Raw genomic sequence first — 144,179 nt, 5'->3', positions numbered from 1 at the left:
CACAGCTTGTAACGCTTACCGACTTGGAGGAACGCGCTGCGGCACTGGTGAGCAGCCACAGTCGCTCAGCCTTCTGTGGTGGTGCAGATCCCTTGCTTGTGCGATGTGAGCAATGTGTAAAACAGTGGTAATTCAAAGTAATGTATTAGCATTTCATTATAATATATGAATGATGTCATGTTATGCGTGCAGCTTCTGTACTATTCTCAGGTTAACAACATAAGAACATAAGAAATAGGAGCAGGAGTAGGCCATCTGGTCCCTCAAAATATATTCAAAAGGGAGTTAGATGAAGTCCTTACTACTCGGGGGATCAAGGGTTATGGCGAGAAAGCAGGAAGGGGGTATTGAAGTTTCATGTTCAGCCATGAACTCATTGAATGGCGGTGCAGGCTAGAAGGGCTGAATGGCCTGCTCCTGCACCTATTTTCTATGTTTCTATGTTTCTAAGCCTGCTCCGCCATCTAATAAGATCATGGCTGATCTGATATAGTGCTCAGCTCCACTTCCCTGCCACTCCCCATAACCCTTCACTCCCTTATCATTCAGAAGTCTGTCTATCTCCGCCTCAAATATAGTTACTGATCCAGCCTCCATAGCTCTCTGGAACAGTGAATTCCACATGGATATACTACCACATGTACAATATGATGCATTAATATGTAATGTCTCTCGGTCACATTTTTTATAGTAGTATTGCTCCTACGTATGCCAGCCCAGCGCATACCCTTTTCTTCCAATAAGCTCAATTGTGTTTTGCAGGTCATCCAGTTCAACAGGCGCAAAGGGAGGCCGCACTTGCCCCTTTGCAGGTGGTCACACCATAGTTGGCGAGGAGGTGACCACCGAGCCAAAGGAGGAGAGAGATATGGAAACCAAGGAGGATGCTCCTTGCAGCCCGGTCACCATTGTACCTGCGGCCACTTCGTCGTCGTCGACAGAAGCAGTAGTGGGCCCAAGCGGCTTGCAGGAGGTGACCCCAAGGCGTCCAACAGTGCCCACGCCGACCCCAAGGAGGTTGAGTCACTATCAGTTCTCCTGCCCGCCCCTAGCCCTGGCCGAGCGGCCACCCTGTCTGCTCCCACGCCCCTAGCCCAGGCCGAGTGGTCTCCTCCCTCCCGATCAAAGGCTTCCCCCCCACCCCCTCTCCCTCCCCCCACCTCTCTCTTCCTCCCCCATCTCTCTCTCCCCCTCTCTCTCTTACCTTTCCTTCTGCTGCTGTCCGGGCATCTGTTGCACTTACCTGCGCCGATTTCCTTACCTGCACCAATTTCTTTAACTCTCTGCAAGGGTTTTCTTGAGTGGCCACATACGCTGGCCTAAGTAGAAATGGAGTAAATATTAGCCGGCCAAAGTCGCCTAAATGGCCAGAACTGGCGTAGGTGGCTGGTAACGCCGCCTTTTGAGAAAATACAACTAACCCCAAAAAAACGTAACTAAGTGAGTTACACTGGTGCAAATTGATTGGGGAAACAGGGGATTTTTAAGTTACGCCAGAAAAAGCAGGTTACTCCAAAAAAAACGGAGCAACTCCTGGCCAAAATTGAGCCCCCTGAGAGGATCCTGCCACTGTCACCCCCCCACCCACAGCAGCAGGCCTTGAGATCGCCTACTGCAAGTCTTTCTGGTTCCATTACTTGGAGATTAAAACCGGGGCCTAGGACACAGGGTGGGGGTAAAGGATCTGGAGGGAAGCGTGGCCGCAGGTAGGGAGAGGAGGTTGTTATTGTTATTGTATGTTGTTGTTGTTGTTAATTGTTTTTTAAATTTCTTTTTGGTTGCCTGTTGGAGGGGGGTTTAAAAATATTACAATTTGTTAAATTATTAAAAACTTTTATTGAATTTTACAATTGTCGTGCAGTGCCTTTTATTAATGCAAGGTAAAACATGAAAACAATTGTTGGAAAACAATAGCCGGGTCAGGCCAGGAAGTTTATAAAGTCCATCCTGCAAGCGTAAAGGGCTTCAGTCACCTGTCGAATACAGCAATGTGTGGCGTGCTGAGAGATATCGCAAATATTGCCAGCTGAGGCCTGAAAAGAGCCCGGTGCACAGAAGGAAAGTGCCGCAGTAAGCTTGACCTCAATGGGCAGTGCAGTCCTGATGGTGCTGTTAGGCTGCAGATCTCTACTGATGAGCTGGCATATCTCAGCGATGACCTTCTTTCGAATGCGCAACCTCCTAAGGCACGTGTTATCGGACAAGTTCAGGTATGATTTATTTTCCCTGTAAGTGCATCGGGTGTGAGGTCGCCTACTGATTTCTGTCCAATAGTTTAGTTAAGCTTTGTTACCCCTTGTCATGCCCCAGATGGAACTTGAATAGAAAAGTTTAGCAATCACAACTCCAATGTGCACACTGCAAAACTGTTTTTAACCTGAATTGTGGCTTGCACTGATTTCTGTCCAATAGTTTCTCTCTCGTAGTGGCGAATAGTGCCCACTGGGAGCAGCTTTTCTCCAGCGATCTCCAGCGATCTTCTCGGCGAGCGATCAGCCTGGCGATGTGTGGGCGATGTGACGAAAGTTGCGGTGGGCGATCACCGCGGTAATGTCAAAATCATTTGTGCCAAATGTTGGACCGGCGATCAGTGGGCGATGTTCCGGGCCAACTTTCCACTTTTAAGCTAAAATGGGCGATAACCTGCCTATTTGGGCGATAGATGGCCGATAGCCCAGCGATCATCAGTGGAAAATCTAGCCCAAAGTTTTTTGTGGGTCTACAAATTTGCCACTTGGATGAAGGAGCAGGAGTTGAATCATTGAATCGTACAGCACAGAAGGAAGCCATTCGGCACATCGTGCTCGTGCTGGCTCTTTGAAAGAGCTATCCAATTAGCCCCACTCCCCTGCTCTTTCTTCAGAGCCCTGTCAATGTTTTCTTTTCAAGTATTTATGCAGTTAGTAGTGTACTAACAGCAAGAGGTAGATTGAAAATCGGCCTTTATTTATTTTGAAAACGACAGGAAATGTTCTTGTTAAACCATACCACAAAGCTGTAATAAAAACTAATAGAATTCTATCACGTTTCATCACGAAGTATAGAATATAAAAAGCCAAGAGGCAATGATGAGGCTATCTAAAACCTTGGTAGGACTTCAATTGGAGTACTGTGTGCAGTCCTGGGCTCCACATGATTGGAAAGATATTGAGGCTCTAGAGAGGGCTCAACGCAGACTCACGAGGATGCTGCCTGATATGAGAAGATACAAATACGAAGAAGGGCTTGAAAAATTGGGGCTTTTCCATTAGTACAATAGAAACATAGAAAATAGGTGCAGGAGTAGGCCATTCGGCCCTTCAAGCCTGCACCACCGTTGAATAAGATCATGGCTGATCATTCCCTCAGTACCCCTTTTCCTGCTTTCTCTCCATACCCCTTGATCCCTTTAGCCGTAAGAGCTATATCTAACTCCCTCTTGAATATATCCAATGAATTGGCATCAACAACTTTGGGCTAGACTCCTGCTCCTTCATCCAAGTGGCAACTTTGTAGACCCACAAAAAACATTATGGAACAATATGATAGAAGTGTTCAAAATTATAAAATTATGGGACTGGGTAGATAGAAACAGACTGTTTCCAGTAGATAAGGGGCCACGAACGAGGGGCTAAAGGTATAATATTGAAAGTAAGAGATTTAGAACAGAGGGCAGAAGAAACTTCTTTATGCAGAGAGCTGTGAGGCTGTGGAATTCATTTCCAGGGTTTATGGCTGAGGCAGAAACTATATCAACGTTGAAGATTATATTGGATAGGTGAATGAAGGAAAAGGGTTGAATGGAAACAGGGAGCGGCTATAGAGAAGCCACTGATTCAATGATGTCATCCTCTGCCCTCTCCCCACTGTTATGTATCTGGACTTGTATATACTCTATACAACCACCAGAGGGCTCACTCCCCGGAGTCCCAAGGCATCTCATAATCCCTTGGGAGCACAGGTATTTAAGGAGGCTTCACAGGTTGGAGAGGCACTCTGGAGATCTGCAATAAAAGACTAAGGTCACACTTTACTTTGAGCTCACAGTGTTCAGTCTGACTCTTTCTCCATACACTATACCCACCCCCTGCCCTGCAGAGAGCTGGGACTGGCTGCAGTTGGCTTAGCACAGACTTGTGATTGAACCTGAAAACTTCCCATCTGTATAGCTCAGTAAATCACTGGATAAAGTAGCTAAGCCATTGAGGGTGGGAGAAGCAAAAGTTAAGCCTGGATTTTAACTCCCGGCAGGAGTCATGCAGGCGTGGTTCAAGGTGGACAGAAAACCTCCAGCCCTCCTCAGTGTGATGGCCCAATAGATTTTAACTCCTGCGCCTCATCTGCTCAGTCAGTCTCTCACCCAAAACCGGTGGGATGTGCTAGCTGGCCAGCAGGTGGGAGTGGGATTTTGGATGGCAGGAGACTGCTTCCAAGGACCTGTGGGAATGGTCTCTGACAGTCACATAAGTGATTGGGGGGGGGCTGGGGGAGTGTCAGGCGGGCCTTGTCGGGGGAGGGGGAGTGAAGCCCGGGGCAAGAGAAGCACAAGGTGTGTCTGTGGGCCCCAGAGGAGCACTCTTCCTCTTCCTTACCTACAAGGAAACCATAAATAAATAAAAAATAAATTACTTTTCCAGTTGTGGTCTGGCTCAGGATCTGCTTGCCATCAGCTTGGTCTGCCAGGGGAGCCATGACAGCTTCACCGCTAAGGATCCGGATGAAAATTGCAGTCAGGTCCCAATGATCTCATCAGAACCCGATCTGCATAGTAAAAGCAAAACTCCGCTGCCTTTCAGTGAATGTCCCACTCGCAGGTTAAAATCACAACCCGTAGGAAGGCAGTAGGATCCGAGGAGTTAAATTGCTGTGGTATTTTACCAGCCCACTTGCCAGATTTTCCGCTGGGTGAGTATGGTTAAAAGCGATCCTTTACATTCTGTCTTGAAAGTGATGAATACGAATCACACTTTTCAATAAGGACAAACAGCTGGAATGTGCCAGGAACAGAAAAGCTCAGGGATGGTTTCCTCAAAATTATTTATGACAAACAACATTAAGAGAATTATTGCTTAAAAAAACAAAAATTTAGAGAACCAGCTAATGAAGAAATAATATATTCATCCTTCATGGCAAAAACAAGAACTATTTTTTGATTTAGAAGGCAAAAAACACATTGAGTAGCTCAACTAGTTATGTAGTTCATTTGGCAAGTCCTACACAAGCAGTACAAAGCCTCTTTCAGGCAAGAGTCCCAAGAGATTAAAAAAAGGTTTTCAGGAGTGCATGATAACAGTCATTGAGGATTTATTTGTCTGTTAAATGTTCTTTTAATCTGGGCCAAATACAAATGTGACATTATTAAAGCCAAGTAATATTCCTGCTAATTTTTCAACTATCTTCCTTGTTGGTTTTGTAAGTTATAGAATCATAGAATGGTCAGCCCTTGGGCCCATCGAGCCCATGCCGGCTCTTTGCAAGAGTACCTCAGCTAGTCCGACATCCCCGCCCTCCTCCGCCCTTTCCCCATAGCCCTGCAATTTATTTTCTTTCAGGTACTTTTCCAAATCCCTTTTGAAAGCAGTGATTAAGTCTTCCTCCACCACCCTTTCAGGCAGTGCATTCCAGATCTTAACCACTCGCGGTGTGAAAAAGTTTTTTCTTATCCCCTCTTTGGTTCTTTTGCCAATCACCTTAAATCTGTGTCCTCTGGTTCTCGACCCTTCCACCAATGGGAACAGTTTCTCTCGATCTACTCTATCCAGACCTCTCGTAATTTTGAACACCTCTATCAAATCTCCTGGTATCATTCTTGTAAATCTTTTCTGCACCCTCTCCAAGGCCTTCACATCCTCCCTAAAGTGCGTTGGTCAGAATTGGACACAATACTCCAGTTGAGGCTGAACCAGTGTATTATACAGGTTCATCATAATTTCCATGCTTTGGTACTCAATACCTCAATTCATGAAACCTAGAATCCCGTAAGCTTTTTTAACTGTTTTCTCAACCTGCCCTGCCACCTTCAATGATTTGTGTACATATACCCCTAGGTCTCTCTGTTCATGCGCCCACTTTAGGACCTGGGGGTACTTGTGCATGAAACACAAAAGGTTAGTACGCAGGTACAGCAAGTGATCAGGAAGGCCAATGGAATCTTGGCCTTTATTGCAAAGGGGATGGAGTATAAAAGCAGGGAAGTCTTGCTACAGTTGTACAGGGTATTGGTGAGGCCACACCTGGAATACTGCGTGTAGTTTTGGTTTCCATATTTACAAAAGGATATACTTGCTTTGGAGGCAGTTTAGTGAAGGTTCACAAGGTTGATTCCAGAGATGAGGGGGTTGACTTATGAGGAAAGGTTGAGTCGGTTGGGCCTCTACTCATTGGAATTCAGAAGAATGAGAGGTGATCTTATCGAAACGTATAAGATTATGAGGGGGCTTGACATGGTGGATGTAGAGAGGATGTTTCCGCTGATAGGGGAGACTAGAATAAGAGGCTGCCCATTTAAAACTGAGATAAGGAGAAATTTTTTCTCTCAGAGGATTGTGGATCTATGGAATTCGCTGCCTCAGAGAGCTGTGGAAGCTGGGACATTGAATAAATTTAAGACAAAAATAGACAGTTTCTTGAACGATAAGGGATTAGGGGTTATGGAGAGCGGGCAGGGAAGTGGACCTGAGTCCATGATCAGATCAGCCATGATCGTATTAAATGGCGGAGCAGGCTCGAGGGGACGTATGGCCTTCTCCTGCTCCTATTTCTTATGTTCTTATGTAACCTTTAGTTTATATTTTCCCTCCTCATTCTTTCTAGCAAAATGTATCACTTTGCACTTTTCTGTGTTCAATTTCATCTGTCACGTGTCCGCCCATTTCACCAGCCATTCTATGTCCTTTTGAAGTCTATCACTATCCTCACTGTTCATCATACTTCCAAGTTTTGTGTCATCTGCAAATTTTGAAATTGTGCCCTGAGCACCCAAGTCTAAGAAATTAATATATATCAAGAAAAGCAGTGGTCCTAGTACCGACCCTGGGGACCACCACTGTATACCTTCCTCCAGTCTGATAAACAACTGCTCACCACTGATCACTTAGCCAATTCCGTATCCAGGCTGCCACTGTCCCTTTTATTCCATGGGCTTCAACTTTGCTGGCAAGCCTATTATGTGGCACTTTGTCAAACGCCTTTTGGAAATCCATGTACACCACGCCAACCGCTTTGCCCTCATCAACCCTCTCTGTTACCTCATCAAAAAACTCGATCAAGTTGGTTATACACGATTTGCCTTTAACAAATGCGTGCTCGCTTTCCTTAATTAATCCACACTTGTCCAAGTGACTGTTAATTTTGTCCCGGATTATTGTTTCTAAAAGCTTCCCCACTACTGAAGTTAAACTGACCGGCCTATAGTTGCTGGGTTTATCTTTACACCTTTTTTTAAATAAGGGTGTAACATTTGCAATTCTCCAGTCCTCTGGCACGACGCCCGTTTCTATGGAGGATTGAAAGATTATGGCCAGTACCTGCACTATTTCTTCCTTCACTTCCCTCAGTGTTCTAGGATGCATCCCATCCGCTCCTGGTGATTTATCTACTTTAAGTACAGCCAGCCTTTCTAATACCTCTTTATCAATTTTTATCCTATCAAGTGTCACCACTATCTCCCCCTTCACTATGTCTATGGCAGCAATCCTGTTCCTTGGTGAAGACAGATGCAAAGTACTCATTTAGTACCTCAGCCATACCCTCTGCCTCTATGCATAGGTCTCCTTTTTGGTCTCTCATCGGCCCCATCCCTCCTCTTACTATCCTTTTACTATTTATATGCCTATAGAAGACTTTTGGATTACCTTTTATGTTGGCTGCCATTCTATTCTCATACCCTCTCTTTGCCCCTCTTATTTTCTTTTTTACTTCTCCTTTGACCTTTGTATATATAACCTTATTCTCGGATGTGTTTACAACATGACATCATGTCATATGTGCTCGTTTTCTGCTTCATCATATTCTCTATCTGTTTCATTATCCAGGGAGTCCTGACTTTAGTTGCCCTGCTTTCCCCCAGTGGGAATGTACCTCGACTGTACCTGAACTATTTCCTCTTTAAAGGCAGCCCATTGTTCCATTACAGTTTTGCCTGCCAATCTTTCATTGCAGTTTACCCAGGCCAGATCCGTTCTCATCCCACTGAAATTGGACTTCCTCCAGTTAAACATTTTGGGGCCGAAATTTCACCTTCTGTTTTAATACATTTTTTCTCTGCCCCAACCCATGGGGCGGAGATGCTGGAGAAATTCAGCTGATAGAATTTTTATTTTGTTCGGGGCGGAAGTTGTGCGGGCTGCGGGCTGGAAGTGCCCTTGCACTGGGTCGGCTGCCCCGACCAGTCATCAGCGCTGCGGACGTGCTGCGTCGTGCTGATGCGTCACAACGTCCCTCCCCCTCAGTTAAAGGGGAGGGCTGTTGCAAGCTCTGCAACAAGTTCAGTTAGGCCCACTGGGCCACCAGGGTGGGTTTCAGCTGGGCCAGCAGCCTGGCACCCAAGAGGGTATGCCAGGCTGTCTGTTGGCGGCCCAGTCTAACCCGGGGGCATAACTGCACAAAGGGTGGAAAGGGGATCGCCGCCGGTCGGTCAGTGGTCGGCGCGTGCCCGACGTGGCGGGAAAACGGGCGGAGCGGAAACCCCTTCCCGCCTCTTCCGACCTGGCACCAATTTCAGAAGGGTTGGCCCATCTATCTGCCCTCGGTCGGTAAGGCCTCTCCACTCCATTCCTGCCTTTTAGAGGCGGTAATGGAGCCTATAGAGAGGGGGGATTTCAGCCCATTTTACTTTCGATTTCTCCCTGTCCTTTTCCATTGCTAATCTAAACATGATACTATGATCACTGTTCCCTAAATGTTCACTTACTGACACTTGCTCCACTTGACCGACATCATTTCTCAGAACCAGATCCAGCAATGCCTCCTTACTTGTTGGGCCAGAAACATACTACTCAAGAAAGTTCTCCTGAACACACTTCAGAAATTCTTCCCCTTCTCTGCCCTTAACACTATTATGACCCCAGTCTATATTAGGATAGACATAGAAACATAGAAACATAGAAAATAGGTGCAGGAGTAGGCCATTCGGCCCTTCTAGCCTGCACCGCCATTCAATGAGTTCATGGCTGAACATGCAACTTCAGTACCCCATTCCTGCTTTCTCACCATACCCCTTGATCCCCCTAGTAGTAAGGACTTCATCTAACTCCTTTTTGAATATAATTAGTGAATTGGCCTCAACAACTTTCTGTGGTAGAGAATTCCACAGGTTCACCATTCTCTGGGTGAAGAAATTCCTCCTCATCTCGGTCCTAAATGGCTTACCCCTTATCCTTAGACTGTGTCCCCTGGTTCTGGACTTCCCCAACATTGGGAACATTCTTCCTGCATCTAACGTGTCTAACCCCGTCAGAATTTTAAACGTTTCTATGAGGTCCCCTCTCATTGAAGCCCCAATTATTACTACTCTATAGTTCTTGCACCTCTCTGTAATTTCTCTGCAAATTTGCTCCTCTATATCTTTCCCACTATTTGGTGGTCTATTGAATACACCTAGTAGTGTAATTGCACCTCTATTATTTCTTAACTCTAGCCATATAGATTCTGTCCTTGACTCCTCCAGGGCATCCTCCCTCTCCAGCACCGTAACATTCTCCTTAACCAATCCTGCCACACCATCTCCTATCTTTCCTTCTCTATCTTTCTTGAACACGGTTTATCCAGGAATATTTAATACTAAATCAGGCCCTTTTTTGAGCCAGGTCTCAGGTATTGCCACTACATCATATTCCCGTGTGGCTATTTGTGCCAGCAGCTCACTTACCTTGTTTACCACGCTTTGTGCGTTCACATATATACACTGTAAACCCATCTTAGACCTTCCTTAGTTTGACCCCACCTAATACCTTGCTATTTCTTACTTTAGTGCTCTCTGCTTCTCCCAATCTTTTGAGCACTTTATTTCCCCTTTCTAATGTTACATCCTGGTGCCCATCCCCCTGCCAAATTAGTTGAAACCCTCCCCAACAGCACTAACAAACCTCCCCACAAGGATATTGGTACCGGCCCTGTTGAGGTGCAACCCATCCGGCCTGTACAGGTGCCACCTCACCCACTGCCCAAGGAATCTGAAACTTTCCCTCCTGCACGATCTCTCCATCTATGCATTCATCTGCTCTATCCTCCTATTTCTATACTCACTAGCCCATGGCACTGGGAGTAATCCAGAGATTACTACCTTTGAGGTCTGGCTTTTTAATCTCCTTCCTAGCTCCCTAAAATCTGCCTGCAGGACCTCATCCCTCTTTCTACCTATATCATTGGTACCAATATGGACCATGACCTTTGGCTATTCACCCTCCCCCCTCAGAATGTTTTTCAACTGCTGAGAGACATCCTCAATCCTGGCACCAGGAGTGCAATGTAATAGGAAATTAATTTGATACCCTAAGTGCCTGTGTCAAAAGCCTTTTTATCAGAGTGACCTCTAGCCTTCTATACAATGTAAACTTGAAGTTTCTTTCTCACCGGGAATTTTTGCTTTTTGCAAGATCACAAGATAGATGCAGATGAGGAGGGACATTTTATCCACCCAAAAAGTCCCTACAGATCACAGTATCCAACTGTGTTTTTGAATTGATTCTAGAGTTTTTTTTGTCTACCCTGAAATCCATTCCAAGTGCTAATCACTCTTTGTGTGGCATCAGTCCTATATTTTTTTTTTAATGTTTTATTCGTTGCCAATCTTTCCAATTCTTTGTCAGATCAACTTGTCAGATCATAAACGCCAAAGGTCACCTTGCACCCAATCAAAGATCACTCTGCGCCAATGATTTTGCTCTTAGCCAAAAGGCCTAGAGCCAAAGCTGCACCATTTTTTTTTTTTTTTTTTTAAATTCGTAGCCAATCGTTCCAATTCTTTGTCAAATCACAAACGCCAGAGGTCACCTTGCACATGCCAAGGATCACTCTGCGCCAATGCTCTTAGCCAAAAGGCCTAGAGCCACTGCACCGTTCCTGGAAGTACTGCAATACCAGGTTCGTGCCATGGAGGTGGATGGGTCAGGTCCCCCACACACCTCCGTGGAGGTGGATGGGTCAACCCTCCCCACCCACCTCCTCCCCATTCCTGGAAGTACTGCAATACCAGGTTCGTGCTATTTCCAAAAAGCATAGGAGAACCACCTTCCTGATCCAGGGAGAACCACTTTCTGGTCATGGTTACTCCCCTGTCAGGTCAGTTACGCATGATCTTAGCCAAAAGTCAGTCCTATATTTTTTTTTTATTCGTTGCCAATCTTTCCAATTCTTTGTCCGATCACAAACGCCAGAGGTCACCTTGCACCTGTCAAGGATCACTCTGCGCCAATGCTCTTAGCCAAAAGGCCTAGAGCCCAAGCACCGTTCCTGGAAGTATTGCAATACCAGGTTCGTGCCATGGAGGTGGATGGGTCAAGCCCCCCACCCACCTCCGTGGAGGTGGATGGGTCAATCCACCCCACCCACCTCCTATTAAGTCAGTCCTATATTTGCCTTTCATCAGTTTGAATCCATGGTTCTTGTCCTAACTTGAAGCTCTGAATTTACTTTTTCTATACCATTTACTATCTCTAATAAGTTCTCTACTCAGCTTTTACCTTTTGTTTCCGAAAAGTCTAAACATTTCTCCAGTTTTTCCTAAAAGCATAGTCCTTTGATGTGAGTGATCAGCCTCGCCACACCACTTCCAGGGCCTGAATGTCTGTCCTGTGCCTGAGCTACGTCTATACTCTTTTAATTTGGATTCTGGGAGTATAGCTTCCATGAGCTGGCACTTATGGAGCCATAGCACAGCTCACAGTCTGCACCTGTACAATAGAAGAGAAGGGAAGGAAAATTGGCAAGGAGAATAAAAGATCAGAAGACTTTGAGATGCAAGCTGTGAATTTACAACAGTGTATGATGTATGTTTATATTTTTGGAAATAAAAAACACTCATCTGTTGTGTCCAGAAAGATATCTGCAGGCAACAGGTGGGGTTTGTACATTAGTAAAATAAAAATGGGAAAGGCATCAATCTGTAAGGATCACAATAAATAGTGCAAACAAAAAGAAATCATGAACCAGGTGGTACCGATAAAACATGGAGATCAAAGGACCACATTAGACATATGTGTTTTAGACTTGCCGAAAAGGAATAAACACTTAGCAGCTGGCAATCAACAGTAGGTTATTTAGGGAGCGAAATTCTGGTAATTTGCACCTCCCGTGAGGTGCTAACGGGGCGCAAATGAGTTTTGGCCCAGCGCAGCAAGAACAGCGCCTCCCGCTAAATTGGGCAGAGGTTTTGCGGAGCCGCTAACAGGTAGCGCCCCACTCGGTTGTGCCCGGCGATGATGATGTCATCACTGTGCGCAGCGCCCAGTTACCGCCGCGGAGGATAAATTCGGTCATGCCCCCTGACTTACCGCCTGCTACTGACAACGACAGCTTCAGCTGTCGAGTTTCAGTCGGCTGGAGGAGCGCTATTTAAAGACGCATCTTTAGAAAAAAAATGTTGTTGGCCATTACTGTCTGCAGCTTACTAACACATAGGCAGACTGGCTGTTTGACAGATTTGGGCGATTTTCCGTTGAAGGAGTGTTCTGCCTCCTGTTTCATTGAGGGCGGATTTGAGATGACAACATTGATATCGTTTCATGGGGGCTGTGTTGGCACTTTACATCATGCTACAACGTCATCGTTGGAGAGAGAAAGGCATAGAGAAAGACAGGGAGATAGACAGGGAGATAGACAGGGCGACAGCAAACTGTGGCCAGAGGGAGGAGGCCCAACAGGGCTTGCAATGGGAGACTTTACCCTCTGGCAGGGTATTCCGGCAGCAGTTCTCCTACATCAATTTCACTGAGGAGCAGTGTGTTCGAGGGCTGCGCTTCAGCAAAGACATGGCTACAGAGCTCTGCCACCAGATTACGAGCCACAGACCAGGGTGAGGACGGCTGTCTCAGTGGCAGTCAACATCACCATCGCGCTCATTTTCTACTCCAGTGGATCCTTCCAAGGTGCAACAGAAAACATCTCCAACATCTCCCAGTTTGCTGTCCATTGCTGCATCCATGAGGTCACAGATGCTCTGTACAGAAGGAGGAGGGACTACATTTCCTTCCCCATGACAAGAGAGAAGCAGTTGGAGCGTGCATGTGGCTTTACCAGGATAGCGGGCTTCCCCATGGTGCTGGGCCCAACTGACTGCACCCATGTCGCTTTGCGAGCACCATATAACAATTCTGAGGTATTCTGTAACCCTGAATGTGCAGTTGGTGTGTGACCACACACTCAGAATCCTCACCATCAATGCTATCCGTTCATCCTGCGCCAGACCAGTGTGCTAGCACTCTTCCAGCCACTACATCAAGGTCAAGGCTGTCTGCTTGGAGACAAGGGCTATCTGCTCTCCACCTGGCGCATGATTCCCCTCCGCAACCCCAACACTCCTGCCCAGCACTCATATAATGAGAGCTCTGTCGCCACTAGGAACATCATTGAGCAGACCATCGGAATGCTCAAGCAGTGGTTCCACTGCTTTGACCGCTCGGGAGGTGTCCTGCAATACTCACCTGAGCGGGTGTCCCTATTCGTCATCGTCTGCTGCATGCTGCATGTTATGTTTAGAATAACTCCACAAGGCTGTATGCTGTAAGTTCAGACTGATGTGACCTTAGTCTCTTTAATCAAACTCCAGAGTGAAGAAGCAGCAAGGCAGTCAACCTTTTATACTTGCTTGCACGAGGTGCACAGGTGACCATTGGGTCTCCAACAGGTGCGCCCCCTGGTGGCAAGTCTATTACAAAGTTTACATACATAACATCACTCCCCCCAAAGTCTTAGATACAAGTTATTTACAAGTTGAGGTGATCAGAGGCTCTTCGTTCCCGGATTGATTGCCTAAGTTGAAGTCCTGGCATGGTTGAGTTGGTCAGATCATTGCTGTACTGTAGCGCGGCTGGTCTGATCAGAGTCGGGCATGGTGGGTTCATCCTCGTGATTGACAGCAAAGTTGGGTGTGTGTTGGTGATGGTAATGTCCTCTTCAAAATGTTCTTGATTGTCAGTGAATCGCAGTTTGGTCTGATCCAAATGCTTTCTGCACATAGAAACATAGAAACATAGAAAATAGGTGCAGAAGTAGGCCATTCAGCCCTTCGAGCCTGCACCACCATTCAATAAGATCATGGCTGATCATTCCCTCAGTACCCCTTTCCTGCTTTCTCTCCATACACCTTGATCCCTTTAGCCGTAAGGGCCATATCTAACTCCCCCTTGAATATATCCAATGAACTGGCATCAACAACTCTCTGCGGCAGGGAATTCCACAGGTTAACAACTCTCTGAGTGAAGAAGTTTCTCCTCATCTTAGTCCTAAATGGCTTACCTCTTATCCTTAGACTGTGTCCCTTGTTCTGGACTTCCCCAACATCGGGAACATTCTTCCTGCATCTAACCTGTCCAGTCCTGTCAGAATTTTATATGTTTCTATGAAATCCCCTCTCATCCTTCTAAACTCCAGTGAATACAGGCTCAGTCGATCCAGTCTCTCCTCATATGTCAGTCCTGCCATCCCGGGAATCAGTCTGGTGAACGTTCGCTGCACTCCCTCAATAGCAAGAACGTCCTTCCTCAGATTAGGAGACCAAAACTGAACACAATATTCCAGATGAGGCCTCACCAAGGCTCTGTACAACTGCAGTAAAACCTCCCTGCTCCTATACTCAAATCCCCTAGCTATGAAGGCCAACATACCATTTGCCTTCTTCACCGCCTGCTGTACCTGCATGCCAAATTTCAATGACTGATGTACCATGACACCCAGGTCTCGTTGCACCTCCCCTTTTCCTAATCTGCCGCCATTCAGATAATATTCTGCCTTCATGTTTTTGCCACCAGAGTGGATAACCTCGCATTTATCCACATTATACTGCATCTGCAATGTATTTGCCCACTCACCTAATATGTCCAAGTCACCCTGCAGCCTCTTAGCATCCTCCTCACAGCTCACACCACCAACCACTTTAATGTCATCTGCAAACTTAGAGATATTACACTCAATTCCTTCATCTAAATCATTGATGTATATTGTAAAGAGCTGGGGTCCCAACACTGAGCCCTGCGGCACTCCATTAGTCACTGCCTGCCATTCTGAAAAGGACCCGTTTACCCCGACTCTGCTTCCTGTCTGCCAACCAGTTCTCTAGCCACAGCAGTATATTACCCCCAACATTATGTGCTTTAATTTTGCACACCAATGTCTTGCGTGGGATCTTGTCAAAAGCCTTTTTAAAGTCCAAATACACCACATCCACTGGTATTCCCTTGTCCACTCTACTAGTTACATCCTGAAAAAATTCCAGGAGATTTGACAAGCATGATTTCCCTTTCATAAATCCATGCTGACTTGGACCGATCCTGTCACTGCTTTCCAAATTTGCTGCTATTTCATCTTTAATAATTGATTCCAACGTTTTCCCCACTACTGAGATCAGGCTAATCGGTCTATAATTACCCGTTTTCTCTCCCTCCTTTTTTAAAAAGTGGTTTTACATTAGCTACCCTCCAGTCCATAGGAACTGATCCAGAGTTGATAGACTGTTGGAAAATGATCACCAATGCATCCATTATTTCTAGGGCCACTTCCTTAAGTACTCTGGGATGCAGACTATCAGGCCCCGGGGATTTATCGGCCTTCAATCCCATCAATTTCCCTAACACCATTTCCCGCCGAATCAAGATTTCCTTCAGTTCCTCCTTCTCACTAGACCCTCGGTCCCCAAGTATTTCCGGAAGGTTATTTGTGTCTTCCTTCGTGAAGACAGAACCAAAGTATTTGTTCAATTGGTCTGCCATTTCTTTGTTCCCCATTATTAATTCACCTGAATCTGACCTGCAAGGGACCTACATTTGTCTTCACTGATCTTTTTCTCTTCACATATCTATAGAAGCTTTTGCAGTCAGTTTTTATGTTCCCGGCAAGCTTCCTCTCATACTCTATTTTCCCTCTCCTAATTAAACCCTTTGTCTTCCTCTGCTGAATTCTAAATTTCTCCCAGTCCTCAGATTTTCTGCTTTTTCTGGCCAATTTATATGCCTCTTCTTGGATTTAACACTATCCTTAATTTCCCTTGTTAGCCACGGTTGAGCCACCTTCCCCGTTTTATTTTTACTCCAAACAGGGATGTACAATAGTTGACCTTCATCCATGTGATCTTTAAATGTTTGCTATTGCTTATTCACCATCAACCCTTTAAGTATCATTTGCCAGTCTATTCTAGCCAATTCACGTCTCATACCATCGAAGTTACCTTTCTTTAAGTTCAGGACCGTAATCTCTGAATTAACTGTGTCACTCTCCACCTTAATAAAGAATTCTACCATATTATGGTCACTCTTCCCCAAGGGGCCTCGCACAACAAGATTGCTAATTAATCCTTTCTCATTACACATCAAGCAGTCTAGGATGCCCAGTCCTCTAGTTGGTTCTTCGACATATTGGTCTCGAAAACCATCCCTAATACACTCCAGGAAATCCTCCTCCGGCGTATTGCTATCAGTTTGGTTAGCCGAATCTATATGTAGATTAAAGTCGCCCATGATAACTGCTGTACCTTTATTGCACACATTCCTAATTACTTGTTTGATGCTGTCCCCAACTTCACGACTACTATACACAACTCCCAGTAGCGTTTTCTGCCCTTTGGTATTCCGCAGCTCCACCCAAACAGATTCCACATCATCCAGGCTAATGTCCTTCGTTACTATTGTGTTAATTTCCCCTTTAACCAGCAATATTACCCCACCTCCTTTTCCTTTCTGTCTATACTTCCTGAATGTTGAATACCCCTGAATGTTGAGTTCCCAGCCTTGGTCACCCTGGAGCCATGTCTCCGTGATGCCAATCGTATCATATTCATTAATTGCTGCCTGTGCAGTTAATTTGTTCACCTTATTATGAATACTCCTCGCATTGAGGCACAGAGCCTTCAGGCTTATCTTTTTAACACACTTTGCCCCTTTAGAATTTTGGTGTAATGTGGCCCTTTTTGAATTTTGCCTCGGGTTTCTCCGCCCTCCAGTTTTACTTTTCTTCTTTCTATCTTTTGCTTCTGCCCACATTCTACTTCCCTCTGTCTCCCTGCATAGGTTTCCACCCCCCTGCCATATTAGTTTAACCCCTCCCCAACAGCACTAGCAAACACTCCCCCTAGGACATTGGTTCCGGTCCTGCCCAGGTGCAGACCGTCCTGTTTGTACTGGTCCCACCTCCCCCGGAACCGGTTCCAATATCTCAGGAATTTGAATCCCTCCCTTCTGCACCACTCCTCAAGCCACATATTCATCTGAGCTATCCTGCGATTCCTACTCTGACTAGCACGTGACACTAGCAATCCTGAGATGACTACCTTTGAGGTCCTACTTTTTACTTTAACTCCTAGCTCCCTAAATTCACCTTGTAGGACCTCATCCCGTATTTTACCTATATTGTTGGTGCCTATATGCACCACGGCAACTGGCTGTTCACCCTCCCCCTCCAAAATGTCCTGCAACCACTCCGAGACATCCTTGACCCTTGCACCAGGGCGGCAACATACCATCCTGGAGTCTCGATTGCGGCTGCAGAAATGTCTATCTATTCCCCTTACAATAGAATCCCGTACCACTATAGCTCTCCCACTCTTTTTCCTGCCCTCCTGTGCAGCAGAGCCACCCATGGTGCCATGGACTTGGCTGCTGCTGCCTTCCCCTGATGAATCATCCCCCCCAGCAGTAACCAAAATGGTGTATCTGTTTTGGAGGGGGATGACTTCAGGGGACCTCTGCACTACCGTCCTTCCACTGCTCTTCCTGTTGGTCACCCATCCCCTATCTGTCTGTGTAACCTTTACCTGCGGTATGACCAACTCACTAAAGGTGCTATTCATGGCATCCTCAGCATCGTGGATGCTCCAGAGTGAATCCACCTGCAGCTCCAGTGCTGCAATAAGGTCCGACAGGAGCTGCAGCAGGATACACTTCCTGCACATGTAGTCATCAGGGACACTGGAAGTGTCCTTGAGTTCCCACATAGCACAGGAGGAGCATGACATGTGTCCGAGCTCTCCTGCCATGACTTAACCTCTAGATTAACTTAATTTGGCAACAACAATGATAAAGGTTACCTACTGATAAAGGAAAAGAAAAAGAAAAACTACTCAAAAATCACCAGCCAATCACTTACCCCCTTGGTTGTGACATCATCTTTCGATTTCTTTCTACTCTTTGTTTACCTTCTGCCCCTGCACCTGCACCAGCTAGCCTCTTGAACTGCCGGGCCTTTAATAAGCCTCCGACTCCCCGGACTCCTGCTGCTCGAACTCCCGCCTCTCGAACTGCCGGGCCTTTTATAGGTCTCCGACTCCCCGGACTCCCACTGCTCGAATTCCCGTCTCCTCGAACTACCGGGCCTTTTATAGGCCTCTGACTCCCCGGACTCCCGCTGCTCGAACTCCCGCCTCCTCGAATTGCCGGGCCTTTTATAGGCCTCCGACTCCCCGGACTTTCGCTGCTCAAACGGTTGTCCATTCAGAAGTTTGACAACAAACACTCTATTCCCCTCCTTGGCTAAAACAGTGCCAGCAACCCATTTGGGACCATGACCATAATTAAGAACAAATACAGGGACATTAACCTCAATGTCATGTGATACAGCTGCGCGAGCGTGGTACGTGTTATGCCGGTGACACCGGGTTTCTACAGGAACATTGAGATCTGGGTGGACAAAGGAGATCTTGGTTTTGAGTGCTCTCTTCATTAACAATTCTGCCGGGGGAACCTACGTAAGCGAGTGGGGTCACATCCGGTAGCTGAGCAGAACCCGAGATAATCAGGCCTGCAGGGAACCATCCGTTATGCGTTTCAAGCTCTGCATGATAGTTTGGAATGGCCGTTCCGCTTGACCATTGGATGTGAGCTTAAACGGGGCAGATCTGACATGTTTGATGCCATTGCGGGTCATGTACACGTTGAATTCCGAGCTGGTGAAACATGTTCCATTGTCACTAACAAGGACGTTGAGCAAACCATGGGTGGCGAACATGGCCCGGAGGCTTTCAATGGTGGCAGTGGACATGCATGATGACGTTATTACACATTCAATCCATTTAGAGTAAGCACTCACTGCTACGAGGAACATCTTTCCTAGAAAGGGACCAGCGAAATCTACGTAGATCCTGGACCACGGTTTGGAGGGCCATGACCACAGACTCAGTGGGGCCTCCCTTGGTGCATTGCTCAACTGTGAGCAAGTGTTACATTGGTGTACGTGTGAATCCAATTCCGAGTCAATGCCAGGCCACCAAATGTGCGACCTGGCGATAGCCTTCATCATGACTATCCCTGGATGGTTACTGTGTAGGTCACGTATAAACATTTCCCTGCCTTTTTCTGGCAAAACCAGCGATTCCCCCATAGGAGATAGTCCGATTGGATGGACATTTCATCCTTGCGTCGGTAAAACGGCTTAATTTCATCTTGCATTTCCCCGGGTACAGCCGACCAGCTCCCATTAAGAACACAGTTTTTTACTAGTGATAGCACAGGATCCTGGCTAGTCCAGGTCCTCATCTGGTGAGCTGCGAAGGGTGACCGCTCGCTCTCAAAAGCATCCATTACAAGAGGCAAGTCTGCGGGTTGCGCCATTTCCACCCCGGTGGTGGGCAATGGTAGCCGACTGAGGGCATCAGCACAGTTCTCAGTGCCTGGTCTGTGGCAGATTACATAGTCATACGCAGATAATGTTGGTGCCCATCTTTGGATGCGGGACGAAGCATTGGTGTTACTACCTTTGCTTTCTGAAAACAGCGAAGTGAGCGGGTTGTGGTCGGTTTCGAACTCGAACCGGAGTCCAAATAGGTATTGGTGCATTTTCTTAACCCTGCATATGCATGCTAATGCTTCTTAAATCTCAACCATACTGTAGGCTCTTTCAGCCTTAGATAGACTTCTGGACGTATATGCAACCGGTTGCAGTTTGCCTGACACATTGGCTTGCTGTAACACACAACCGACCCCATACGAAGATGCATCACAAGCTAGTACTAAACATTTACCCAGGTCATACAATACAAGTAACTTGTTAGAACGTAGCAGGTTTCTGGCCTTATCAAAGGCTGTCTCTTGAGATTTACCCCAAACCCAGTCATCACCCTTAAGTAGCAATAAATGCAAAGGTTCCAGCAAAGTGCTCAACCCGGGTAGAAAGTTACCAAAATAGTTGAGGAGTCCCAGGAACGAACGCAGCTCCGTCACATTCTATGGTCTGGGTGCATTCTTGATGGCCTCCGTCTTAGAGTCCGTGGGTCTGATGCCGTCTGCCACAATCTTTCTCCACAAAAATTCGACCTCTAGTGCCAGGAATACACACTTGGAGCGTTTCAGCTGGAGTCCCACTCTGTCCAGTCGCTTTAGAACCTCTTCCAGGTTGTTCAAGTTTTTGGTGGTGTCACGACCAGTGATCAGGATGTCATCTTGGAACACAACAGTGCGCAGAACCGATTTCAGCAGACTCTCCATGTTCCTCTGGAAGATGGCAGCAGCCGAGCGAATTCCAAAAGGGCATCTGTGGTATATGAACAGTCCTTTATGCGTGTTGATGCACGTCAATCTTTTCGAAGATTCAGCCAGCTCCTGTGTCATTTAAGCAGAGGTTAGATCCAGCTTATGAATGACTTCTCCCCTGCTAACGTTGCGAACAGGTCCTCCGCTTTGGGTAGTGGGTACTAGTCCTGTAACGAGACTTGGTTGATCGTTACTTTGTAGTCTCTGCAGATTCTGACCATGCCATCGCTTTTCAACACCGGAACAATGGGACTGGCCCACTCGTTGAATTCGACTGCCGATATAATTCCCTCTCATTGAAGCCTGTCCGGTTCGATCTCGACTTTCTCCCGCATCATATATGGAACCGCTCGGGCCTTGTGATGAACAGGCCGTGCATCAGGTACTAGATGGATCTGCACTTTGGCGCCTGTGTAGCTGCCAATGCCTGGCTCAAATAGCGATGGAAATTTCTTTAGCACTTGAGCACACGAGGCATCATCCATCGAAGACAGCGCTTTGATGTCGTCCCAGTTCCAGCAGATCTTTCCTAGTCAGCTTCTGCCGAACAGCATTAGGCCATCGCCTGGTACAATCCATAGTGTACCAGGTGATGCACAGATCCATCGTACGATACCTTCACTGCCGCACTGCCAAAGACTGGTATGAGCTCTTTGGTGTAAGTGCGCAGCTTTGTGTGAAACAGGCTTAGTTTTGGCCTGTATGCCTTGTTGTCCCACAGTTTCTCAAAAGCCTTCTGGCTTATAATTGACTAACTCGTCCCTGTGTCCAATTCCATGGAAACTGGAATGCCATTTAATTTGACTTTGAACATTATCGGAGGGCTTTTGGTGGTGAAGGTGTGTACCCCATACACTTCCTCTTCAGCCTTAGGTTGAGTTGCCTCTCTTACTCGTTCAGCGCGTTTTGCGCAGGATTGGTCATCTTCTGCCGACATTGCCACGTGGTGAGTCGCAGCACGTTTGCACATTTGCTGGAGGTGCCCCATTGTTCTGCAGCCTTTGCACACGTAGTGCTTGAATCAACATTGATGGGCTCTATGATTACCCCCACAGCGCCAACATGGTGTTAATGGAATCGTAGTCACGCCCCATGGCGGACTCTGAGTCATCCTAGGTCTGGCCTCTGCAGGCGTATAGGCCCTGCCATGCACAGTTCTGCCTGCTGAAGGTGTTATTTTATGCACAGTACTGGCCGGTGAGCTTCGATGCTGAGAAGATATCTGCTTAGTGTTATCGTTCGTGGACATGAAAGCCTGGGCTATCATGATAGCCTTGCTCAGATCTAGGGATTCGGAAGACAACAGTTTGCGAAGAATGACCTCGTGGCCGATTCCAAGCACGAAAAAGTCCCGCAACATTTCCCCCAAAAATCCGGCAAATTCGCACAGTCCCGCAAGGCGTCATAGGTCGGCAACATAGCTCGCCACATCCTGGCCCTCGGAGCGATGGTGTGTATAAATGTGATACCTGGCCATTAAGATGCTCTCCTTTCAGCTTGAGGTGTTCCTGAACCAGCGTACACAACTCTGCATATGTCTTGTCCATTGGTTTCGTCGGTGCTAGCAGATCTTTGATGAGGCCATATATCGTGGTCCCACAAATGGTGAGTAGAATCGCCCTGCGCTTGACCGCGTTACTGTCCGTATCCAGCTTATTGGCCACGAAGTACTGGTCAAGACGCTCAACGAATGCTTCCCAATCATCACCCTCAACAAATCTCTCAAGAATACCAACAGCAGCCATAACCTGTGAAAGTTCGTGATCTGTTACTCGCTGCCAATTGTTATGTTCAGAATAACTCCACAAGACTGTATGCTGTAAGCTCAAACTGATGTGACCTTAGTCTCTTTAATCAAACTCCAGAGTGAAGAAGCAGCATGGCAGACAACCTTTTATACTTGCTTGCACGAGGTATGTAGGTGACCCTTGGGTCTCCAACAGGTGCGCCCCCTGGTGGCAAGTCTTACACTATTACAAAGTTTACATACATAATACTGCACAACTTGGCCATCATGAGGGCACGGCCATTGCCACCAGGCTTAGCCGCACCACCTCAGGAGGAGTACCAGGAGGAGCATGAGGAGGAGCAACAACAGGAGGACGAGGAGGAGCAGGAGCAGCAATAGCTGCAATGGAGGAGGCAGTGACTCCATCGCGATCCTGCAAGGTGGTCCGCAACCATCTCATCAGAGCTCATTTCCACTGACTTCCATTCCACTTCCCGGTTCCTATGGACGTCGCCATCACCACATCAATTTGACCTTCCATACCAAAGCCCCAAAACTGAAATGAGAGACAATAACTAATATTAAACATTCTAATCAACATTTATGAAACAACAATAACATGTTTAACTGTATTTATTCATCACCCTTATGCATTTCCTTACATCCCCTCTTTTGTTGACCTATTCTAATACTCCTCCGCCGTGTGTCCCCTGTGGTTACAGCATGGCTGATGGAAGGCTGCTGTGTGTCAGGGCCAGAGACTACAGATGGCCTTGTAGGATGCCCTCTATCAGCTCTGGAAGGTCAGGCTGCAGACTGCACCACCTTAGTCTGGGCTGGGTGGGTGACAGGCAGCGACAAGTGGTCACTGAGGCGTGAGTCCGGGGATCAGCAGAGGCCTATAAAAGGCAGCGAGAGGCAGCGGGAGTTCGTGGTCGCTGAGGCGTGAGTCCGGGGATCAGCAGAGGCCTATAAAAGGCAGCGAGAGGCAGCGGGAGTTCGTGGTCGCTGAGGCGTGAGTCCGGGGATCAGCAGAGGCCTATAAAAGGCCGCGAGAGGCAGCGGGAGTTCGTGGTCGCTGAGGCGTGAGTCCGGGGATCAGCAGAGGCCTATAAAAGGCCGCGAGAGTCAGCGGGAGTTCGTGGTCGCTGAGGCGTGAGTCCGGGGATCAGCAGAGGCCTATAAAAGGCGTACTTGTGCAGCTACAGGGAGAAGGCAAAAAAGAAGTAGAAAGAAACAGAAAGGTGACGTCACAGCCTAGGGGGTAAGTGATTGGCTGGTGATTGGTGAGTAGCTTTTCTTTTTCTTTTTTATATCAGTCAGTAACTTTTAACATTGTTGTTGCCAATTTAAGAGTATCTAAGGATTAAGTCATGGCAGGAGAGCTCGGTCGGGTGTTATGCTCCTCCTGTACCATGTGGGAACTCAGGGACACTTCCGGTGTCCCTGACGACTACGTGTGCGGGAAGTGTATCCTCCTCCAGCTCCTGACGGTCCGCGTTGTGGAAAATGGAGCTGAAGGTGGATTCACTCTGGAGCATCCACGATGCTGAGAATGACGTGAGTAGCACGTGTAGCAAGTTGGTCTTACCGCAGGAGAAGAGTCCACAGCCAGATAGGGAATGGAAGACCAGCAGGAAGAGTAGTGCAAGGAAGGTAGTGCAGGGGTCCCCTGTGGTCATCCCCCTGCAAAACAGATATACTGCTTTGAGTGCTGTTGGGGGGGATGACTCATCAGGGGAGGGCAGCAGCAGCCAAGTTCATGGCACCGTGGCTGGCTCTGTTGCACAGGAGGGCAGGAAAAAGAGTGGGAGAGCGATAGTGATAGGCGATTCAATTTGAGGGGATTAGATAGGCGTTTCTGCGGCCGCAACCGAGACTCCAGGATGGTATGTTGCCTCCCTGGTGCAAGGGTCAAGGATGTCTCGGAGCGGGTGCAGGACATTCTAAAAAGGGAGGGAGAACAGCCAGTTGTCGTGGTGCACATTGGTACCAACGATATAGGTAAAAAAAGGGATGAGGTCCTACGAAACGAATTTAAGGAGCTAGGAGCTAAACTAAAAAGCAGGAGCTCAAAAGTAGTAATCTCAGGATTGCTACCAGTGCCACGTGCTAGTCAGAGTAAGAATCGCAGGATAGCGCAGATGAATACGTGGCTTGAGCAGCAGGGAGGGATTCAAATTCCTGGGGCATTGGAACCGGTTCTGGGGGAGGTGGGACCAGTACAAACCGGACGGTCTGCACCTGGGCAGGACCGAAACCAATGTCCTAGGGGGAGTGTTTGCTAGTGCTGTTGGGGAGGAGTTAAACTAATATGGCAGGGGGATGGGAACCAATGCAGGGAGACAGAGGGAAACAAAAAGGAGGCAAAAGCAAAAGACAGAAAGGAGATGAGGAAAAGTGGAGGGCAAGAAACCCAAGACAAAGAACAAAAAGGGCCACTGTACAGCAAAATTCTAAAAGGACAAAGGGTGTTAAAAAAACAAGCCTGAAGGCTTTGTGTCTTAATGCAAGGAATATCCGCAATAAGGTCGATGAATTAACTGTGCAACTGTGATTGGGATTACGGAGACGTGGCTCCAGGATGATCAGGGCTGGGAACTCAACAACCAGGGGTATTCAACATTCAAGAAGGATAGAATAAAAGGAAAAGGAGATGGGGCAGCATTGCTGGTTAAAGAGGAGATTAATGCAATAGTTAGGAAAGACATTAGCTTGGATGATGTGGAATCTATATGGGTAGAGCTGCAGAACATCAAAGGGCAAAAAACTTTAGTGGGAGTTGTGTACAGACCTCCAAACAGTAGTAGTGATGTTGGGGAGGGCATCAGACAGGAAATTAGGGGTGCATGCAATAAAGGTGCAGCAGTTATCATGGGTGACTTTAATATGCACATAGATTGGGCTAACCAAACTGGAAGCAATACGGTGGAGGAGGATTTCCTGGAGTGCATAAGGGATGGTTTTCTAGACCAATATGTCGAGGAACCAACTAGGGGGGAGGCCATCTTAGACTGGGTGTTGTGTAATGAGAGAGGATTAATTAGCAATCTCATTGTGCGAGGCCCCTTGGGGAAGAGTGACCATAATATGGTGGAATTCTGCATAAGGATGGAGAATGAAACAGTTAATTCAGAGACCATGGTCCAGAATTTAAAGAAGGGTAACTTTGAAGGTATGAGGCGTGAATTGGCTCGGATAGATTGGCGAATGATACTTAAGAGGTTGACAGTGGATGGGCAATGGCAGACATTTAGAGACCGCATGGATGAACTACAACAATTGTACATTCCTGTCTGGCGTAAAAATAAAAAAGGGAAGGTGGCTCAACCGTGGCTATCAAGGGAAATCAGTGATAGTATTAAAGCCAAGGAAGTGGCATACAAATTGGCCAGAAATAGCAGCGAACCCGGGGACTGGGAGAAATTTAGAACTCAGCAGAGGAGGACAAAGGGTTTGATTAGGGCAGGGAAAATGGAGTACGAGAAGAAGCTTGCAGGGAACATTAAGGCGGATTGCAAAAGTTTCTATCGATATGTAAAGAGAAAAAGGTTAGTAAAGACAAACGTAGGTCCCCTGCAGTCAGAATCAGGGGAAGTCATAACGGGGAACAAAGAAATGGCAGACCAATTGAACAAGTACTTTGGTTCGGTATTCACTAAGGAGGACACCAACAACCTTCCGGATATAAAAGGGGTCAGAGGGTCTAGTAAGGTGAGGAACTGAGGGAAATCTTTATTAGTCGGGAAATTGTGTTGGGGAAATTGATGGGATTGAAGGCCGATAAATCCCCAGGGCCTGATGGACTGCATCCCAGAGTACTTAAGGAGGTGGCCTTGGAAATAGCGGATGCATTGACAGTCATTTTCCAACATTCCATTGACTCTGGATCAGTTCCTATCGAGTGGAGGGTAGCCAATGTAACCTCACTTTTTAAAAAAGGAGGGAGAGAGAAAACAGGGAATTATAGACCGGTCAGCCTGACCTCAGTAGTGGGTAAAATGATGGGATCAATTATTAAGGATGTCATAGCATCGCATTTGGAAAGAGATGACATGATAGGTCCAAGTCAGCATGGATTTGTGAAAGGGAAATCATGCTTGACAAATCTTCTGGAATTTTTTGAGGATGTTTCCTGTAAAGTGGACATGGGAGAACCAGTTGATGTGGTATATTTGGACTTTCAGAAGGCTTTCGACAAGGTCCCACACTAGAGATTAATGTGCAAAGTTAAAGCACATGGGATTGGGGGTAGTGTGCTGACGTGGATTGAGAACTGGTTGTCAGACTGGAAGCAAAGAGTAGGAGTAAATGGGTACTTTTCTGAATGGCAGGCAGTGACTAGTGGGGTACCGCAAGGTTCTGTGCTGGGGCCCCAGCTGTTTACATTGTACATTAATGATTTAGACGAGGGGATTAAATGTAGTATCTCCAAATTTGCAGATGACACTAAGTTGGGTGGCAGTGTGAGCTGCGAGGAGGATGCTATGAGGCTGCAGAGTGACTTGGATAGGTTAGGTGAGTGGGCAAATGCATGGCAGATGAAGTATAATGTGGATAAATGTGAGGTTATCCACTTTGGTGGTAAAAACAGAGAGACAGACTATTATCTGAATGGTGACAGATTAGGAAAAGGGGAGGTGCAACGAGACCTGGGTGTCATGGTACATCAGTCATTGAAGGTTGGCATGCAGGTACAGCAGGCGGTTAAGAAAGCAAATGGCATGTTGGCCTTCATAGCGAGGGGATTTGAGTACAGGGGCAGGGAGGTGTTACGACAGTTGTACAGGGCCTTGGTAAGGCCACACCTGGAGTATTGTGTACAGTTTTGGTCTCCTAACTTGAGGAAGGACATTCTTGCTATTGAGGGAGTGCAGCGAAGATTCACCAGACTGATTCCCGGGATGGTGGGACTGACCTATCAAGAAAGACTGGATCAACTGGGGTTGTATTCACTGGAGTTCAGAAGAATGAGAGGGGACCTCATAGAAACGTTTAAAATTCTGACGGGTTTAGACAGGTTAGATGCAGGAAGAATGTTCCCAATGTTGAGGAAGTTCAGAACCAGGGGTCACAGCCTAAGGATAAGGGGTAAGCCATTTAGGACCGAGATGAGGAGAAACTTCTTCACCCAGAGAGTGGTGAACCTGTGGAATTCTCTACCACAGAAAGTAGTTGAGGCCAATTCACTAAATATATTCTAAAGGGAGTTAGATGAAATCCTTACTACTAGGGGGATCAAGGAGTATGGCGAGAAAGCAGGAAGGGTGTACTGAAGTTGCATGTTCAGCCATGAACTCATTCAATGGCAGTGCAGGCTAGAAGGGCTGAATGGCCTACTCCTGCACCTATTTTCTATGTTTCTATGTAAGTGCAATGACGGAGTGGCAATGGTGGGATCAGGAATGCTGCCATCTTGAGCGAGGACAGCAAGCTCCTGCTCCACTGCCCCACTGCCACTCTCCCGGGGCAGCACCTCAGCATCCCCATCAATCTGCTGGAGCACAGATTGCTGGGCTGCTGTGACACCACTTGATCCCCGATGGACTGTAGCGGACACGGTGGTGATGGTAGCAGTCAGTGTTTGCATGGCATCAAGCTGAGACTGCATGAGACAAGTCTGAGACTTGATGCCAGCAATCATTGACCACATGACAGCACTAAGATGTTGCGTTGCTTCCGCCTGTGCTGCAATGGAAGCTTCCACATTGCCCATGATGCGTGTCATGAGGTCTGGATCCGCACGGTCTCTCTGGGAGTCCATCATCATCTGCAGACTAGAAATGATGGGCTACATGGTTCTGTGCAATGTTGGAGGCGGACTCCTCCACACTCCTTACCATAGCGGAGAGGCAGTCGGGCACCCTTGCCATTACACCTATCATCTCGGAATGCATCACCCTTCTTGTGAACGCCTCCCCATCAAGGTCCTCATCTGAGTCCTGTGCAGCAGAACTCGCGCTCGAACTCTCCCTCCGGGGAGCTGGCTCATGAGCTTCCCTTTCCCCTTGGCCTTGCTGCAGCCCGCTAGGTCCCGGTGCATCACGCAATGCAGACCCCTCTCCGAAACTAACCTCTAAGGACTGCGTAGTGCCAGTCTCTGAGCTGGTGCCTGCGGGTGCGAGATGCAATGATGCAGTGCTTGGGTCTTCCACTTCCTCCTCTTCCTCTCCCTCCTGACTGAGATGAGGGGGCTCAGGCACAGGCTGCACATCTGCTTACTGATTATCTGAAAGCATAAATGGCACAAGAAATACGTTAAGGTGAGGGCGGAGGTGGACGGGGGGCAGGAATGGGGCAAGGAAGGCTGACAGTATCAGGAGCTGCAAAGTGATAAAGCCTTCTGGTTTGACAGGGAAGTGGGATGAGAAAAGGAGAGATACCATTGTTTCCCCCAGCGAGGTCGACCTCTCCGTCGCCCATGGCACCCACCATCTGCGGGCCAATGAGCCGCAGCACTCGCTCCTCCAGGTCAGTCAGTTCCTGCAGTTGCGATTCACCCTGCTCCAGTCCTCTGCTGCTCCCTCCTATTATGTGCCATCTTGGCCTGCACAAGAAAGGAACTTGTGTGAGTAAGAGTCCAGCTAGTCCAACTATGTATGTGAGAGATATGCATGCCGTGGTTGAATAGCTGTGAATGTAGGCAAGGCGTGAGATGAGGATGTGAGTCTGAGTAGCTGTACATGTTTGGTGGGTGAGTGGCCGGGGAGTGATGGTTTGCTCAGTGTGCACAGACAGAGGTTCAGAGGCCAGGATGCAGGAGGTGTGGAAGCATGTACTCACCTTGACCACCTGACTGAAGTTGTTGAATTTCTTGCGGCACTGTGTCAGCATTCGGTCAATCACAGTGCTGGCTGACGCGTCCTTGGCCACATCTCTCCACATGGCCCCAAATACCTGTGGCGATGGCTCCTTCCAGATGCAGGGAACTTCGATCCCCTCCTTCTCTTCACTGCCCCCACCAATGTCTCCAATGCCACATCATTGAAGCGTCTGGCACCCTGCCTTGCAGCAGGATTTCAACCAGCCATCCCGCAAAGTTCTCTCAGTAGCTCAGTGATCTCACTCAAGTGCAGCAATGCTGAAAATGAGCAGCTACAGCTTGATATTACCTCCCCTTTAAGAGCTGGAATCAGCCAGTGTGAAGGATTGAAAGATGATTGCCGAATACAAGTCAACTGAAATAGGGCAGCGTTCTGCAATTAGCGTCCCTGTAGCACCACACTGAGGCCTTTGGCACTTCATTTATTGCCCCCCTTCCTTCCGGGATGCTAAAGCCCAATTTAGCAGAAGTTAGCAATCGTTTGCGTCTGGCGCTAACTTTTCAAACTTTTAAAAGCCGGGGTGCTACTGAATTTCTCCCCCTTAAATTTTTTTAAATGTCAGCTTGGCTCAGTTGGCAGCACTCTCATCTCTGACAGAGAGGGATGGGAGTTTAAACCCCTTTTCGAGATTTGAACTCATAATCAATGAGGAAGTTTTGCATTGTCAGAGGTGCAGTCCTGAAGCTGAGGCTTGGTCTATTGGTTTAAGTGGGTGTTGAAGAGCTTATGGTGCTACTTGAAGAACAGATTTATGAAGGGAAAATCATGCTTGACAAATCTCCTCGAATTTTTTGAGGATGTAACTAATAGAGTGGACAAGGGAGAACCAGTGGATGTGGTGTATTTGGACTTTCAAAAGGCTTTTGACAAAGTCCCACACAAGAGATTGTTGTGCAAAATCAAAGCACATGGTATTGGGGGTAATATACTGATGTGGATAGAGAACTGGTTGGCAGACAGGAAGCAGAGAGTCGGGATAAACGAATACTTTTCAGAATGGCAGGCAGTGACTAATGGAGTGCCGCAGGGCTCAGTGCTGGGACCCCAGCTCTTTACCATATACATCAATGATTTAGATGAAGGAATTGAGTGTAATATCTCCAAGTTTGCAGATGACACTAAACTGGGTGGCGGTGTGAGCTGTGAGGGAAATGCTAAGAGGCTGCAGGGTGATTCGGACAGGTTAGGTGAGTGGGCAAATGCATGACAGATGCAGTATAATGTGGATAAATGTGAGGTTATCCACTTTGGGGGTAAAAACGCGAAGACAGAATATTATCTGAATGACGGCAGATTAGGAAAAGGGGAGGTGCAACGAGACCTGTGTCATGGTTCATCAGTCATTGAAAGTTGGCATACAGGTACAGCAGGCGATGAAGAAGGCAAATGGTATGTTGGCCTTTATAGCGCGGGGATTTGAGTATAGGAGCAGGGAGGTCTTACTGCAGTTGTACAGGGCCTTAGTGAAGCCTCACCTGGAATATTGTGTTCAGTTTTGGTCTCCTAATCTGAGGAAGGACGTTCTTGCTATTGAGGGAGTGCAGTGAAGGTTCACCAGACTGATTCCCGGGATGGCTGGACTGACATATGAGGAGAGATTGGATCAACTGGGCCTTTAGAAGGATGAGAGGGGATCTCATAGAAACATATAAGATTCTGACGGGACGGGACAGGTTAGATGTGGGTAGAATGTTCCCGATGTTGGGGAAGTCCAGAATCAGGGGACACTGTCTTAGGATAAGGGGTAGGCCATTTAGGACTGAGATGAGGAGAAACTTCTTCACTCAGAGAGTTGTTAACCTGTGGAATTCCCTGCCGCAGAGAGTTGTTGATGCCAGTTCGTTGGATATGTTCAAGAGGGAGTTAGATATGGCCCTTACGGCTAAAGGGATCAAGGGGTATGGAGGGAAAGCAGGAAAGGGGTACTGAGGGAATGATCAGCCATGATCTTATTGAATGGTGGTGCAGGCTCGAAGGGCCGATTGGCCTACTCCTGCACCTATTTTCTATGTTTCTATGTTTCAATGTTTAACAGAGAATTATCCTGGAAATTATTCATATGTCAACCAACACCACTGGTGATTTAAAGGAATAGGTTAGGTAAAAGAGAGAAGGGTGGCAGTGTGAATTAAAGATTCCACCATAGCACTTGAATATTTCCCACATTACAACAGTGACAACAGTTCAAAAGTACTTTATTGGCTGTAAAGTGCTTTGGGTCATCCTGAGGTGGTGAAAGGTTATATAAATGCCAGTCTTTCTTTAATATGGGGAACAAGGTGGGAGATGGTGCAAAAGCTGAATTTATGGTCTTGCTTTCAATCTTTGGTGTACATCAGGTGAGCAGTGGGTAAATAGTTTGCGATGCCAGGCCAATATTGTCCACGAAAGGCCTGACCCATTTGGATGGTCATGGTTCATTTAAATGTAGTTGGTGAGCTGCACTCCTGATTCGAGTGCTGTCAGGAGGCTTGCCATTTTGGAATGGCAGGAAATTCGATAGGCCAACTAAATCGAGGCCCGTTTGAAAATTACGTCCAGGGTTAGTGATTCAGGACAGAAACTATGTCAATATTCAAGATTAGATTATGAAGGAAAAGAGGATAAAAAGCAGGTAAATGTGATTAGGATTATTTGCTCATGTGGAGGGTAAACACCAACACAGAACTGGTGGGCACCGCAGGCCTAGAGAATGTAGTAGACATAGGTGGAAACATTATGATTTAATTTAATAAGTTTCCCTTTAGAGGAGCACAACTACATTGAAGGTTGGCATGCAGGTACAGCAGGTGGTGAAGAAGGCAAATGCTTTGTTGGACTTCATAGCTAGGGGATTTGAGTATAGGAGCAGGGAGGTCTTACTGCAGTTGTACAGGGTCTTAGTGAGGCCTCACCTGGAATATTGTGTTCAGTTTTGGTCTCCTAATCTGAGGAAGGACGTTCTTGCTATTGAGGGGAGTGCAGTGAAGGTTCACCAGACTAGTTACAGGGATGGCTGGACTGTCATATGAGGAGAGACTGGATCAACTGGGTCTTTATTCACTGGAGTTTGGAAGGATGAGAGGGGATCTCACAGAAATGTATAAGATTCTGACGGGACTGGACAGGTTAGATGCGGGAAGAATGTTCCCGATGTTGGGGAAGTCCAGAACCAGGGGACATAGTCTTAGGATAAGTGGTAGGCCATTTAGGACTGAAATGAGGAGAAACTTCTTCACTCAGAGAGTTGTTAACCTGTGGAATTCCCTGCCGCAGAGAGTTGTTGATGCCAGTTCATTGTATATATTCAAAGAGGGAGTTAGATATGGCCCTTATGGCTAAGAGGATCAAGGGGTATGGAGAGAAAGCAGGAAAGGGGTACTGCGGGAATGATCAGCCATGTTCTTATTGAATGGCGGTGCGGGCTCGAAGGGCTGAATGGCCTACTCCTGCACCTATTTTCTATGTTTCTATGTTTTGATAGACCTTTTTTTTGATGACCCTGATGCAGCCCAGTGTCTCCTTATTGTTCCAAATAAAAGAGTAAAATTCTTTGGACCAAATCGCCTCTTTCATTGTTGTACCTTTGTATCACGGCAAACGAGCCGAAGGTGGGCAGCGGAAAAGTTACAAGGACACCTTCAAAGCCTCCCCGGTAAAGTGTGACATCACCACTGACACCTGGGAGTCCCTGGCCAAAGACCGCCCTAAGTGGAGAAAGTGCATCCGGGAGGGTATTGAGCTCTTCGAATCTCAACGCCGAGAGCGTGAAGAGGTCAAGCGCAGGCAGCGGAAGGAGCGTGCGGCAAACCAGCCCCACCCAACCCTTCCCTCGGCGAATGTCTGTCCCACCTGTGACAGAGTCTGTGGCTCTCGTATTGCACTGTTCAGCCATCAAAGAACTCACTTCAGGAGTGGAAGCAAGCCTTCCTCGATTCCGAGGGACTGCCTATGATGATGATGATGATGAACTTTGTATTTCTATGCATACTTCAGCACTGAATCAAGCATCAAGGTAACTGCACCTTTCTACTTCTGGTTAAAGTTTCTTCGTGCAGCCTGGGTCTTTGAGATTTACTCTTCTCAGGTTCTGTGAGTGCTTCTTAAAAGTGTTTCCTCAGTACAGCCAGGTCATTGTTGTCTCCGTCTGCACTGCTGTCTGATTGTAATCCTGAGCCAGGGGTAAAGTTGCAGGGCTGGCATTGGGGGAGGGGAGTGGTTGCGGGGGAGGGTCATCGATATCTAGTGTTTCTTCCTGATAAATGCTGAGTGATTGATAGAACCATTGCACAGAAACATGAGACGTTGGACCTGCTGGCCTGCTCGTTTGAGCTCAATGAGCTGGAATTCAATTCTTGCTATTCACATTCACTGAGAAAAAGATCTGCCTAATGTGTACTGGGGGTGGAATCTGATTAAATCTTACTGAATTCCTCCTTTAATGAAACAATTTGTCCCTTAATCTGGTTTCTGTAGGAGAACTTGACACCTTCCTAAATGTCTCGAGTTTGTCATATGGTAGTACCTGTACTTGTATTGGTGTTCAACTCTGCAATAAGTTACTCCTAAAGCAGCCCATATAGTGTAAACAATGTACTTGTGGGTGAAGAGAGAAAGGGGCTTGGCTTTGTTGCCTCTGTGGTTGAAAAACCTGACAAAACTTAAGGCTAAAAATTCTGCGATCCAAGGGGGCAGAACTGGGGTTTATATTTACTCGTATTTCTTCAGACCTCAAGTGGAATTCTCACACTTTCTCCATTGATAAGTTGTCTTCACGTTGGCTTCTTCAGAAAAAGGATTTTTTTTTTTACACTCTGTCATCCTTTCCTGATTGATGTTTATCTAATGTTCTCTCTGAAATATTCTGACTGCACTCCCGTGGCTTCACCTCCTTACACATGTGTCTTTAACCGCTCCCTTTTGCCATTAAGCAGGTAGGTGCAAAAAGAAGAACCATCCACTTTCCACCGAATTACACAATGACGTAATCATAGAATAATACACCAAAGAGGTAGGCCATTCGGCCCATCGACTGTGCGGCAACTCTTTCAAAGAGTAATCCATTTAGTCCCACCCCCCTGCTCTTTCTCCATATCCCTGCAATTTTTTCTACTTCAAGTATTTATCCGATTCCATTGTGAAGGCTACTGCCTGAAAGGGTGGAGGCAGACTCGATCGTGGCTTTCAAAAAGGAATTGGATAAGTACCTGAAGGAAAAAAATGTGCAGGGCTACGGGGAAGGAGCGGGGAGTGGGAATAGCTGAACTGCTCATGCAAAGAGCCGGCATGGATTCGACGGGCCGAATGGCCTTCTTCTGTGCTGTAACATTGTATGATTCTATTAAACCTGTATCCACCACCCTATCAGGCAGTGCATTTCAAATGCTAACCACTCGTTGAGTAAAAATGTTTTTCTGCATGTCACCTCTGCTTCTTTTGCCGATCACCGTTAATCTGTGACCTCTGGTTAGCAATCCTTCAGCCATTAGAAACAGTTTCTCTTTATTACTCTTTCTAAACTCTTCATGATTCGAAACACCTCTATCAAGTCTCCACTTACTCTTCTTTCCGCTAAGGAAATCAACCTCAGCTTCTCCAGTCTATCCAGGTAACTGTAAATTACATCCCCCATGGCTGAAATTACTTTGCTCCTCAGACTGGGGATCAAACCTCCAGTAAGGTGGGGCTCACCTTTGTGTCAAAGTCTTTACAGTTTATGTGTTTTACATATTTATTGACTACCATGCTGACAGGACTAGAGTCTAAAAAGGGAAGCAATATCAAGTAAGGACCATGCTTTGTGCTGGCGATTTCCCCACATAGTGAATACTCTGTCTTAGCTTCTCAATCAGGGCAGGTACCAAACAGATCCCACGCACTTCCCCACATGTAGAGAAGAAAATAGTCTGATGGTGAGCAATAGCAGAGCATTATTGGGCACATTCCAATGAGCAGTGTTGTAAGCAGCTAAGAGCTATTGCCCTGCTTACCCTGAGAAAATAGCACAGGCTGTAACCTAAAAAACTCACCAAAAATAAACTCTTAGTCCCTGTATAATTGACTGAGTACAAAGGAACCTCTGAAACTAGTATATAAAAATGAACTGAGGGGAAATAAGTAAAGTAACAGATTAATGATACGTGAACTCAATGTTCCATTGGTAGAAAATATTTTTCTTACCACTTGCTGGAAATTGATTACATGACCAGCTTGGCAGTGCTGCACATATAACAGGACATACACCTTGTACCAGCGCCAGAGAGTTATAAATAGAAAATATGAGTGTAAGAATTGTGTGACATATATATATATAATTATTTATACGTTTTCAGCAATTTTTCTCTGCCAACTCTTGCTCCTCTTCTGAAGGTGACTCAATCCTGGTGTACAATTCCAGTGGAGCCAGTAATCCCCTCTCCCCCCCGCCCTCCCCATACCCAGTACCTTGCCCAAGTGTCCATTATTGATGTGTGAGATTGACAATGCGTGATGGTGAGCTACTTATTCAGGGTTGAGCCTGATCCTGTTTTCAGCTGACATCCACTCCATCCTCGCACTCCCTCATCTGATTGGACATAACCCTGGAGGTTTTGTCACATGATCTCCCGCCTCCAATCGTCATGCCCGGTCAAACAGCTATTTTTCTCATCTCCAAGATTTTTATAACTAATAAACAAAAGTATTGAAAGGTAATTAAAAAATAACACATTTTTAATGTCACCCATGATTTTCTCTCCCGGGTTGCTCACAGCAGTGTCCAGGAGATCAATTTTTAATTCCTGGACACTCGAAGACAATACTGGAGGGTTGGCAACCCTACCCCTACCCCCAGCCCACACGTACACAGACAAACTTTCTAGCAAGAGTTGCCTGATAGCAGTCAACAGTCGATGTCCCCTTTCCTAACTCAGGGATGCTGTAGCTGTTTGTGATGTCATTACCGCTGCTCCGACTGACAGCAGCTAACTCAGCACAGATCAGGGATCAAACCTGGTTTGTGTCACTCAGCTACTCACAGGATAAAAAGAATAGGTCATTAAAATACAGTTGTATTTGTTTAAATTACCATGGAAATGATACTAATCATAAAACATGAAACTGAAACTGAAATGGTAGTGACTTTTTGTTGTTAGGTGCACAGGACAGTCTGGTTGCTATGACAATAGACAGTTGGGCCTCCACATAGGAGGTCCAGTTTGAATACTGATCTCAGCTGACTCTCACTTGTTTCCCCATGACCTTTGGCAGCTCAGACACTCCCCCTGGTGACTGAACCTGTAGACTAATTCAGTCTGGACCATCCGAGATTCTCAACCAGCACTGAAGCATTGGGTGAGCCGAGTCTATGTTGAGTTAAGGCACCTTTATTTTGATGTTCCAATTTCAGGAGACTCATCATCATCATAGGCAATCCCTCAAAATCGAGGAAGACTTGCTTCCACTCTAAAAGTGAGTTCTTAGGTGACTGAACAGTCCAATACGGGAATTACAGTCTCTGTCACAGGTGGGACAGACAGTCGTTGAAGGAAAGGGTGGGTGGGGAGTCTGGTTTGCCGCACGTGCCTTCTGCTGCCTGCACTTGTTTTCTGCATGCTCTCGGCGATGAGACTCGAGGTGCTCAGCGCCCTCCCGGATGCTCTTCCTCCACTTAGAGTGGTCTTTGGCCAGGGACTCCCAGGTGCCGGTGGGGATGTTGCATTTTATCAAGGAGGTTTTGAGGGTGTCCTTGTAACATTTCCTCTGCCCACCTGGGGCTCGCTTGCCGCGTAGGGAACTATTGGTGTACTGGCATCCAAGTGCCTTGCTGCCCTGGTTACATTTCCAATTGGCATTGTACTCCATCAGATGCTAGACAAAAGCCGAACAGACAAATCACCAGTTCAAAAACTTGTGAAAAAAGTGGATCTCCATTGCTGCTTGAAGAAGGCAAGTTGATATTTTTCTATTCCCTAGTGTAACTGTTGGCTGCACAGTTATAATGTAACAGTGCCTTTAGCTAAGTTCAGCTACGGCAGCAGTTACATGCTACCGTTGACATCAACTCCCAGGGTTCCTTGTGTCCAGTGACTTCTTCTGGGTGCAGTCAGGAGCAGGAAGGACATACTTTTCCTCAGCAATGGGAGGAAGACACTTGTGGTTCTCACCAAGAAGTCATAGTTGGAAGTAGCTGAGGAGATGAGCAGGAGAGTTGTGCTCAGGTCCTAGATGCAATGTAGGTTTAATGATCTAACCAACAGCAACAACTTGTATTTATATAGTGCCTTTAATGTAGTGATACGTTTCAGGGCGCTTCACAGGAGGAGTATTATGCGATAAAAATTTGACACCGAGCCACATAAGTAGAAATTAGCGCAGGTGACCAAAAGCTTGGTCAAAAAGGTATGTTTTACGGAGTGTCTTGAAGGAGGAAAGAGGGGTAGAGAGCTGGAGCGGTTTCGGCAGGGAGTTCCAGAGCTTGGGGCCTAGGCAACAGAAGGCACGGTTCAGCAATTAGAATCGGGAATGCTCAGGAGGGCAGAATTAGAGGAGTGCAGATATCTTGGGGATTTGTGGGGCTGGAGGAGATTACAGAGATAGGGAGGAGTGAGGCCGTGGAGGGATTTGAAAATAAGGATTGAGAATTTTGAAATCACGGCGTTGCTTATCTGGAAGCCAATGTAGGTCAGCGAGCACAGGAGTGATGAGTGAGCGGGACTTGATGCAAGTTAGGATGCGGGAAGCCGAGTTTTGGATCACCTCTAGTTTACGTAGGGTAGAACGTGGGAGGCCAGCCAGGAATGCGTTGGAATAGTCAAGTCTAGAGGTAACAAAGGCACGGATGAGGGCTTCAGCAGCGGATGAAAAGTGAGTACATTTGCTGAATCAGTTACAGCCTGTGTTTCAAGCCCCGCCCCCTTTCACTCTGTCTTGCTAAGCATTCTCCATCACATCGCTCCTTACACCCACTCAACTTTCAGCAGCACCCAGCCGTCACTCTCTGCACGTCATCACCTCCCTATTTATCCATCCACAGGTGACACTCACCCCAATTCTCATGCATTGTGACGCATATGTCTCATAGCCACCCTCACCGAATACATAAGAACATAAGAAATAGGAGCAGGTCGCTCACATGTTTGTTTTTTTCGTCCTTTATAGGAGAAGAATGCGCAAAACGCAAGGGAGATGGACCTGAAGCGCATCTTCAAAATTCCAATGGCTTGCTCGATGGCACACCTGGTGGTCATGTGGCTCCCACTGAAGCATTCCTGTGCTAGAGTTCTTCACAGATGTCATGAGCCAAGTTTGAAGTGTGCCGCAGTATGAATGCATCATTACAGCTCTCAGGGAATCTGGTGCAGACCTGCATGAACCTCTTCTTGTGGCATTGATGGATGAATATCCCTTGAGGCTTATAAAAACTCCTGGTTGCTGTGGCGGTGCTCAGATTGCCACGTGCGTGCAGTCAATGGCATCTTGTACCTGTGGGAATCCAGTCAGAGAGGCGAGTGCTGCCTCATTCTGGCTATTATCATCACAGGGGAGGGTTACATACCTCTCTGCCAAACAATCCACCAGAAGCCTGCTTTGTGCATTTACGTGCAGCCAACTGGGAGATCCTGGATATATCTCCGGTAGCATCCTGGAAGGATCCGGAGATGAAAAGTGTCATGTATGTATGCTTGGTTTTACTAGCCACCAGGTGGCGCCACTGTCGGAGGTCATTGGGCTGTGCGCACGTGTGTCCAGCCCAGGTATAAAAGGCCAGCCATCTAGTAATGTAAGCACTTTGGGCCCTAATAAAGTAGAGCCAGGTTTGTACCTGTTCAGAGTTCACGGTATTCAATCTATTGAGTTATTGTATACACAACACATGGCGACGAGGTAACAAGAACCTTCGCATGCAAAAATGAGCACAATTGGAATTCTGGAGTGATTCATGGAGGGAGAAGATTGGGCGGACTTTGTAGCCCACTTGAACCAGTACTTCGTGGCCAACAAAATGGAGAAAGAGGCAGACGCAGTTGGACGTCGGGCGGTCCGAAAATCTATGGACTCAAAGAATCTCCTCTCGCCCTTAAGTCCAACGGACAAGAACTATGAAACATTGTGTGCTCTGGTACGTGACCATCTCAAACCAGATGAAGGCATCATCATCTCAAGATATCGAGGGCCAGGATGTATCGGAATTTGTCACCGACCTAAGACGTCTAGCTGGACCGTGTAAGTTCAAAACTGCGTTGGCAGACATGCTGCGGGACTTCTTTATAATCGGCATCAACCACGAGGTGATCTTGCGTAAGCTACTGGTGGCGGAGACGCTGGATTTGAGCAAGGATAGCACGATTGCCCAATCATGCATGACGACGGACAAAAGTTTAAAGCAGATATCATTGAAAAATCGGAACTCGGCAAGTACTGTAAACAAGATAGTATCGTCGTTTGGCAGAACTGCATATGGCAGGGTCTAACTGACTGCATACGTGAAACCTGTGGCTGCTCAAAGTTCGCCAACAGGAATAAGTCCGATATCACCGTGTTGGCGTTGTGGGGGAAATCATCGGCATCACCAGTGTCGGTTTAAACAGTATATTTGTAAAGGCTGTTCGAGAGTGGGGCATCTCCAGCGCATGTGTCCACAACTGAGCAAGCGTGCTGCGACACACCACATGGAGGATGATGACCAGTCTAGCGCAAATCCGGATATGCAATCCGAGACATCAGAGGAGGAAGTGTATGGACTGTATTCATTCCTAACAAAAAGCCAACCAATAATGATTAATGTAAAACGTAATGTTGTGCCGGTATCGATGGAATTGGACATGGGTGCGAGTCAATCAATAATGAGCCAGAGGACATTCGACAGGCTGTGGGATACTAAGGCTGTGAGGCCTAAGCTGAGTCCAGTCAATGCCAAGTTGCGTACGTACACTAAAGAACTCATAACAGTGATTGGCAGTGCAGTAATCAAGGTATCGTATGATAGTGCGGTTCACGATTTACCATTATGGATTGTTCCAGGCAATGGTCCAACGCTATTCAGCAGGAATTGGTTAGAAAAAATCAAATGGAACTGAAACGAGATCAAAGCGTTGTTGTCGGAGGAGGATACTCCATGTGCTCAAGTGCTGAGCAAGTTCCCCTCGCTGTTTGAACCAGGCATCGGCAATTTCACGGGAGCCAAGGTGCAGATCCACGTGGACTCAGATGCAAGACCTGTCCATCATAAAGCTCGGGCAGTTCTATACATGATGAGAGAGAAAGTCAAAATCGAACTGGACAGACTCCAGCGTGAAGGGATCATATTTAACGAATGGGCCAGCCCCATTTTTCCCGTGTTGAAAAGTAATGGCACTGTCAGGAGTTGTGTAGACTACAAGGTTACATGGAAACATAGAAACATAGAAAATAGTGCAGGAGTAGGCCATTCGGCCCTTCGAGCCTGCACCACCATTCAATATGATCATGGCTGATCATGCAACTTTAGTACCCCATTCCTGCTTTCTCTCCATACCCCTTGATCCCTTTAGCCGTAAGGGGCACATCTAACTCCCTTTTGAATATATCTAATGAACTGGCTTCAACAACTTTCTGTGGTAGAGAATTCCACAGGTTCACCACTCTCTGGGTGAAGAAGTTTCTCCTCATCTCGGTCCTAAATGGCTTACCCCTTATCCTTAGATTGTGACCCCTGGTTCTGGACTTGCCCAACATTGGGAACATTCTTCCTGCATCTAACCTGTCCAATACTGTCAGAATTTTATATGTTTCTATGAGATCCCCTCTCATTCTTCTAAATTCCAGTGAATATAAGCCTAGTCGATCCAGTCTTTCTTCATATGTCAGTCCTGCCATCCTGGGAATCAGTCTGGTGAACCTCCGCTGCACTCCCTCAATAGCAAGAATGTTCTTCCCCAGATTAGGAGACCAAAACTGTACACAATATTCAAGGTGAGGCCTCACCAAGGCCCTGTACAACTGCAGTAAGACCTCCCTGCTCCTATACTCAAATCCTCTCGCTATGAAGGCCAACATGCCATTTGCCTTTTTCACTGCCTGCTGTACCTGCATGGCAACTTTCAATGACTGATGTACCATGACAGCCAGGTCTCGTTTCACCTCCCCTTTTCCTAATCTGTCGCCATTCAGATAATATTCTGCCTTCGTGTTTTTGCCACCCAAGTGGATAACCTCACATTTATCAACATTGTATTGCATCTGCCATGCATTTGCCCACTCACCTAGCCTGTCCAAGTCATCCTGAAACCTCTTAGCCTCCTCCTCACAGCTCACACCGCCACCCAGCTTAGTGTCATCTGTGGGCTGTTGGTATCCATGGAATCAGAAGAGGTGAGAAAATTGGCAAAAAGAATAGAAAGTGGAAGAACAGTACATGATTACAGCACATTCCAATTCAATCAGTCCTGAACATTGAGTTCTATTGCACATGAGGATATATCTGTTTCAAATTACAGAATGGCTCGATACACCTTGACCTAATGCTGTTCCCTGTGTGTGGCTCTTATGCGCGGAATGACCTTCTCACTTTGTTATGATAAACAGAAGTCAGAGGGAAGAAAAACAGATCATTCAAGTTCTGTTTATTGTGGCTCTGACATACCAAAATCTGCCATTCATTATCTTCACTACCCCTAAACATGCTGTTACTTATCAACAGTGAGAACATTATGTGCAGCATTGTTCAACAGAAACTTGCTGCTTCAGGAATCGTTCCTGAAGATGTTGTCAGTTGTGCGCTTGTTCAAAGGAAAGCACATGTCGAATGGCAGCCACTCTTCTTCTTGTAGCTCATAGTGTGTCACGACCTCAGGATGTCCCAAAGTACGTTAAAACAACTTGTATTTATATAGCGCCTTTAACATAGTGAAACATCCCAAGGCGCTTCACAGGAGTATTATGAGTTTTAAAAATTTGACACCGAGCCGCATAAGTAGAAATTAGCGCAGGTGACCAAAAGCTTTGTCAAGGATTTTGGTTTTAAGAAGAGTCTTGAAGGAGGAAAGAGAGGTAGAGAGGTGGAGAGGTTTTGGCAGGGAGTTCTAGAGCTTGGGGCCTAGGCAACAGAAGACACAGCCACCAATGGTTAAGCGATTATAATCAGAGATGCTCAAGAGGGCAGAATTAGAGGTGTGCAGACATCTCGGGGGTTTTGGACGGGAGGAAATTAATGAGATAGGGAGGGGTGAGGCCATGGAGGGATTTGAAAATAAAGATGAGAATTTTGAAATTGAGGCGTTGCTTAACTGGAAGCTAATGTAGGTCAGCGAGCACAGGGGTGATGGGTGAGCGGGAGTTGGTGCGAGTTAGGACACGGGCAGCTGAGTTTTGGATCACCTCTAGTTTACGTAGGGTAGAATGTAGGAGACCAGCCAGGAGTACATTGGAATAATCAGGTCTAGAAAGGCATGGATGAGGGCTTCAACAGCAGATGAGCTGAGGTAAGGGCGGAAACGGGCAATGTTACAGAGGTGGAAATAGGCGGTCTTAGTTCTGCTGCTGGTATGTGATCAAAAGATCATTTCAGGGTCAAATATGACACCAAGGTTGCGAACAGTCTGGTTCAGCCTCAGACAGAAGTTGGGGAGAGGGATGGAGTCAGTGGCTAAAGCCAATAAAGTACTTTTGAAGTATAATCACTTTTGTAACATTGGAAACTTGGCAGCAAATTTGCTCACTGCAAGCTCCCACAAACAGCAATGTGATAATGACCAGATAATCTGTTTTAGTGATGTTGGTTGAAGGATAAATATTGACCTGGACACCGGGGATAACATAGAAACATAGAAACATAGAAAATAGGTGCAGGAGTAGGCCATTCAGCCCTTCGAGCCTGCACCGCCATTTAATAAGATCATGGCTGATCATTCAACCTCAGTATCCCTTTCCTGCTTTCACTCCATACCCCTTGATCCCTTTAGCCGTAAGGGTCATATCTAACTCCCTCTTGAATATATCCAATGAACTGGCATCAACAACTCTCTGCGGTAGGGAATTCCACATGTTAACAACTCCCCTGCTCTTCTTCAAATTAGTGTCAAGGGATCTTATACATCCACCTGAGAGGGAAAATTTGGCCTCGGTTTAACGTCTCATCTGAAAGAAGACACATCTGACAGTGCAGTACTCCCTCAGTACTGTAGTATGCGAACTTGGAAATATCATCGTTGGCTCATATCCTGGAACTCCTCCCTACCTAACAGCATTGTGGGTGTGCCATCATCACATCGACTGTAGTGGTTCAAGAATAAGGTCCACCTATCACCTTCTCAAGGACCACTAGGAACGGGCAATAAACACCGGCCTTGCTAGCTATGGCCAATTCTCAAGAATCAATTAAAAGACCCACGGAATCTCCTTCATAAAGCCCTTCTGGCACACTCTAGCCTGAGGTAGAGTAGGAGTTTGTTCCAGTGCAGAGGAGGCTAAGAGACAGTCTGATTGAAGCGTTTGAAATATGTTGACAGGGTATTCAGGGAATGATTTTCCCCCAGTAGAGGTATACAGAATAAGGGGACATGATCTTAAAATTAGAACTTACCTGAATAAAAGTGAACCCGCAAAAAATCCTCTATTCATCGATTGTGAGATTGTGGAATGTTTTTCCCCAGAAAGCCACAGGGAAATTTGATTGAGATAGATACTTACTTTGCTGTAACATATTGAGGAATGTGGAGGAAACGCTGGGAATTGGGAATAAAAGGAGAAAGAGCTGCCATATATATCAAAATAGCTGAATAAGCTCAATGCGCTAGATGGCCCATTCCTGTTCTTATGGTACTAATTACCCTCAGTGTCCCTGGGCGACCGAGGGAGTGAAACCAGTCAGAATTCCTGCTTATGATCATTATCACTGGCCCTCACTTGAAAGCACATGTGTGGATGTTGGGTTTGGTTGTGATGCACTACCCGCTTAAATAGTCTGTTGGCACTCACTTTCAAGACTCATACATGAAGAATGATCACTTGGGTAAACTTCCAGAGAGCAATCAGGAAGGCGAATGGAATGTTGGCCTTCATTGCGAGAGGGATGGAGTACAAAAGCAGGGAGGTCCTTCTGCAACTGTATAGGGTATTGGTGAGGCCGCACCTGAAGTACTGCGTGCAGTTTTGGTCACCTTACTTAAGGAAGGAAATACTAACTTTGGAGGGGGTACAGAGACGATTCACTAGGCTGATACCGGAGATGAGGGAGTTACCTTATGATGATAGATTGAGTAGACTGGGTCTTTACTCATTGGAGTTCAGAAGGATGAGGGGTGATCTTATAGAAACATTTAAAATAATGAAAGGGATAGACAAGATAGAGACAGAGAAGTTGTTTCCACTGGTCGGGGAGACTAGAACTAGGGGGCACAGCCTCAAAATACGGGGGAGCCAATTTAAAACCGAGTTGAGAAGGAATTTCTTCTCCCAGAGGGTTGTGAATCTGTGGAATTCTCTGCCCAGGGAAGCAGTTGAGACTAGCTCATTGAATGTATTCAAGTCACAGATAGATAGATTTTTAACCAATAAGGGAATTAAGGGGTATGGGGAGCGGGTGGGTAAGTGGAGCTGAGTCCACGGCCAGATCAGCCATGATCTTTTTGAATGGCGGAGCAGGCTCGAGGGGCTAGATGGCCTACTCCTGTTCCTAATTCTTATGTTCTTATGTTCAATTGATGCGATTGGCACTGCACCCCAGCAAGAGTTAGAGTCTTCAGGAGAGGCGGAGAGAAAATTGGAGGCAAGAAACAAAAGACCCTTAAAAGTACATTGCACATGCCAACATTGTTTTCCTACATTTATAGCAGTTCGTAGAGATTGGAGTTGTCATGCTCAATCACGATATTTCAGGAAGTTTTAGCACATGATGGTGAAAGCTCCTGTCACACTAAACATTCCTCAACACCCTAGCTACACTGTGAAGCCTGCAGCAAGCCTTGCATGGTTTCAGCAAAGTCGAGACACCCTTTGGGAAGAAGACTGTAATGTTATTATTTAAGGGCAGACAGCTGTACACTGTCAGATTGAAGTTTAAGTACACAGAGGCTGAAATTGATTGTGTGGACATTTATTTATTTTGGTGGATTAATCCAGCAGAGGCATCGAGTAACTTGAGATTCAAGTAGAAACAAAAATTACGAGTCCCATCAAACACAGCTGGGAACTCGCACACAAAAAATCCCTACTTAGAACCATATCTAGCAAATTTACATCATGTGAAGAGTTTACAGGAAAGAAGACAGACATATCAGGATGCATTGAGCATCCCAGTGTTCTCAATGGGGAGCTCCGCTTGAAGTGAGCAAGTATCGGAGTTAGGGCTGCAACACAGTGGACCTGATTCTTCAGTTTACACTTCATTGGAGTGTGAATTTACCTGAACATAATGATACATCAGATTTCAGTCTAGTTTTATAATTCTTCACCTCCCCTTACCTCCTGATAGATGAATACTTCAAGACCATCCTTTAGTAATCAGTATCTGACAATGTACAATTAGTTCCATCCAAACTGCACAAGGCAGTCTGTCAGATAAAGCTTATAAGTTTGCAGTAAACACTTTACCTAAACGCGCGCAGCATTCGAAACAAAGTAAATGAGTTGACGGCACAAATCATTACAAATGGGTATGATTTGGTGCCCATTACAGAAACGTGGTTGCAGGGTGGCCAAGACTGGGAATTAAACATACAGGGGTATCTGACAATTCGGAAAGATAGACAAGAAGGGAAAGGAGGTGGGGTAGCTCTATTAATAAAGGATGATATCAGGGCAGTTGTGAGAGATGATATTGGCTCTAATGAACAAAATGTTGAATCATTGTGGGTGGAGATTAGAGATAGTAAGGGGAAAAAGTCACTGGTGGGCATAGCTTATAGGCCCCCAAATAATAACTTCACGGTGGGGCGGACAATAATCAAGGGAATAATGGAGGCATGTAAAAAAGGAACGGCAGTAATCATGGGAGATTTTAACCTACATATCGATTGGTCAAATCAAATCGCACGGGGTAGCCTTGAGTAGGAATTCATAGAATGCATACGGGATTGTTTCTTAGAACAGTATGTTACAGAACCTACAAGGGAGCAAGCTATCTTAGATCTGGTCCTGTGTAATGAGACAGGAATAATAAACGATCTCCTTGTAAAAGATCCTCTTGGAATGAGTGATCACAGTATGGTTGAATTTGTAATACAGATTGAGGGTGAGGAAGTAGTGTCTCAAACGAACGTATTATGCTTAAACAAAGGGAACTACAGTGGGATGAGGGCAGAGTTGGCTAAAGTAGACTGGGAACACAGACTAAACGGTGGCACAATTGAGGAACAGTGGAAGACTTTTAAGGAGCTCTTTCATACTGCTCAACAAAAATATATTCCAGTGAAAAAGAAGGGCGGTAAAAGAAGGGATAACCAGCCGTGGATAACCAAGGAAATAAAGGAGAGTATCAAATTAAAAACCAATGCGTATAAGGTGGCCAAGGTTAGTGGGAAACTAGAAGATTGGGAAAATTTTAAACGACAGCAAAGAATGACTAAGAAAGCAATAAAGAAAGGAAAGATAGATTACGAAGGTAAACTTGCGCAAAACATAAAAACAGACAGTAAAAACTTTTACCGATATATAAAACGGAAAAGAGTGAATAAAGTGAATGTTGGTCCCTTAGAAGATGAGAAGGGAGATTTAATAATGGGAAATGTGGAAATGACTGAGACCTTAAACAATTATTTTGCTTCGGTCTTCACAGTGGAAGACACAAAAACCATGCCAAAAATTGCTGGTCATGGGAATGTGGGAAGGGAGGACCTTGAGACAATCACTATCACTAGGCGGGGTAGTGCTGGACAGGCTAATGGATCTCAAGGTAGACAAGTCCCCTGGTCCTGATGAAATGCATCCCAGGGTATTAAAAGAGATGGTGGAAGTTATAGCAGATGCATTCGTTATAATCTACCAAAATTCACTGGACTCTGGGGAGGTACCATCGGATTGGAAAGCAGCTAATGTAACTCCTCTGTTTAAAAAAGGGGGCAGACAAAAGGCAGGTAACTATAGGCCGGTTAGTTTAACATCTGTAGTGGGGAAAATGCTTGAAGCTATCATTAAGGAAGAAATAGCGGGACATCTAGATAGGAATAGTGCAATCAAGCAGACGCAACATGGATTCATGAAGGGGAAATCATGTTTAACTAATTTACTAGAATTCTTTGAGGATATAACGGGCATGGTGGATAGAGGTGTACCGATGGATGTGGTGTATTTAGATTTCCAAAAAGCATTCGATAAGGTGCCACACAAAAAGTTACTGCAGAAGATAAAGGTACGCGGAGTCAGAGGAAATGTATTAGCATGGATCGAGAATTGGCTGGCTAACAGACAGCAGAGAGTCGGGATAAATGGGTCCTTTTCGGGTTGGAAATCGATGGTTAGTGGTGTGCCACAGGGATCAGTGCTGGGACCACAACTGTTTACAATATACATAGATGACCTGGAAGAGGGGACAGAGTGTAGTGTAACAAAATTTGCAGATGACACAAAGATTAGTGGGAAAGCGGAGGACACAGAGAGGCCACAAAGAAATTTAGATAGGTTCAGCGAATGCGCTAAGGTTTGGCAGATGGAATACAACGTCGGAAAATGTGAGGTCATCCACCTTGGGAAAAAAAACAGTAAAAGGGAATATTATTTGAATGGAGAGAAATTACAACATGCTGCGGTGCAGAGGGACCTGGGGGTCCTTGTGCATGAAACACTTTTGAGTTTATCTGTAAAATAAAGAAACATTAAACCGTGCCACCCGCCCTGGATGACACAGCAGACATTTACAAGGCCCTTTTTTTCCCCCTTTTTTGTGTTTTTCTTTTTTTTTTGTTTTTTTTTTGGGCGCTAAAATCACAATTTTCCCAGTGCCCCCTATAAAAGGGGAGGGGGACACTAAAAGCACCGGCAATTAAAACAAATTAAACTTTAAAACGTAAAATCAAATTAAAATTTGGTTGCCGGGCGTGATGATGCACTCCAGTCCCTCCGGTGCCCACCTCTCGCGGAAGGCCGCGAGCGTACCGGTGGACACCGCGTGCTCCATCTCCAAGGACACCCTGGACCGGATGTAAGAGCGGAAGAGAGGCAGGCAGTCAGGTTGAACGACCCCCTCGACCGCCCGCTGCCTGGACCGGCTGATGGCACCCTTGGCCGTGCCCAGGAGCAGTCCTACGAGGAGGCCTTCGGACCTACCCGCTCCCCTCCGCACAGGGTGCCCAAAGATCAGGAGAGTGGGACTGAAGTGCAGCCAGAATTTCAGGAGCAGCCCCTTCAAATAATAAAACAGGGGCTGCAACCTCGTGCATTCCATAAAAACATGGAACACGGACTCTTCCAGACTGCAGAAATTGCAGGCAGCCTGGGAGTCCGTGAACCGGCTTTAAAATTTGTTACACGGCACTGCTCCGTGCACCACCCTCCAGGCCAAGTCCCCGATGAATAGTGCGAGGACCCCTGCGTAGAGTGCCCTCCATCGGGGACCCCCGCCTCCTCCGGACGCCAAGATGGTACGCCATGGCGTGTCCGGACGGCCGGCGAGGATGGCAAAGTTGAGAGTGTGCAGGAGCAGCCCGTACAGGAAACCCCTCCGCGCGGAACTGAAAGGCACGGAGGGGATTTCCCCGAGGCGGCTCAAGTTGTGAGGCGCCGGCCCCCGAGGGAGGTTCCGGGGTTTGGCGCCGATGAGGAATTCCGTCCGGACGGGAGTCAGTTCGGACGGGATCTCCCCACGTGCTTGAGCCTCCTCGATGCACCTAATGGAGTCAGGGCCCAGAGCTGTTTTTAGCGACTCGATGGCATCGGCCGCGTGGCGGACGTTGGCAGAATTTAGGCGCCGCGCCAGCGTGTCTGGTGCCATCCAGCCCGCTCCTCCGCCATCGAGCAGGTCCCTGACCCTGGTCACCTCACCAGCCACAGCCCTCTCTTCCGACCGCCACATAAAACCTCGGTCGTGGAGGTATGGATTCCCGAGCAGCGGCTCCTGCAGGACGGCCGCCACTCCAGCCGGCGGAGAGCTGCGCTTGGTGGAGACTTTGTTCCAGACCCTGATGAGTTCCTTGTAAAAGACAGGCAGCTCCCGGAGGGCGGTCCTGACACCCCCCAAGTTCACAAACAGGAGCTGCGTGTCGTAATTGAGGTCGCGCTGCTGGCGGAAGAAATACGTCGCCAGAGCACACCACCTAGGAGGGGGCTCGACGTAAAGGTATCTCTGCAGGGTCTGAAGACGGAAAGTCGCGAGCTGGGCGCTGACGCACACCAACGACTGACCGCCCTCCTCAAGCGGGAGACTCAAGACCGCGGCAGAGACCCAGTGCTTCCTGTTGTTCCAGAAGAAGTCCACCAGCTTCTTCTGTATCTTGGCGACAAATGCAGGGGGAGGGGTCAAAGTGACCAGCCGGTACCACAACATTGCGGCCACCAGCTGGTTTATGACTAGCGCTCGACCCCTGTAGGACAGCACTCGGAGCAGTCCTGTCCAGCGCCCTAGGCGAGCGGCGACCTTGGCCTCCAGCTCCTGCCAGTTCGCCGGCCAGGCTCCCTCGTCTGGGCTAAGGTAGACTCCCAGATAGAGGAGATGGGTCGTGCTCCAGGCAAAAGGCCTGAGCTCCTCCGGCAGGGAGTCCACCCGCCACTGACCCACCAGGAGTCCGGAACATTTCTCCCAGTTGATTCTGGCGGAGGATGCGGCCGAGTAAATCTCTTGGCACTCACGCATCCTCCGCAGGTCAGCGGGATCCTCTACCGCGAGGAGCACGTCATCGGCGTAAGCCGAGAGGACGACCTCCACGCCCGGCCCTTGCAGAGCCAGTCCCGTCAACCTCGTCCGCAAGAGGCGCAGGAAAGGCTCCACGCAGATGGCATATAACTGGCCGGACATGGGGCATCCCTGGCGCACCCCTCTCCTAAAGCGAAGGGGCGCCGTCAAGGACCCGTTAACCTTAATCAGACACTCCACGGCGGCGTACAAAAGTCGGATCCGGGCGACAAAATGCGTCCCGAACCCGAAAGCGCGCAGAGTTCCGAGCAGATAGTCGTGATCCACCCTTTCGAACGCCTTCTCTTGGTCGAGGGATAGGAAGGCGACCGACAAACCAGCCTCCTGGGAACAATGGATGAGATCCCGGACCAGATGGATGTTATCGTGGATTGTCCGGCTCGGGACCGTGTAGGACTGGTCGGGGTGGATCATGTGGTCCAGCACGGCACCAAGGCGAGCAGACATCGCCCTGGCGAAGATTTTGTAGTCCGTGCTGAGGAGGGAGACCGGGCACCAGTTCTTAAGGAGGCGGAGATCGCCCTTCTTAGGCAGCAGGACGATGACTGCCCTGCGCCAAGAGAGGGGCATCTCCCCGGTCGCCAGACTTTCCCCCAGGACCCGCGCGTAGTCGCTCCCCAGGACGTCCCAGAACGCCCTGTGGAACTCCACGGTCAGCCCGTCCAGCCCCGGGGATTTTCCCCTCGAGAGCCGGTCGAGGGCACCGGTCAGCTCCGCCAGGCTTAGCGGAGCTTCCAGATTTTCTGCGCCCCCCGGGCTGACCTTCGGCAGGTCCTCCCACAAAACTCTACGCGCTTCCTCGCTGGACGGATCCGGAGAGAACAGAGCCCCGTAATATTCACGGGCCCTGTTGTTGACGCCCTCCGGATCCGAGACGAGAGAGCCGTCGTCGGCCAGCAGCGTCAAGAGCTGCTTACGGACACTCTGCCTTTTTTCCAATGAGTAGAAGAAGGGGGAGCCGCGGTCCAGATCCCGCAGGAACCGGATCCGCGACCTCACGAACGCGCCTCGGGAGCCGACGAGCTGCAGGTCCTTCAGCGCGGCCTTCTTCGCTTCGTACACCGTCCGCAGGGCCGGGTCCTGGACGACTTGACCGAGACGGGCTTCCAGGTCGAGCACCTCTTTTTCTAGGCGCCCGATTCTGGCCGCCCGCCTCTTGGTCGACCCCCTCGTGTACTCTTGACAGAAGACGCGGACGTGAGCCTTGCCCACATCCCACCATAGCCTCAAGGAGGGGAAGCCCCCCTGCTTCCTTCTCCAGTCGGACCAGAATCGACGGAACGAGTCCTGGAACCGCACGTCCTCCAGCAGCTGGTTGTTAAAATGCCAGTACGCGGACCCTGTCCTCGCGCGGAGCGAAGCGAGCTCCGCCCACACCAGGTGGTGGTCCGAACACGGCACCGGCCGCATGGAGGCCGCCGGGACGCAGGAAACGTACGCCCGAGACACGTAAAGGCGGTCGACTCTGGACCATCCTACTCCAGGCCTCACCCAAGTAAAGGCGCTGGAGTCGGGGTGGAGATTTCGCCAGACGTCCACCAAGTCGAAGGACCCGACCAGGTCCCTCAACTTCTCCATCGCCGTCATGCACTGCGGGGCACCGGAGCGGTCCCTCGCCTCGAGGGTGCAGTTAAAATCCCCCCCGAGGACAATGCAGTCGCCGACGTCGACGGAGCCAAGAAGAGCGGACACTTCTTCGTAGAAGCGCGTTTGCTGCGGGCCGGGCTGAGGGGCGTACACGTTCACGAGATGGAGCGGCACGTCCCCCAGGCGAACCATTACGTGCAGCAAGCGGCCTGGCACGGGCTCCTCGACCCCCAAGATCTCCGGCTGAAAATGCGGGCCCAGCAAGATGGCCACCCCACTAGAAGTAGCGGTGAGGTGGCTCAAGCGGACCTCTCCTTGCCATTCCAGGAGCCACGTGGCTTCGTCTCCCGGAACGGTGTGGGTTTCTTGCAGGAAGCACACCGCATATTTCCCCTCCCGCAGGAGTGAAAAATTGTTAAATCTACGGCGTGCCTCTCTGCTGCCGTTGATGTTGAGGCTGGCTATGGTTATCTTCATGACTAGAGCATAGTGCAACCTCTACCTAACCTATTGTGGGGGGGGAGTGGAGTCGTTTGTTGACCTCCACTCCTTCAGCAGCCCAGCGAGGAACTTTTTGAGCCGGCGCAGCTCAAGGCCTTGAGCCTTTGATAAGGGCCCGCCCGCGGCCATGGTTTTAGCGGCGGCGCGGACGGACGCGACGAGCAGCCCCGGCTCGGACCATCTTTCCAGGGCCAGACGGGCTTGGTCGCGGCGACCCCGGCACTGGACCAAAAAGTCCCGGAGTTCCTCTGCGGGAATGAGGAGGGTCTCAGTGGCGGCCGCGAGCAGATCCACCGCCTCACTGGCGATGGACTCGAGATCTTCACCCGCGTCCTCCACCGAGTCCCCGTCCCCCTCCGGGAGGTCGCCGCTAGCAGCCGGCCCGTCGACCGCACGAGGTACGGCAAACGGCCCGGCCGCTCCATCTGGCCCTGGCTCTGCCCCGATCCCACCCCCAGGATCGTCGGCAGAGCAGTCCCCACTGGGCTCTTTTAAAATTGGTGCTGGGTCGGGAAGCGACAGCGGAAGGGGTTCCTCCTCCGCCCCAGGAGCCGGGGAACATGGAGAGACCTGGTTTAGGAAGTTCTCCAGGTCCTCCAATTCCCCCAGCTCCAAAGAAGGGGGCGAGGGTTGTTGTTCTTCCCCCTCCCCGCCGCCACCCCCCGGCCCAGCGTGTGGATGTATATTAAAATTGTTTGCAGTGTCAGTTTCTGCCGAGTCGAGCAAATCCCGGGGGAAGTTGGTTAATAGCTGGGTGGGCTCAGGTTCGGCCTTTTCGGCCCCGCCCGCCTCAGTCCCCGGGACGCCCGGCCCGGCGACTACGCATTCTTCCGCTGGCCCCACGCCCCCCACGACAGGCAGATCTTCCACGCCATCCCCAGGAGGCAGCGGCTGGGCAGCCTCGACTGCCTCACCCTCCCCGGGGACAGATGCCTCGCGCCTACAGCGCAATTTGGGGGCGCTGGTGGGGGACGCGGGACACGCGGCGGGCACCGCCTCCTCCGCGGAGGGATGTTGTTCCCCCTCCGCCTCATTGGGGCGGTGCCTCCTTTTGTTCCTGGGGGTGCGCGGAGGCAGGGAGACCTCCATGTCTGCCGAGGCCTACCGCTCCGCCCCCCCCCTTTTCCTTATCTTGCCCTCGCCCGGGCCCCTCCGCGGTATTGGTCAAGGGCTCGGGCACGGGCTCAGGGCACCCCGCGCTCGTCGGTGACTGGGTTGGGCTGAGCGCGGTGGTCAAACTTTCTGGCGCACTGAGGGGACCCGCCTCTAGATGTCTCGTCTTCTTCCGCGCCTTCTTTTCGGTCGGACGCTCTCCCTCCCCCCCCGCCGGAGGCCGTGAAAACAAAGGCCTCCGACGATGCCCGCGCACCTACGGCTCCCGGCACACGGACGCAACTAGGGGGAGGGTGGCGGCGGCGCCAGCCTTGGCCGCCTTCGGTGGTTTGGCGGCCTTGGAGGCGGGGCAGTTCTTGCGAATGTGCCCCACCTCTCTGCAGGCATGGCACCGCACGCCGTCCGACGTCCAGAAGACGCGGTAGGAAGTCCCCTCGTGCACCACATTAAAATAGCCCTCCGTTGTCTCCTCCCGCGCCAGCCGGACAAAGAGCTGGCGGCGGAAGGAGAACACGTGGCGCAGGCTGCTCTCCCTGAGGCCGAGCGGTATGGGGTTGATCCCCGACCTTACCTCCCCCAGTTGTTGTAGGTGAGGGAGGAGGAGCTCAGTGGGAACAAAGGGCGGGACGTTAGATATGATGACCCTCTGCGCGGTGGCCTCGAGAGGGTCCACCGGCAGGAACGTCCCACCCACCGTGAGCCCCCTTTCGAGGGCCAGGGACACCGCCCGCTCCGACCCCAGGAAGAACACAGCCTTCCCAGACATCTTAGAGGCTGTGACAATGGCCGAGGGGCCGACTACCCCAGCCATCGCCCGCACGCACTCCTCGATGCTCATTGTGGGGTGAGTGTAGCTCTTGACCCCGTGTTTTTTTGTAATCAATCTGAAAGGTGACAGGGCAGCAGTAGGCGCAGGACGTGCCGTGGATGTCGACGCCGCCTGCGCATATGTCTTTGCTGACCCCGCCACCGGCGTGGATGGAGTCGCCATCACGGGGTCCCTTTAAGGGCTACACCCACCCCAAAGTCACAGGCCTTAATGATCTTTAAATGGCCTCGTTCAAAAGACTGAGCAGAGGAGCTCTTAACGAGGCACACCTCTCCCCTAGTTGACAATTGGGGAGGGGCCTTGCTCCCTCTGCTCAGTTGTCTTAATTGTTTTATTTTTTTTTCAATCAATTTGGGAGGAAGGGCTCTCAGAGAGAGAGGGGAGAAACAGAGAGTAACAGAGAAAGAGAGAGGGGGGTGGGAAGGGGGGGAAACTGCGAGGGCAGGTCTCCCCTCGCAGCTGTGGGTGGGTGCAATCCCCAGATGGCAAAACAAAAATAGTCTTTGGGGTGGTCTTCAGGTGAGGGGAGAAGATGTCTTCACCTGGTGTAGCTGGAGCCACACAGGCACACACTCCCAACGATGTTCAATAGGGTGATTAATTGTTTCTTCAGCCAGGTAGCTCCAGCTATCCCAGGCTAGGCAATGGGGGAGGGGTGCTTCAAAGGTGTGTGGGGCCTAGTTGTAAGCAAGACCCCCACACACATTTCCACACACACACACCCCCCGCGATGTTCCGGCCCCCGACTGGTCTTCTTTCCTCCCCCCACCGATACAACAAAGTCTTTTAGGGACTGCACCAATACACCCACCTGCAGAATGGTAGAGTCTCCCTCCTTCCACACTGGATGTTCTTGTTGGTCTTTCCCTCTCTCTCCAACTCTTTGTAGAAATGGTAAAGTTGTTCAAGTTTTCTGCTTTTTCCTCCTCTCCCTCTGGGTGAATGTTGGTGGTGAAGCCCCTTCCTTCCTTCCTTCTCTTCCTGGGCTGATTCACAGGCCCAGCCAGGAGCTACAACAGGAGCTGCTCTCCTCACTGCTCACTCAGCCAACTGAGCAGGACATGCCTCCAAGCTCCACGATTGGTCCAAGTTAGCTTGCAGGTGCAGCAGGTAATCAGGAAGGCGAATGGAATGTTGGCCTTCATTGCGAGAGGGATGGAGTACAAAAGCAGGGAGGTCTTGCTGCAACTGTACAGGGTATTGGTGAGGCCGCACCTGGAGGACTGTGTGCAGTTTTTGTTGAGGAAGGATATACTAGCTTTGGAGGGGGTACAGAGACGATTCATTAGGCTGATACCGGAGATGAGGGGGTTACCTTATGATGATAGATTGAGTAGACTGGGTCTTTACTCGTTGGAGTTCAGAAGGATGAGGAGTGATCTTATAGAAACATTTAAAATAATGAAAGGGATAGACAAGATAGAGGCAGAGAGGTTGTTTCCACTGGTCGGGGAGACTAGAACTAGGGGGCACAGCCTCAAAATACGAGGGAGCCAATTTAAAACCGAGTTGAGAAGGAATTTCTTCTCCCAGAGGATTGTGAATCTGTGGAATTCTCTGCCCAAGGAAGCAGTTGAGGCTAGTTCATTTAATGTATTCAAATCACAGATAGATAGATTTTTAACCAATAAGGGAATTAAGGGTTATGGGGAGCGGGCGGGTAAGTGGAGCTGAGTCCACGGCCAGATCAGCCGTGATCTTGTTGAATGGCGGAGCAGGCTCGAGGGGCTAGATGGCCTACTCCTGTTCCTGATTCTTGTGTTCTTATGTTCTTATGTTCATTGATCCAAATCATATCTGCCTACATCACATACAATTTGTGGAAAATAACAGGAGATTTTTAAGGAGGGGCACAGCAACATGATTCACATCAATTTGGACCTTTATTGATAGTAAGACTTCCTTTTAAAGATTATTTAAAAAATATACTTTTATCCCTTCCCTCATTAGTGGTCTCTGAACAGCAAGTACCATTAGCAGTTGAAAGGTTGAGTGAGCACACCCCAGGCCTCTGCCACTGTTCTGGTCTAAAGCAGACTTTGGTCATGACTCGGGACGATTCTCTCTTTCTATCCGATTATTGATGGCTTCTCATGGAAGCATAGCTATGATATGAAACTCAGCATGGGCAGATCAAGTTGCGATCCCAACCCTCCATGGAACAGCCCATTGATGCTTGTATGTGATTTACTTTCTCCTTGTTAATTTTATCCTTTCTTCCTTCCCTGAGGGCTTCGTCCGTTCTGTGAATATTGACTAAATGACAAGCGCTCTCTGGTAGCTCTCTGAAATGGCTATTCATTATGTGTGGGCATGGACAATGAGTCCATCAGGCTATTCCTCTGTATGAGGCATCACAGCCAAGTCCAAACCTCTCTTCTCCTAACATCTATACGTGTGCACCAGTTAGCGACACAAAAAATTGAGAGGACATGTCCGTCTCATCTACACCTGACCCAACACTCACTTAAGCCACTTAAGCACAGTGCCAGCGCATACCTGGTGTCCACCGAATTGCACCCCAGCATCAGTCAGCACCTGCATGGGAGGAGGGAAAGGGGGAGATCATTGGCAAAAAAAAATACATGATTACAGCAAATTCCAGCTCAATTAATCCCGAACATTGAATTCCATTGCACATCAGCTTTGAGTTACAGAATGTCTCGGTACACCTTGTGTGTGATCCTAATTTGTTAAGATAAACAACAGTCAAAGGGAAGAGAAACAAACTATTCAAATAATGTTTATTGCAGAATTGTGGCCCTGAAATAGCCAATCTGTCAGTCCTTTATGACACAAAGCATGCTGTTACATTTAAGCAGTGAGGTCTTTATGTGCAGCAATATTTATTAACAGGAACCTGTTGCAGCAAGTAACCAATTCCTAATGATGTGAGTTCTTTTTTATATTGTCAGTAGGATATGGGCAAAATGGTGTTCAAATGGAAACCTATGACCTATGAGAGTCTAACCTATCCTTTTAGCTTGCAATGTGCTGACAGTCTCTATTGTGTTCTGTAATAGCCCAGTACAGATGGAGACCCATGTTTAGTACTGTCTCCAAAGTCATTTCTCAGAAGCTATGAACTTTGGGCTCTGGATACCGTCAGAGGTGCAGAGTTTGTCTTATTTGCATTGGAAGTGTTGTAAATGGCAAATTATCAATCTTAAACCACTATAATTTTGGTTCTAGCTGATGTCTCAGTGAGTATATTCACTGAATAGCTCAAACAAACAACAACAGCTTGAGTTTAGATGGCACCTTTAATGCAGAAAAATATCCCAAGGTATTTCACAGAAGCATTATCAGACAAGAGGGATGCTGAGCCAAATAAGAGATGATGGACTGGATTTTCAGCTTTGATGATTTCGGGCAGATAATGACGGTGGGGCAGTAAAGTTTGCGCCTGGGAACACTTTGCGTTGCAGTCATCAAAATTGGGCAGCGGAGCCCGGAGTCTGGGGCGCAGCGCGAAGGGAGGCGTTGTACACCTCTCTTGGGCGTGCGCATGGGAAAATCCCGAGCTAAAGAGCCGGGCAGGAAGCAGTCCTAGAGACGCCTGGGGAGAAAAATAAAACTGAACAAAAACCCACAAAAACATTCCCAATACATAGCCCACACCACCACAAAATAAATCGCTAAAAAAATAAAAATAAAAAACTATCACACTTACCTTAGGACTTCATTACATACCTCTCTGTAGTCGGTATAGGTCAGACCGCCTGATTTCCCAGGCAGTCACAGCGGAGTGCACTGCGTGGCGTACACATCAGGCGGGAGTCAAAAAGCGTGCCAGTGTTGCAACCAGGGACGTTACACACTGGTGCAGCTCTCCCGGGCTCAGCAAAACCGGCTCCAAAAACCCCTGCGGGGCGCTGGAGGCTGACTGCCCACCCATAAGTCCTCACCGCCGCTGTTGCTGCCGCTCCAGGGTGAAAAATGGAGCGAAAAATCCGCATCATGAGTGGTGACCAAAAGCTTGGTGAAAGAAATGGGTTATAAAGGAAAGTCTTAAAGGAGAGGGAAGTGGAGAGGTTGAGTGAGGGGTTTAGGGAGAGAATTCCAGAGCACGGGGCTTAGACAACTGAAGGTAAGGTCGCCAATGGTGAGGTGAAGGGGGAGGGGGAATACACAGGACCAACCCGAGGGCCGCTGCCAGCGATACAGTGGCATAACATTGAAATCCACTTCACCGACGAGCTTTCTGGCTGCAGTTCACTGGCCTCATGTAAGTCAGGCTTAGAATCAGATGGTCATTGAGCCTACCCGTTCCGGTACAGGGATCGATCCTGCACCGAGTTCTCATGGGCAAACTGGCACAAACCAATTTCTAGACCAGGGACCCAGTGTCTAACTGTTAAAGACATTGAGCAAACTGTCACAGGAGAGAGAGTGGAGAGCACAGTTCAAACTGTCACAGGACAGAGAGTGGAGAGCATCAGTTCCAACTGTCACAGGACAGAGAGTGGAGAGCACCAGTTCCCACTGTCACAGGACGGGAGAGTGGAGAGCACCAGTTCCCACTGTCACAGGACAGAGAGTGGAGAGCACCAGTTCAAACTGTCACAGGACGGGAGAGTGGAGAGCACCAGTTCCCACTGTCACAGGACAGAGAGTGGAGAGCATCAGTTCCAACTGTCACAGGACAGAGAGTGGAGAGCACCAGTTCCCACTGTCACAGGACAGAAAGTGGAGAGCATCAGTTCCCACTGTCACAGGACAGAAAGTGGAGAGCACCAGTTCAAACTGTCACAGGACAGAGAGTGGAGAGCATCAGTTCCCACTGTCACAGGACAGAAAGTGGAGAGCACCAGTTCAAACTGTCACAGGACAGAGAGTGGAGAGCACAGTTCAAACTGTCACAGGACAGAGAGTGGAGAGCATCAGTTCCAACTGTCACAGGACAGAGAGTGGAGAGCATCAGTTCCCACTGTCACAGGACAGAGAGTGGAGAGCACCAGTTCCAACTGTCACAGGACGGGAGAGTGGAGAGCACCAGTTCTCACTGTCACAGGACGGGAGAGTGGAGAGCACCAGTTCCAACTGTCACAGGACGGGAGAGTGGAGAGCACCAGTTCCAATTGTCACAGGACGGGAGAGTGGAGAGCACCAGTTCAAACTGTCACAGGACAGAGAGTGGAGAGCACCAGTTCACACTGTCACAGGACAGAGAGTGGAGAGCACCAGTTCAAACTGTCACAGGACGGGAGAGTGGAGAGTACCAGTTCAAACTGTCACAGGACAGAGAGTGGAGAGCACCAGTTCAAACTGTCACAGGACAGAGAGTGGCGAGCACCAGTTCCCACTGTCACAGGACAGAGAGTGGAGAGCACTAGTTCCCACTGTCACAGGACAGAGAGTGGAGAGCACCAGTTCCCACTGTCACAGGACAGAGAGTGGAGAGCACCAGTTCCCACTGTCACAGGACAGAGAGTGGGGAGCACCAGTTCCCACTGTCACAGGACGGGAGAGTGGAGAGCACCAGTTCCCACTGTCACAGGACAGAGAGTGGAGAACACCAGTTCAAACTGTCACAGGACAGAGAGTGGAGAGCACCAGTTCAAACTGTCACAGGACAGGAGAGTGGAGAGCACCAGTTCCCACTGTCACAGGATGGGAGAGTGGAGAGCACCAGTTCCCACTGTCACAGGACAGAGAGTGGAGAGCACCAGTTCCCACTGTCACAGGACAGAGAGTGGAGAGCACCAGTTCCCACTGTCACAGGACGGGAGAGTGGAGAGCACCAGTTCCCACTGTCACAGGACAGAGAGTGGATAGCACCAGTTCAAACTGTCACAGGACAGAGAGTGGAGAGCACCAGTTCCCACTGTCACAGGACGGGAGAGTGGAGAGCACCAGTTCCCACTGTCACAGGACAGAGAGTGGAGAGCACCAGTTCCCACTGTCACAGGACAGAGAGTGGAGAGCACCAGTTCCCACTGTCACAGGACAGAGAGTGGAGAGCACCAGTTCCCACTGTCACAGGACAGAGAGTGGAGAGCACCAGTTCCCACTATCACAGGACGGGAGAGTGGAGAGCACCAGTTCCCACTGTCACAGGACAGAGAGTGGAGAACACCAGTTCAAACTGTCACAGGACAGAGAGTGGAGAGCACCAGTTCCCACTGTCACAGGATGGGAGAGTGGAGAGCACCAGTTCCCACTGTCACAGGACAGAGAGTGGAGAGCACCAGTTCAAACTGTCACAGGACAGAGAGTGGAGAGCACCAGTTCCCACTGTCACAGGAACATCCAGCCGTGCCCCGGTAACTGCCCCCAAAGGAAGTGGAGTGTGGGAAATTACACTCCGCTTCCATTGAGGGGGGGTAAGGCCAATTCTGCAGTGGGCGCAGGACTTCCACGCTGGGGGCTAAAATTCCCTGCTCCAGAAGGTTACCGCCCCCATGATGGGAGCCTGTGCGGTGAGGCAGAGGGAAGATGAGGGGAGACGGGGACGTGGGATGGAGGGGAGAGTGGTGGAGGTGGGGGGGCGGAGAAACCCAGGGCGGGGGATAGGAGGGGCCACATTGCAGCGGAGGTCTGGGGGGGGTGAAGTGTGTTGGAGGGGTGGGCCTGGGGGCTCTGTGCCTCGGTGTGGGGAGTGTTCGGAGTGGGGTGGACGGGTTGACTGCGCAGATGGTGGATGGTGGATGTGGTGTGGTTGGCGTCGCGGGGGCGTGGCTCCGGGGTGGCCGGGGCTGGGGGCTCAACATCCGGGGGTGTTCGGCATTTGGGAAGGATTCTGACGGGACGGGGCGGGTTGGTTGCGGGGAGAGTGTTCCCGGTGTTGGGTGGGTCCGGAGCTGGGGGTGGGGCACGCTCTTGGGATGGGGGGTGGGCTGTTTGGTGCTGGGATTGGGAGAGACTTCTTCACTCGGGGAGTTGTTGGCCTGTGGGGTTCCCTGCCGCGGAGAGTTGTTGATGCCAGTTCATTGGATGTGTTCGGGAGGGAGTTGGATGTGGTCCTTGCGGCTGGGGGGGTCGGGGGTGTGGAGGGGGTGTGGGGGGAAGGTGTTGGGTGGGTGATCAGCCATGATCTTGTTGAATGGCGGTGCAGGCTCGAAGGGCCGAATGGCCTACTCCTGCACCTATTTTCAATGTTTCTATGTTTCTATTAGTCTTTTGGTTGCAAGCAGGAAAATGGGCAACCTATGTCCTTTTTTAATTGTATTGGGAGATATTTTGAAATGAAAATGAAGTTACCTAGCACTGTGCATGCATTTTACTTTTGTACAAAGCTGGCTTTGTATCTGTAGTTTAAAGGAAGACTGGCCTTGTATGAAAGGATACTTACAACTTGAAACATGGTTGCCATCTATTGGTTGCAAGAAGCACTGCAGAAACTGGACAATGATTTCAATGGAGACTACAGGCAAATTCTCCTCTTTTGCACTGGGCATTAAATAATTGCTGAGTGGCTTCCATAGAATAAAATCAATCAGGAAGAATTGCATACCCATAATGGAGACCACCAGATTTTCCATCCATTACTTTAAACATCCAAGTGCAAAAGAGAAAGAAAGTACTTGCATTTATATAGCGTCTTTCACGATCTCAGGATGTCCCAAAGTGCTTTACATTCAATAAAATTCTTTTGACGTTTAGTCACTGTTGTAATGTAGGAAACACGGCAGCCCAACGACTGTAAATGGAGGAAGAACAAGCAGGAGGCCATTCCTACCTTGTTATCATAGTAACACTGGGGTTGCACCAGGACAGGCCCAATGACATCATCCTGGAAAGCACCATGGTTTACTGGAGCAGTGCGAGAGTAACGGAGACCTGATTTAAGGAGTCTCTGTCAATTTCCCTCTTACCTACACTGTCGAGCGCCGATTTCACGAGTGCAGGATGGAGGAAAATGTATGCTATATTCTACACAATTAGAGATTCCCTTCAGTATGTTTAATTTCAGCTGAGAAGGCATTGGCTCATTAGATTCCATAAATTAGTTTTAAAAGAGAATTAGTTGCTTGAAAAAGATGAATACTAAAGAATTTGGGGAACGAGGGGAGAGGAATTAGACTAGGTGTCTTCCAGGGCCTTTGGCGTAAAATTCACTGCACTGAAATTGGAAAAGATACTTAACTCTCTTGTACCTGCTCCAACAACAGTGAAGGCACGCAGCTGAATTAGAAGGACAAAGCACGATGTTAATTCACTCCTTCAGTCAATTTGGTACAGTACAAGCAGAAACTGTATACAATCGCAGTTTCAGTTGCTGTTTGAGCTTGCTAACGTATGTTCAGTGCAGGTTTGAGCGACACTTAGTGTTATGTATTGTCCAGGTACATTAAATGTATGGTTACAATGGTGCACCACAGAGGGCGCTGTGGTGGGAGACCTGGAAGTATCTGCAAGACAGAGTATAAAGGCTGCCCACCACACCTGAGAGTCACTCTGGAGTTACACAATAAAGGACTAAGGTCACAGCAGTTACTACAAAACCAGACTGTGTGGAGTCAGTGATTTGAGTGCTACATACATCACATTGGCGACGAGGACACGGACGAGCTTCACGCAACCATGGCTACTCTGGGCTCGTTAAAAGATTTTACAGAGGATAATGATTGGGAGGTCTCTACGGAAAGACTCGAGTACTACTTTATAGCAAACGACCTGACGGCGGACACGGATGCAATGAGAGTGAAGCATAAGGCGATATTGCTGTCCAGTTGTGGCGATGAGGTTTACTGTCTCGTCAGGGATTTGCTGGCACCCGTGAGCGCCAAGGACAAGTCATATGAGGAGCTGATTGAACTCATTCGTGACCAACTGAAACCAAAGGAGAGCATCCTCATGGCCAGGCACAAATTCTACCATCACTGCAGACCTGAGGGCCAGGATGTCACTAAATATGCTGCGGACATCAGGAGACTCACGGTACCGTGTGATTTTGGCACACACCTTGAAGACGCGTTGCGAGACATTTTTGTTATGGGGATTGGCCATGAGGGTCTCCTTCACAGGCTGCTATCCACTGAACCTACAGTCAGCCTGCAGCAAGCCATCACCATCAGCCGGGCGTTTATGACCTCGACTTGCAGCACCAAGCAGATGATCCACACAGTCTCGAACCAGGCAGGCACTGTCCACAGGATAGCACCCACCACGGACAAAACTGCAGAACGTGGCTCTGCCCAGAGCAGAGAGCACGGACCTCAGGGTCCTGCAACTCAGAGTCCACCGAGGGGAGCTAATCGAGTAGCACCATGCTGGCGCTGCGGAGGGAGCCATGGGACTCACCGGTGCAGGTTTGCGGAGTATACGTGCAATACCTGCCACATTAAAGGCCACCTTCAGCGTATGTGCAAAAGAAACCTGACTCACCGTGTGGCTGAGGAGATAGGGGATGATCCACCATCCAGCGAGGAGCAGGCAGAAGAAGATGAGGTGTTTGGACTGTATACGTGTACCGACGATTCGCCCCCAGTGATTATGGAGGTCAAGATTAACGGAGTCCCAGTGAGTATGGAAGTGGACATGGGGTCGGGTCAGTCGCTGATGAGTCAGGAAACTTTTGATAAACTGTGGATCAACCCAGCTGCATGACCCAAGTTGGTCCCGGTCACGGCAAAGCTGCGCACCTACACCAGGGAACTGATACCTGTTCTTGGCAGAGCAGATGTGCAGGTATCTCACGGGGGCGAGACGCACGGTTTACCTTTGTGGATCATTGCAGGTGATGGGCCGACGCTACTCAGCAGGAGGTGGATGGGGAAGGTCGTGGGAGCTGGGAAGACTTAATTCCTCCACAGACCGCCGTCTTCCGTGTTCCTAAAGAGTAGCGCAGACCGAGCTAGAGGAGAAAGAAGGGCTTCGAAGGACTGCTCCAGCAGGCACCGTCGGCCCGCGGGCAGAGGCTGGCTGCGGAGGATGCGGCAGTGCGGGGGCCGGTGCGTTGTGGCTCCCGGGTGCTGTCGAAGTGTGGTGGGTCCCGAGAGAGAGTCGAGGCAGCAGCAGGCTAGAATTCAGTAGGGAAACCAACCTCGCAAAAGGGTCCGGAGAAGGAAAGCTGTTCATCGGCGGTCTAAATCTCGACACAGACGAGCAGGCCCTGGAAAAAGTACTCTCCAGGTACGGGCAGCTCTCCGAGGTGCGAGTGAACAAGGACACCCAAGCGGCCCGCGGTTTCGGATTCAGCACAAGTGTTCTTCTCAAACTCGCTCAGCAGTGCAGTCAAGCCACTCACATCCTCAATTGGTTCTGTAATTGCAGGAAGCTGCTCCTCAACAAAATGAGTGTTTAACCTACGCCTTTTCAGTACCTTTTCTTCAGGCACGCTACGTCTCTTTTGGCATGGAACCTTCTTTTCTGTAATCGGCTGCAACTGTTGGCGGAGTTTATTCAATGTAAAGGGGCACAGCGAGCTCAAGATGGTGGCAAGCCTCGTGGCAACAGAAATCTGCAGAGAAATGCAAGCAGAGCAACTAAAATGGCGGTGCCCAGTGGAAGCCTCATGGGAACAACAAGATGGCGTCTTACCCGGGAGTCTTAAAAGGGCCTTACACCATTGGCAGTCCCCACAAAGAGACTTTTGTAAGGCAAGAGCGAGTCTAAATGAGTAATGTGATTTGTATGATGACGTGAGTTAATATTTTGATGCTGAAATGATTACTGTGTTTGAAATGATGGGTGATTTACGAAAAGAGTTAAACAAGGTACAAGTAAAAGGGTTAATGGATCTGTGACTAACATGACTAATGGACTAATGCGATTGCCGATTTTATGTGATTCATGCAATGGTTCAGCGGCGGCAGATGAGCCGCAAAGGCGACTACTTTCTGAGAACAGAGGCAGCGCACTGGTTGCGATACCCTGTCTCAGCGCAGCCCATTACCTCGGGCAAAAAGGGGCTGTATGCCACCACCATACCTCACCCAGTGGAGCTGGGATTAATTAACTGTTCAGTGTACCTGCAACCTTTTGTTGTAATTCTTCAATGCATCTATATGTACCAAAAAAAATGCACTGCCTATATATACCTGCTTTCTGTTGAATGTTATGCTCGTGTACTTCATCACCCATGTAAGGACTGCAAATACCACATGCTTGCACTGGATCGCAAACATAATCTCTGCATGGGGGAGAAGAGGGAAGTGGATGGTCATGGACTCACACTCACAAATCAACCAGGACGAACAAGGCCGAGGTTACCGGCAATGGCTTTTGGAACTGGGGTGGGGGGGAGTGAGATGTTATGTATTGTCCAGGTACATTAAATGTATGGTTTTTAAAAAAAATCGTAGCCAATCTTTCCAATTCTTTGTCAGATCACAAACGCCAGAGGTCACCTTGCACACATCAAGAATCACCCTGCGCTAATGCTCTTAGCCAAAAGGCCTAGAGCCCAAGCACCGTTCCTGGAAGTACTGCAATACCAGGTTCGTGCCATGGAGGTGGATGGGTCAAGCCACCCCACCCACCTCCTATTTCCAAAAAGCATAGGAGAACCACCTTCCTGATCCAGGGAGAACCACGTTGGGGTCATGGTTACTCCCCTGTCAGGTCAGTTACGCATGATCTATGGTTACAATGGGGCGCCACAGAGGGCGCTGTGGTGGGAGACCTGGAAGTACCTGCAAGGCAGAGTACAAAAGGCTGCCCACCACACCTGAGAGGCACTCTGGAGTTACACAATAAAGGACTAAGGTCACAGCAGTTACTACAACACCAGACTGTGTGGAGTCAGTGATTTGAGTGCTACATACATCACACTTAGTAAAGTTAAACAACGCTCAGATGCTCTCTTGTCACATATGAGAGCATATATAGAATTGGGCCATGGATGTGAATAACTCTGCATGGTTACATGGAAGGTATCTCTTAATGGCGATTGCCGCATGGAGCTGACTGGCGCTTGCAGGCATACTGCTGAGATGTGACAGTGAGTCAATGGCTGAGAAATTCTTCGGAGTTGCTCCCGCTCCGGGAGATTTCCATCGCACCTTTGGCAAAGTAATACCTGTGCAGTGGGCGCAGTCCCGAGGAACTTTCCCGTCATTAGGCCAGTGTGAACGGTCTCGTCATTTTTTGGTGATTTTTCACACGCTGTTGCTGTACCAGGAACACAGCAATCAATCCACACCACAAATGTTGCATCAAAACCAATGAGATGCATGACTGGTTAATCTAGTTTTGGTGATATTGGTTGAAAGAGAACGTGGGCAGCGCATTGGAACTCTAACTTTTCATCAAATAGTGCCATAGGATCTTTATCCTCACTTGGCCAGCTGTACAGCTGGTTTAACGTCTCATCGCAAAGTTAGTACTTCTGAACATGCAGCACTTCCTCAGTACTGCACTGAAGTATCAAATTAGATCACGCAGTCAAACCCCTATGTGGGGCCCAGTGAAAGAAAAAATGTGGATTTATATACAAAAGCAAAATACTGTGGATGCTGGACTAAAAGCAGAAAATGCTGGAAATACTCAGCGGGTCAGGCAGAATCTGTGGAGCGAGAAACAGAGTTAACGTTTCAGGTCGATGACCCTTCATCAGAACTGGAAAAATGTAGAGATGTAACAGATGTAGACATGGGAGGAGAGGAAACAACAAAAGAGTAGGTCTATGATAGGGTGGAAGGCAGAAGAGATTAAGGGATAGAAATTTACCTCCGCCCGAAAAGGGGCGCACCTTCTGCTTTTTTGTCGTTTCTCTCCACCACGATCACTCATCAGCGCCGCGCTAATGACCTCAGCACATCGCTGATGACGTCAACCTGTCTCTTCCCTTCAGTTAAAGGGGAGAGGCGCTGCGAGCTCTGGAAATTTTTAAGTTCGGTCCACTGGGCCACCAGTGAGGGTTTTGGCCGGGCCAGTGGCCTGGCATCCACAAGAGGGAGTGCGAGGCTACCTGTTGGCTGCTCGGCCGAACCTGGCAGTCGGCCGACGATAAAAAAATAACATGGCGTCGCCGGCAGTGCCACCTCCCCTTTAAGGGTGGCCGCGCCGCCGACCAACAAGGTGCGCACCGACACAAAAAGCCGTCGGGGGGCACCGGCCGGCGGCAGCACCGCACCCGCGGGGCCGTTCCTCAAAAGGGATATTTCCCGCAGGACAATTTCGGGAAGCAGTCACCGGCGGTCGGTAAGGGGTCGGCGCATGCACGCCGCGGCGGGAAAAACGGGAGGAGCAGTCCCCTACACTGCTCCGCCCTGATGACGGGGCAATTTGCAAAATGGCGGCCCCACCGCGGAGAGTCAGCGGCCATTCGCCGCCGCTCCGTGGCCGATGCTTTCCGGCGTCCAGTGTCCTTACCGGGAGGGGCAATTTCAGCCTCAATGAGACTAAAGGGATGATGGTGCAAGGTAAAAGGAGCTGGTAATGGGACAAGTTAAGAAGCAATAGGGGGATCAAGGGGTATGGCGAGAAAGCAGGAATGGGGTACTGAAGTTGAATGTTCAGCCATGAACTCATTGAATGGCGGTGCAGGCTAGAAGGGCCGAATGGCCTACTCCTGCACCTATTTTCTATGTTTCTATGTTTCTCTATGTTTCTATGAGTCTGGATAGGGTGTAAATGGGAATGGCAGAAGTAGGAGGTGTGTGGGGGGGGCCTGACCCATCCACCTCCACGGAGGTGTGTGGGGGGGCCTGACCCATCCACCTCCACGGAGGTGTGTGGGGGGGGCCTGACCCATCCACCTCCACGGAGGTGTGTGTGGGGGGCCTGACCCATCCACCTCCATGGCACGAACCTGGTATTGCAGTACTTCCAGGAACGGTGCAGTGGCTCTAGGCCTTTTGGCTAAGAGCATTGGCGCAGAGTGATCCTTGATGTGTGCAAGGTGACCTCTGGCGTTTGTAATCTGACAAAGAATTGGAAAGATTGGCAATAAAAAAAAAAAAAAATGGCAGAATCATCAACAACTGCTATGGGAAAGAGAGAAAAAAAATGAAAAAAAAAAAAGAGAAAAAAAGGGGTAAGGGTTACGGTTTGAAATTGTTGAACTCAATGTTGATTCTAGAAGGCTGTAAAGTGCCTAAACGAAAGATAAGATGCTGTTCCTCAAGGTTATGTTGAGCTTCATCGGAACAGTGTAAGAGGCCGAGAACGGAGAGGTCAGAGTGGAGTGGAGCGGATAATTAAGTGGATTTATATGGTGCATTATAAGATCATCAGAATATTATAACCAATAAATTACCTTTGAAACATAGTTAGTATTATTATTTAGGTAAACGAGGGCAGCTGTGTTTTGTCCACCATAGTCCTACAAACAGCAAATGAGCTAAACTATTTAAAAACACATTCCAATGAAATAACTGGCATTAAGAATCTTGGAGCCACATTTAACTCTGGGAATGATAAGTGGGAGGGGTTAATTGACATTACAGATAGTCATGTGGGTGCTTTTAGATGCTTCCATGCCTTGATACAGTGAAGGAAAAAAAACATCTATTCAGACTGTAGGAAAGATTTAAATTTAAATCAGAAGTATGTGTTAACAGTAAGCAATTATACATGACATCAATTTCAAGCAGATTTTTAGTTAGCTTCCTTGTAAAATCAAATGATTTGGTTGAGACTCTGGGGACATTTCTCCCCTCAGAACAAATGTGGAATGGAACATTCCAGTTCCTTTCAGAACTATGTGGCAGTGTGAGGTTGGAGAGGAAATGGAGCTGCTCACAGGAACTCAGTTATTTATTATTTAACTTTGTGTTCTCAGGGACCTGAGTGAACTGTAGAAATATAGCGCAGTACATAATCTCCCATTGAACATGAAGGAAACCACTAAATGTCTCTGAAGGCCCAAGGGTCACAGGTCACGAAGCTGAGAGGTGAGAAGAGATAACATACCTGTTACCAAGATGACGCTTTCAGTCTACAGAGGTTTGAGAAAGAGGAATGGAGGCAGAAATGATATCACCAGCTCTCTGTGTAATACACAGCACTCAGTTCATGGAGCTTAAGAACAGACTGTTGTATTTTCAACTGCACTCTTCAGGCCTATAATGTCAGGTTTCATTGATTTTTTAAAACGGTATATTTAACAGTTAATTGTTCTCTGTTCTCTTGTGACATTTGGCTAATTCTGCGCTCCCATGCTCCTTTTGGGGAGCTGTGCTGGCAGGGAGGATGATCAGAGAATTAGTGCTACAATTTTGCCGACCTCTAACCCTGATCCTTGAATGTGTGGAAACAGTTAACAGCAATGAATTATTGAATTACCCCAAGTGGTTTCTATTTTTTTTTTAAAAAGGATAATTTGCCCCATCCCAATTTTCTGTTATTCGACAATGGGGGCTTCACAATTGAGCCTGATCCTGAACTTACACACATACACTTCCAGCCAGGGTGTTATACAGAGATCAGGAGCAGGAACTCTAGAATGTTTTTCTTCACTAATGCAGGGACACTTCAGCAATTCATAGTACCCTAACTATTACCACAGCTAAGATAAGCTAACACAGCATATATTGAGATTGAATCCAATTCATGGTCTGTTGCATGTCTCAGAGAGCCTCTCACAAATACAGCCTCTCAATTTTAATCCCCCTTCTCTCCTGAAGATCTTGGTCATGCTGGACTACAGTTCCACAGGGGCCAGAAGCTTTCTGTTACTTTGTCTGAGTGACCATTTTTCACACGTAAGCCCAGTTAGCGAGTGCTGGCAGGCTATTTAACCATGGGGGACATAACAGCTGCACCTGACCCGGTCCTTACCCGACATTGATACACATGCACTTTCCAGCAGGAGCCACATGGAAGGTGAACCCAAGCTGATTATTCCCTATTTCTTATTAGCCCAGGGGACTGAGGGACCCACTGCCATACCACCCAAGATAAGCTAACTCAACACATGCCAGAGATTGAACCTGCGGCTTGTATGCTTTAGTGCTTACAGTGGATTTTGCATTTAACAAGCAAACCATTAGGGAAGCTGTTCCACTATCACTTAGAAGATATCTTTATTATTTGTATTTTAGGTGGCCCTCCTGTTACCCATGGCAAGTGAAACAGAAACCAGTGAAGGGCATGTGGTTAGGTACCCTGAAGACGACTCCCGTGAATCGTACCGCAGTTGCAGTAGCAGTATAATGAAATACGCCGATGAATCCTTTGCGTCCTACACTGATGAAAATGAGCACAGTGGTCAATCCTACAGTCAATCATTTGAATCTTACCATCCTTTCGATGAGGATCGCGAGCCAGAATCAGAAACCTCTACCATCAAATCTGAAATGGAGTCTCTGTCACCTCTGAATGTCAAAGAAGGTGAGGGAGAATAATCAATTGCTTGTCAAGATGTTTTCCTGGGCTATCTTAGATTTGCTACCTTTGCTTTTCTTTTCCTCCAATTTTATCCTGCTTTCTTGACCAGTGGCTCCTGCACAATTTGCTGTCTGGACATTGGGTGAAGACAGGATTGGCTCAGGTGTGATGCCCTAATTGGTTGAACAGACTGCCAACAATCATTGTTTAGACTCACATTTTCTTTTGTGGGCGAGTGGGAAGAATCCCAGTGACAGGGCTACTCCTCTCGGTTCCATTAATGAATCAGGTGAGCTGGTTGACCATCAACAGTGGGCTGGAGTACTGCTGACCTTCCTGTTTCTGGTATCAGAGCATTAAACCTTCCACAGAATGGTGACTTGACTTTTTGGAACACAGCTGGCTTGATGCCAGCTGCATTCGGGGCAACCCAACTTTGCAGGGGGGGCTTCAGACAGGTGTTGGGGCCCCTTATTTGAATATGTAAAGGGCTAAATGCCTGTATCAGGCATGGGCCCTAACGGCGATATTTTTTTGGCCGAAATCAATCTGGCATGCGGCGCATTTCCAGGTCATTAATGAGCGTGTGTTTCCTGTCCGCGATATTGGAGGCTTAGCAGACTGTTTAGCACCTGAAAAACAGGCGTTGTACGGATGAATTTCTAGACCAAAGTGTTTTATTTCCCAGCACTAACATACCTCACTCTGATGAGCACAAAGTTCCTTAAAAAAAGGAAAAAAGGGAATTTGTTCCTCTGAACTTTCTTTGCTGGGGCATCCAGTGGTGTTATATTATACATGATGATAACCAGAATATTTACACACTAATAAGTTCCAGGTGTCCTTTCACATGTCTTTTCACTCGTGACCCTTTCTGAGTTCAGACTTTCAGCTGTATAATAAAACCAGTTACTCACTGTCACCATCAGAGTGTGTCTACTTCACCTTCAAATTATCAATCATTGCTATAACCAGAAGGCCTCACCTTGAACCCCCTTCCCCACAGCCTGTGATGTTATTTAAGCAATGGAGCCACCTTCAGAATACCCTTATTATAATATCTGTAAATCTGTAATGGTCTGATAAATTTCCAACAACACAGAACAAAAATGTATTGAATATTTTTTATATTTTCTACCCCTTTTCTCTCCTCCTGTCCAAGCAGTTTAATTCACTCTCTGTTACAGGAAGTGCACGTATCAATTGTATTTTACATTGTAATAATTCAGTTAACTGCTAATCGATTGGGTACTAACATTTATCTACAATCCTAACAATGCTCCTGAGAGTAATTATCTGTAATGTGCAGTAATTCACGGTTCAGTTTTTAATCGTTTTTTGCTTGGTAACTACTTGTTGTTTAGCAATTAACAGGCACATGCACATTTACTTGCAATTTGCTCAGTTTGTGTTAATTTTGCACAATTAAGCAAGTAGCTAGCAGAATTGTAATGGGCAGCAGAGCAGGAGATAGCCAATGGAACTATTCAAGGGGAAGAAAGATTATGAAAGTAAACTAGCACAAAATATAAAAATATATATTATGAGTTTCTACAGGTACATAAAACGGAAAAGAGTGGCTAAAGTAAATGTTGGTCTCTTGGAGGATGAGACTGAGGAATTAATAATGGGGAACAGGGAAATGGCAGAGACTTCGAACTAAATATTTTGTATCGGTCTTCATGGTAGAAGACACAAAAACATCGCAATAGTGGATAAGCGAGGGGCTATAGGGAGGGAGGAACTAAAAACAATCACTATCACTAAAGAAGTAGTACTCGGTAAAATAATGGGACTAAAGGTGGACAAGTCCCCTGGACCTGATGGCTTATATCCTAGGGTCTTAAAAGAAGTGGCTGCAGAAATAGTGGGTGCATTGGTTATAATCTACCAAAATTCCTTGGATTCTGGAAAGGTTCCAGCGGATTGGAAAACTGCAAATGTAGCGCCCCTATTTAAAAAAGGAGGCAGCCATAAAGCAGGAAACGATTGACCAGTTAGCGTAACATTTGTCTTTGGGAAAATGCTGGAGTCCATTATTAAGGAAGCAGTAGCAGGACATTTGGAAAAGCATAATTCAATCAAGCAGAATCAGCATGGTTTTATGAAAGGGAAATCATGTTTGACAAATTTGCTGGAGTTCTTTGAGGATGTAACGAGCAGGGTGGATAAGGGGGAACCAATGGATGTAGTGTATTTGGATTTCCAGAAGGCATTCGATAAGGTGCCACATAAAAGATTACTGCACAAGATGAAATTTCACGGGGTTGGGAGCAATACATTAGCATGGATAGAGGATTGGCTAACTAACAGAAAACAGAGAGAGTCGGGATGAATGGGTCTTTTTCCGGTTGGCAAATAGTAACTAGTGGGGTGCTGTACGGATTAGTGCTGGGGCCTCAACTATTTACAATCTATATTAATGACTTGGATGAAGGGACCGAGTGTCATGTAGCCAAGTTTGCTGATGACACAAAGGTGGGTGGGAAAACAAATTGTGAGGAGGACACAAAAAATCTGCAAAGGGATATAGACAGGCTAAGTGAGTGGGCAAAAATTTGGCAGATGGAGTATAATGTGGGAAAATGTTAGTTTATCTACTTTGGCAGCAAAAATAGAAAAGCAAATTACTATTTAGATGGAGAAAAGTTGCAAAGTTCTGGAGTACAGCAGGACCTGGGAGTCCTTGTGCATGAAACACAAAAAGTTAGTATAAAGGTACAGCAAGTAATCAGGAAGGTAAATGGAATGTTGGCCTTTTTAGAAAATAGGTGCAGGAGTAGGCCATTCGGCCCTTCGAGCCTGCACCACCATTCAATAAGATCATGGCTGATCATCACCTCCGTACCCCTTTCCTGCTTTCTCTCCATATCCCTTGATCCCTTTAGCCGGAAGGGCCATATCTAACTCCCTCTTGAATATATCCAACGAACTGGCATCAACAACTCTCTGCGGTAGACAATTCCACAGGTTAACAACTCTCTGAGTGAAGAAGTTTCTCCTCATCTCGGTTCGAAATGACTTATCCCTTATCCTAAGACTATGCCCCCTGGTTCTGGACTTCCCCAACATCGGGAACATTCTTCCTGCATCTAACCTGTCCAGTCCAGTCAGAATTTTATATGTTTCTATGAGATCCCTTCTCATCCTTCTAAACTCCAGTGAATACAGGCCCAGTCGATCCAGTCTCTCCTCATATGTCAGTCCTGCCATCCCAGGAATCAGTCTGGTGACCCTTCACTGCACTCTCTCAATAGCAAGAACATCCTTCCTCAGATTAGGAGACCAAAACTGAACACAATATTCCAGGTGACGCCTCACTAAGGCCCTGTACAACTGCAGTAAGACCTCCCTGCTCCTATAATCAAATCCCCTAGCTATGAAGGCCAACATACCATTTGCCTTCTTCGCTGCCTGCTGAACCTGCATGCCAACTTTCAATGACTGATGTACCATGACACCCAGGTCTCGCTGTACCTCCCCTTTTCTTAATCTGCCGCCATTCAGATAATCTGCCTTTGTGTTTTTGCCACCAAAGTGGATAACCTCACATTTATCCATATTATACTGCATCTGCCACGCGTTTGCCCACTCACCTAACCTGTCCAAGTCACCCTGCAGCCTTTTAGCGTCCTCCTCACAGCTCACACTGCCACCCAGCTTAGTGTCATCTGCAAACCTGGAGTTATTACACTCAATTCCCTCATCCAAATCATTAATGTATATTGTAAATAGCTGGGGTCCCAGCACTGAGCCCTGTGGCACCCCACTAGTCACTGCCTGCCATTCTAAAAAGGACCCGTTTATCCTGACTTTCTGCTTCCTGTTTGCCAACCAGTTCTCTATCCACGTCAATACATTACCCCCAATACCATGTGCTTTAATTTTGCACACCAATCTCTTCTGTGGGACCTTGTCAAAAGCCTTTTGAAAGTCCAAAGACACCACATCCACTGGTTCTCTCTTGTCCACTTTACCAGTTACATCCTCAAAAAATTCTAGAAGATTTGTCAAGCAGGATTTCCCTTTCATAAATCCATGCTGACTTGGGCCGATCCCATCACTGCTTTCCAAATGTGCTGCTATTTCATCTTTAATAATTGATTCCAACATTTTCCCCGCTACTGATGTCAGGCTAACCGGTCTATAATTACCTGTTTTCTCTCTCCTGCCTTTCTTAAAAAGTGGTGTTACATTAGCTACCCTCCAGTTCATAGGAACCGATCCAGAGTCGATAGACTGTTGGAAAATGATCACCAATGCATCCACTATTTCTAGGGCTACTTCCTTAAGTACTCTGGGATGCAGACTATCAGGCCCCGGGGATTTATCGGCCTTCAATCCCATCAATTTCCCTAACACCATTTCCTGCCTAATAAGGAGTTCCTCCTTCTCACTAGACCCTCGGTCTCCTAGTATTTCCGGAAGGTTATTTGTGTCTTCCTTTGTGAAGACAGAACCAAAGTATTTGTTCAATTGGTCTGCCATTTCTTAGTTCCCCATTATAAATTCACCTGAATCTGACTGCAAGGGACCTACGTTTGTTTTCACTAATCTTTTCTTTTCACATATCGATCGAAGCTTTTGCAGTCAGTTTTTATGTTCACAGCAAGCTTCCTCTCATACTCTATTTTTTCCCTCCTAATTAAACCCTTTTTCCTCCTCTGCTGTATTACAAAATTCTCCCAGTCCACATGTTTGCTGCTTTTTCTGGCCAATTTATATGCCTCTTCCTTGGATTTAACACTATCCTTATATACCCTTGTTAGGCACAGTTGAGCCACTTTCCCCGTTTTATTTTTACTCCAGACAGGGAAGTACAATTGTTGAAGTTCATTCATGTGATCTTTAAATGTTTGTCATTGCCAATCCACCGTCATCCCTTTAAGTATCACTCACCAGTCTATTCTAGCCAATTCACGTCTCACCCAGAGTGGTGAACCTGTGGAATTCTCTACCACAGAAGGTTGTTGAGGCCAATTCACTAAATATATTCAAAAAGGAGTTAGATGTAGTCCTTACTACTAGGGGGATCAAGGGGTATGGCGAGAAAGCAGGAATGGGGTACTGAAGTTGCATGTTCAGCCATGAACTCATTGAATGGCGGTGCAGGCTCGAAGGGCCGAATGGCCTACTCCTGCACCTATTTTCTATGTTTCTATGTTTCTATGTTTCATACCATCGAAGTTACCTTTCCTTAAGTTCAGGACTCTAGTCTCTGAATTAACTGTGTCACTCTCCATCTTAATAAAGAATTCTACCATATTATGGTCACTCTTCCCCAAGGGGCCTCGCACAACAAGATTGCTAATTAGTCCTTTCTCATTACACATCACCCAGTCTAGGGTGGCCAGCTCCCTGGTTGGTTCCTTGACATATTGGTCTATAAAACCATCCCTAATACACTCCAGGAAATCCTCCTCCACCGCTTTGCTACCAGTTTGGCTAGCCAAATCAATATGTCGATTAAAGTCGCCCATGATAACTGCTGTACCTTTATTGCACGCATCCCTAATTTCTTGTTTGATGCTGTCCCCAACCTCACAACTCCTGTTTGGTGGTCTGTACACAACTCCCACTAGCATTTTCTGCCCTTTGGTATTCTGTAGCTTCATCCATACCGATTCCACATCACCCAAGCTAATGTCCTTCCTTATTATTGCATTAATTTCCTCTTTAACCAGCAACACCACCCCACCTCCTTTTCTTTTCTGTCTATCCTTCCTAAATGTTGAATATCCCTGGATGTTGAGTTCCCAGCCTTGGTCACCCTGGAACCATGTCTCCGTGATGCCAATTACACCATATCCGTTAACTGCTATCTGCGCAGTTAATTCATCCACCTTATTCCAAATACTCCTCGCAGAGCCTTCAGGCTTGTCTTTCTAACACACTTTGCCCCTTTAGAATTTTGCTGTAATTTGGCCTTTTTTGTTATTTGCCTTGGATTTCTCTGCCCTCCACTTTTATTTCTTTCTGTCTTTTGCTTCTGCCCCCATTCTACTTCCTTCTGTCTCCCTGCATAGGTTCCCAACACCCTGCTATATTAGTTTAACTCCTCCCCAACAGCACTAGCAAATACTCCCCCTTAGACATTGGTTCTGGTCCTGCCCAGGTGTAGACGGTCCGGATTGTACTGGTCCCACCTCCCCCAGAACCGGTTCCAATGTCCCAGGACTTTGAATCCCTCCCTTCTGCACCACTCCTCAAGCCACATATTCATCTGAGCTATCCTGAGATTCCTATTCTGACTAGCAGGTGGCTCTGATAGCAATCCTGAGATTATTACTTTTCAGGTCCTACTTTTTAATTTAGCTCCTAGCTCCCTAAATTCGTCTTGTAGGACCTCATCCTGTTTTTTACCTATATCATTGGTAACTATATGCACCACGACAACTGGCTGTTCACCCTCCCTCTTCAAAATGTCCTGCACCTGGTCCGAGACATCCTTGCCCCTTGCACCAGGGAGGCAACATACCATCCTGGAGTCTCGGTTGCGGCTGCAGAAACGTCTGTCTATACCCCTTACAATAGAATCCCCTATCACTATAGCTCTCCCACTCTTTTTCCTGCCCTCCTGTGCAGCAGAACCAGCTACGGTGCCATGAACTTGGCTGCTGCTGCCCTCCCCTGATGAGTCATCCCCCTCAACAATACCCAAAGCGGTGTATCTGTTTTGCAGGGTGATGACCTCAGGGGACTCCTGCACTACCTTCCTTCCACTGCTCTTCCTGTTGGTCACCCATCCACTATCTGGCTGTGTACCCTTTACCTGCGGTGTGGCCAATTCACTAAATGTGCTATTCACGTCATTCTCAGCATCGTGGATGCTCCAGAGTAAATCCACCCGCAGCTCCAGTGCCGCAACGCGGTCTGTCAGGTGCTGCAGGCGGATGCACTTCCCGCACATGTGGTCGCCAGGGACACTGGAAGCGTCCCTGACTTCCCACATAGCACAGGAGGAGCATAACATGTGTCTGAGCTCTCCTGCCATGATTTAACCCTTAGATTAACTTAATTTGACAACACCAATGCTAAAAGGTTACTTACTGATAAAGAGAAAGAAAAACTACTCAACAATCACCAGCCAATCACTTACCCCCTTGGTATTGCAAGAGGGATGGAATATAAAAGCAGAGAAGTCCTGCTACAACTGTACATAATATTGGTGAGGCCACACCTAGAGTACTGTGTTCAGTTTGGTCTTCGTATTTAAGGAACGATATACTTGCATTGGAGGCAGTTCAGAGAAGATTCATTAGGTTGATTCCAGAGATGAGGGGATTGACGTATGAAGATTGAGTAGGTTGGGCCTGTACTCATTGGAGTTCAGAAGGATGAAAAGGTCATCTTATCGAAACATATACGATAATGAGGGGTCTCGACAAGGTGGATGCAGAGAGGATATTTCCACTCATAAGGGAAACTAGAACTAGGGGGCATAGTCTCAGAATAAGGGGCTGCCCATTTAAAACTTAGATGAGTAGTAGTTGCTTCTCTCAAAGGGTTGTAAATCTGTGAACTTCTCTGCCCCAGAGAGCTGTGGAGGCTGGGTCATTGAATATATTTAAGGCGGAGATAGACAGATTTTTGAGCGATAAGGGAATAAAGGGTTATGGGAGTGGGCAGGGAAGTGGAGCTGAGTCCATGATCAGATCTGCCATGATCTTGTTAAATGGCGGAGCAGGCTCAAGGGGCCAAATGGCCTACTCCTGCTTCTATTTCTTATGTTTCTTGTGTTCTTATGAATCTAGTGGTGTGTACAGTAGTAAGGTTAGGGCTAGCACTAGCCTTTTGTCAAGCAAGCATAGTTGACAACTCCAACCCAATTGAAATAGGATTTCTACCAATTAAATATAATTGGCACTCATACACATATTTAGCAATGAGAAAAATGGTTGGATTGGGTCACAGCTGTTATACACATGGGAGATGGTGATGACATACTTCCAATATCTGTCTGCAATCAGCCTGTTTCCCTCCCCTCCTTAGGAGGGAAACTTGTGTGGACCACCAGGAAGGAGCAGGGGAGGGCATTCGGTCACAGATACACACTGGGACTAAGAGGGAGAGAGAGAGAACAAATACCACAGATACAGCCTGGGGCAGAGAGAGAGAGAGAGAGAGAGAGAGAGAGAGAGAGAGAGAGAGACAGAGAGACAGAGAGACAGAACGACAGAACGACAGAACCAGAGAGAGCCACATATTTACACTGGGACAGCGTGTGTGTGGGAGAGAGAGAAAGAGATCAAAGATGCACACTGTGACAGTGGGAGAGAATCACAAATATACACCGACAGAGAACTACAGATAAATCAGGACACTGTGAGAGAGAACCACAGGTACACACTAAAACAGAGAGCGCGAGAACCATGGATACACCTGAAGACAGGGAGAGAACCACAAATATACAGGAATGGAGAGAGAAAGAGAGAGCCTATTGTAGATGGAATGGACAGTTCAGGCCCCCAGCCATTATCAGTTACCCTCCATGTGCATTATGGGTGTTGTGTGGTTCCAGTTGTGATTGGCTAGTGGGGTGGGGTGGAGGGTCCCCTCTCTTGGGTTTGACAGGACTGAAGGGAGAAGGGGGTTGTCTCCTGTACAACTAGCGAGAACGTCATTACAGGAAATGTGCTGTTGTCTTCTGTGCACTCACCAATTCTTAGTGATTGTTTGATGCTATCTTTTACGATACTACATCCAGTACATCTGTCGACTGAGTACTGCTTTGTTGGGTACCTTTTCCCTCGATGTTCAGGTTTCCAGATGACCTCATGCGTGCAGCCATTTGGGAGGCTGGAGACAGCCTTGAATCTTGAGGGGCTGTCTTGGGGGCAAGTGTCTCTGAGGACGACTTCAGCAGCTTCTCTGATTTCCACAGTATGCCCTGGCTTGGAGAGTGGGAGATGACTGCAAGCTTCAGGAGTTACAGATCTGTCAAATATGATCCTAATACTGGCACAAAGTCTCTTTTGCCAATCTTCTTTTCTCTCTAATAGCAGATCAGCTGTTTTGTGCAGCGGTGGATCTGCGAGCATTATTTAAAAATGTTCGCATTTTCCCTTTGAAGCGTTTAGTGTAGGCCGCCAATAATTGCAGCAGGAGTGGCCATTATTTGGATCTCTGTTTGAAGCACTCAATTTGATGATCTACATTGAGGGAGTGACACGGAACGTTACATAGAATTTACAGCCCCAACTTGTCTCTGTTGGTGTTTATATTCCTTTCAAGCTTCTTTCCACCCTACTTCATCTAACCCTGTCTGCATATCCTTCTACTCCTTTCTCCCTCGTGTTTATCTAGCTCCCCCTTATTGGCATCTATGCTATTTGCCTCAACTGCTCCACTAAGTTCCACATTCTAACCACCATCATCATCATCATAGGCAGTCCCTCGAAACCAAGGAAGACTTGCTTCCACTCTAAAAGTGAGTTCTCAGGATTTACAGTCTCTGTCACAGGTGGGACAGACAGTGGTTGAAGGGAAGAGTGGGTGGGGAGTCTGGTTTTCCCGCACGCTCCTTCTGCTGCCTACGCTTGGTTTCTGCATGCTCTCGGTGACGAGCCTCGAGGTGCTCAGCGCCCTCCCGGATGCTCGTCCTCCACTTAGGGCAGTCTTGGACCAGGGATTCCCAGGGGCCGGTGGGGATGTCGCACTTTATCAAGGAGGCTTTGAGCGTGTCCTTGAAACATTTCCTCTGCTCACCTGGGGCTCACTAGCCGTGTAGGAGTTCCGAGTAGAGCGCTTGCTTTGGGAGTCTCTTGTCGGACATGCGGATGATGTGGCCCGCCCAATGGAGCTGGTCAAGTCTGGTCAGTGCTTCGATGCTGGGGATGTTGGCCAGATTGAGAACACTGACGTTGGTGCCTCTATCCTCCCAGTGGATTTGCAGGATTGCGCAGAGGCAGCGCTGGTGGTACTTCTCCAGCGCTTTGAGATGTCTACTATATATGGTCCACGTCTCTGAGCCATATAGGAGGGCGGCCATAAGCTTGATCCTGACCAACGGATCCATCGCTGACCCAATCCATGCCCGGACCGAGGTCAAGCTGGGCTGCGTCATTGCGCCAACACTCTCTCGATCTTCCTCGCTGCAATGCTCCACCTCGCTGGAGGGGAACTAAACTATTGAATCAGTGGGAACCTGTTCAACCTTCGTCACCTCCAGGCTAGATCCAAGGTTGTCCCATCCTCTGTCATCGAACTACAGTACGTGGACGATGCCTGCATCTACGCACATTCAGAGGCTGAACTCCAAACCTTCATCAACATCTTGACCGAGGCGTACGAAAGCATGGGCCTTACACTCAACATCCGTAAGACAAAGGTCCTCCACCAACCTGGCCCCACCTCACAACACTGCCTCCCCGGTCATCAAAATCTTGGCACGGCCTTGGACAACGTGGACCATTTTCCACACTATCAGCAAGGGCAGACATCGACGACGAGGTCCAACACTGCCTCCAGTGTGCGAGCGCAGCCTTCGGTCGCCTGAGGAAGAGAATGTTTGAAGACCAGGACCTTAAATCTGGCACCAAGCTTATGGTCTACATTCTAACCACTCTGCGGGTAAAGATGTTTCTCCTGAATTATTTATTGGATCTAATAGTGACTATCTTATAATTATAGCCCCTAGTTTCAGAGTCCCCCCACAAGTGGAACATCTTTTACATCTACCCTACCAAACCCCTTCATAAATTTAAAGACCTCTATCCAGAGGCAGCAGACCTGAGCAGGAACAGAGCGGAGACGGAGCAAATAAACAGCAGGCCCGAGACCAGAGGCAGCGGACCTGAGCAGGACCTGAGCGGGAGCGACTCAACGTAGGCAGAATTTGAAAGAGTGGTGTCAGAGTAAAAAAATTACGTCGGCGCAAGGGAAGAAGCTGATTGGTGAGTAGCTGATGAGTGTGGGTTTTTTTTTTATGTCTTAAGTTTATTTCTGCTAAGTAAGTTCATAATCTATTAAATACAGGCATGGCAGGGCAGCTCAATCCCGTGGAATGCACATCCTGTGCATATGGGAATTCCTGGATGCTTCTCGTAGCCTGGATGACCACGTGTGCAGGAAGTGTCACCAGCTACAACAGCTCGAGCTCTGAGGTTTGGAACTTGAGCGGTGGATAGAATTACTACAGTGCAGCCGCGAGGCTGAGAACTTTGTGGATGGCACGTTTCCGGAGGTTGTCACCCCACACCTTAAGAGTGTGGAGGCAGGGAGGGAACAGTTGATCGCCAGACAGACAAGGATGATCAGGCAGGAGTTCCCTGAGTGCATCTCGCTCGCTAACTGGTTTTCAGTTCTGGATGCTGGTGAGGGCAATGGTTCCTCTGGGGAGTGCAGCCAGAATCAAGTCCACGGCACCACAGGTGGCTCAGCTGCACAGAGGAGGGAGGAAGAAGAGTGGAAGAACAACAGTGGTAGGGGATTCAATAATTAGGGGAGCAGACAGGCGGTTTATGTTGCCTTGCTGGTGCCAGGGTCAAGGATGTCACTGAACGGCTGCAGGACATTCTGAGGGGGGAAGGTGAATAGCCAGAGGTCGTGGTCCATATTGGTACCAATGACATAGGTGGAAAGTGGGAGAGCGATAGTGATAGGGGATTCAATTGTAAGGGGAATAGATAGGCGTTTCTGCGGCCACAACTGAGACTCCAGGATGGTATGTTGCTTCCCTGGTGCAAGAGTCAAGGATGTCTCGGAGCGGGTGCAGGACATTCTGAAAAGGGAGGGTGAACAGCCAGTTGTCGTGGTGCACATTGGTACCAATGATATAGGTAAAAAACGGGATGAGGTCCTACAAGACGAATTTAAGGAGCTAGGAGCTAAATTTAAAAAGTAGGACCTCAAAAGTAGTAATCTCGGGATTGCTACCAGTGCCACGTGCTAGTCAGAGTAGGAATCGCAGGATAGCTCAGATGGTTACGTGGCTTGAGCAGTGGTGCAGCAGGGAGGGATTCAAATTCCTGGGGCATTAGAACCGGTTCTGGGGGAGGTGGGACCAGTACAAACCGGACGATCTTCACCTAGGCAGGACTGGAACCAATGTCCTAGGAGGAGTGTTTGCTAGTGCTGTTGGGGAGGAGTTAAACTAATATGGCACGGGGATGGGAACCAATGAGGGAACAGAGGGAAACAAAATTAAGACAGAAGCAAAAGACAGAAAGGAGATGAGTAAAAGTGGAGGGCAGAGAAACCCAAGGCAAAAAACAAAAAGAGTCACTTTGCAGCAAAATTCTAAAGGGTCTAAGTGTGTTAAAAAGGCAAGCCTGAAGGCTCTGTGCCTCAATGCTAGGAGTATTCGGAATAAGGTGGACGAATTAACTGTGCAGATAGCAGTTAACTGATACGATGTGGTTGGCATCACGGAGACATGGCTCCAGGGTGACCAAGGCTGGGAACTCAACATCCAAGGGTATTCAACATTTAGGAAGGATAGACAGAAAGGAAAAGGAGGCGGGGTGGCATTGCTGGTTAAAGAGGAAATTAATGCAATTGTAAGGAAAGACATTCGCTTGGATGATGTGGAATCGGTATGGGTGGAGCTACGGAATACCAAGGGGCAGAAAACACTAGTCGGAGTTGTGTACAGACCTCCAAACAGTAGTAGTGATGTTGGGGAGGGCATCAGACAGGAAATTAGGGGTGCATGCAATAAAGGTGCAGCAGTTATCATGGGTGATTTTAATATGCATATAGATTGGGCTAACCAAACTGGAAACAATACGGTGGAGGAGGATTTCCTGGGGTGCATAAGGGATGGTTTTCTAGACCAATATGTCGAGGAACCAACTAGGGGGGTGGCCACCTCAGACTGGGTGTTGTGTAATGAGAGAGGATTAATTAGCAATCTCGTTGTGCGAGGCCCCTTGGGGAAGAGTGACCATAATATGGTGGAATTCTACAATAGGATGGAGAATGAAACAGTTAATTCAGAGACCATGGTCCAGAACTTAAAGAAGGGTAACTTTGAAGGTATGAGGCGTGAATTGGCTAGGATAGATTGGCGAATGATACTTAAGGGGTTGACAGTGGATGGGCAATGGCAGACATTTAGAGACCGCATGGATGAACGACACCAATTGTACACCCCTGTCTGGCGTAAAAAATAAAAAAGGGAAGGTGGCTCAACCGTGGCTATCAAGGGAAATCAGGGATAGTATTAAAGCCAAGGAAGTGGCATACAAATTGGCCAGAAATAGCAGCGAACCCGGGGACTGGGAGAAATTTAGAACTCAGCAGAACTCAACTTGATTAGGGCAGGGAAAATAGAGTACGAGAGGAAGTTTGCAGGGAACATTAAGACGGACTGCAAAAGCTTCTATAGATATGTAAAGAGAAAAAGGTTAGTAAAGACAAACGTAGGTCCACTGCAGTCAGAATCAGGGGAAGTCATAACTGGGAGCAAAGAAATGGCAGACCAATTGAACAAGTACTTTGGTTCGGTATTCACTAAGGAGGACACAAATAACCTTCCGGATATAAAAGGTGTCAGAGGGTCTGGTAAGAAGGAGGAACTGAGGGAAATCCTTATTAGTCGGGATGGACTGCATCTCAGAGTACTTAGGGAGGTGGCCTTGGAAATAGCGGATGTATTGACAGTCATTTTCCAACATTCCATAGACTCTGGATCAGTTCCTATGGAGTGTAGGGTAGCCAATGTAACCCCACTTTTTAAAAAAGGAGGGAGAGAGAAAACAGGGAATTATAGACCGGTCAGCCTGACATCAGTAGTGGGTAAAATGATGGAATCAATTATTAAGGACGCCATAGCAGCGCATTTGGAAAGAGGTGACATGATAGGTCCAAGTCAGCATGGATTTGTGAAAGGGAAATCATGCTTGACAAATCTACTGGAATTTTTTGAGAATGTTTCCAGCAGAGTGGACAAGGGGGAACCAGTTGATGTGGTGTATTTGGACTTTCAGAAGGCTTTCGACAAATGTGCAAAGTTAAAGCACATGGGATTTGGGATAGCATGCTGACGTGGATTGAGAACTGGTTGGCAGACAGGAAGCAAAAGTATGAGTAAATGGGTACTTTTCAGAATGGCAGGCAGTGACTAGTGGGGTACCGCAAGGTTCTGTGCTGGGGCCCCAGCTGTTTACATTGTACATTAATGATTTGGACGAGAGGATTAAATATAGTATCTCCAAATTTGCGGATGACACTAAGTTGGGTGGCAGTGTGAGCTGCGAGGAGGATGCTATGAGGCTGCAGAGTGACTTGGATAGGTTAGGTGAGTGGGCAAATGCATGGCAGATGAAGTATAATGTGGATAAATGTGAGGTTATCCACTTTGGTGGTAAAAACAGAGAGACAGACTATTATCTGAATGGTGACAGATTAGGAAAAGGGGAGGTGCAACGAGACCTGGGTGTCATGGTACATCAGTCATTGAAGGTTGGCATGCAGGTACAGCAGGCGGTTAAGAAAGCAAATGGCATGTTGGCCTTCATAGCGAGGGGATTTGAGTACAGGGGCAGGGAGCTGTTACTACAGTTGTACAGGGGCTTAGTGAGGCCACACCTGGAGTATTGTGTACAGTTTTGGTCTCCTAACTTGAGGAAGGACATTCTTGCTTTGAGGGAGTGCAGCGAAAGTTCACCAGACTGATTCCCGGGATGGCGGGACTGACATATCAAGAAAGACTGGATCAACTGGGCTTGTATTCACTGGAGTTCAGAAGAATGAGAGGGGATCTCATAGAAACATTAAAAATTCTAACAGGTTTAGACAGGTTAGATGCAGGAAGAATGTTCCCAATGTTGGGGAAGTCCAGAACCAGGGGTCACAGTCTAAGGATAAGGGGTAAGCCATTTAGGACCGAGATGAGGAGAAACTTCTTCACCCAGAGAGTGGTGAACCTGTGGAATTCTCTACCACAGAAAGTTGTTGAGGCCAATTCACTAAATATATTCAAAAAGGAGTTAGATGTAGGGGGATGAAGGGGTATGGCGAGAAAGCAGAAGTGGGGTACTGAAGTTGCATGTTCAGCCATGAACTCATTGAATGGCGGTGCAGGCTAGAAGGGCCGAATGGCCTACTCCTGCACCTATTTTCTATGTTTCTATGTTTCTATGAGGTCTTGCAGACAGATTTTAGGGAGCTAGGAAAGATACTAAAAAGCAGGACCTTAAAAGTAGTAATCTTCGGATTATTCCCTGTGTCATGAGCTGGTGAGTACAGAAATAGGAGGATTGAGCGGATGAATGTGTGGCTGGAGAGATGGTGCAGGAGGGAGGGCTTTAGATTCCTGAGACATTGGGTCTGTTTTTGGGAGAGGTGGGACTTCTATAACCGGACGGGTTGCACCTCAATAGGGCCGGGACCAATATTCCCGTGGAGGTGTGGGCGGGGGGTGGAGTTTGCTTGTGCTGTTATGGAGGGTTTAAACTAGCTTGGCGGGGGCGATGGAAACCTGAGAGTAGATTTAGAAGGGAGAGAAGAAAAGCAGAAAATGGAAGGCAGAAAATTAGTAAGTGAATTTGAAAGGCAGAGGAAACAAGGCAGTTTGGCAATGCTAAATGGTATATATTTTAATGCAAGGAGTCTAGGAAATAAGGCAATTGAGCTAAGGGCACAGATAGACACATGGGAGTATGATATAGCTATTACTGAGACATGGCTGAAATGAGGGCAGGAATGTCAGCTCAACATTCCTGGTTACAGGATTTTCAGGCGAGATAGAGAGGTGGTTAAAAAAGGAGGGGATGGCAGTATTGGCTGAAGAATCAATTACAGCTGTGAGAAGGGATGATATGTTGGAAGGATCATCAAAAAAGGCTATATGGGTTGAACTGAAGAATAAAAAAGGGTCAATCACACTGCTGGGAGTATAGACCCCCAAACAATCTAAGGGTGATAGAAGAGCACATTTGTTGGCAAATTTCTGACAAGTGCAAAATCAATAGGGCAGTAATAGTGGGGGATTTCAATTGCCCTAATATTAACAGGGATACTATCAGTGTAAAAGGTATAGAGGGCACAGAATGCCTAAATTGGATTCTCGAGAACTTTTTTAGCCAGTAGGTAGCAAGCCCATCATGAAAGGGGGCAGCTCTGGATTTAGTTTTGTGGGGCTCAAATTTCCCCAGGGGTTACCCCGTTTTTTTTGGAGTAAGTAGCTTTTTTTGGAGTAACATAAAAATCGCAAATTTCCCCATTTAACTTGCTCCAGTGTAAGTCAGTTCGTTAGGTTTTTTTCGAGTTTAGTTTGTTCTCTCCAAAAGGGGGCGTGACAAGCTACTTATGCCTCTTTTCGCCATAGAAGCAAATTTGGCCAGCTGAAAGTTACTCCAAACTAACTTAGGCCAGTATATGTGGCCACTTTTGTAGGCACAGAAAAACCTGACCTACATTTAAGAAATCAGAGCAGTAGCCAGAGATGGAGGCGGGGGGAGGTGAGTTAGAGGATTCTAAAGCACGAAAGACCTTCATAACATCATCACAACATCTTCAGCACAACAGCTGCACGACATCATCAAAAATAAATGAAAGATAAATCAACTATTGAAAATAGAGCAATCCTACCTTGCCAACTGCAGAATGCACTGGCTCGCTCTCCCGCCAGGTACGCATGACTGTAGGGGTGAGGCATTTTTACTTTTTACAGTTGTCCCTAAATGTTGCATGGTCCTAATGGAACATGATTCAGTTTTAATGCAAAAGATCTTTTCTTGGATATTTTACAGTGCACTTCAATGACAACAACAGCAACAACAGCAAAGAAAGATTGCACCCACCCCTCACCCACATCTCGGGAAAAGTGCACTTCCTCATAGGGTCGGTGATGCTGGTGGGGGGGGGGGGTGTTGGGGGCCCGGCTTGGGTCTTACTGATGGCTAGTGCGTGGATTGAAGTGGGAGTGGCATTTGAGTGTCCGGCCTTTGTGCCCTTATTGCAGAAGCTAGCTCCCTCATGGCATCTGCCATCATTTGCCCGCCCGTCTCAGTGCAGTGACAGTGACCTGACAGTGTCGCTACATCATCACGCACCCCACTGACGGCCGCCACAAGTGATCTTGTGAGGGCATTGGTCTCCTCACCCAATGACAGAACCTGATTAACCTCTGCTGAGGGCTGCATCTCGGGAGAGACTGGTCGGCTTCTCCTTCCCCTCGCCGTGGGTCTGCCCAGTGGCACCCCTCCAGTGTGAAGCGCAGGCTGGGAAGGTGGGGCACTGGGTATCCCAACATGCATTTCACGTCCGCCACTGGGACCCGAGACCTCGGAAGGTGTGAAAGCATGGAATGTCGCCAAGGAGCTCATAGAGGTTTCTGGCAGTGTGATGCCTTGTACTACGGACTGATCCATATCGCGATCAGCATTCTCCCGTGAACACATTTCCATGGACCCCTCCTCCCCGCACCCACCTCGGTCTGGAGCGCACGCATCTGGATCTTCTGGTGGATATTCAGGATGTTGAGGAGTGTCTTCTTCTTCTGCAAAATATAACAGCACACGAGGGGACAGGATGGATGGCATGAGTAGTCTGACACGTAGCAGGCCAGTCAGCAGGTTGGTTTGAAGGGCGACTATGCATTTTAATGACTCGCCTTCACCCTCATGTGTGAGTCCAGCTTGAGCAGAGCTGATTCTTTTTCTGTCGGTGCGACTCAGCAAGGCAGCGACCCTCTGTTCCAGGGGTGACAGTTGGTGCAGATTTGGTGGACCTCCTCCTGTTTTAAGTTTTTCCCTTTTGTTGTGGGCCAATTTCTTCTGCAAAGATGAAAATATTAATTTTCACACATGGTACGTTTCTGATGGGTGGGACACATACAGATGGTCACATTTTCAATTGCAATTCAATTTAAAGATGAATATATTACTTACATTCACTACTTGACCAACGTCCTACCATTTCTTCTTGCACTGGCTTCCAGATCTTGGGGTATTGACCCCTGCAGAGTATTCTTCTGCAACTAGGTTCCATCTTCTTCTCATTTTCTTGGGTGAAACGTTTGACGGACCACTCTTGCTGATATCCAGCTCCAGCCATTTCTCTTCAATGACAGTCACTAGTTTCTCTAATTCCTCATGGAGGAAATTCTTCGTTCTTGTTGCATGCTCTTGCGTCATTCGTGTATTGGACTTGCACTCAGGTAATGATCAAAAATCACACTTCTCACCTTTCTTCCACCTATCCAGCACTCCTTTCCACTCCCTCAGCCACACAAAAATCAATATTCAAACCTTACCTTTATATATGGTCCATTACCAATGATACTGAGGACGCTTTCCCTTGAATTGGCCAATTGCCAAGCCTCCTGCCGCACTGCGCATGCGCGCAAGCTGAAACGCCCATTGCGCATGTGCGCACATTCAAACAGACATGCGTCCCCCTGCCGGCACACCACAAGACGCTGGGCCCAAGTCCCGCCTCCCTGCCGGCTGCGCTGAGCAAGCGGGGCCGAAGCTCCGCTCCCCCGCAGGCTCTGCAGGACCACGCCGATGGATCTGGACGACGAGGGAGCAGCCAAAGTGGAAGGTAAGTTTTTGGCGCTTTTCTTGGCTTAGAAAGTCAGCGTGCCACCCCTAACTGCGCCGCTCTAGGCGGCTGGGGAAATTTGGGCCCAGGGAATGGAGCTGGGCAGGTGGAAGGAGTATTAGTGGGAGGGCATTTTTGCGGTAGTGACCATAATTCAGCTAGTTTTAGCATAATTATGGATAAAGACAAAGATAAAACAGGAGTAAAAGTTCTAATTGGGAAAAGGCCAATTTTACTCGGTTGTGAAGTGATTTAGCAAAAGTGGACTGGAAACACCTACTTGAAGGTAAATCAAGTGTCCGAGCAGTGGGAGGCATTCAAGAGGGAGTACCTGGGGCTCGAATTTGATCACCCGACCGCCGGCTGCCGCTGAGTTTTCTCGGTGGTCTCCCCGTTTTTCCGGCGTTCTCCCCTCCGTGCGGGTTTGGTGAGGTCCTCATGCCGGTGATTTGAAAGGACCGCTGGGGAATGTCCGCTGGCGTGCGCCAGTGCGCAACACCGGAAAAAGTCCTCCCGCCCGAGATTCATCCCAGTGGTCCTCCGCTCCTGCAGGAGAAAGGGCCGCCGCATGGAAGCCGGTCGCCCCTGGATGGTAGATATGAAGACCTGCAAGAAAAGGTTAGTGAGACGTTTTTCTTTCATTCTTCTGCAGCGATTTTGTTTGAAAGGGTCCTCTGAAGGTTTTGTCACGTTTTGATTTTTATTTGCTGAACATTTTCTTTTGCGTTGCCCCCCTCCCTGGGCCCGACTCCAGCCTCGATGTAACTTTGTCGAGGATTGCATTTGCTGCCCAGAATTCGACCTACCACCCGCTGCCAGTCAGAATCAGCGTGTCACGCCCATTTTTTCCGCTGAGCGATTTTTTCCCCCCCCCCCCCCCCCCAAACTTCTGCTCAAAGTACCGTCAGGATCTTAGCGAACTTTTCAACGGTAAATGGGCAGAACTTGACTTTGATCAACTTCGGGCCCATGGAGTTCAGGGTAAACACGTTCCCACAAAGAAAAAGGGTAGAGCCCCCTGGATGACCAGGTGCATACAGGGTAAGATAAGGTCAATAAGGGAAAACTAATTCAGATCAGATACAGAGTTCTCAATACTACAGAAAGCCTGGAAGTCCATAGAAAGTGTAGGGATGAAATTAAGAAGGAAATTAGGAAAACAAAGAGAGGGCATGCAAAAATACTAGCAAGTAGAATCAAAGAAAACCCAAAGATGTTTTATAATTACATAAAGAGCAAAAGGATAACTAAGGAGAGAGTAAGGCCTATTAGGGACCAAAATGGTGATTTATATGTGGAGGCAGAGGATGTGGGTAAGGTATTTAATGAATACTTTGTGGCTGTCTTCACAAAAGAGGCAGACGATGCTGACATTGAAGTTAAAGAGGAAGAGAGTGAAATATTGGATGGGATAAACATAGTAAGAGAGGATGTATTAAGGGGTTTAGCATCTTTGAAAGTAGATAAATTGTCAGGACTGGATGAAATATATCCCAGGCTATTAAGAGAAGCAAGGGAGGAAATTACTGTACAAAGTTAGCAGTTCTCCAATCCTCCCTGGCTGCAGGAGTGGTGCCAGAGGATTGGAGAACTGCTAACTTTGTACCATTGTTTAAAAAGAGAGGGAGGGATAAACCAAGTAATTACAGGCCAGTTAAATTATTGGAATCAATTCTGAGGGACAGTATAAATCTTAATTTAGAAAGACATAGATGAATCAAGGACTGTCAGTATGGATTTGTTAAGGGAAGGTCGTGTCTGACTACAAAAGCAAAATACTGTGGATGCTGGAATCTGAAATAAAAACAGAAAATGCTGGAAATCTCAGCGGGTCAGGCAGCATCTGTGGCGAGGAAACAGAGTTAATGTTTCGGGTCATTGACCCTTCGTTAGAACTAGCGAATGTTTGAAATGAACAAATTCTTAAGGAGCACTGAAAGGGAGAGGGGAGGGAAGAACAAAAGGGAAGGTCTGTGATAGGGTGGAAGACAGGAGAGATTTGAGAGACAAAAGTGATGATGGGCCGACTTGAGATGGTAATAGCAGAAGTTAGAAAAAGATTAGTTTAGATAGGGTGTGAATGGCAGGATAATTATCCACTGCCATGGGAGACAGAGAAAAAAAATACATCAGAGCAAAATATGGGCAGACGTTAAGGTCTGAAATTGTTGAACTCGATGTTGAGTCCAGAAGGCTGTAAAGTGCCTAAATGAAAGATGAGGTGCTGTTCCTCGAGCTTATGTTGAGCTTCATTGGAATAGTGTAGGAGTCCAAGGACAGAGATATCAGAGTGGGAGTGGAGCGGAGAATTAAAGTGACTGGCAATTGGAAGCTCAGGGTCACGCTAACGGATTGAACAGAGGTGTTCCTCAAAGCGGTCACCCAATCTGCGTTTGGTCTCCCCAATGTAGAGGAGACCACATCGTGAGCAGCGAATACAGTATACTAAATTGAAAGAAGGACAAGTAAATCGCTGATTCACCTGGAAGGAGTGTTTGGGGCCCTGGACAGTGGGAAGGGAGGAGGTTAGTCGTGTCTGACTAACATTGATTGAATTTTTTCAGGAGGTGACAAGGAGGGTCGATGAGGTCAGTGCATTTGACGTCGTCTACATGGATTTTAGCAAGGCTTTTGACAAAGTTCCACATGGCAGGCTGATCAAAAAAGTAAAAGCCCATGGGATCCAAGGGAGAGTGGCAAATTGGATCCACAAATGCCTCAGTGGCAGAAAGCAAAAGGTAATGGTTGGCGGGTGTTTTTGCGACTGGAAGGTTGCTTCCAGTGGGGTTCCACAGGGCTCAGCCCTCGGTCCCTTGCTTTTTGTAGTAAATATTAATGATTTAGTCTTAAATGTAGGGGGCGTGATAAATAAATTTGCAGATGATACAAAAATTAGCCATGTGGTTGACAGTGAGAAGGAAAGCTTTAGACTGCAGGAAGATATCAATGAACTGGTGAGTTGGGCAGAAAAGTGGGAATGGAATTCAATCCAGAAAAATGTGAGGTAATGTATTTGGGGAGGGGCAACAAAGCAAGGGAATACACAATATATGGGAGGATAATGAGAGGCATGGAGGAACAGAGGGACCTTTGAGTGTATGGGCTAGACTTTCCTATGAGCCCCTCAATGCCTGATTGCCCGTTCAGAAAAACCATCAACGAGAATTTCCACTTTTATGTTAAAACTAACTAAAACTAATCGCCCGGCGAGAAAATAGGTGTTGCAACTTTATTTTCGGCGGTTTTCTTGGCGGTTAAGGGGAAACTAAGTAAAACGGGCGGTTTAAAAAAAATTTAGTCCAAGGCTGCGGTTGGGCCTAGGGAGGGGGGAAAACTTTAAAAAAAAATTCAATAAAAAAATAAATAAAAACGTAAAAAGCATTCCTAAGACACTTTTACACCTAATCGCTGTTTTAAAATAAAAAATAAAGAAAGAAAGAACCTTTAACTTACCTTTCTTTGTAGAGTATTCACCTACCGCACGGTTTAAGCAGCTTTTATAGGGCGGTTCCCTCGGAGATCTGGACGGGCTTCCGTTGAGGCCCTGGCGATTTTCTCGGCGTTGCACATCGGCAGTTTGGTCCAGGTGGCCGTTTTCAGATTTGGGCAATACGACTAAGAAACTAATTGGGAAACTTTCGCCAGGCAGAAAAACAGCTGCACCGCCGAGAAAATCGCCGTAAACCTGCAGAAAATTATAGGAAAGTCTAGCCCCAAGTCCACAGATCCTTAAAGGTACAGGACAGGTCGATAAGGTAGTTTAAAAAGTACATGGAATGCTGAGGCGTAGCATATAAGAGCAGGGAAGTTACGCTAAAACTGTATACAAAACTAGTTAGGCCACAGCTTGAGCACTGCGTACAGAAAACATTGGTGGGAGTTGTCTGTAGGCCTCCAAACAGTAGTAGTAGTGTAGGGGATGGCATCAAACAGGAAATTAGAGATGCATGTAGCAAGGGTATTACAGTAATCGTAGGTGACTTTAATCGACATATAGACTGGCCAAACCAAATTAGTAATAATACTGTGGCAAATGAATTCCTGGAGTGTGTACGAGATGGTTTTTTAGACCAGTATGTTGAGGAGCCTACTAGGAAACAAGCTATCCTAGATTGGGTAATGTGCAATGAGAAGGGGTTAATTAACAGTCTTGTTGTCCGGAGTCCTTTATGGAAGAGTGAACATAACATGATTGAATTTCTTATTAAGATGGAAAGTGAAGTAGTCCAATCCAAAACTAGGGTCCTAAATCTAAACAAAGAAAGCTACGAAGGTATGAGGAATGAATTGGCTATGATAGATTGGGAAGATTCATTAAAAGGCATGACGGTGGATAGGCAATGGCTAATATTTAAGGAACGAATGCATGAATTGCAACAGTTAAACATTCCTTTCTGGTGTAAAAACACAAAAGGAAATGTGGCCCAACCATGGCAAACAAAAGAAATTAAGTATAGTATTAGATCCAAAGAGGAGTTATACAAAGTTGCCAGAAAAAGTAGCAAGCCTGAGGATTGGGAGCAGTTTAGAACTCAGCAAAAAAGACCAAGAGATTGATTAAGAGGGGGAAAATAGAGTATGAGAGTAAACTTGCAAGGAACATAAAAACTGACTGCAAACGTTTCTACAAGTATGTAAAAAGAAAAAGATTAGTGAAGACAAATGTAAACAGGAGAATTTATAATGGGGAACAAGGAAATGGCAGAACAATTAAATAAATATTTTGGTTCTGTCTTCATGGAAGAGGACACAAATAACGTCTCAGAAATGCTAGGGAACCAAGGGTTTAATGAGCAAGAGGAATTAAAGGAAATGATTATTAGTAAGAAAATAGTGCTGGAGAAACTAATGGGACTGAAGGCCGATAAATCCCCAGGGCCTGATGATCTGCATCCCAGAGTAGTAAAAGAGGTAGCCATGGAAATAGTGAATGCATTGGTTGTCATCTTCCAAAATGCTATAGATCATGGATCAGTTCCTGCAGATTGGAGGGTGACAAATGTAACCCCACTATTTAAAAAAGGAGGGAGAGAGAAAACGGGGCAATACAGACCGGTTAGCCTGACATCAGTAGTAGGGAAAATGCTGGAGTCTATTTTAAAGGACGTGATAACAGCACACTTAGATAATATCAACGGGATTAAACAAAGTCAACATGGATTTATGAAAGGAAAATCATGTTTGACAAACTTACTGGAGTTTTTTGAAGATGTAACTGATAAAATAGATCAGGGAGAACCAGTGGATGTAGTGTATTTGGATTTTCATAAGGCCTTTGATAAAGTCCCACATAAGTGGTTAGTGTGCAAAATTAAAGCACATAGGATTGGGGGTAATGTATTGGCATGGATTGAAAATTGGTTAACTGACAGGAAACAGAGAGTAGGAATAAACGGGTCTTTTTCGGGGTGGCGGGCAGTGACTAGTGGGGTACCACAGGGGTCAGTGCTTGGGCCCCAGCTATTCACAATATATATAAATGATTTGGATGAGGGAACCAAATGTAATATTTCTAAGTTTGCTGACGACACAAAACTAGGTGGGATTGTGAGTTGTGAGGAAAGACACTGCAAGGTGATTTAGATAGGTTGAGTGAGTGGGCAAACACATGGCAGATGCAGTATAATGTGGATAAATGTGAAGTTATCCACTTTGGTAGGAAATAAATAAGGACAAAGTATTATTTAAATGGCGATGGCTTGGGAAGTGTCAATGTACAGAGGGACCTGAGTGTCCTCACACCAGTCATTGAAAGCAAACATGCAGGTGCAGCAAGCAGTTAGGAAGGCAAATGGTATGTTGGCCTTCATTGCAAGAGGATTTGAGTACAAGAGCAAGGATGTCTTACTACAGTTATACAGGGCCTTGGTGAGACCACACCTGGAGTATTGTGTGCAGTTCTGGTCTCCTTACCTAAGGAAGGATATACTTGCCAGAGAGGGAGTGCAGCGAAGGTTCACCAGACTGATTCCTGGGATGGCAAGACTGTCATATGAGGAGAGATTGGGTCGACTAGGCATGTATTCACTAGAGTTTAGAAGAATGAGAGGGGATCTCATTGAAACATATAAAATTCTGACTGGGTTGGATAGACTGGATGCGGGGAGGATGTTTACCCTAGCAGGGAAGTCTAGAACAAGGGGTCACAGTCTCAGGATACAGGGTAGGAAATTTAGGACTGAGATGAGGAGACATTTTTTCACTCAGAGGGTGGTGAACCTGTGGAATTCTCTACCACAGAATGCTGTGGAGGCCAAGTCACTGAATATATTTAAGAGGGAGATAGATTTCTAGAAACAAAAGGCATCAAGGGGTATGGGGAAAAAGTGGGAAAATGGTGTTGAGATAGAGGATCAGCCATGATCATATTGAATGGTGGTGCAGACTCGAAGGGCCGAATGGCCTACTACTGCTCCTATTTTCGATCTTTCCATGTACAATTCTGGTCACCACATTACAGGAAAGATGTGATTGCACCAGAGAGGGTGCAGAGGAGATTTACGAGGATGTTGTCAGGACTGGAAAATTTTAGCTATGAGCAAAGACTGGATAGGCTGGGGTTGTTTATTTTGGAAGAGAGGAAACTGAGGGGAGATTTAATTGAGGTGCATAAAGTTATGAGTGTCCTGGATAGAGTGGATAACCAGGGGGTGTAGATTTAAAGTAGTTGGTAGAAGGATTAGAGGGGAGATGAGGAAAAAAAAATCACCCAGAGGGTGGTGGGGGTCTGGAACTCACTGTCTGAAAGGGTGGTAGAGGCAGAAACCCTCATCACATTTAAAAAGTACTTGGATGTGCACTTAAAGAGCCACGATCTACAGGGCTACCGACCAAGAGCTGGAAAGTGGGATAAAGCTGGATAGCTCTTTTTTGGACCGACACGGACACGATGGGCCGAATGGCCTCCTTCTGTGTCGTAATTTTCTATGATTCTATTCTATGATCAACCATCTCTTTTCTGGAAAAAAGAGACGCAGCCTGTTCAATCTTTCCTGATAGGTACAACATCGGGCATCATCTTTGTATATCTTTTTTGCAGTGCTTTTTATAATTATGGAGACCAGAACTGTTCACAGTGCCCCAAGTTTAACATAACTTCCCTGCTTTTCAATTCTATCCCTCTAAAAATGGACCCCAGTCCTTGGTTTGTCTGTTGTTTCTTTTGGCATTCTTGCTTAACGGAACATAAACAGCAGCTGGGCTGCAGTTGGTCAATTTGGAACACTTCTCCCGAGCTTGCTGGCTCCAGTCAGGGTTTTAGAGAAGGAAGCACTCCACTTTCTTGCTTGGGGAGGGCTGCTATGGAAGAATCATGTGGCTTGGAGGCTGTTGGGTGATAGATTCTGAGGATTATCCAGGGTGGTTGAGTGACGAGGGAAGGAGCCCTCTTTTGTTTTCACAGGTGAGAGCCGGAATCTTTTTCTGTATTTATTTTACAAGTTGCCGTCTGTTCCTTGAGCCACTTTTTCAGCTTATTATCTGGGCCAGGATACCACAGCACGTCTCCAAACAGCATTTTTTTAAAGCCGTTTGTCTACATATTGCTTTATTTTTCTTGTCACTTGTCTTTTAGCCAGTGGTAACTGGATTTGACAGATACATTTATATGAAAGATACTATTTCTCAGCAGTGTACTGAATCTGTAAATAGTAAGTTGACAAGAATATAACTTTAAAAAGAACTCATGTATGTCTCTCATAAATCCAACCTGCATTGCAGCTTTCATCATATAAGAGGAATATTATTTAATATTTAAAACAAAGACTTACATTTGCGTAAAACCTAATCATATTTGTCAGAAATGTTTCTAAGTGCTTCACGTGCATGAGCCCTGGCTTTAACCTAACCCACTCGGCAGGAGTGGGACGGGCTCGGGTTGGATGCCCATTTCACACCACGCCCGAGTTTATTCTCCATTAAAGTCAGTTCGGGGCCAATGCATTTCTTTGAAGTGCAATGACTGTTATGCAGGCAAATCTGGCAGCCATTTTTTGCACAGCAAGATTCGACATACAGCAATGAGCTGATTGAGTAGTTAATCTGTCTACGGTGGTGTTGGTTGAGGGAGAAGAATGTTAACCAGAGCACGGAGAAAGCTCCCTGCTCTACACTTAAAATGGTTTTGAATTGACACAAAAATGTTGAGACGGTCATCCGAGTAATAAAGATGCAAAGAAATGTCTCAGCAGATTGCTGCGATATATTGTGCTGTGCGATATTGCTAACACGCATATTAACGTGTTTCCACGAAATTATTCTGACCATTATTTTTAACAAAACCATTTTTCCTTTTATTTTTAAACAGCGAGTAAAGAACTTTCATGTGAAGATATTGGCACATTTTTTGCTAATATTGGAGAGTGCATTTTCAACCCCTTATTCTCCGAACACACTTCGCTTAAAAGGATTACGAAAAACTATTGCAGAGAGAATTTTTGTGGGCTGTTACTGGTCTATATCTAGAGAAGTATTGGATCAGGACAATCACTGGAAAGATAACTTTTTATTTTCATGCGTTTGCTTTCCTTTCTTTGTCTTATATATTTTGTTTGACAGAAAACAGTAGAGAGTATATTATAGGAATCTACACCTCTGCTCGTGGCATATATTAGGAATTTAGGAGCTGAGAGCATTGATAATCTCCATCCCTGAATTCCTGATGTGTGTTTCTGGCGAAGAAAGCTATGTGGCTTGAGTGCAAATACGTGTTTCTGTATAGTGCCACCCAGAAACCAGTTGGAAACTATCAAAATCCAAATGGTATTGAATCAGGCGATAACAGAACGTTATTTGGAATTCATAGTATAAGACCAGCTAGTCTGTGTTTCCAAATGTGTGTTCTGCTGTACGTTTTCTTTTAACAACAACACATGAACATGAGAAATAGGAGCCTGCTCCGCCATTCAATAAGGTCATGGCTGATCTGATCATGGACTCAGTTCCACTTCCCCGCCCGCTCCCCATAATCCTTTATTCCCCTATCACTCAAAAATCTGTCTATCTCTGCCTTAAATATATTCAATGACCCAGCCTCCACAGCTCTCTGGGACAGAGAATTCCACAGATTTACAACCCTCTGAGAGAAGAAATTCCTCCTCATCTCAGTTTTAAATGGACGGCCCCTTATTCTGAGACTATGTCCCCTAGTTTTAGTTTCCCTTATGAGTGGAAATATCCTCTCTGCATTCAACTTGTCGAGCCCTTTCATTATCTTATATGTTTCAATAAGATCACCTCTCAGTCTTCTGAACTCCAATGAGTATAGTCCCAACCTACTAAACCTCTCTTCATAAGTCAACCTCCTCAACTCCGGAATCAACCTAGTGAACCTTCTCTGAACAGCCTCCAATGCAAGTATATCCTTCCTTAAATACGGAGGCCAAAACTGCACGCAATACTCCAGGTGTGGCCTCACCATTACCCTTCTCTTCCTCTCCAGAGGCAACAATTCCCTTTCAACATGTGATTACACAGGCACCCAGAACCCGTGGGCATCTCACTCAAATGGCTATTATTCACTGGATGGTAAATGCTGTCAGGCTATTTGACCATAGCATTCATCAGAACTAAGCCCGTTCCTGTCTTCAGCCAACATCCACATGCACACTGGCTGATTTCCCATCTCCCACCCCTTCACGACCTATAGGGCTGAGGGCAATTGTATCGCTCCTTACTGTTACGTTGAAATCATCTAACTCCGCACAGACCAGAGGTTGAACTAGGGACCTTCCAGGTTTTTATATCTCAATTATTCACTGGATAAACTCACAGAGTCATTGAGGGAGCTTTTTGCTGTTGTATATGGGGCAAGATCAAGAACCCCAGACAACAACTTTTGAATGTTGTGCATTGCTCAAATTTAAGAACGGTTCCCTGACACCGTATTGTGCCTTTTAACTGCAGATTATGCTACATTGCAAATAGACCTGAAGCCTCCGAGGTCGATCGGCAGTCTGTGCTGAGTTAGCTGTTGTCGGGTGGGTCAGTGGTTGCGGTAACATAGTTGGCCTCAGCGCCCTGCGATAAACACAGGGAAAACAAATCAGTCATGATTCCTGCTTCTGATCACTGTCTAGTCGCTCTTGCTGAAAAGTGCTCATCAGGTAAAAATAAGACTGGACTTTGTGTCGCCCTAACAATTGCATTGCCTGCGAGCAGCCTCTTGTCTCGGTTCACACATGAAGAATGATTTGGGTGAGGTACTGGAGGGTTGCCAACACTGAAGGCTCAGCACCTTCAGGAGAGGATGAGCAAAAAAAACGAGGAAACAGCAACGTTAACAACCTACTTTGCTTTTTTTTTCTGTCCATTTCTGAATATCTCCCAGGGTAAACATAGAAACATAGAAAATAGGTGCAGGAGTAGGCCATTCGGCCCTTCGAGCCTGCACCACCATTCCATAAGATCGTGGCTGATCGTTCCCTCAGTACCCCTTTCCTGCTTTCTCTCCATACCCCTTGATCCCTTTAGCCGTAAGGGCCACATCTAACTCCCTCTTGAATATATCCAGTGAACTGGCATCAACAACTCTCTGCGAGGGTACTGAGAGTGCATGCTTTAGGAAGCAAATTGTCATTAGCTGTGATGGTCATTGACGCAGAGACGAATGAGCTGTGAATGTTAATTCAGCATCCTCACTCCCTCAGGCTCAGTATTCCTTATGAGCCAGTTTCTTTTTTTTATCAACACTTGATAAATATCAATCAAAAATGGACAGAAATAAATGTGAAATTACTGCAGTTATTTTTTTTCCAATTTCCTTCCCTCTTCACTTGAAGGCATAGACTCCTCCTGGGCCATGGCTTCATGCATCAGCAACACTTCAGTACCTTGCATGAGTCAAGACAATGGGATCAATAATACAGCTTACAGACCCTGAACACTTTGTAATGCTTCGAATGTCAGGGCCCAGATTATGAAGCACGAAAGCCTGGTTCTGACTGTGCCTGATGCACTGAGCGCTGGGCAATGTGGGCGGGAAGAGCCTATGGTGCTATAACTCTGTCCACTAACTACACACTAGACTTACTAAGACCCCATTCATAATGAATAATGCCTCAAAAGTACATTAGTCGTTCGGTGCCTGTTGCAAATGGATGATGCAAGGGACGGTGGTGGGAATATCTTTTCTTGGGTGGTCCTGATCTTCCTCTAAGGCTACCCAGCTTAACTGCGACCAGATTGTTTGGCTGAAAAGAATGATTTTGCTCGGGCGGCATCCTACTCCTCTCACAAAAAGATCCACTCAGAGAACTTGGCAAGAGCACGGCATGGACACAACATAAGCACTGTGCAAGGTCCACTCAGTTGTGCGCAGTGCATGCTGTGTCTAAAAAGCAATGCTTCTGGCATTACTAAGCAGGAACTGTGTTATCAGCTCCTGCAGTGGAGCCAGCTATTCTACTGTGGAGCTTTCACATCTAAGCCTGATTCCGTTCTCACCTGCCATCACGTGATTAGGGGCAGAACCCTGATGGATGTTTCCTTTCTCCAGCAGAAGTTCACTGAGGAAATTGTAGCATCCTAACTGCCGTCCTCGTTTACATAAAGCTAACTCAGTATGGCTGGGACTCAAACCTAGGACCTTTTCAACAGAGAGCCTGCTGTGAGAAGAGAAAGGATCTGCTTGGCTGAGAACGGCTCTGCTAGTTTTAAGTAATAAACATTTAAAATAGCCCAGGCAAGGTAGGTGTAAAATCAGCCAGGGTTCCCACTCCTATCTGCTATCCATTGTTCCTACTAGAATGTGGATATCTGATGAGGATGGTATCAAGCTTGCCTGCGAGGCACTCCACTGTCAAATAGCCTACAGTGAAAAAGTGAAGAGAATGGAAAAATAAATCGATTTTCTACACTTGATGGTAAAAAGAGCAATAAAATAAATCGATGTATTGTTGAAATAATTTATCCTGACAAGCAATTAAAAGAAAAATAAATATTTTAAAGTACCGTGAGTAAACATTGTTTTGCATTAGTACTTGGGGCTAGGACAGATTGTGTGTCTGGCTTTTTCATCTCATGTAACTTCAACATTTTGTCTATATCTCCGCAAACATCAGCACCGAGTTCCTTCTCATCTAATCTTGTTTTGCTTTCAGTATCTGTGAATTGGTTCCAGTCCTCTGTTGGTTCTTGCCCCTCTGCATTGCTGGCCCTTTCCAGTAGTTCTGAGCCAAAAAGACCCATCCGTGATTCTGTCATAACTTCCAAGGACAATAGATTGTTTTAAAGGCACTTTTAAAGTCAGGTTGAAAAGCGTGTGTTAATTTTAAAATCTCAATTTTCTCCTCCTTTTCTGAAGATTACAAGGGTGATGTCTCATGGGTAGTAGTTGTCCTTTTAGGTCTCACCCAAGTGACCCTTCTTCACAAAAAATCTGCAAAAGGACATAGACAGGCTAAGTGAGTGGGCAAAAATTTGGCAGATGGAGTATAATGTTGGAAAGTGTGAGAGAGAGAGAGACTTTGGCAGAAAAAAATCAAAGAGCAAGTTATTATTTAAATGGAGAAAGATTGCAAAGTGCTGCAGTACAGCAGGACCTGGGGGTACTTGTGTATGAAACACAAAAAGATAGTATGCAGGTACATCAAGTGATCAGGAAGGCCAATGGAATCTTGACCTTTATTACAAAGGGGATGGAGTATAAAAGCAGGGAAGTCTTGCTACAGTTGTACAGGATATTGGTGAGGCCACACCTAGAATACTGCATGCAGTTTTGGTTTCCATATTTACGAAAGGATATACTTACATTGGAGGCAGTTCAGAGAAGGTTCACAAGGTTGATTCCGGAGATGAGGGGGTTGACTTATGAGGAAAGGTTGAGTAGGTTGGGCCTCTACTCATTGGAATTCAGAAGAATGAGAGGGTGATCTTATCGAAACGTATAAGATTATGAGGGGGCTTGACAAGGTGGATGAGAGAGGATGTTTCCACTGATGGGGGAGACTAGAACTAGAGGGCATACTTTTAGAATAAGAGGCCGCCCATTTAAAACTGAGATGAGGAGAAATTTCTTCTCTCAGAGGGTTGTGAAACTGTGGAATTCGCTGCCTCAGATTGCTGTAGAAGCTGGGACATTGAATAAATTTAAGACAGAAATAGACAGTTTCTTAAACGATAAGGGGTTATGGGGAGCAGGTGGGGAAGTGGACCTGAGTCCATGATTGGATCAGCCATGATCGTATTAAATGGTGGAGGAGGCTTGGGGGGCTGTATGGCCTACTCCTGCTCCTATTTCTTATGTTCTTATGTGTGGGCCTTGGCAGTATTAGCAACATTTGTCTGCTGATGGCATCACAATCGAGCCTGATCCTGCCCTCATTCATGGTCCATCATCATCATAAGCAGTCCCTCGGAATCGAGGAAGATTTGCTTCCACTCCCAAAGTGAGTTCTTTGATGGCTGAACAGTCCGATACGAGAGCCACAGACCCTTTTACAGGTGGGACAGACCGAGGGAAGGGGTCGGTGGGGCTGGTTTGTCGCGCGCTCCTTCCGCTGCCTGCGCTTGGCCTCTTCATGCTATTTGCGTTGGGACTCGAAGAGCTCGACGCCCTCCCGGATGTACTTTCTCTACCTCGGGCGGTCTTCGGTCAGGGTCTCCCAGATGTCAGTGGTGATGTCGCACTTTACCAGGGAGGCTTTGAGGGTGTCCTTATAACATTTCCGCTGGCCACCTTTGGCTCGTTTACCATGAAGGAGCTCCGCATAAAGCATTTGCTTAGGGAGTCTTGTATCTGGCATGCAAACAATGTGGCCTGCCCAGCGAAGCTGATCGAGTGCGGTCAGTGCTTCAATACTGGAGATGTTAGCCTGGTCAAGGACACTGATGTTGGTGCGCCTGTCCTCCCAGGGGATTTGCAGGATCTTGGGAGACATCGTTGGTGATATATGAGGTGCCTTCTATACATCGCCCATGTCTCAGATCCATACAGGAGGACGGGTATTACTGCAGCCCTGTAGACCATGAGCTAGGTGGTAGATTCGAACACTCTTTTCCTCAGATGCACTGGAGGCGATGTTGAATCTCCGCATCAATGTCTGCCTTTGTTGATAAGAGGCTCCTGAGATATGGGAAATGGTCCACGTTGTCCAGGGCCGCGCCGTGGATCTTGATGATTGGAGGGTAGTGCTGAGCGGCGGTGACAGGCTGGTGGAGGACCTTTGTCTTACGATTCACTGAGGCATATAAAAGTTTGGGCCTTATGCTTCATGGTCCACACATTTACAGGAGGGTTAGATAGTGCACTGGGGCAGAAGCCCTGGCCAATTGATCCTTCTCCAACACACACTAATTGTAACAGCCACACCACTGTTTTGATGGGGATCAGTGACCTTTGCAAGGACCAGGATTGGACCCGAGATTCTGCTCTGTGAATGAACATGCTGTGCTGTCAGAGAGCTCTGTGATATTTATCTGAATTTTCTCCTTTCCTGAAGATGTTTGCTCTTTCCGGGGAACAGTTCCATGAGTTCCCTGAATCCTGCAGTACTTCATCCAACGTGTGAACCTAGAGTGTAGGAGGTTATTCCGTTACAGAGGGCCTTTTCTCACCAGGTGTCCACATACATGAACACTGGCTGTGTTTATTTCCCCCACCCCGCTATTCCAACACCTGAACGCAATTGTAGCATCTTAACATAAGAACATAAGAAATAGGAGCAGGAGTAGGCCATAAGGCCCCTCGAGCCTGCTCCGCCATTCAATAAGATCATGGCTGATCTGATCATGGACTCAGCTCCACTTCCCCGCCCATTCCCCATAACCCCTAATTCCCTTATCGTTTAAGAAACTGTCTATTTCTGACTTAAATTTATTTAATGTCCCAGCTTCCACAGCTCTCCGAGGCAGCGAATTCCACAGATTTACAAACCTCTGAGAGAAGAAATTTCTCCTCATCTCAGTTCTAAATGGCCTAAGATCATGCCCTCTAGTCCTAGTCTCCCCCACCAGTGGAAACATCCTCTCTGCATCCACCTTGTCCAACCCCCTCATAATCTTATACTTTTCTATAAGATCACCTCTCATTCTTCTGAATTCCAATGAGTAGAGGCCCAACCTACTCAACCTTTCCTCATAAGTCAACCCACTCATCTCCAAGATCAACCTAGTGAACCTTCTCTGAACTGCCTCCACAGCAAGTATATCCTTTCGTAAATATGGAAACCAAAACTGCACGCAGTATTCTAGATGTGGCCTCGCCAATACCTTGTACAGCTGTAACAAGACTTCCCTACTTTTATACTCCATCGCCTTTGCAATAAAGGCCAAGATTCCATTGGCCTTCCTGATCACTTGCTGTACCTGCATACTATCCTTTTGTGTTTCATGCACAAGTATCCCCAGGTCCTGCACTTTGGAATCTTTCTCCATTTAACTAATAACTTGCTCTTTGATTTTTTTCTGCCAAAGTGCATGACCTCGCATTTTCCAACATTATACTCCATTTGCCAAATTCTTGCCCACTCAATTAGCCTGTCTATGTCCTTTTGCAGCCTCTTTATGTCCTCCTCACACATTGCCCTTCCTCCCTTCTTTGTATCATCAGCAAACTTGGCTACGTTACACTCAGTCCCCTCTTCCAAGTCGTTAATATAGATTGTAAATAGTTGGGGTCCCAGCACTGATCCCTGTGGCACCCACCCGTTATTGATTGCCAACCAGAGAATGAACCATTTATCCCGACTCTCTGTTTTCTGTTTGTCAGCCACTCTTCTATCCATGCTAATATATTACCCCCAATCCAGTGAACTTTTATCTTGTGCAACATCTCTAACTGAGATCAGCTAATTCACCACTGACCAGGAACTGAACATGGCAACATCCTGTTATTTGTGACTCGGTACTACACAATGATGCCTTTATCCATTTAGTTATTGGCAGATTTCCAAGATCAATATTAACTTTTAGTTAAATAATATTTAGTATTTCATGATTATGACTGCAACTCACTCACTCTTACTTTCGCAACATTACCTATCTTTGTTGCTACTTTGCACCCACTACTGCTGAAACACTTATCACACCATTGTCACTTCACCTCTTGATTTCTTTATTTTCTTCCTGGCTCTAATCATCCAAAACTCCACTGGCCTGCCCTAAGCCCCACCCACCCATTACCCCATCCTCACTGCTCCGTGTCCTACGATATATCAAATATAAAATCCTTGCCTTAATCTACAAATACCTCCATGGCCTTTCTACACTCTACTTCTGCAACCTCCTTCAACGTTGCATCTCATTCCTTGCCTTCAATTCCTCCGATACTGGCCTTCCCTACACATCCCTCCCTCTGCTCCACTGTTAGTGGCACAGCCTTCAGCCATCCCTAAACCCTTCTGTCTTTCTACCTCTTTTCCCACCATTCAAAGTCAGCTCAAACCCTATCTCGTCATGCCAACTTTTGGTTGCTTCTCCTAACTCTCCTACAAAGGTTAGGAGCCTGCCCCTTTTCCTCTGTGAAGCACCTCAAAATGTTTTTCTATGTTGAAGGTGCCGTATAAATGCACGTTGTTGTAGAAATAGTCCCTTTGAAACTCTAGCAGATTAATGAAGTCTCAGAGAAATACTTACCAATGTATTTGTCATTTATTTGTCAGTTTTTTTAATATTGCAAACCTTCTTAAATACTTATTTTAAAAAGTAACGATTAATATCCCTAGAAATAAAAGAAGAATTTGAATGCTGTGGAGACTCTGAAGACGCACTTGCAAGAGAAAAATTTATAGAAAAGTATCTTGGTATATTGAACAATCACAGATTTGACTCTACTCCATTTCATCAAAAGGAAAAATGTACAGCATCCCATAGAGGTAAGACATCTGGGGAAAATTGTTCAAATGTAGAATATCAAACTGATTGGTAATGCTAATTTGAACAGCATATTATTTGGCAAATAGTATTCAGAAAAGAATGGCATAAGTCCATTTTTTTCCTTTGCTTTCTTGTGTGAATATTGTTCCCATGAAAATGAAATATGTTGATCTCTGGGGGATGCAACACTTTCCATTTTGGAAAGCCAGTGTCTGTATTAATTTTGCTCAGATCAGGCATATCTAGTTAGTTGCAGAGTAAAGCTTCCAATTCTCCTGCTCAGTAGGAAAAGGATTGAGTATGGCCCAAACTCATTTCACAGCCAGCAGACAGAGAATGATCTCACCCCAATTTCGACTGTATGATCCCAGCAATAAATGACCAATATCTAAGTCACTGCACATAACCTTTTCCTCCCAAAACACTACCAACTGTGGTGTTTAACAAAATAGACACCACTGGGGAAAGTGACCTTGGAGTTTACGTAAATACAACACTGGCTCCTTTAAAAGTTTCTCGGGTCTTTCTTTGCAGCATTAACACACAAAAATGGTTGGGTTGGGTCGGGTCAGAGGTTAAAATTTAAAAAATCTCAAACCCAACCGGAACCCGCCCATTTCTGGGTTTAACAAAGGCGGGACAAGGGGCGGGTAATGAACCTGCTCACATATTTTCATGAAGCTGGCAGCCTCTGATTTATCCTGTTTTACCAGTTTAACTGTGACCTGCCGGTTCTCCCAGATCTCTGGAAACCTAACAACTAAAGGGAGGCAAAGACAGCTTTCGGGAGAAGGTAAGTGCCTTTATAGCACTGCTTGTAGGCCAGGAGTAGCAGGAGTGCTTCCCCACGGTCCCCAAAGTACTCTTTCGCCCCCCCCCCCCCCCCCCCCATATACAAAGCAGCCCCCAGGTCCAGAGATCGGACCCTGCCTCCTGGGATCGGATCCCCACCCCATGTAATGGATTAGATACCCCCACCCTGGAGCAGACACCCTCCTCCGGGGTCGGGGATTGGACCACCTTACCTCCACCCCTTCCCCCCCCCCCCCGAGGTCCTGAATCAAACCTACCTGGCCCTGCCCAACCGGAAGCCAAGGGGGTAAAATTGGGTATCGCCCCATTTGGGGCATTAACTTTTAGCCAGGCGCTAATCATTTCAAACTTTAAAAAAATTTGGCGTTTGCGCTCTAAGCAGGAAGTGGAATGCTACATCAAGTGCTCCACTTCTTTTTTTTTTTTATTTTATTTTTTTTATTTTTTTAAAATTTTTTTTTAAATTCGTAGCCAATCGTTCCAATTCTTTGTCAAATCACAAACGCCAGAGGTCACCTTGCACATGCCAAGGATCACTCTGCGCCAATGCTCTTAGCCAAAAGGCCTAGAGCCACTGCACCGTTCCTGGAAGTACTGCAATACCAGGTTCGTGCCATGGAGGTGGATGGGTCAGGTCCCCCACACACACCTCCGTGGAGGTGGATGGGTCAAACCTCCCCACCCACCTCCTGTTTCTTGGAGTGCAATCGGCAGCAGGCAGGGTGGTGAGTTCATCAATGCTGAACACTGGGCCGTGCAGCGCTGCCACGTTTAAAGGCGCCTTCCCTCACGTAAAGGGAAGGGCCATCGCTGCATGCTCTGTAAAGGAAGACAAACTTACTTTCTCAACCACAGCAGCAGCGATCCCGTATGAAGCAGGGTGCTGGGCTGATCGTTTGCAGGCAGGAACCCGAGAAAAAGCTGCAAGAGAGAAGGTACGGTTATTTTTTTTACTTACCTCGGCCACCTCACCTCGAAACATCGATTCCGAAGCGGCCGGCCGCCCAATACACGCCTCCAACAGCTATCAGTGTTTTCACCCGGCGCTGCTGCAGGGGGCTGAACTCAATTTCGGGTCCGGGTTGCTACCGGGGCGATGCGTACGGCGATGGGGATCACGATCTCCGGGCGAAGGAGATCGGAATGCAACATCGTAGCATCGCCGCAAAACGCCCACCAAAGGCATGGGCGCTAACAGCACCTCACCCCCAAAGTCTGTTAAATTAGCTGACTTCTGGGTGGGGAATCTGTCAAGGACAAAACACGCACTGTCCGAAACTCCTCGCCTCCCCCACCACCACCTGCGTAACCTGCCCCTGTTAATATCCAGGCCACTGTGTTTTTTTTTCCTAACTATAAATTAATTTGAGGAAACTGACTAAAAACCATAAAGACTCAAAATAATAAACTAAAACCGAGTGAAAATAGCAGTGGTGTAAAGTAAAATACCGAGACCATGTTACACTGTGGATTATGGCAACCCTCCCAAAGCAAAATGAGTTCTTTATTTTATGTTCCTTTCAGTGCAGTGGGCTGAACAGCTTGTGAGACTGGTTTGATATCCATCACTTTTAAGGTAGTTTTTCAACTCTTTTCTGATTTTCTACTCCCCAATGCCATTTCCCAGCCTAAAGGCCGAGCTGTCATCTTTCGGGGACTGTTAGGAGTTCATTAACTGGTGCGGAATCTGATAGTTTTCCTAAAAGGGCTGCATTTTTATCGCCTACATTTTAATTTCGTCCTGCCCAAATTGCTGCCCAAGCTCTGTAGCCTTGGAAACAGTGGAGAGGAGCTCCTATAGAGGTACAGAAGTGTATATGGTATAGAACAGATAGATCAAATATTACTTTTCATTAAATTGTGATTATAATAAAAAAAAGGGCACAGGTTTAAACGCAAAAAGCAAATTTAAGACTAATGCAAGAAAGTTCTTCACACAATGTATAATGAACATGTAGAATGGACTTAGGGAGGCAAAAACCCTGGAATAATTTAAGAAAGCGTGAGATGCAGTGATAGGAGGCAGTCGGTTCTTTAAGCTAAGATGGACTAAATGGATTTCTTTATCTGTATCTATCTTGTGATCCACATGAAGCAAAATATACAAATGCTGGGGAATAAACCACTCTGAGACATTCTTCTACATGGAGGGGTGCCTTATAAATGCAAGTTGTTGTAAAATTTCCAGAGTTCTGTATTTTCATCACATTCTGAATAAATTTTTGGATTTATGGCTGTTTACATCTCTCAAATAGTTAAGTAGTTTATTAGTTTATTAGCTGGTTGAAAAGTTTGCTGTTGACTAGCAGTGAGGATACTGACGGCCAGGTTCTATTGGTTGACATTATACAATTTGGTTGGCACAATTCCAACTGGGAGAAACCTAGGTGCTGTTTGAATGCTGGATGATAATCACCACGGAAATAAATGAACTTTAATACACATTTCTAAAGGAGGCCCATACGGAGCTGTGTTTAATTTTTGGAGCATGTTAGATGAATTAAAATTGATTACATCATTAAACAAAAATGAGTGAGACTCACTTCAAATAAATAAAAGTTGAGAAGCCTTGCATAAGAACCAGAAGGTTCATGAGCCACTGGGAACATGGTGAGAGTAGCTGTATATTCTCTGGAGATCTCTCATTCTGTTCTTGTGAAGAAGCATTTTTGTCCATCATAGCCAGGACTGGGAGCTTGCTACAGGGGGAATTGTGCCTGTAAAAATCCTTTGTACCAATGGATTATGGATGAGTGAGATGTTGGGTCGACTATATCATAAACCACCTCTCCATTACATGGCTAATTTCAATTTGTGACAAAAACGCATTTATACATGGGATGGAGTTGTTATTCATCGCAGGGTTCAACCTATGGAAATGCAAATTGACTTTCATGCCAAGAATAAAGAACTGGCATTTTTCTGTCCAATTTTGACCCCATCTCTCATAAAAGCACTGACGCTTGTTGGGACAATTCTCCATTCTCTTGCCCCATTTTTCATATATGTCGGCAGGCTACTTGAAAATGAAGCATATTACAGCTGAGCCTGATCCAGTCCTCAACCAATGTTTGCCCATATACTTTCCAGCAGGTGTCACTGTCGACAAAGGAGCAATTCCTAGCTGATTTTTCTCCTCTGGAGCCCTGGGCTCCAACTATTGCCCTAGCAGAGCTCAACACAGATCAGGAACTGAGCGTGGGACCTTCAAGTCTGTATGGCTCAATATTACACCTTGGGGGCTGCATCCACTAGGGTGAAGCTTTGCCCAGCAAATTGATCAAATTACCCATGCTCAGCCATTAAGGAATATGGCTATTAGGTGGCATAGATGTGAATTTTTCAAATGAAAAACTAAGTACAAAAGCATTAGAATAAAACTTTATGTAGGAAACCCTGGAGAATTGTTAGAAAATTGAATTTTTTATTCTAGACTAGATTATTTCTATTATTTACTAGGTCATAAAATGAATTTAACATTGTACTCCGTCAATTAATTTTTAATTCAGTAAAAGAAATATTGAAAATGTAACTTGTGCATTAAATTCAGATCGAGATAATTACCTGGTCATTTATCTCGTTGTTTGTAGGACTTTGCTGTATGCAAATTGGCTGTTGTTTTTCCTACATGATAATAGTGACACTTAAAAAAAGAACTTCATTTGCTGTGAAATGCTTTGGGATATCCTGAGATTGTGAAAGGCGCTATATAAATGCAAATTCTTTCTTTAGTTTAAAGTAAATTTCAAAAAATCACTGACTTGGGTGAGGTATCACTTTGTGTTTTGAAAATTGACTCACATGTCTCCAAAGTGCTTTGCATACAATGAATTATTTTGTAGTGCCATAATGACATTTATATGGCCAAACGCAGCAGCTATATTACCACAGAGTGTGCTGGAAAGTGAATGTCTGACTGTCGAATGAGAACAGTGGTAGTAATGGGAAAAGCTTTTTCAGCTGCATTAAGAGTCGAGGACCTCAAAAATTGAATTGGGCCATTGAAAAGTGTTCAAGGACAAGTTAAAAAAGACTCCTAAGTTTATGACACTATTCTATGAATACCTTGCAGCTATCTTTACTCTTGAAGATGATGTTCTGCTGTTAACAGTAAAATTGTTAAAATGAAAATAGATGAGGATATCATCTTAGATAGAATAAGGAACCTTAAAATGGCTTCCAAACCAGATGATAGCCATCCAAGGGTCCTTAAAGAAGTGGGACAGATTCTATGTGAGCTCCTTTGCCGTATCTTTAATAGTTCGCTGAAGTCTGGGAATATTCCCTCACACTGGAAGGATGCCAACGTAATTTCTATATTTAAAAAAGGTGATAAGGCAGAACTGAGTAACTATAAGCCCATTAGCTTGATTCCAGTAATAGGCACAATGCTCAAATGTATCATTAGAGATGCCCTATATGACTATATAGAAAGAGAAGGCATTATCAAGGACATCCAACATGGCCTCCAGAAAAGAAAGTTGTGTTTTACCAATTTGATTGAATTTTTTGGAGAAGTCACAAGATACTGGATGAGAATAACTCAATAGATATTGTCTACCTGGACTTTCAGAAAGCTTGTGATACGGTACCTCACAAGAGGCTTCTCTACAAGTAGAATCTTGTGGCATTAGTAGTAATCTGCTGCGATAGATTGAGAATTGGCTGAATGCCCGTAGATAGAAAGTTGTTGTCAATTGATTTGGATCTGTTAGAGACTGGTTATCAGTAGTATCTTTCAGGGATTGATGTTAGGACCTTTGCTATTTTTATTAATGATGTTGGGGTAATGATCCGGAAGTTTGCGAACAGCACCAAGATACGTGCGATTGTTAGAGCTGTAGAGGATGCTCACCTACTCCAAGCAGATCACCTTGTGTTGGGGAATGGGCCCATGTTTGGTAATGACTTAGAAAAGTGTTGTGTTATGCACGTGGACAGGTCAAATGATAAATGTACACACACCCTGCAGGGAACAGAATTGAAGTCAGTGACGAGAGTGAGCTGGGTGCTACAATGCATCACTCTCTAAACATTCATGACCAATGCCGTGAGACTATAGCTAAAGCCAACTAACTAAGCCATTGGTAGAACCATGACCCAGCTTTAATGAAGGATGTTATGTTGCACATGAGTAGAGACTAACAGGATAGATTTATGAGTGACGGAGCTATTCCCTTCTCACCACAAATATGTGTTTTGTTTCCATGAGCTTTCTTTATTTCTAAGCACAGTTTAGTTGTCATTTTCTTTCTTCTATTTCTTGTTGTGGAATTTATCTTGAACTTCTTTTTCATTAGAGGCCACGCAGCCACTCCCAGTAGAATCAGCACCTCTGCAAATATATTGCAGTATGAAGATTGATCAGATTCAGCAGCAGCTTCATGTGAAACAATCAGAGCCCAATAACCATAGAAGGCGGCATTTGAACAAGCCACTGGGAAGAGAGGCGACTCCCCAGCAAAACTGCATTGTACCCCAGCATCTGATAAACCGGGTACGGCTCAAATGCATCACAGAGACAGTTAAACAGGTACTGCAGATTACAGCGCATTACAATTTCAATTAAATCATTGTTTGTTCATGTATTGATTGCAGTAGAATAAAAGTGGATGACGTCCTATTGGAATTAGGGCTAAAACGCGTGAGTGGCAATTAAACAAGTTATTTTAATTACCATTTTATCTCCTCTTCTCCTGACGGCTATTGTGGGTCCAGAGTTCCCAATACACCAGGGGCTCTCCATAACTTTCACAAGTACCCATTCTTGATGTCTTAGCCAGTCTCAGCGTAACTGCAGTTGGGGTGCTCCAGTTGGCCTCAGCAAGCTCAGGAAGGATTAGGGGACAAATAATCAGTGTTGTTACTTCAGTGACCCTGTTGGAAAGTGGGTGGTACATCACGGAGCGTGAGCATGAGAGATTTTAACTCCCAGCCCTCATTAGAGTGCTGACGCCCACCCAAAGCTGGCAGCAATTATGTCGCCGCCACCAAGTGGGAGTCAAAATTTGGTTGGGGTAGGGGTGGGGGGGGGGGGGCGGGTGGGGCGGGTGGTCAGGCTGCCACCCAGGTCCCACGGGAACATTCCATGGCAAGGTAAACCAGGATTGGGGGGGTGGGAAATCGTGAAGGTCCATGGTGGCCGGGGGAGGGAGGGAAACCCAAGGGAAGTCCGAGGTATCCTTGTTTGGTCTGGAGGAGCACTCTTGCCTGGGTCTCCTTCAGCCAGGAGCCTTGCTGCTGCCAGCAGATTTTGCTGCTGGGTGCGAGAATGTGCACACAGTTGGTCGGGCCCACAGTTAAAAGGGTCTGCGTGTTCGGATGCTGTCATTGGGACGCGACTTTGCCATTTAAATTAGGCCCCCGCTCCTCTGGGGCAGGCGGCCTTCTTGTGCCAGAATTCAGGCAAGTTATGATGTGGGGGTAAGAATGAGGCACTAACACCTCTTAACCCCCCCACCATCTGCACAGTTCCTTCTGGGAGGAGGGCATTAAAATCAGGCCTCTGATTTCATCAATGCCCACTTTCCAGCAGCAGTTACTGGATAGTGATTAGGACAAGGAGCCCACACAAAAGGTTACTGCAGAAGATAAAGGTACGCGGAGTCAGAGGAAATGTATTAGCATGGATCGAGAATTGGCTGGCTAACAGAAAGCAGAGAGTTGGGATAAATGGGTCCTTTTCGGGTTGGAAATTGATGGTTAGTGGTGTGCCACAGGGATCGGTGCTGGGACCACAACTGTTTACAATATACATAGATGACCTGGAAGAGGGGACAGAGTGTAGTGTAACAAAATTTGCAGATGACACAAAGATTAGTGGGAAAGTGGGTTGTGTAGAGGACACAAAGAGGCTGCAAAGAGATTTAGATAGGTTAAACGAATGGGCTAAGGTTTGGCAGATGGAATACAATGTCGGAAAATGTGAGGTCATCCACCTTGGGGAAAAAAAACAGTCAAAGGGAATATTATTTGAATGGGGAGAAATTATAACATACTGCGGTGCAGAGGGACCTGGGGGTCCTTGTGCATGAATCCCAAAAAGTTAGTTTGCAGGTGCAGCAGGTAATCAGGAAGGCGAATGGAATGTTGGCCTTCATTGCGAGAGGGATGGAGTACAAAAGCAGGGAGGTCCTGCTGCAACTGTATAGGGTATTGGTGAGGCCGCACCTGGAGTACTGCGTGCAGTTTGGTCACCTTACTTAAGGAAGGATATACTAGCCTTGGAGTGGGTACAGAGACGATTCACTAGGCTGATTCCGGAGATGAGGAGGTTACCTTATGATGATAGATTGAGTAGACTGGGTCTTTACTCATTGGAGTTCAGAAGGATGAGGGGTGATCTTATCGAAACATTTAAAATAATTAAAGGGATAGACAAGATAGAGGCAGAGAGGTTGTTTCCACTGGTCGGGGAGACTAGAACTAGGGGGCACAGCCTCAAAATACGAGGGAGCCAATTTAAAACCGAGTTGAGAAGGAATTTCTTCTCCCAGAGGGTTGTGAATCTGTGGAATTCTCTGCCCAATGAGGCAGTTGAGGCTAGCTCATTGAATGTATTCAAATCACAGATAGATAGATTTTTAACCAATAAGGGAATTAAGGGTTACGGGGAGCGGGCGGGTAAGTGGAGCTGAGTCCACGGCCAGATCAGCCATGATCTTTTTGAATGGCGGAGCATTCTCGAGGGGCTAGATGGCCTACTCCTGTTCCTAATTCTTATGTTCTTATGTTCTTATTCTCTTACCCAAGGGTACTGAGGTCAATTGACTGCCCCAGCTGAGATCAGCTAAATTAACATAGACTGGAAATCAAACCTGGGATCTCCCGGCTATATGATGGTCGATTAGACTTGCAATCTAAATAAGTTTTATTTTGCAACTAAACTTTTAAATGTTGCCCTTGTGGCCACTGGCATGTTATTATGCTGATAGATACTTTCCAACTTGACTCTAATTGCTTTTGATCCATGAGTTTCACTATGCATTCCACATAATCAACTTTAATCAAAACTTCTTGTCACTTCATCAGCTGGCAGCCAAGTGTCACACGCTCCTCCACGATCGGGAGACCTCGGTGGAGAGAAAAATGAGATGGCTGCTTAGCAATCCTGTAATTATAGGCAATTAAATCTGCACTGGTGCATCACAGTAAATGGAATGTTGGAATTAGAAACCAGGCTGTGCAGCTGTGATATACCTTTCATGTGGGATTATCTACTGTAAAGTGTAATTAAAAATTACCACAAATCATACCTACATTCCATCCTTGGCACTATTGCAGAACCATCCTCGTGTGGATTTGAAACAATTACATTTGCAGTGCTGCTGGGAAGAGCTGCTAAAGTGGTGCACTATTTTTAGATACTGCTGTCATCAACAATGTTCAGAATCTCAAGAAGCAAACCTGAATCAGTAAAAAGAGATCACATTCAGAGAAGCTTTCTTTAATGCATCTTTAATTATTGGAAGCTTGATGTGTGCCAGGCAAGGAAACAATTGCTGCATGCAAGTAAGTCCGAAAAGCTTAAGATATTCGTCTTATGTTTTTGGACTTTTACCTCAGATTATTTTCTTGTTTTCAGTGTTGAAGATCACTCCCATAAACAAGCGCTCACTCCCTATGAACTGGAGCAAGCCTTTACCTGCTCAAAATCTAGGTCATTCTAGCAAGCACAGAGACTGAATAGAGGTCCTTGTCAGTGCATTTGGTTTAGTGGATATATTATGTGCCCCCACATGTTCCTTGACTTTGGAAAGCAGTTAAATAAACACTCTATCAGTCTGTGGCTTAAACTATAAACTACCATCGGATTTATTAACAGTAAATAGGTAAGTAAATATTAGCAAAGACAATCCGTAGACTAACAGTAATATATAGACTTAACTATTCAGCGGTGGAATGTGGAAAACAACAAACAGCCAAGTATCCTTCACTAAAACGCAGTGTAAAACAACTACTGAATTGGAGAAAGGCTGCACAAAATGTCGAGGCTGATTTTCATGCCTGTTACACCCATGTGCAGTATCTCATGTCCCTGGAAAAAAGATCAGAGATCCATAACACCCATTTCTATTGGGCATGGACAGACACAGAGGCTCTTACCTGAAACATTAGAATATTCAAATGACTCAAGAGTAACATCATAATGCCCCTGCATTTTCTTTTGGCCATTATGTCAGTGCAATACCATTTGAAAATAACGGCCATACATAATGCATGTCCAGGATTGTTCGGGGATCAGTTGCAGGCTAAAGTTCATTTAAAGGGCAAAATAAGTACTTTAAAGAAACGGTTTGATGGTCATTTCTGCATTGGTTTTTTTAAATTTTCTTTTCTTGTCAACACTTAAACTTTCATGAGTCTTTGTGATAATTGCTGTGCTGTCTTTTTTTCTTCTCATGGTTCCTTTAGTGTCCCCAATGACTTGTTGGTGAAGGAACAGCAATACCAGTTGAATTCTGTACAGTATATAAGAAATATTGTATCTGAAATATTTACAAATAATCTATATTAGTTATAAAATATAAAACTAATCTTTCATTTTTACTAACACACACCCATTGGAAAATTGGACTGGAATCTGACAGAGGGAGTGGACTTAAATAGAGTGGTTTATTTGGGAATTTGGAAAGAGTGGGAATTTTTGGTAAGTATTGGGTTAGTACAAGCTGTATATAGTGAAATCTAGTTTTAACATTTTGATTTAAACCTAGAACTTTAAAACTGTAGTTAACAGAAGTTGCCTACCAGTGGTCAGCTGTAAGTGTTTGTCTTGAATATGAGTTAATTACAGAGAAATGGGGAGCTGAGTCAACACTTGTAAATTGGGTGTAGCTCTAAAGAGTATAAAAATCAACAGTTTTCCAGAGCACAAAGTGGTCTTAAAAGGAGTGGACTTAAACAGAGTGGTTTATTTGGGAATTTGGGAAGAGTGGGAATTCGAGGGAAGAAAGATTTAGAGTTTATTTCTGCTCGATAGTTCCGAGTCTATCAACTAGAGGCATGGCAAGGCACCTCACTCCCAAGGAGTGCACATCCTGTGGCATGTGGGGAGTCCTGGACGCTTCACATAGCCTGGACGACCAAGCGTGCAGGAGATGTCTCCAGCTGCAGCAACACAAGCTCCGCATTTCGGATTTTGAGCAGCGGCTGTAGTCGAATACTTACCAGAAATTCCCACTCTTTCCAAATTCCCAAATAAACCACTCTATTTAAGTCCGCTCCCTCTGCAAGACTGAGAATTTTGTGGATAGGACGTTTCAGGAGGTGGTCACCCCACAACTTAAGAGTGTGCAGGTAGAGAGGAAGAGGGTGACCACCAGACAGAAGAGGAGGACTAGGCAGGTAGTTCAGGAGTCCCCTGAGTCCATCTCACTCTCCAATCAGTATTCTGTTCTGAGTACTGGTGAGGGCGATGGTGCCCCTGGGAAGTGCAGCCAGAGCCAAGTCCACAGCACCACGGGTGGCTCAGCTGCACAGGGGGTGAGGAAGAAGAATGGAAGAGCTATAGTAGTAGGGGATTCAATAGTCAGGGGAGCGGACAGGCGTTTCTGTGGCCGCAGACGTGACTCCAGGCTGGTATGTTGCCTCCCTGGTGCCAGAGCCAAGAATGTCACTGAGCGGCTGCATGACATTCTGGGGGGAGAGGGTAAACAGCCAGAGGTCATGATTCATGTCGGTACCAATGACATAGGTAGAAAAAGGGATGAGATCCTGCAGGAAGAATTCAGGGAGCTAGGAAAGAGATTAAAAAGTAGGACCACAAAGGTAGTAATCTCTGGATTACTGCTGGTGCTATGTGCTAGTGAGTACAGAAATAGGAGGATAGAGAAGATGAATGCGTGGCTGGAGAGAATGGTGCAGGCAGGGGGACTTTAGATTTCTGAGGCATTGGGACCGCTTCTGGGGGAGCTGGGACCTGTACAAGCCGGACGGGTTGCACCTCAACAGAGCTGGGACCAGTATCCTCACGGGAGGTTTTGCTAGTGCTGTTGGGGAGGGTTTAAACTAGCTTGACAGGAGGATGGGACCCGGAGAATCGATTCAGTGGGGAGAGAAGCAAAGCTGGAATTCGGCAGCAGAGAAGTAGAAGTCGAAAGTGAATTTGGAAGACAGAGGAAACAAGGGTTGGAAAATAGACAACAGGGGGGTTTGGTAATGCTAAATGGGAGATACATCAATGCAAGAAGTATAGGAAATAAGGCAGATGAGCTGAGAGCACAGATTGACACTTGGGAGTAGGATGTTATAGGTATTACTGAGACATGGCTGAAAGAAGGGCAGGAATGGCAGCTCAACATTCCAGGATACAGGGTTTTCAGACGGGATAGAGACGGTGGTAAAGAACAAGGTGGCAGGGGGGGGTGGGGGGTGGTGGGGTGTCGCAGTATTGATTAAAGAAACAATTACAGCTGTGAGAAGGGTGATATGTTAGAGGGGTCATCAAACAAGGCCATATGGGTTGAATTAAAGAACAAAAAAGGGGCAATCATCACATTACTGGTAGTGTACTATACTTGTTATGGTAGCCTGGAGAGCAGACCAAGCACTGTGGGCATTCTGCGTCTCGGGGTCATCAAGGGTCGCCAGGTTAGCAGTGAGGCGCTGGCTGTATGGGGCTCTCTTAGCTGGGTCTTTGAGTGCCCCAGCATTGATTTTTCTGCGGCACTGCTTCTGCTGCCGTCGTCGCTTTGGGGCTATATTGATGTTGATGACGGAACGGATTAGGCGGTGGTCCGTCCAGCAGTCGTCAGCTCCTGTCATGGCGCGGGTGATACGCACATCCTTGCGATCCCTGGCTCGAATGATGACGTAGTCGAGCAGGTGCCAGTGTTTGGAGTGAGGGTGCTGCCATGATGCCTTGTATTTGTCCCTCTGGTGGAATAAGGTGTTAGTGATGACAAGGTCATGTTCTAGGCATTTTGTCAGGAGCAGGGTACCACTGGAGTTGGTTTTCCCTACCCCCTCTCTGCCGATCACGCCTCCCCAGAGGTCTGTGTCCTTACTGAGGAGGATCAGTTTATCATCCGTAGGAACGCGTGACAGGGATTGTTCGAGGCTGGAGTAAAATCCCTCTTTGGCCTCATCTGTTGCATCAAGTGTTGGGGTGTACACACTGATAACTGTGGCACATTGGTTCCAGGGTAGGGTGAGTCAGAGAGTCATGAGACATTTGCTAATCCGGCAGCGGGAGTCTCTGAGGCGGTCGACCAGCTCATTCTTGATGGTGAAACCTACTCCGTGGAGACGGCATTCTTATTCTGGTTTGCCTTTCCAGAAGAAGGTGTAACCTCCAACTTGTTCCTTGAGCTGGCCTTCCCTTGCCCACCGGGTCTCGCTTAGGGCGGCGATGTCGACATCGAAGCGTCTAAGTTCCTGGGCAACTATAGCGGTGCGGCATTCCAGTCTGTCGCTGTTGGAGTTGTCCATGAGGGTCCTGACGTTCCAGGTCCCAAACTGGAGCAGCGCCCTCCGGTGGGCAAATTGCTGCAAAGCGCAAAAACTATAGAGCTGTGAAAGTGGAGGATCTCAACTATCCTAATATTAACAGGGAAAAAAGTAGTGTAAATGGTACAGAGGGTGCGGAATTCCTAAAATGCGTTCAGGAGAACTTCTTTAGCCAGTATGTAACAAGCCCAACAAGGGAAGGGGCGATTCTGGACTTGGTTTTGGGGAAAGAAGCAGGGCAGGTGGAAGGGGTATCAATGGGAGAGCATTTTGGTGCTAGTGATCATAATTCAGTAAGATTTAGGGTAGTTATGGGAAAAGGTAAAGGGGGACCAGGAATAAAAGTTCTCAATTGGGGGAAAACCAATTTTGTTGAGCTGAGATGGGATTTGGCCAAAGTGGACTGGAAACGGCTACTTGATGGTCAATCAGTATCAGAGCAGTGGGAGGCACTCAAGGAGGAGATCCTAAAGGTACAGACCAAGTATGTTTGCTTAAAAAAAAGAGTGGGGTTAACAAATCAAGTGACATACAGGGTAAGATAAAGAAAAAAGGGAAGCTTATGACAGATACCGAGAACTCAACACTGCAGAAACTCTAGAGGAGTATAAGAAGTGCAGCGGTGCAATTAAAAAAGATTTCAGGAAAGCAAAGAGAGAACATGAAAGAATGTTGGCAAGTAAAATCAGTGAAAACCCAAAGATGTTTTATAAATACATTAAGAGCAAGAGGATAACTAAAGGAAGAGTAGGGCCAATTAGAGACCACAAAGGTAATCTGTGTGTGGAGGCGGAAGATGTGGGTATGGTTCTTTATGAATACTTTGCTTCTGTTTTCACAAAAGAGGGGGGTGATGCAGATTTTGCAACGAGGGAGGAGGAGTGTGAAATATTAGACAAGATAAACATAGTGAGAGAGGAAGTATTAAGGGGCTCAGCAGCTTCGAAAGTGGATAAATCCCCAGGCTCGGATGAATTGTATCCCAGGCTTTTAAGAGAAGCAAAAGGGGAAATAGCAGAGGCTTTGACCATCACTTTCCAGTCCTCTGTGCCTACAGGTGTGGTGCCAGAGGATTGGAGGACTGATAATGTTGTACCTTTGTTTAAAAACGGATAGACCGAGTAATTACAGGCCAGTCAGCCTAACCTCGGTGGTGGGAAAATTATTGGAAAAAGTCCTGAAGGACAGGATAAATCTTCATTTGGAAAGACATGGAATAATCAAGGACAGTCAGCATGGATTTGTCAAGGGAAGGTCGTGTCTGACTAACTTGACTGAATTTTTTGAGGAGGTAACCAGGAGGGTCGATGAGGGCAGTGCATTTGATGTAGTGTATATAGATTTTAGCAAAGCTTTTGACAAGGTCCCACATGGCAGACTGGTCATGAAAATAAAAGCCCATGGGATCCAGGGCAAAGTGGCAAGTTGGAGCCAAAATTGGCTCAGAGGCAGGAAGCAAAGGGCAATGGTTGATGGGTGTTTTTGTGACTGGAAGGCTGTATCCAGTGGGGTTCCGCAGGGCTCAGTGCTGGGCCCTTGCTTTTTGTTGTATATCACAATGACTTGGACTTAAATGTTGGGGGTATGATTAAGAAGTTTGCAGATGACACTAAAATAGGCTGTGTGGTTGATAATGAAGCAGAAAGCTGCGGACTGTAGGAAGATATCAATGGACTGGTCAGGTGAGCGGAACAGTGGCAAATGGAATTCAATCCAGGTAAGTATAAGGTAATGCATTTGAGGAGGTCTAACAAAGCAAGGGAATACACATTAAATGGTATGGCACTGAAAATTGTACAGGAACAATGGGACCTTGGAGTGCAGGTCCACAGATCCCTGAAGGTAGCAGGCCAGGTGGTTAAGAAGGCATATGGAATAGTTGCCTTTATTAGTTGAGGAATGGAAAAGAAGAGCAAGGAGGTTATGCTTGAACTGTATAAAACACTGGTTAGGCCGCAGCTGGAGCACTGTGTGCAGTTCTGGGCACCACATTACAGGAAAGATGTGATTACACTGGAAAGGGTGCAGAGGAGATTTACAAGAATGTTGCTTGGGCTGGAGAATTTTGGCTACGAAGAAAGACTGGACAGGCTGGGTCTGTTTTCTTTGGAACAGAGGAAGCTAAGGGGAGACCTGATTGAGGTGTATAAAATTTTGAGGGGCCTGGAAAGAATGGATAGGAAGGACCTGTTTCCCTTGGCAGAGTGGTCAACAATCAGGGGGCATAGATTTAAAGTAATTGGGGGGAGCTTTGGGGATGATATGAGGGGAAATTTCTTCACCCAGAGGGTAGTGGGGTCTGGAACTCACTGCCTGAAAGGGTGGTAGAGGCAGGAACCCACACCACATTTAAAAGATACTTGGATGTGCACTTAAAGTGCCGTAACCTACAGGATTACGGACCAATAGTTGGCAAGTGGGATTAGGCTGGATAGCTCTTAGTCGGCCGGCATGGACATGATGGGCCGAAATGGTCTCCTTCCGTGTTGTAACTTTCTATGATTCTTTGATTTATAAGTTGACTAAATTAGCTCACCTTTGGACTGTGTCACAGAAGCCAGTCCAAATTGTAGTAGTACTTACCCAAGCCTTCCCAGTCACAGCACTGAATTCAGTGAAATTAGCTTCTATTTAACAGAATTATTAAAGAAGATATCAAATACATAAGAACATAAGAATTAGGAACAGGAGTAGCCCCTCGAGCCTGCTCCGCCATTCAAAAAGATCATGGCTGATCTGGCCGTGGACTCAGCTCCACTTACCCGCCTGCTCCCCATAACTCTTAATTCCCTTATTGGTTAAAAATCTATCTATCTGTGACTTGAATACATTCAGTGAGCTAGCCTCAACTGCTTCCTTGGGCAGAGAATTCCACAGATTCACAACCCTCTGGGAGAAGAAATTCCTTCTCAACTCGGTTTTAAATTGGCTCCCTCGTATTTTGAGGCTGTGCCCCCTAGTTCTAGTCTCCCCGACCAGTGGAAACAACCTCTCTGCCTCTATCTTGTCTATCCCTTTCTTTATTTTAAATGTTTCTATAAGATCACTCCTCATCCTTCTGAACTCCAACATGTAAAGACCCAGTCTACTCAATCTATCATCATAAGGTAACCCCCTCATCTCCGGAATCAGCCTAGTGAATCGTCTCTGTACCCCCTCCAAGGCTAGTATATCTTTCCTGAAGTAAGGTGACCAAAACTGCATGCAGTACTCCAGGTGCGGCCTCACCAATACCCTGTACAGTTGCAGCAGGACCTCCCTGCTTTTGTACTCCATCCCTCTCGCAATGAAGGCTAACATTCCATTCACCTTCCTGATTACCTGCTACACGTGCAAACTAACTTTTTGGGATTCATGCACAAGGACCCCCAGGTCCCTCTGCACCGCAGTATGTTGTAATTTCTCCCCATTCAAATAATATTCCCTTTTAATGTTTTTTTTTCCAAGGTGGATGACCTCACATTTTCCGACATTGTATTCCATCTGCCAAACCTTAGCCCATTCGCTGAACCTATCTAAATCTCTTTGCAGCCTCTACACAACCCGCTTTCCCACGAATCTTTACGTCATCTGCAAATTTTGTTACACTACACTCTGTCCCCTCTTCCAGGTCATCTATGTATATTGTAAACAGTTGTGGTCCCAGCACCGATCCCTGTGGCACACCACTAACCACCAATTTCTAACCCGAAAAGGACCCATTTATCCCGACTCTCTGCTTTCTGTTAGCCAGCCAATTCTCGATCCATGCTAATACATTTCCTCTGACTCTGCGTACCTTTATCTTCCGCAGTAACCTTTTGTGTGGCACCTTATCAAATGCCTTTTGGAAATCTAAATACACCACATCCATCGGTACACCTCTATCCACCATGCTCGTTATATCCTCAAAGAATTCCAGTAAATTAGTTAAACATGATTTCCCCTTCATGAATCCATGTTGCGTCTGCTTGATTGCACTATTCCTATCTAGATGTCCCGCTATTTCTTCCTTAATGATAGCTTCAAGCATTTTCCCCACTACAGATGTTAAACTAACCGGCCTATAGTTAACTGCCTTTTGTCTGCCCCCTTTTTTAAACAGAGGCGTTACATTAGCTGCTCTCCAATCCGCTGGTACCTCCCCAGAGTCCAGAGAATTTTGGTAGATTATAACAAATGCATCTGCTATAACTTCCGCCATCTCTTTTAATACCCTGGGATGCATTTCATCAGGACCAGGGGACTTGTCTACCTTGAGTCCCATTAGCCTGTCCAGCACTACCTCCCTAGTGATAGTGATTGTCTCAAGGTCCTCCCTTCCCACATTCCTGTGACCAGCAATTTTTGGCATGGTTTTTGTGTCTTCCACTGTGAAGACAGAAGCAAAATAATTGTTTAAGGTCTCAGCCATTTCCACATTTCCCATTATTAAATCCCCCTTCTCATCTTCTAAGGGACCAACATTTACTTTAGTCACTCTCTTCCGTTTTATATATCGGTAATCGCTTTTACTATCTGTTTTTATGTCTTGCGCAAGTTTACTTTTGTAATCTATCTTTCCTTTCTTTATCGCTTTCTTAGTCATTCTTTGCTGTCGTTTAAAATTTTCCCAATCTTCTAGTTTCCCACTAACCTTGGCCACCTTAAACGCATTGGTTTTTAATTTGATACTCTCCTTTATTTCCTTGGTTATCCACGGCTGGTTATCCCTTCTCTTACCGCCCTTCTTTTTCACTGGAATATATTTTTGTTGAGCATTATGAAAGAACTCCTTAAAAGTCCTCCACTGTTCCTCAATTGTGCCACCGTTTAGTCTGTGTTCCCAGTCTACTTCAGCTTACTCTGCCCTCATCCCACTGTAGTCCCCTTTGTTTAAACATAGTACGCTCGTTTGAGACACTACTTCCTCACCCTCAATCTGTATTATGAATTCAACCATAATGTGATCACTCATTCTGAGAGGATCTTTTACTAGGAGATCGTTTATTATTCCTGTCTCATTACACAGGACCAAATCTAAGATAGCTTGCTCCCTTGTAGGTTCTGTAACATACTGTTCTAAGAAACAATCCCGTATGTATTCTATGAATTCCTCCAGGCTACCCCGTGCGATTTGATTTGACCAATCGATATGTAGGTTAAAATCCCCCATGATTACTGCCGTTCATTTTTCACATGCCTCTATTATTCCCTTGATTATTGTCCACCCCACCGTGAAGTTATTATTTGGGGGCCTATAAACTACGCCCACCAGTGACTTTTTCCCCTTACTATCTCTAATCTCCACCCACAATGATTCAACATTTTGTTCATTAGAGCCAATATCGTTTCTCACAACTGCCCTGATATCATCCTTTATCCACAGAGCTACCCCACCTCCTTTCCCTTCTTGTCTATTCTTCCGAATTGTCAGATACCCCTGTATGTTTAATTTCCAGTCTTGGCCACCCTGCAACCACGTTTCTGTAATGGCCACCAAATCATACCCATTTGTAATGATTTGTGCCGTCAACTCATTTACTTTATTTCGAATACTGCGTGCGTTTAGGTAGAGTGTTTTAATACTAGTTTTTAAACCATGATTTTTAGTTTTGACCCCTCCCCCTTTATATTCATACATATTGTCCCTTCCTATCACCTTGTGGTTTACACTTACCCCAGGCTACTCTGCCCTGTTGCCTCCTGCCTTTTGCATTCTTCCTTGGGGTCCTGTTCATCTGAGCTCTCACCCACTCTAACTAGCTCAGAGCCCTCTCCTGGGTTCTGAATACTCCTCACATTGAGGCACCGAGCTTTCAGGCTTGCCTTATTATTACACTTTGACCTTTTAGAATTTTGCTGTACATTGGCCCTTATTGTTTTTTGCCTTGGGTTTCTCTGCCCTCCACTTTTACTCTTCTCCTTTCTGTCTTTTGCTTCTTTCTCCATTTTGTTTCCCTCTGTCTCCCTGCATTGGTTCCCATCCCCCTGCCATATTAGTTTAACTCCTCCCCAACAGCACTAGCATTGACCTATTTTGACCACCTCTTCCCACTTGTACCGGGCAACTAGCTTGGAGAAACTTCTGCCTCCTGTTCGGAAGAGCGCTTTCCTCCTTTTAGCGACTTCCTCGACCAGGACCTCCAAAGCGGTGTCAGAAAATCTGGGGATTCTTCCAGCGCCTCCTCGACCAGATAACTAAAGTGCAACTAAAGTGCACCTCCCCTTTAAGAGGTGCAGACTGCCTTTAAATGGAATCAGGGATGTCCGATTTTCTTACCCCCCCATTAGGTGAGCTGCCAATGAACAACACGAGTATGCGCTGGCAGCTTGCTAATTTTAATCAAATGAGGCACAACCACCAATTTGGTTCATGCTTCTCACCCATTTGATCGGGCATGCGGAGCGATCACTTCCAGCACAAAACAAAATTCTGCCCCTAGGTGTTGAAAGGCTCTTCAATCATGACAGTGGATCACCAGCTGAGCTTGAACCCATTCTCATCTGACATTCTCATATGAACTTTCTATCTGGAGTCACTAGATAGCAATCAAGATTAGGAATCCTAATTTAGTTTTCCTCTTTTAGCCCAAGGGCACTGATATTATGTGTTGCTGCCCAGTTGTATCAGCTGTAGCTCAGTGGGTAGCACTCTAGCCTCTGAGTCAGAGGTTATGGGTTCAAGTTCCACTCCAGAGACTTGCGCACAAAAAATCTAGACTAACACTCCCATGCAGTACTGAGGGAGCACTGCACTGTTGAAGGTGCCGCCTTTTGGATGAGATGTTAAATCAAGGCCCTGTCTGCTCTCTAAAGTGAACATGAAAGATCCCATGGCACTATTTCGAAGAAGAGCAGAGGAATTATCCCTGGAGTTATGGCCAACATTTATCCCTCAGTCAACATAACATATAAAAAATATATTATCTGGTCATTATTGCATAGCTGTTTGTGGGAGCTTGCTGTGTGCAAATTGGCTGCTGCATTTCCTACATTATAACAGTATTTGCACTCCAAAAATACTTAATTGGCTGTAAAGCGAGATGTACGATGATCATGAAAGGCGCTATATAAATGCAAGTCTTTTTCTAACTGCTGCCTCGGCTTAGCTCAGCTAACTCAACACAGAGCAGGAGGAGAGACTTTATTTATTAATTTTTTCATTATTTGGGGCTGGGTATGAGCCAACCAAGCTAAAATATTATCTATGGGTGGAAATGATATTCAGTCTGAAAAATAATTACTATTAGTTTAAATGATTTTAAAATTGTAGTGGGGCTTAGTGCTGAAATAATGCTGGTAAAATGATACTCAAGCAATAAATGAGTTTTGTATAGGTTAGAGGAATAATTCAATCATCAGTTCAAAATCACAAATGTTGGAAAAATAGATTAAGTGGAACTGGTGCTTAAAAATATTCAAAAATGACAGAAGAAGAATGTTACAGTAAAGCCTCCATTATCTGTATTGCAAATACCCACCATAATTTTCATGGGATAAAGCCTTACACAGATCATAGATCCATAAAAGTTTACAGCACAGAAGGAGGTCATCATGTCTCTGCCGGCTCTTTGCTAGAGCAATCCAAAGCTGTTCCAACTGCCCTACTCTCTCATCATAGCCTTTCCACTATTTCAAATATTTATCCAATTTTCTCTTAAAAATTCCAATGGTCTCTGCCTCAAATGCTCTCTGTTGCAAAACATTCTATGCTGTAACTCTGTAAAGAAATATTTTCCAACCTCTCTTATTGTTTTAGTGACAATTTTCAATTGCTGACCCTCCGTCTAGAAGAAATTATGAGCCAAAATTTACTGTAAAAATAACAGTGAGGCTAACATTATTTACAGCATAAATCGGACAGCAGCCTCAGACAAGCGCAGATGCGCAGTTAAATGCGAAAATTCGGAAGTTGCAGTCCGAGATACACGGCTGCTCCGTAAACTGGGTGAAAATGGCATCTCACCGCCTTGCTCCCCATTCATATGTAATGAATGGCATGTAGTTCCTGTACCATTGTTAAAAATGACAACTGAAAGGAGGCAGACAGAAAACAGGAAACTATAGACCAGTTAGCCTAACATCTGTCATTGGGCAAATGCTGGAGTCCATTATTAAGGAAGCAGTAGCAGGACATTTGGAAAAGCATAATTCAATCAAGCAGAATCAGCATATTTTATGAAAGGGAAATCATGTTTGACAAATTTGCTGGAGTTCTTTGAGGATGTAATGAGCAGGGTGGATAAGGGGGAACCAATGGATGTGGTGTATTTGGCTTTCCAGAAGGCATTCGATAAGGTGCCACATAAAAGGTTACTGCACAAGATAAAAATTCACGGGGTTGGGGGCAATATATTAGCATGGATAGAGGATTGGCTAACTAACAGAAAACAGAGAATCGGGATAAATAGGTCATTTTCCAGTTGGCAAACAGTGACTAGTGGGGTGTCGCACGAATCGATGCTGGGGCCTCAACTATTTACAATCTATATTAATGACTTTGATGAAGGGACCGAGTGTAATGTAGCCAAGTTTGCTGATGATACAAAGATGGATGGGAAAGCAAATTGTGAGGAGGACACAAAAAATCTGCAAAGGGATATAGACAAGCTAAGTGAGTGGGCAAAAATTTGGCAGATGGAGTATAATGTGGGAAAATGTGAGGTTATTCACTTTGGCAGCAAAAATAGAAAAACAAATTACTATTTAAATGGAGAAAAATTGTAAGTGCTGCAATATAAAGGGACCTGGGGGTACTTGTACATGAAACACAAAAAGTTAGTATGCAGGTACAGCAAGTAATCAGGAAGGCAAATGGAATGCTGGCCTTTATTGCAAGGGGGATAGAGTATAAAAGCGGAGAAGTCCTGCTACAACTGTACAGGGTATTGGTGAGGCCACACCTAGAGTACTGCATTCAGTTTTGGTCTCCATATTTAAGGAAAGGTATACTTACATTGGAGGCAGTTCAGAGAAGGTTCACTAGGTTGATTCCGCAGATGAGGGGGTTGACTTATGAAGATAGGTTGTGTAGGTTAGGCCTGTACTCATTGGAGTTCGGAGGAATGAGAGGTGACCTTATCGAAACATGTGGGATGATGGGGGGGTCTCAGCTGGGTGGATGCAGAGAGGATGTTTCCACTTGTGGGGGAGGCTAGAACTGGAGGGCATAGTCTCAGAATAAGGGGCCGCCCATTTAAAACTGAGATGAGGAGGAGTTTTTTCTCTCGGAGGGTTATGGATCTATGGAGTTCTCTGCCCCAGAGAGCTGTGGAGGCTGAGTCATTAAATATATTTGAGGTGGAGATGGATGGATTTTTGAGCGATACGGGAGTGAACGGTTGTGGGGAGCAGGCAGGGAAGTGGAGCTGAGTCCATGATCAGATCGGCCATGGTCTTGTTAAATGGTGCAACAGGCTCGAGGGGCCAAATGGCCTACTCCTGCTCCTATTTCTTATGTTCTTATGAAAGCTAGGGCTTGTCCGTTTCAGTCTAAGTACCCTTTTTAACGGCATGATACGTGTTAATTACTGCCAAACAATCTTTCTGGCTCTGAAAATTAATAAATACAAGTGTGGAGTCCCTTTCCTTCAGCTTTTAATTAATGTTGGAAATGTAATTTAAAAAAAAAATTTTCCTTCTCTTTTTTTCTCTCTCTTCATCCAGTCTTTCTTTCCCTCTCTTTATTTTGCTTTCTGTATTTGATCTGACATTGCATTCACTATTCTAACTTACACCTCCCGGTTTAGACTCTGCGCAGGTCAATCTTCAATCCATCAATCTGATTGGTTAAGAAAATACACAGTTGCCTGTACTAATCACACAGGTCCCATATGCCCTGTCAAGGACACCGCACCATTTCCATCTTCCACTAATAGCGACTTGCAGTGCAAAGTCTCGTGGAAATTTAACGGGCAAGGGCAAGTCTAAACAAACAATGGGCACCGTTCATTCTCCGGCTACAGTAAATTCTGACCCAGTCTCTCTCTATCACTGTATCAAAACCCTTCATAATTTTAAAATTCTCTATTAATTCTCCTTTTAGCTTTCTCTGCTGCAGTAGAAATAACCTCAAGCTTCTCTTCATCATTATGGTTTCTCATCCCCAGTATCATTCCGGTGAATCTACAATGTACTTCCTCCATAACTTTAAAATCCTTTGTATAATAGGATCTCAAATCTGCACAAAGTACTCTAAAGTTGGCGTAATCATTGCCCACACAAATTTGTCATAATTTCTTTGCGCTTGTACTCCGTGCCTCTATTTTTAAATCTCATTCTTTATCAGTTTTGCAATTTTATTACACAGCACAGTGGATATATTTTCCCATGGTTTCCATCAGAATATATGAAAGGGGTCGATCTGAATCCTCCATACTTTGGGGTCAGTTCCTGATGTGAAATGCAACTAAACTCACACCATAGTTTTATAGCTGGTCAAGTGCTTTAGCTGTTTGTTTGGATTTACAGTGAAAGTTGAAAAGACCGATTGAAAGAGATATTGGGGTAATGATAGGAAAAATGAGGTGAAAAGATAACATATAAGTGGTTTAAGAGTCACATTCAAAAGGAAAAAGGCAGTCAGTTGGACACTGAGAGAGACAGTGTGAGAGCATAGTAGGTTATCACCCTGAACTTTCACCTTTGGGGTCTGAATTTGAATCCAGTTCAGATGTTGATTGTAAGGGGTCACATTTGAGTCTCAACTTGTTTTCTCAAGTAACTGAGTCCATAGCACAAAAATGATAGGCCCAAAACTCCAATATGGCCACTTTTCTGCCAATGGAAGAATGGCGAAGCATACCGTAACTCCGCCCACGTCATTTCATTGCACAGCCCACTGGCACTCATGGGCTCATAAGAACATAAGAAATAGGAGCAGGAGTAGGCCATACGGCCCCTCGAGCCTGCTCCGCCATTTAATAAGATCATGGCTGATCCGATCATGTACTCAGCTCCACTTCCCTGCCCGCTTCCCATAACCCCTTATTCCCTTATCGTTTAAGAAACTGTCTATTTCTGTCTTAAATTTATTCAATGTCCCAGCTTCCACAGCTCTCTGAGGCTGCAACTTCCACAGATCCACAACCCTATGAGAAAATAAATTTCACCTTATCTCAGTTTTAAATGGGCGGCCCCTTATTCTAAGATTATGCCCTGTAGTTCTAGTCTCCCCTATCAGTGGAAACATCCTCTCTGCATCCACCCTGTCAAGCCCCCTCATAATCTTATACAATTCAATAAGATCACCTCTCATTCTTCTGAGTTCCAATGAGTAGAGGCCCAACCTACTCTACCTTTCCTCATAAGTCAACCCCTTCATCTCCGGTATCAACTTTGTGAACCTTCTCTGAACTACCTCCAAAACAAATATATCCTTTCGTAAATATGGAAACCAAAACTGCATGCAGTATTCTAGGTGTGGCCTCACCAATACCCTGTATGGCTGTAGCAAGACTTCCCTGCTTTTATACTCCATCCCCTTTGCAATAAAGACCAAGATTCCATTGGCCTTCCTGATCACTTGCTGTACCTGCATACTAACCTTTTGTGTTTCATGCACAAGTACCCCCAGGAACCGCTGTACTACAGCACTTTGTAATCTTTCTCCATTTAAATAATAACTTGCTGTTTGATTTTTTTTTTCTGCCAAAGTGCATGACCTCACACTTTCCAACATCATACTCCAATTTTTTTGCCCACTCACTTAGCCTGTCTATGTCCTTTTGCAGATTTTTTGTGTCCTCCTCACATTGCTTTTCCTCCCATCTTTGTATCATCAGCAAACTTGGCTACGTTACACTCGGCCCCTTCCTCCAAGTCGCTAATATAGATTGTAAATATATACAATCTATATGTGGGGCAAAAACACCAGCATAGACCTGTTGGGCCAAATAGCCTGTTTCTGTGCTATACACTCAGGCGAGAAATGCATTATAGCCCAGGAATGGGTGGGTATAATTAGAAAAGTTGGAGAATTAGCGTCAGGCGCTAAATGCTTTAAGACTGCATGCAAAATTCATGCTCTCTGCTCGAAGAAATGATTTGAGCGCTAATTCAAGTCTTTAAGCCCAAGCTTATTGAGTTGTACTCAAAGGATTGACCAATATCAGATGCAGTCTAATCGCAAGTCATGATGGCCGCAGGCTTTAAGCAGTTCTTAAAGGGGAGGCTCATTGATGCTATAGCATCTCATTCTCAGCATTGCTGGCAGTGCAACTGCCTGAGCAAGCCGCAGCAGGTCATGGAGAAGGAGCCAAAGGACTAAAGCAGCTTTATTCATGGCAGGTCCATGGTCGAGGGAGAGAGCCCCCGCAGATTCTGCGATGAAGCATTGGAGGTGTTGGTTTTCGTTTTCGAGAGGTGGAGGGCGGTGTTCTACCCAGCAAGTGGCAAGAGGCCCTCGCCGCAAGTCTTCCACACCATGTGGAGGGAGCTAGCACAGCACGTCTCGGGTAGCACTTTGATCCCCAGGACCCACGCACAGTGCAGAAAGAAATTTAATGACCTCGCTCGGGTGGTCAGGGTATGTGAATGCTTCAACAAAAGCTACATACTACCATCTGAACCACAGTCTTCACACACATCCCAAAGCACCACAGCCCCCAGCACTCACCCACCAACAATCCCTACCTACTAACACTCACACCCACATCTCACACCTTGCACACAATGACAGCTATTCAACTATGGCAGGTACATCACTCAAACACATTGCTCCACACTCAAACACACACTTTCTTTTTTCTTGCAGGTCAAGGTGGCTCACAACAGGAGGGAGCAGGAGTGCACAGGTGGGGGACAAGCTGACACCCAACCACTGTCTGCACTGGAGAATCGAGTGCTGCAGAATACTGGGCATCAGTAGGTGGGCGCCATGGCCACCGGTGACGTTGACCCCCTTGGGGACAACAATGGTCGCTTCATCCTGCTCCTTCTTCTCACATCCCACTTCCCCCTCACCCCACAAGCATTTCGCACTTTCCAGCCAATCATGCTGTATGCATGCTTTCTCCCTTCCTGCCCCCCCCTCCCCTCACCTTAACCTGACTCTTGTGCCTTTATGCTTTCAGATAATCAGCAAGCACCTGAGCAGCCCGTCACTGAGGACACCGCAGAGAGCGAGGCAGGAGAAGAGGAGGAGGAAGAACACACTGCGTCATTGCATCGCTCACCCACAGACACCAACTCAGATACTAGCACTACGTGTTCTTTCGAGGCTAGTATAGTAGTGGGATCTGCACAGGGTGAGGTACCGGGGACGAGTGGCCTGCAGCAAGGTTGGGGGAAGAGGTAGTTCAGGGGCCAGCTCCCGGGAGGGCGAGTTCGCACATGAGTTCTGCTCCACAGGACTCAGATGAGGACCTCGATGGGAGGTCTTTAGAAGAAGGATGATGGGCATGCACACGGAGATGATAGGTGCAATGGCAAGGATGCCTGAGAGCCTCTCGGCAATGGTAAGGAGCATGGAGGAGTCCGCCTCCAACATTGCACAAGGCTCTGTGCGCTCCACGGAGCCCATCATTTTCAATCTGCAGAGGATGGTAAACTCCCAGAGAGACCGTGGTGACCCAGACCCCCCATACTGCGTGTGATGGGCGTTGTGGCAGCTTCCAATGCAATACAGTCAGAAGTGACGCTACGTCTTAGTGCTTTAATGCAGTCTATGCTCGGTGGTCTCTCATCTCCGACTGCTCTCGTGCAGTCTCAGCTTGATGCCACGCAAGCTCTGACTGCTGCCATCATGGCTGGCTCTGCCCCACCATCGACTGGGGCTTTAATGGTGCTGCAGCAGGCCGTCAGACTGCTAGGGATGCTGAGGTGCTGCCCTGAGGTGGGTCAGTGGAGCTGGAACCTGCTGTCCTCTTCCTGCTCTCACCACTGCCACTCCGCTATTGCCCTTGTTGCTGCCTGTCATCCAGCCAGCCCAGACTTCCGCTGCCCATGCTGAGGTGGTGCAAACTACAGCCGAGTCTTCCAGGCCCAGAGCTGGTCGAGGGTGTCCTGCAAGGCCGGCTGACGTCTCTCGCATGGACATTTAGCTGCCTTCTACCAGCTGTGCTGCAGTCACTGGGTCAACACATCTTAGAAGCACTAGAATAGGCAACGGCCTAGTAACGAGAGGCACTAAGGGATTGCACAAGGGTAAATAGTTAATATTTTGGTTGTAAATATGTGTTCACTGATTTTTGATAAATGTATTAATTCAGATTGGATTATTTTGTGGTCTCTCTCATTTCATCTTTGCGCTGTGATACGGCCTACGCCAGGGATGGAATGATGGGGATGTGGTGAGCAATGGGGATCTGGGGTTTAATTCATTTGAACCGCAGTCTGATAAGGTGATCACGGATCCATCTGCCGTTGAGGCTCTTGGCGATAACTGTTAGTGGCGGCACCGTAGAGAGGGGCGTGCACGTTGGATTCGCCTTGCCCCGACGATAATGCTCTAGTGCCTCGTTAGCGCTAATGGGAGGCGCTAAGGTACAGAATTTCCCCCCCCCAAAGTAACACTAATCAGATTGACATAAATGTATGTGACAGCCCAAGAAAGATTGACTTCAGTTTCTGTTATTTGCATTGTACCGTATACTCATCTTCATTCCTGTGCCAAGGGTTTTGCTGCAAGACCAAAATGTAAGTACTCTCAATTATCTGCCAATTTTCAAATTTTCACCGCTGGATCTTTCCCACTCTGGTGAATGATAGATGCTGCTCTGTATTTTAATTAGCACAGAACTAGGTTTCACTTTATCACTTAGTTTTATCCTTGTAATGAAAAAGCAATTCTAAAAATGTGCACGATCCTTTATAACACAAAGGGGGAAAAATTCATTAACGCCCCATTTGAGAGGTGAGAAACTTGGTGCCCCCCTCTCAGAAAACACTGGGCCGTGCAGTGCTGTCGCGCCCAAAGAGCCCTTCCCTCCCTTAAAAGGAAGGGCCCACGCTGCAGACACTGCAATAGAAAACAGGACCTACCTACTGGAATTCTTTGAGGATATAACGAGCATGGTGGATAGAGGTGTACCGATGGATGTGGTGTATTTAAATTTTGTGCATGAATCCCAAAAAGTTAGTTTGCAGGTGCAGCAGGTTATCAGGAAGGCGAATGGAATGTTGGCCTTCATTGCGAGAGGGATGGAGTACAAAAGCAGGGAGGTCCTGCTGCAACTGTACAGGGTATTGGTGAGGCCGCACCTGGAGTACTGCGTGCAGTTTTGGTCACCTTACTTAAGGAAGGATATACTAACTTTGGAGGGGGTACAGAGACGATTCACTAGGCTGATTCCGGAGATGAGGGGGTTACCTTATGATGATGGATTGAGCAGACTGGGTCTTTGCTCGTTGGAGTTCAGAAGGATGAGGGGTGATCTTTTCGAAACATTTAAAATAATGAAAGGGATAGACAAGATAGAGGCAGAGAGGTTGTTTCCACTGGTCGGGGAGACTAGAACTAGGGGGCACAGCCTCAAAATACGGGGGAGCCAATTTAAAACCGAGTTGAGAAGGAATTTCTTCTCCCAGAGGGTTGTGAATCTGGAATTCTCTGCCCAAGGAAGCAGTTGAGGCTAGCTCATTGAATGTATTCAAATCACAGATAGATAGATTTTTAACCAATAAGGGAATTAAGGGTTATGGGGAGCAGGCAGGTAAGTGGAGCTGAGTCCACGGCCAGATCAGCCATGATCTTGTTGAATGGCAGAGCAGGCTCGAGGGGCTAGATGGCCTACTCCTGTTCCTAATTCTTATGTTCTTATGTACTTATGACCACCGAGGGAGCAGGGGTGCCGCGCGTTCAGCCCAGCATTCAAGCAGAGTGCCAGGCTGAGCACTCACGGCCAGGACCCCATGAAGAAATCAGAGCAGCACTGTGAAAAGCAAGGTTAGTTTTCTTTTTCTTACGGTAGCCACCTCGCCTTTAATTATCGCCCTGGTAGCAGCCGGCCATCCGATCGACACCTTCTGCAGCTGCCGGTGTTTTCACTCAGCGCTGCTGCAGAGGGCAAAAGTGAATATCGGGGCCGGGCCGCTAATGGAATGATGCACACAGCAATGACGTCACGATCTCCGGGCGCAGGAGATCGGGGCGCAAACCCGTTAGCGAGGTGCAGATGCATTGATTTTCGTCCCCATAGATGTAGAAATCAGGCTGAATGATAGTGTACAAACTCGTGTTCGCCAGCAAAGTTGCCATGTTACTGGCAACTGCAGTTAACGGCCTCTCTGAGCAAAGCTGTGGAGCTCGCAAGGAATCGTGGGCAATGACGAGGTCTGAGAATTAAAGGGACCATGCACACTGAAGCAATACAAAATAAAATGCAGTGAATCAATACATTTTTCAGCCCTTTCTGCTTTAAGAAATATTCAATATTTAAAAGATGTTCCAAAACTGAATATTCAGCTGCTAAAGCTGAATTACCTTCCTAACCTCAGCAAATGGGAAAACTCCATCAGCACTAAAACAAATGGCTCAGCAAGCCAGCGAAGGAGTGCCAAGGGTTTCACACCCTACACTCCAGCTTTGTGCAGGGGGTCAACACTGCAAGAGCGGCCCTCTACCCACAGGGGCCAGGAGGCCCTCCAGAAAGAACGATGTGGTATTACATCACTATGGCCGTCACTGCCACCTCCACTGCCTGGCTTCAGTGCCCAAAGAAGCTTCATGACCTCAGACCACTGGTTGACTACTTTAGTGAAAGTCTTCACACATTGAAGAATGGTCATTTGGGTGAGGAACTGCAGGGGTGCTGGGTGGTGCTTGTGGAACTATAAGTCAGCAGGAATCAGCATCTTGAGGAGAGAAGGGGAAAAGTTTTGGCTTCATGCCCATTGCTAGCCTTTTTTTATTACTTTGCCTTCTTAGGTAGTGGAAACCAACATGCATCAACCCTCCAGATGTGCTACCTGCCTCAAGAAGATCAGTGAGCTGGCAGAACACAACTTTCTCCGCATCAAGAAGATCCAATTGGAAGAAGCTTCTCTACAAGATAAAATAGAGGAACACATTTATACCAAAGTATGCAGATTTATTTTCACCTGGTATCTTGTGCTTAAATAACTGCGAGCAGTGTGCAGAATGTCTTATTCTCTGGCTTGTTTCTCTTTCATGTCCTCACTCCTCATCGTTTTCCGTCCTCCAAGAACTATGTTATTTTACTCCTCCTATAGCTCAGTAGGTAAATGCATCACAGGAGTGTACCTGAGCTATACAAACCAGAAAAATTCCAGGTTTGATTCTTGAGCCTAGATTTTCTGCTCCTAGTCACCGGTGTAGTGACATAAAATGGGTGGCCTAGGGAAGACAGTGGAAGTCCTGCCCCAATCTAACCTCCTCTGTTCACCCTCATTATTTCATAGGATTGCAAAATAGTTAAGGAAGTGGAAGGCTCTTCAACCCATGTTAGTTGATCCACTCAGAAAAATCCTAAAGTCCCCTATTTCAGTATCCAATTGGTTCTTATAAGATTCCAGGGTATTCTCACTCACTAATCTGCCTGTATGTCTATTTCATTGATCACACTTTGTGCAAAGGAAAATGTCATTACATCAACCCTAAATTTACTTTCTTCCCATTTGAATCTATGTCCCCTCGTTCTAAACTCACTATTTAACTTAAATGAATAAATCAGATGTACATTTTCCATTCCCTTAACAATCTTACATACCTCTATAGGATCACCTGTCAGACACCACTTTTCCACACTTAAAGCCAAAGTTTCTCCAACCTTCCCTCGTAACTCAGACCTCTAACACCAGCGAACAGCATTATGGCTCTTCTCTACAGTGCTTCCAGTGCTTGAATAATTTCTTTCTATCTAAGTGACCTGAACTGGAGGCAGTACTTAAGGTATAGTCTAACCACAACTTCCTCTGACTTGTATTTTACAGTTTTGGCTATGTAGTTCAACAGTCTATTAGCTTTGTTGTTTGCTGCTCCGCATTGGTTGGACATATTTAGCATTGAGTCTACTAAAATTCCCAGGTCTCTTCAGATTCGTCCTTAACTATTTCAACACCATCATGGAGTATGCATCCTCACTTACTTTTTCTTCCTATGTGCAGTGCTTTGCATTTGACTGTATTAAATTTCAACTGCCCATTTACATAGTCTATCCAACTCATTCAGTAATTTCTGAGCTGCCTTCTCAGATTGCACAGCCCCTCTTGGTTTGATTTCATCGGCAAATTTGATAACTTTGCATTTCTGTTGGTTGTAGCAGGGACCTGTCTGTTTTAAGCAGTTCTGTAGAAATGAGACAGTAAAAATGTGGTGGCCTCATGTGCCACATTTCCCATTATTTCTGCTTCATAAGCACCCATGTCATGTTCCCCCCTAACAAAATGGGCGTCAAGGGTTGCTAGGCACTGCTGGAAAGTCAGAAGTGAATTTAAAGAGCCCACTAGATATAAAGAAAGCTCTTCTGCTGCAACACTCCCAGCACATGTCAGGTCCACATGGGGAAAATGCGACCCTCCCACCACCACACGCCCAACGCCCAGCCTGTGATTGTCTGCCAAAGTGGAAAATATCCTCTTTATTTTGATGATTTGTAGAAACGTTATTTCTCAGTTGATTTTAAGGAACTTTTTATTTTGCTGTTGCCAGTTACTTTACCACCTGTTTTCATGCCATTTGGTCTGGCACGTCAACTGCTCCCACCCTCGTCAATTTCAGGCGGGGCACAATCGGCACAATTGAAATTTGCTTTATGGAAGAAGAATTGGAGCACCAATGGAATGATGTCAGGCTGCTCAGGCAGCAACTAGTGGCGCTTGGTACTCATCCACCAGTAGCCCCACAGCAGAGCCGCTCCTGCCTCCACTTGTCCACGGAGCAGTGCCTGCAACGTCTTTGCGGTGGAAGCCATCGCTGAATGGAGGCACACATAGCAATTCAAACTGCATCCCACCTTCACCACAGCCAGTAGCTGCTAAGGTTAAAAACCACCCTGAGATACTTGGCTATTGTGTAATTCAAGCCTGCCACCTGGGACATCGCTAACAGGAGATGATCAGCAATGCACTGATGAAGTAGCAAATCATGGATTCATTATTTGCCAGAACTCAAAATTTCAACCAGTTCCTCATAATTAACCAGCAGCACTTGGCCAAGCGATGCCAATTTTACAGAGTGGCAGGATTTCCATGTGTCCAAGTAGTCATAGATTATACTCTCATAGCCATACTGACTGAGACTTCAGTCAGGGCTCATAAGCTGCATGTGGCCCAAGGGATGTAGTTTGATCAGCAGTGGTTTGATACTACATCAGTCTTCCCATTAGGGGAGCTGCTGCTTTTGATTTGACATAGTGAAGATTAATATATTTTTTAATTCCTGCTATTGTAACATTTGAAAGGAAATCTTGGTCTTCAAACAGTACTTTGCAAAATCTCATCTTTTTCATATAAAAACAGAAATTGCTGGAAAAAGACAGCAGGTTAATCAGCATATGTAGAGAAAAAGCCTAGAAGTTAGATTGCGTCCGATTTGGGACGCGAGCACGGCAGAACACATGTTGGACGCGCCTGATGAGGACGATGACAGGACCATACAAAATTGGTCCGCCGGCCATATTTGTTTACTATTGGCGTCAGGCACAACCCAAAGTCATGTTGCCGGTCCCAGGAAGAATGAAGATTGGGCATCCTGGACTATAGCCCAGGCTATATAAGCAGAGTCCAGTAATGGGGAGTAGGGGTTTGGGGTTGTGTATGGAGGGTGGGGGGGGGGCAGGGGTGGGTAGACAATCAGAGGGGTGCGAGTGTTGGCCGGCAGTGGACCATTAATTTAATGTGGAGCTGATAGGAGCACCCGTGCTTTCCCCAGCTCCAGAGTAAGGTGAGTAAATAATTAAAACTTACATTCTGGAGGCAGCCTCTAGTGGTCCCTTTAAGGGCAGCTAGTTTGACTGCTGAGCACCTGAGAATACTGACTGCTGTTTGCACGGTGCATGCTACAGTCAATCGCTAACAAATTTGGAAGGGGCCTCAAACAAACTTTAGGCTTCCCCTATGTACATTTGCAAACAGCCTCACGCCTGTTTCAAACATGGGCCCTGAATTCTATGCAGGTGCCTTTACCAACATGGCGGCAAGGCACATTCCTGTGCAGGATGTGTGCATGCACGCCTCCTGCCATTTTGCTCACTTGGGTGCCTATTTTATGCCAGTAAAATGGGTGCGATGCCAATAAATTTTCAACCTTACCAGAATGGCTGTTTTTCACTCAGCCTTCAGTTCAAGTGAAGGGTGCACACCTGAAATGCCATAACATGTCTTTTCTTTTTAAATATGCTGACTGACCTGTATTATATTTCCAACATATTTTGTTTTTTATTTCAGATTTCCAACACTTGTAATTTTTCCTTAATTTTACTCTCTTTCATTTGTTTCTTTTGTAGGACGCACTTACATTGATTGGAGAAATACACAGTGGCCTTCCGAAATATTCAGATACTGCTTCTCTGGTGTGGAAGAGATTATTTGATAGCAAGAAATAATATTAAATGCTCAGTTTGATCATTATAATGCTTTCTGAAATGTTTGGGGATTTCTCTGGCTGAGAAGAGTATAATAACTACCTTATCAAAGTTATCATTTCCAAAGATTTTATGAAGGAAAAAGCAATTAAACTAGTACTTCACTCAGACACTAACACCAGCCACCCCAAAGGCTTAGTTGTTAAAGGTATTCTTCAATGTAGTACTGAGCTACACAGACAAGAAGGCCCAGGTTCAATTCCTGGTCTATGCTGAGTTAGTTCATCTTAGCTGGTACAACAATTTTGGTGCTACAAATGCCCTCAATGGTCCTGGGCTAAAGAGAGGAAATGACAACTAGCATCCTGCCCATGATTGCTATCCAATCATGGGACGTACATATGGATATTGGTGAGGACAGGATCAGACTCAGCTGTGGTATCCCTTTGGTTGTGGATCACCAGCAAGATTTAGTAGGGGCCAAAATTTGAAAAAGAAAAGACACAATAATCTCATTTATACCTAAGTGCAGGAGTTGAATTCCATGTTCTTCACTTGAAATGGTGCTTCATTAGAAGATGGTTCACGCTATTTATATTTAAGAGCAACTCACGACATGGAAAGCAACGAGGACTAATTATTGAATATGCTCTCACTGTTTCAGAATGCCATTGCCAAATTTTCCTCCCACCTAGTGTTTTTCTTCCATCTGTCCCATCAGGTACCAATGTTTTATAATGTATGAGTGTATACACAGCACATTCTGTGCTATGTTTTTCTATTAACTATAACATGGACACCTGCGCCAAAGGTCACAGAGATGGCAAACAGTGGGCACTAGGCCAAGGCCAAGAACAAGCAACTAGTAGCAATGGAGATTCAGAAAAAGAATCCACCTGATGGTTGATAAAGGAGTTTACCTGACCTTTTTTTTGCTGAGAAACTGAAGTGAAGGACCAAGGCCCAGAGTATACAATATGATCAAGATGCAAAACAACTTGTGCCTTTAACATAGAAAAATAGCCCTAAGCACTTCAGCTAGCATGGGTGCCATGAAGGTATATTGGGTGGTCAGCATTTTAGTGGGAATGGGGTCAAGGGAGCAGGAGGTGAGTCTCAAGGACAAGATGAGATCAGTGAGAGCATGAGAGGAGTTAAGAGAGAAACTAGAGAATTACATAGGTTGCATACAGGTGAGGAGGTTCACACACCTCAGTGATTATTTACAATGCAGTGCTGGGTTGGGGGGAACCCTGGGGGAGGTTTGATTTGGTGGGGAAGGTGAGGATGCGACAGACAGCTGGACAGATGGTCTCAATCTCAGTGACAAAGAAGACAAGTTTAATCATAAAGTAACTGAGTACGAGCAAGCTGGGGGTTTAAAAGGAAGGACAGAGGGAGATAAGGGGTTCCACAGTTTAGGAATCTTAGGGAATAATGAGTTAGAATAGTCGACTGTGCAATGAGTCTGGATTTCAATACACTGAGGAGGTAGCGAGAACAAATACAAATTGCTGGTGTATTTCCAGCTTGGGAGGAGCAAAGAAGGAAAGTTCAGAGAAATACTGACCTCTTGTAGATAGAGAATCGTAGACTGGTTACAGCACGGAAGGAGGCCATTTGGCCTGTCAAGCCCGTGCCAGCTCTCTGCACGAGCACTTCAGCCAGTCCCACTGCCCTACCTTTGCCCTGTAGCACTGCAAAAAATAAAATTCTTCAGGTACTTATCCAATTCCCTTTTGAAAGCCGCAATTGAGTCTGCCTCCACCACCCTTTCAGGCAGTGAATTCCAGGTCCTAACTGCTCGCTGCGTATAAAAAGTTTTTTCTGTTTTCCACGTAATAAGTGAATTCCCTACTTTCCAACCCAAGTGTGGGAAAGAGCAGATATGTTTTTTCCTGCTAGATATGATGCATATCAAGTGAACAATTCCCTATGTAAACTAGAGGTGATCCAAAACTCGTCTGTCCATGTCCTAACTCGAAGCACGTCTTGTTCACCCATCACCCCTTTGCTCGCTGACCTACATTGGCTCCCGGTTAAGCAACGCCGGTTAAGCAACGACTCAATTTCAAAATTCTCATCCTTGTTTTCAAACCCCTCCATGGCCTTGCCCCTCCCTATCTCTTAATCTCCTCCAGCCCTACAACCCCCGCCCCACCACCCCCCCCCCGACCCCCGAGATGTCTGCGCTCCTCTTATTCTGGCCGCTTGAGCATCACTGATTATAATTGCTCAACCATTGGTGGGCATGCCTCCTGTTGCCTAGGCCCTAAGCTCTGGAATTCCCTCCCTAAATCTCTCCGCCACTCGACCTCTCAATTCCTCCTTTAAGATGCTCCTTAAAACCTACCTCTTTGACCAAGCTTTTGGTCACCTGCCCTAATATCTCCTTATGTGGCTCGGTGTCAAATTTTTTGCCTCATTGTGGTGTTTTGTATTTGGACTTTCAAAAGGTTTTTGACAAGGTTCCACACAAGAGATTAGTGTGCAAAATTAAAGCACATGGTATTGGGGGTAATGTATTGAAGTGGATAGAAAACTGGTTGGCAGCCAGGAAGCAGAGAGTCGGAATAAATGGGTCCTTTTCAGAATGGCAGGCAGTGACCAATGGGGTGCTGCAGGGCTCAGTGCTGGGACCCCAGCTATTTACAATATACATCAATTATTTAGATGAAGGAATTCAATGTAATATCTCCAATGTAATATCTCCAATGCAGATGACACTAAGCCGTGTGGCGGTGTGATCTGTGCGGAGGATGTTAAGAGGCTACAGGGTGCCTTGGACAGGATAGGTGAGTGGGCAAATGCATGCCAGATGCAGTATAATGTGGATAAATGTGAGGTTATCCACTTTGGTGGCAAAAACAGGAAGACAGAATATTATCTGAATGGTGACAGATTAGGAAAAGGAGAGGTGCAACGAGACCTGGGTGTCATGGTACATCAGTCATTGAAAGTTGGCATGCAGGTACAGCAGGCGGTGAAGAAGGCAAATGGCATGTTGGCCTTCACAGCTAGAGGATTTGAGTATAGGAGCAGGGAGGTCTTACAGCAGTTGTACAGAGCCTTGGTGAGGCCTCACCTGGAATATTGTGTTCAGTTTTGGTCTCCTAATCTGAGGAAGGACGTTCTTGCTATTGAGGGAGTACAGCGAAGGTTCACCAGACTGATTCCCGAGATGGCAGGACTGACATATGAGGAGAGACTGGATCAACTGGGCTTGTATCCACTGGAATTTAGAAGAATGAGAGGGGATCTCATAGAAACAAATAAAATTCTGACGGGATTGGACAGGTTAGAGGCAGGAAAAATATTCCCGTTGCTGGGGAGTTCCAGAACCAGAGGTCACAGTCTAAGAATAAGGGGTAAGCCATTTCGGACCGAGATGAGGAAAAACTTCTTCACTCAGAGAGTGGTTAACCTGTGGAATTCTCTACTGCAGAAAATTGTTGAGGCCAGTTCATTTAGATATATTCAAAAGAGAGTTAGATATGGCCCTTACGGCCAAAGGGATCAAGGAGTATGGAGAGAAAGCAGGAAAGGGGTACTGAGGTTGAATGATCAGCCATGATCTTATTGAATGGCGGTGCAGGCTCGAAGGGCCGAATGGCCTGCTCCTGCACCGAATTTCTCTGTTTCTATGTTAATACTGCTGTGAAGCACCTCATGGATGAGATCAGTCCTAACCTTTTCCAATTATAATTATAAATTATAGAAAAAAATCAGGCAGATAAGGCCATACTGGCAATCAACATATCTGTTTGCTGGAATTAAATCTAAAAATTTAGACCCATGAGAAAAAACTGCATTTCACACTGAGGGGACTTTTGGTTCTGGTCGAAAATTGGCACAGTATCGGCGATGCTCTGTTGGAACCTGTCCAAGGCCACAGTTGAGAGGCCTAAACCATTTTCAGATTAAGGCTTTATTTATACTTTACCGGGGAGCTGCAGGTGCCAAATGTTGCTTCACTACAGCTCGTCGGTTTGGTGCTGACTTCTCTACGGTGCCTGTTGGCAGTTAGGGCCTGCTGTGGTGGGAGTAGGGGGAGCAGATCCGGGGACAGGGTGTGGGGGATGTGGAGAAACAAGAACAGGCCCCTTGTGGGGAAAAAAGCTGAGAAAAAAAATAAAATCATATCATTTTGGAGTGGCCACTAGTGGTCCCTTTAAGTACAACTGGTGAGGCCCCTCAACACCTGGAAAACTGCACTTTGAATGATCTGCATATTTCTCCAAAAAATTGGAATCGGGTTCCTACAATCATAGAATAGGACCCCGATTTGCATATTTAAACAGCCTTCTGCCTCCTTTGGGCAGGAGGTCTGGATGCCCATCAATTAAATCAGGTCCGTGTTTACTATTATCGGGAGCTGGGATAGGAACCATGGTGATTTTCTCCTCACTAGCTCAGGGTCACTGAGGTCACCTGCTGCCCAGGCTGAGCGCATTGACTAGTAATTGAATTTTCTGATGATTTCTTTTAAATATGAAATTTAGGGAGGAAATGACACTTTCCATTATTCTTAAGCACTCCCTGAGGCAATTTTTCCCAAGTTGAGAAAAGCATTGTTGATACACTATAAGTGTGGCACATCTAAATTTAAATATGACTAAAGTACTGATAAATGACTATAGCTCCTTAGACTAATACACGTTGGCTTTGGGCAGGGCCCATAAAGCAGATTATTTGTGCATTTCACATACTTACCACAAGACAAATAACCTTTATTGGCTTCAGAGGTTGAAATAAATGTGTGTGCTGAGAACCAGCTTTTGATTTTCCAATTTTCCCTCCCTTGTCTCCTGAAGATGCTGATTCTTGCCAGGGTACAATTCCTTCACCTCTCTCCACTCTCTAATATCTGATTCAAGGGGATGTTCAACACGTGTGTGCCTGGACAATGAGTGTTAGCAGGCTATTCCGTGAAATGAGGG

General features: G+C 46.4%; 1 protein-coding gene across 1 annotated transcript; it reads left to right on the top strand.

Moving 5' to 3' along the window:
* Nucleotides 1–68,602: 68,602 nt before the first annotated feature.
* On the top strand, nt 68,603–139,302 carry LOC139265097 (uncharacterized protein C8orf48-like). Its single transcript, XM_070881992.1, has 6 exons — nt 68,603–68,793; nt 69,943–70,231; nt 105,382–105,531; nt 111,646–111,878; nt 135,624–135,776; nt 139,162–139,302. Exons 2-6 carry the CDS (start codon nt 69,961–69,963, stop codon nt 139,258–139,260), a joined length of 906 nt encoding a protein of 301 aa, XP_070738093.1. The 5' UTR covers nt 68,603–68,793; nt 69,943–69,960; the 3' UTR covers nt 139,261–139,302.
* The last annotated feature ends 4,877 nt before the right edge of the window (nt 139,303–144,179 follow it).

This window comes from Pristiophorus japonicus, chromosome 6 (genome assembly GCF_044704955.1).
Source record: "Pristiophorus japonicus isolate sPriJap1 chromosome 6, sPriJap1.hap1, whole genome shotgun sequence".
NCBI classification, from domain to species: Eukaryota; Metazoa; Chordata; class Chondrichthyes; family Pristiophoridae; genus Pristiophorus; species Pristiophorus japonicus.
Note: the sequence above shows the minus strand (reverse complement) of the source record. Positions and strands in the feature narration are given on the sequence as shown.

What these genes read in the sequence shown, in the direction of transcription:
- LOC139265097 (XM_070881992.1), top strand. Translation starts at nt 69,961, where the DNA reads ATGGCAAGTGAAACAGAAACCAGTGAAGGGCATGTGGTTAGGTACCCT. An exon ending in ATGTACAGCATCCCATAGAG is followed by an intron (nt 105,532 to 111,645) that starts GTAAGACATCTG and finishes CTTTTTCATTAG; the next exon opens with AGGCCACGCAGCCACTCCCA. An exon ending in AGGAACACATTTATACCAAA is followed by an intron (nt 135,777 to 139,161) that starts GTATGCAGATTT and finishes TTTCTTTTGTAG; the next exon opens with GACGCACTTACATTGATTGG.